At 40.1% G+C, this 144,179-nt stretch overlaps 2 protein-coding genes and 2 long non-coding RNA genes across 8 annotated transcripts; 2 read left to right on the forward strand and 2 right to left on the reverse strand.

Moving 5' to 3' along the window:
- Positions 1-21,913: 21,913 nt before the first annotated feature.
- LOC105497876 (uncharacterized) lies at positions 21,914-59,317 on the reverse strand. Its single transcript, XR_011616834.1, has 3 exons — positions 56,559-59,317; positions 26,262-26,335; positions 21,914-23,591 (listed from the first exon to the last, which is right to left on the reverse strand). It is a non-coding gene; the product is annotated as an uncharacterized lncRNA (long non-coding RNA).
- LOC105498246 (filaggrin 2) lies at positions 28,813-41,434 on the forward strand. The gene is made up of 4 exons (XM_071085223.1): positions 28,813-28,970; positions 30,108-34,719; positions 35,833-37,996; positions 40,472-41,434. The coding sequence occupies exons 1-4, from the start codon at positions 28,833-28,835 to the stop codon at positions 40,914-40,916; spliced, it is 7,359 nt and encodes a 2,452-aa protein (XP_070941324.1). The 5' UTR covers positions 28,813-28,832; the 3' UTR covers positions 40,917-41,434.
- Positions 59,318-61,498: 2,181 nt separating the features above from the next.
- LOC139359998 (uncharacterized) lies at positions 61,499-83,276 on the reverse strand. Of its 5 annotated transcripts, none has more exons than XR_011616843.1 (3): positions 80,348-83,276; positions 64,717-68,504; positions 61,499-62,716 (listed from the first exon to the last, which is right to left on the reverse strand). It is a non-coding gene; the product is annotated as an uncharacterized lncRNA (long non-coding RNA). The 5 variants fall into 5 exon arrangements; XR_011616845.1 differs by having other exon boundaries at positions 64,717-66,490; positions 68,390-83,276; XR_011616844.1 differs by having other exon boundaries at positions 64,717-65,825; positions 66,389-83,276.
- On the forward strand, positions 83,252-97,118 carry LOC105497878 (filaggrin). Its single transcript, XM_071085226.1, has 2 exons — positions 83,252-83,413; positions 83,989-97,118. The coding sequence occupies exons 1-2, from the start codon at positions 83,276-83,278 to the stop codon at positions 97,000-97,002; spliced, it is 13,152 nt and encodes a 4,383-aa protein (XP_070941327.1). The 5' UTR covers positions 83,252-83,275; the 3' UTR covers positions 97,003-97,118.
- Positions 97,119-144,179: the final 47,061 nt, after the last annotated feature.

A 144,179-nucleotide genomic window follows, 5' to 3' on the forward strand; every position in this document is an offset into this window, starting at 1 on the left:
TTTTCTCTAAAAGTAGAATGAGGTTGGTGTTGGACTTATAGCTCATGGAAAGTGATAATGGTTTAGAACAGTTTCTGAGGGTGGAAAAATATGTTGCAGAGAAGCTAGTGTTGAATGATTTCCTCTGTGTGTAGTCAGTAGTGGTGGTTAGATGGTAATACTAATCCAAAACGGGTACTCTGTGCAGCAAGTATCATATAAAGATGCAGGTTAAAAAGTAAAGGATATTGGTGAGAGCAGATGGAGGATTTCTCTTTTCATCACTTTGATCCTTGTGTTCACAGAGATATTATACCAGGTCTGTCATATCATCTGTGACAAACTTGGTGCCATCACCAACATAACACCTTTCTAAGTCTGGGAGCTATATTTCCCCCAGACACCTTCCTATATTGTTCTGGATTTGAATTTGCCAGTGGGGGGAAAAAAAACAACTTGTGTCATCTTTAGAAGGTGGGAGCAAAGAGCAAGCTATTCTTTTTAGGAGGTCAAGGAGGGCAGAAGTGGTAGCTTCTAGAAATCCTCCACAGTAACTTTTTCTATAGATTCTGAAGATCTACAGACCTATCTCTCAGCTCCTCCCACATTCACATAATCTCTAATTTCTACATGAAATCTCTTTTTCCCATAGTAATCATGGTAGCTGTCTTCTGACCAAAACCAGATGGGTATGCCAGGCCTAGTGTTGATGTGGCTATCCTCATCCTCTCTGAAAGCAAATAAAAAACAAACTCTAATTATTCTGACCTTCAGTCAACTCTGTTTTTCTTGGCAATGTTGTTTGGAAAAACATCTGGAAATACCTCAGACACTATTGCCTTGGGTTCTTGGATTTCATCACCCAAAAATGTTTCCTTCATTCTTAGGAGCAGGCTTCTTCTTGGGTTCCTTCATTCCCACAGTGCTCCCACATAACTGGATACTATCATCTCAGACAGAACCTCAGCATTCTTGGCAGCACTTGTCAATAGGAGTCCACCAATGAATACCGGATGTGGATATATCATGGGGCTGACCCTGGATACTCCTAACCCCTTCCTAAGTAGTGATTCACCATGATCATACTCAGTTATTTAGACAGCAAGAAGGTTCTTTACTAGACTGCTTGGAATTTCATGCCTCAGGTAGTGCAGGCTCCAAAGCCAGCTATATACACAATTTGGCACATTAGTAGGATGTGACAGAGTTTAAAGAGCCAACAACTTTGTCTAGCTTAAAAGATAAGTCCTACTTAGTTCTGGGCACACAGTAGTGGCCTAATTTACTTAGATCGTAAGAACCTGGGTTTCTGAATCCTCTCTCGCAGCCAACTGTTGTGATCAAGAGTATAGATTCCGCAGTCAGACTGCCTGAGATTAAATGCTGGCTTGATTTGGGAAAAACTGTTTAACCTCTCTGTAACTCATCTGTAAAATAGGGATAATAAAATGAGGATTAAAGAAATAATGCACTTAAAGTACTTCATGCATTTTGGGTGTAATAATAATAATATAAACAGACGTTGGAGTTATTGTGGGTTTGGTCCCAGACTACTGTAATAAAGCAAGTATTGCAATAAAGCAAGTCACATAAATTTTTTGGTCTCTCAGTGTATATAAAAAGTTACGTTTATACTATACTGTAATCTATGAGGTGTGTACTAGCATTATGTCTAAAAAATGTACAAACATTTTAAAATATTGGGTCAATGAAGATATTAATGGAGAAATATAAATACTTTTTGAAACAAATGAAAATGGAAATACAACTTACCAAAATGTATGGGATATGGCAAAAGCAGTGCTAAGAAGAAATTTCATAGCAAAATATCTACATCAAAAAAATAGAAATATTTCAAATAACCTAACAATGTACCTCAAGGGACTAAAAAAGCAAGAACAAACCAAATCCAAAATTAGTAGAAAGAAAAATAATAAAGATCAGAGCAGAACTAAATGAAATAAAGACGACAAAATACAAAAGATCAAAGAAATAAAAAGCTGGTTTTTCTGAAAAGAAAAAATCAACAGCCATTAGTTAAACTAAGAAAATAAAAGACCCAAATAAATAAAATTAGAGATGAAAAAGAAGATACAAAAATGCAAAGGATCATTAGAGACAATTATGAACAATTATACTTTAACAAATTGAGAAACCTGGAAGAAATGGATTAATTCCTGGACACATGCAACCTACCTAGATTGAATCAGAGTGAAAGAGAAAACTTGAACAGACCAACAACAAGTAATGAGATGAAATCAGTAATAAAAAGTCTCCCAACAGAGAAAAGCTAAGAACTGAACGGCTTTACTGGTAAAGTTTACCAAGCTTATAAAGAAGAAATAACACTAATTTGTCTCACACTGTTCCAAAAAATTGAAGAGAAGGGAATTCTTGCTAACTCATTCTATAAGGTCAGCATTACTCTGACACCAGAACCAGACAAGGACACAACAAAAAAGGAAACTATTGGCCATTATTCCTGATGAACATACATGCAAAAATTCTTAACAAAATACTAGCAAACCAAATCCAACAGCACATCAAAAAGGTGATACACCATGATTAAGTAGGATTTATCCCAGGGATGCAAGGATAATTTGATATATACAAATCAGCAAATCTAATACATTATGTCAACAGAATGGAGGACAAAAACCATACAATCATCTCAACAGATGCATAAAAAGTACCTGACGAAATTCAACGCCCCTTCATGATAAAAATTCTCAAAAAAATTACACATAGAAGGAACATACCTCAACAAGATAAAGGCCATTTATGGCAAACCCACAACTCCACAACTAACATAATACTGAATGAAGAAAGGCTAATAGTTCTTGATTTTTAAAAGCTAAAAGTTTTTCCTGTAAGAACTGGAACAAGACAAGGATGCCTACTTTTATGACTCTTATTCAACATAGTACTGAAAGTACTAGCTAGAACAATCAGGCAAGAGAAGAAAATAAATGGCATACAAATTGGGAAACAGGAAGTCAAATTGTCCCTCTTTTCAGATGATGTGATATTAAATATAGAAAAACCTAAAGACTCCACCAAAAAACTCAGGTATGATAATGAATTCAATAAAGTTGCAGGTTACAAAATCTACATACAAAAATTAGTCATGTTTCTATACACCAATAACAAACTAACTGAAAAATCAAGATAGCACTTCCTTTCACAATAGCTACAAAAATAAAAACAAAAATAAAATGCTGAGGATTAAATTTAATCAAGGAGATGAAAGACCTCTATAATAAAAACTGCAAAACATTGTTGAAAGAAATCAAAGAGAATACAAACAAATTGAAAGATATCTCATACTCATGGATCAGAAGAATTAATATTGTTAGAATGACAATACTACCCAAAGGAACCTACAGATTTGATGTGATCCCTATCAAAATGCCAACAGTATTCTTCACAGAAACAGAAAAAACAATCCTAAAATTCATATGGAACCACAGAAGACACTGAATAGCCAAAGTAACACTTAACAAAAAGAACAAAGCTCAAGGCATCACATTACCTGACTTCAAAATCTACAGAGCCATAGTAACCAAAACAACATGGCATTGATATAAAAACACAGACTAATAGAATAGAATAGAGATCCCAGAAATAAATCTACATATTTACAACCAACTGATTTTTTACAAAGATGCTAAGAACATTCAGTGGGGAAAGAACACCCTCTTCAATAAATGGTGCTGGGAAAACTGGATATCCATTTGCAGAAAAATGAAACAAAACCCCCATTTCTCACCATATGCAAAAATCAACTCAAACTGGATTAAAGACTTAGATGTAAGACCCAAATCCATAAAACTACTAGAAGAACACACAGGAAAAATGTGTCAGTACATTAGTCTAGGCAAAGATTTTGTGGCTAAGACTTCGAAAGCACAGGCAGCTTAAAAAAGGAAATAAACCAATGGGACTATATTAAACTAAAAAGCTCCTGCACAGCAAGGGAAAAGTCAAAAGAGTAAAAGACAACCTGTAAAAGGGGAGAAAACATTTGCAAATTATTCATCCAACCAAGAAACTACTATCCAGAATATACAAGGAACTCAAACAACTCAAGAGCAAAGTAAATAATAATGATAATAATAATAATAATCCCATTAAAAAGTAGGCAAAGGATTTCAATAGACATTTCTGAAAAAAAAAAGACATACAGATGACCAACAGGTATATGAAAAAATGTTCAACACAACTAATCATTAGGAAAATGCAAGTAAAAATCAGAGTGAGGTATCATCTCATCCCATTTAGAATTGCGATTATTACAATAAGAGCAAAATAACAAATGTTGGTGAGGATGCATAGAAAAGGGATCTTTTACACAATGTTGTAAATTAGTATAGCTATTATGAAAAAAATATGGAAATTTCTCAAAAAACTAAACCTAGAACTACCATATGATCCAGAATTCCCGCTACTATAAATCAATATGTCAAAGGGATACCTGCAAACCTGTGTTGATTGCAACACTATTCACAATAGCCAAGATATGGAATCAACCTAAATGTCCATCAATGAATAAATGAAAAAAGAAAATGTGGTATATATAGATAATGCAACACTATTTGGCAAAAAAAAAAAAAGGAATGAAATAATGTAATTTGCAGCAACATGAATGAAACTGGAGGTCATTACTTTAAATAAAATAGACCAGGCACAGAAAGACAAATATTACATGTTCTTGTTCATATATGTGAGTTTAAAAAGTTGACCTCATGGTGGTAGACAGTAGAATGATGGTTACCAGAGGTTGGGAAAAGGGCAGAGGGGATAAACAGAGATTGGTTAATGGGTACCAACATACAGGCACATAAAAGAAATAAATTCTAATATTTGATAGCACAGTATAGTTAATAATTATTGTGTATTTCAAAATAGCTAGAAAATATTTGAAATATTCCAAACACAAAGAAACGATAAATGTTTGAGGTGACAGAGATCCTAAATACCTTGATTAACCATTGTACATTATATGCCTGTATCAAAATATCACATGTACTGCATAAATATGTACAATTATTATGTATCAATTAGAATACTTTATTGCTTAAAAAATGCTAAAAATTGTCTGAGCCTTCAGTGAGTCATAATCGTTCTGCTGATGGAGAGTATCACCTCAATGTTGATAGCTGCTGTTGTATTAGGGTGACGGTCCCTGAAGGTTGGGGTAGCTATGGCAATTTCTTAAAAGAAAACAACAGAGAAGTTTGCCTCATCAATTACCTCTTCCTTTCACAAGATTTCTCTCTGTAGCATGTGATGCTGTTTAATAGCATTTTACCCACAGTAGAACTGCTTTGAAAATTGGAGTCCATCCTTTCAAATCCCACCATTGTTTAATCAACTAAGTTTATGGAATATTGTAAATCCTTTGTTGTCATTTCAACAATGTTCACAGCATCTTCACCAGGAGTAGATTCCATCTTAAGAAGCCACCTTTATTGTCCATTCAGAAGAAGCAACTTCTCATCCATTCAAGTTTCATCATGAGATTACAGCAATTCAGTCACATCTTGAGACTCCACTTCTAGTTCTCTTGCTATTTCCATCACATCTACAATGACTTCTTCCACTGGAGTCTTGAACCCCTCAAAGTCATCTATGAAGGTTGGAATCAACTTCTTTCAAACTCCTTTTAAAGTTGATATTTTGACCTCCTCTCATGAATTATGAATGCTCATAATGGCCTCTGGAATGGTGAATCCTTTCCAGGATGTTTTTAATTATTTTAATTAATTTAATTATTTTGCCCATATCCATCAGAGGAATCACTATTTATGGCAGCTGTAATGTTCCAAAACATATTTCTTAATAAAACTTGAAAATCGAAATTACTCCTTAATCCATGGGCTGCAGAATGGATGTTGTGTTAGTTAGGCATGGAAACAACATCCTTGTACATTTTCATCAGAGCTGTTGAATTACCAGGTTTTTGTCAATGAGCAGAAATATTTTGAAAGGGATCTCTTTTTTCTGAGTAGTAGGTCTCAACAGTGGGCTTAAAACAGTCAGTATACCATGCCGTAAACAGATGCACCTCATCCAAGCTTTACTGTTCCATTTATAGAGCACAAACAGAGGAGATTTGGCACAACTCTTAAGAGACCCAGAATTTTCAGAATGGTAAATGAGCATTGGCTTCAACTTAAAGTGACCAGCTGCATTAGTTACCTAACAAGAGAGTCAGCCTGTACTTTGAAGCAGCAGGACTCTGAAGAAGTGGGCCACACCCCCACCGCATGCCCTGCGAGGGGAGCAAGAGAACCTTTCCCACTTCAAATGGGTCCTCCCCCGGGATCCTGGAAGGTGAGTGAGAGCAAATGCTTACACTCAGAGAAGGCTGCAAGGGGCTGGCTCAGGAAAGTAAAGATACAAGTCCCAGAGGCACCCCCAGCAGAGAAGACAACTCTCTCCAGTCCTGCTCCCCGAGGTCCGCCCCAAACTCCCTATACCGCTTCAGCCTCTCACTTGCCTCTCCTAAAAGTCCTCACCCTAAACAAGCCCCAGTCTCACTCTTCCTCCTCCAACAAATGCCCAGTGAATTTGGGCGTACTAAGGTCTGGGTCTCCTCCCTACAGGACTTAAAGCAAATTAAGGGGGATCTGGGCAAGTTTTCAGGTGACCCTGATAGATATATAGAGACTTTCCAGATTTTCACCCAAATATTTGAATTCTCCTGCAGAGACATTATGTTACTTTTGAATCAGACCCTGATGGACACTGAGAAGCAGGCTGCTCTGCAAGCAGCAGAGAGATTTGGGGATGAGCTTTCTATCACATATAGCATCAGGGAAGGGGGTGAACATTATCCAACCAGAAGAGAAGTAGTACCAGTGAATGACGCTAAATGGGATCCTAATGACGAGATAGAAGACTGGAAAAGGAGACACTTTCAGGTGTGCATAATGGAAGGCTTACATAAGACTAGGACCAAGTCTCTCAATTATACTAAGTTGTCCATGATTTGGAATTTGATAAAATTCCCACTACCTTCCTGGAAAGGCTAAGAGAGGCCTTGGTAAAGCACACCCCTCTATCTCCTGATTCAGTTGAGGGACAACTAATCCTAAAATATAAATGTATTACCCAGGCAACTCCTGACATCAGGAGGAAGCTACAAAAACAGGACCTAGGACCAGATAGTACATTAGAGGACCTCCTGAAAGTGGCTACCATGGTCTTTTATAATATAAGAGAAAGGGAGGCCCGGGAAAGAGAGAGGAGATACAGGTATTCCCAGGGCGCACTTGTTAACTGCTAAAGATATGGCAAGAACATTAATCTCTTCTAAAGTTTATCCGCTCCCATACAAAGTTTAATTCCTTTCACCAGGGTGAAATAGCTCAGGGTACAATGTTGTTGCTGGTATATTACACTTCTTATCTCTGTAATCTTTGGCACTAAACTCTTTCCTTGTATAATACACATGTTTAACCTATGCATACTTAAACTTATAAAACTTGTTTTATTCTCTCATGCCTAGAAGGCATCAAATTCCAAATGGCCAGGGAACCAGAGCCTTGGACAATGGCTACCCTTCACTAGGAACCATTTGATAGACCTCTGGGAGGAATCTGACTGCTGTTTTCCCCAAAACAATGCCCCCTGTCAGCAGGAAGCAGCTAAGACTGGTCATCATTCGTATTCTAAGGGCAGTTAGATGTATCTCTTCAGAAAGGGAAATGATACGGGAGTTCTAGGAAGGGAAGAGTGTGATCCCTTTAAATAATATGGAATGGGGGAAGAAAAGTGCTGGGTAGAGGAGCGTGTGGTCCCTGGCTAGAGTTCCACCCTCACGGACCTAGGTGAGGACAGGCATTTCCTGCCCAAATGTTGCATTTCCCAAGACCACCCTGGCCAGCTATGCCCCCATCCTGAGCCTGTAAAAACCCAAGACCCTAGTGGGCAGATGACACACAGGTGAACAGATGTGAAGAGGAGCACATCGGGCAGAAGAAGATGCAAGCACCTAGTCACTGAGAGGACATTGAGAGGAGCACGCCAGCAGAAGAACACACCGGCAGGCCATTGACTGTCAGAACGAGACAGAGTTTGGCTGGGGCCGTCAGAGGAGTGCCAGGGCTAAAAGCAGGCAGCCCAACTCCAGGGGAAAATCATCCTTCTTCTGGCTCCCACATCAGCTGAGAGCTACTTCCACTTAATAAAACTTTGCACTCACACCCCAAGCCCATGTGTGATCAGATTCTTCTGGTACACCAAGGCAAGAAACCCCAGGATACAGAAATCCCTGTGTCTTGTGATAAGGAAGGGGGTCTGATTGAGCTGGTTAACACAAACTGCCTATAAATGGCAAACTAAAAGAGCACCCTGTAACACATGCCCACTGGGGCTTAGAAGCTGTAAATATTCACCTCTAGACACTGTCATGGGGTTGGAGCGCCACAGCCTGCCTGTCTGTATGCTCCCCTAGAAGTCTGAGCAGTGGAGCACTGAAGAAGTGAGCCACACCCCCATCACATGCCCTGCAAGGGGGACAAGGGAACTTTTCCCATTTCACTAGGATTTTCACAATGGTAAATGAGCATTGGCTTCAATCAACTTAAAGTCGCCAGCTGCATTAGTACCTAATAAGAGAATCAGCCTGTACTTTGAAGCTTTGAAGCCAGGCATTGACTTCTCCTCTTTAGCTATGGAGGTCCCTAAACCTCATGAACCAACCTCTGCTAGCTTCAAAGTTTTCTTCTGCAGTGTTCTCATCTCTATCAGCCTTCACAGAATTGAAGAGATTTAGGGCCTTGCTCTGGGTTAGGCTTTGCCTTAAGGGAATGTTGTGGCTGATTTGATCTTCTATTCAGACCACTAAAATTTCTCTATAGCAGCAATAAGGCTGTTTCACTTTCTTGTCGTTCATGTGTTCACTGGAGTTGCACTTTTTAATTTCCTTCAAGAACTTTTTATTTGCATTCACAGTTTGGCAAACTGTTTGGCACAAGAGCCCTAGTTTTGGCCTATCTTGGCTTTTGATGTGCCTTCTTCATTAAACTTATTCATCCCTAACTTTTCATTTAAAATGAGGGATGTGAGATTGTTCCTTTCACTTGAACACTTACAGGCCATTTTCAAGTTATTAATTGGCATAATTTCAATATTATGGTGTCTCAGAGATTAAGGAGACCTGATGAGAGGGAGAGATGGGGCACTGGCCATTTGGTAGAACAGTCAGAACACAACCAGCATTTATTAAGTTGACCATCTTGTGTGGGTGTGGTTTGTGGCATTCCAAAACAACTACAATAGTAACATCAAAGGCCACTCATTACAGATCATCAAAACAGATACAATAGGAGGGGGCAGAGCAAGATGGCTGAATAGGAACAGCTCCAGTCTCCAGCTCCCAGTGCCAGTGACACAGAAGACAGGTGATTTCTGCATTTTCAACTGAGGTACTGGGTTCATCTCATTAGGGAGCACCAGACAATTGGTGCTGGTCAGCTGCTGCAGCCCAGTCAGCGAGAGCTAAAGCAGGGCGAGGCATCGCCTCACCTGGGAAGCGCAAGGGGGAAGGGAATCCCTTTTCCTAGCCAGGGGAACTGAGAAACACAACACCTGGAAAATCGGGTAACTCCCACCCCAATACTGCGCTTTGCCAAGGGTCTTAGCAAATAGGCACACCAGGAGATTATATCCCACACCAGACCAGGAGGGTCCCACGCCCACGGAGCCTCCCTCATTGCTAGCACAGCAGTGTGTGATCTAACGGCAAGGCAGCAGTGAGGCTGGGGGAGGGGTGCCCGCCATTGCTGAGGCTTAAGTAGGTAAACAAAGCCGCTGGGAAGCTCGAACTGGGTGGAGATCACAGCAGCTCAAGGAGGCCTGCCTGTCTCTGTAGACTCCACCTCTGGGGACAGGGCACAGCTAAACAACAACAACAACAACAAAAAGGAGCAGAAACCTCTGCAGACGCAAATGACTCTGTCTGACAGCTTTGAAGACAGCAGTGGATCTCCCAACACGGAGGTTGAGATCTGAGAACGGACAGACTGTCTGCTCAATTGGGTCCCTGATCCCTGAGTAGCCTAACTGGGAGACATCCCCCACGAGGTGCAGACTGACACCTCACACCTCACATGGCTGGGTACACCTCTGAGACAAAGCTTCCAGAGCAAGAATCAGACAGCAACACTCGCTATACAGCAATAGTCTATCTTCTGCATCTTCCACTGCTGATACTCAGGCAAACAGGGTCTAGAGTGGACCTCAAGCAAACTCCAACAGACCTGCAGCTGAGGGTCCTGACTGTTAGAAGAAAAACTAACAAACAGAAAGGACACACACACCAAAATCCCATCAGTACGTCATCATCATCAAAGACCAAAGGCAGATAAAACCACAAAGATGGGGAAAAAGCAGTGCAGAAAAGCTGGAAATTCAAAAAATCAGAGTGCATCTCCCCCTCCAAAGGAATGCAGCTCATCACCAGCAACAGAACAAAGCTGGATGGAGAATGACTTTGACGAGTTGAGAGAAGAAGGCTTCAGTCAATCAAACTTCTCAGAGCTAAAGGAGTAACTATGTAACCAGCACAAAGAAACTAAAAACCTTGAAAAAAGAATGGATGAATGGATAACTAGAATAATCAATGCAGAGAAGACCTTAAAAGAACTGATGGAGATGGAAACCATAACACAAGAACTATGTGACAAATGCACAAGCTTCAATAACTGACTCGATCAACTGGAAGAAAGAGTATCAGCGACTGAAGATTAAATGATTGAAATGAAGTGAGAAGAGAAGTGTAGAGAAAAAAGAGTAAAAAGAAATGAACAAAGCCTCCAAGAAATACGGGATTATGTGAAAAGACCAAATCTACGTCTGATTGGTGGGCCTGAAAGTGATGGGGAAAATGGAACCAAGTTGGAAAACACTCTGCAGGATATCATCCAGGAGAACTTCCCCAACTTAGTAAGGCAGACCAACATTCAAATTCAGGAAATACAGAGAACGCCACAAAGATACTCCTCGAGAAGAGCAACCCCAAGACACATAATTATCAGATTCACCAAAGTTGAAATGAAGGAAAAAATGTTAAGGAGAGCCAGAGAGAAAGGTCGGGTTACACCCAAAGGGAGGCCCATCAGACTAACAGCAGATCTCTCGGCAGAAACTCTCCAAGCCAGAAGAGAGTGGGGGCCAATATTCAACATTCTTAAAGAAAAGAATTTTCAACCTAGAATTTCATATCCAGCCAAACTAAGTTTCATAAGAGGAGAAATAAAATCCTTTACAGAGAAGCAAATGCTTAGAGATTTTGTCACCACCAGGCCTGCCCTACAAGAGATCCTGAAGGAAACACTAAACATGGAAAGGAACAACTCGTACCAGCCATTGAAAAAACATGTCAAAATGTAAACTTCATCGATGCTAGGAAGAAACTGCATCAACTAGCAAGCAAAATAACCAGCTAATATCATCATGACAGGATCAAGTTCACACACAACAATATTAACCTTAAATGTAAATGGACTAAGTGGTCCAATTAAAAGACACAGACAGGCGAATTGGATAAAAAGTCAAGACCCATCAGTTTGCTGTATTCAGGAGACCCATCTCACATGCAGAGACACACATAGGCTCGAAATAAAGGGATGAAGGAACATCTACCAAGCAAATGGAAAACAAAAAAAAAAAAGCAGGGGTTGCATTCCTAGTCTCTGATAAAACAGACTTTAAACCATCAAAGATCAAAAGAGACAAAGAAGGCCATTACATAATGGTAAAGGGATCAATTCATCAGGAAGAGCTAACTATCCTAAATATATATGCACCCAATACAGGAGCACCCAGATTCATAAAGCAAGTCCTTAGAGACTTACAAAGAGACTTGGACTCCTGTACAATAATAATGGGAGACTTTAACACCCCACTGTCAACATTAGACAGATCAACGAGACAGAAAGTTAACAAGGATATCCAGGAATTGAACTCAACTCTGCACCAAGCGAATCTAATAGAGATCTACAGAACTCTCCACCCCAAATCAACAGGATATACATTCTTCTCAGCACATCGCGCTTCTTCCAAAATTGACCACATAATTGGAAGTAAAGCACTCTTCAGCAAATGTAAAAGAACAGAAATTATAACAAACTGTCTCTCAGACCACAGTGCAATCAAAGTAGAACTCAGGACTAAGAAACTCAATCAAAACTGCTCAGCTGCATGGAAACTGAACAACCTGCTCCTGAATGACTAGTAGGTACATAACGAGATGAAGACAGAAGTAAAGATGTTCTTTGAAACCAATGAGAACAAAGGTACAGCATACAAGAATCTCTGGGACACATTTAAAGCAGTGTGTAGAGGGAAATTTATAGCACTAAATGCCCACAAGAGAAAGCAGGAAAGATCTCAAATTGACACCCTAACATCACAATTAAAAGAACTAGAGAAGCAAGAGCAAACACATCCAAAAGCTAGCAGAAGGCAAGAAATAACTAAGATCAGAGCAGACCTGAAGGAGAGAGAGACACAAAAAACCCTCCAAAAAATCAGTGAATCCAGGAGCTGGTTTTTTGACAAGATCAACAAAATTGATAGTCCACTAGCAAGACTAATAAAGAAGAAAAGAGAGAAGAATCAAATAGATGCAATAAAAAATGATAAAGGGGATATCACCACTGACCCCACAGAAATACAAACTACCATCAGAGAACACTATAAACTCCTCTATGCAAATAAACTAGAAAACCTAGAAGAAATGGATAATTTCTTGGACACGTACACTCTCCCAAGACTAAACCAAGAAGAAGTTAAATCCCTGAATAGACCAATAGCAGGCTCTGAAATTGAGGCAATAATTAATAGCCTAACGACCAAAAAAAGTCCAGGACCAGACGGATTCACAGCCGACTTCTACCAGAGGTACAAGGAGGAGCTGGTACCATTCCTTCTGAAACTATTCCAATCAATAGAAAAAGAGGGAATCCTCCCTAACTCATTTTATGAGGCCAACATCATCCTGATACCAAAGCCTGGCAGAGACACAACAAGAAAAGAGAATTTTAGACCAATATCCCTGATGAACATCAATGCAAAAATCCTCAATAGAATACAGGGCAACCCAAATCCAGCAGCACATCAAAAAGCTTATCCACCATGATCAAGTGGGCTTCATCCCTAGGATGCAAGCATGGTTCAACATACGCAAACCAATAAATGTAATACAGCATATAAACAGAACCAAAGACAAAAACCACATGATTATCTCAATAGATGCAGAAAAGGCCTTTCAAAAAATTCAACAGCCCTTCATGCTAAAAACTCTCAATAAATTTGGTATTGATGGAATGTATCTCAAAATAATAAGAGCTATTTATGACAAACCCACAGCCAATATCATACTGAATGGGCAAAAACTGGAAGCATTCCCTTTGATAACCAGCACAAGACCAGGATGCCCTCTCTCACCACTCCTATTCAACATAGTGTTGGAAGTTCTGGCTGGGGCAATCAGGCAAGAGAAAGAAATAAAGGGTATTCAGTTAGGAAAAGAAGAAGTCAAATTGTCCCTGTTTGTAGATGGCATGATTGTATATTTAGAAAACCCCTCACTTTTAAACTTTGGAGAAATTTTAAACCTATAAAAAATTTGTAAAAAAAAAAAAAAAAAAGGAAAGAAAGAAAACCCCATTGTCTCAGCCCAAAATCTACTTAAGCTGAAAAGCAACCTCAGCAAAATCTCGGGTCACAAAATCAATGTGCAAAAATCACAAGCATTCTTATACACCAGTAACAGACAAACAGAGAGCCAAATCATGAATGAACTCCCATTCACAATAGCTTCAAAGAGAATAAAATACCTAGGAATCCAACTTACAAGGGATGTAAAGGACCTCTTCAAGGAGAACTACAAACCACTGCTCAGTGAAATAAAAGAGGACACAAACAAATGGAAGAACAAACCATGCTAATGGATAGGAAGAATCAATATTGTGAAAATGGCCATACTGCCCAAGGTAATTTATAGATTCAATGCCATTCCCATTAAGCTACCAATGACTTTCTTCACAGAATTGGAAACAATTGCTTTAAAGTTCATATGGAACCAAAAAAGAGCCCGCATCTCCAAGACAATCCTAAGTCAAAAGAATAAAGCTGGAGGCATCACCTTACCTGACTTCAAACTATACTACAAGGCTACAATAACCAAAACAGCATGGTACTGGTACCAAAGCAGAGATATAGACCATTGGAACAGAACAGAGCCCTCAGAAATAATACCACACATCTACAGCCATCTGATCTTTGACAAACCTGAGAGAAACAAGAAATGGGGAAAGGATTCCCTATTTAATAAATGGTGCTGGAAAAATTGGCTAGTCATAAGTAGAAAGCTGAAACTGGATCCTTTCCTTACTGCTTATACGAAAATTAATTCAAGATGGATTAGAGACTTAAATGTCAGACCTAAAACCATAAAAACCCTAGAAGAAAACCTAGGAAATACCATTCAGGACATAGGCGTGGGCAAGGACTTCATGTCTAAAACACCAAAAGCAATGGCAACAAAAGCCAAAATTGACAAATGGATCTAATTAAACTAAAGAGCTTCTGCACAGCAAAAGAAACTACCATCAGAGTGAACAGGCAACCTACAGAATGGGAGAAAATTTTTGCAATCTACTCATCTGACAAAGGGCTAATATGCACAACCTAGAAAGAACTCAAACAAATTTACAAGAAAAAAACAAACAACCCCATCAAAAAGTGGGCAAAGGATGTGAACAGACACTTCTCAAAATAAGACATTCATACAGCCAACAGACAGATGAAAAAATGCTCATCATCACTCGCCATCAGAGAAATGCAAATCAAAACCACAATGAGATACCATCTCACACCAGTTAGAATGGCAATCATTAAAAAAATCAGGAAACAACAGGTGCTGGAGAGGACGTGGAGAAATAGGAACACTTTTACACTGTTGGTGGGACTGTAAACTAGTTCAACCATTATGGAAAACAGTGTGGCGATTCCTCAAGGATCTAGAACTAGAAATACCATTTGACCCAGCCATCCCATTACTGGAGATATACCCAAAGGATTATAACTCATGCTGCTGTAAAGACACATGCACACGTGTGTTTATTGTGGCACTATTCACAATAGCAAAGACTTCGAATCAACCCAAATGTCCTTCAGTGACAGACTGGATTAAGAAAATGTGGCCCATATACACCATGGAATACTATGCAGCTATAAAAAAGGATGAGTTTGTGTCCTTTGTAGGGACATGGACACAGCTGGAAACCATCATTCTCAGCAAACTATCGCAAGAACAGAAAACCAAATACTGCATGTTCTCACTCATAGGTTGGAACTGAACAATGAGATCACTTGGACACAGGAAGGGGAACATCACACACCGGGTCCTATTGTGGTGGGGCAGGGGGGGTTAGCATTAGGAGATATACCTAATGTAAATGACGAGTTAATGGGTGCAGCACACCAATTTGGGACATGTATACATATGTAACAAACCTGCACATTGTGCACATGTACCCTAGGAAAAAAAAAAAAGGAAGAGGGAAAATACTGACCAAATTAAAAGAAAATCTCCCCCCCCCAAAAAAAACAACAAAACAGACCATTAAAGAAAAAGACCATTAGAATTTTTATTAGGATGCTGTTGCATTTCTAATAATTGGGGGGGAAATTGACAACTTAATTATATCAAGTTTTCTAGTCCATGAACAAGGATGACTCTTCATTTATTCAGTTTTTTCTTGGTTTCTTACATCAGTGCTTTGTAGTTTTCAGTACATATATACTGGATATATTTCTAAGAATTATACCTAAATACTTTATGGTTTGGATGCTATTATACACAGTACTTTTAATTTTAGCTTCCAATTGTTTATTGATCATATATGGAAATATTATTAATTCTTTTGTATGCTGACCTTATGTACTTAGATAAACTCGCTTATTAGTTCTAGTAGTTTTTGTGTGTGTTTATTACATTTCTTTGTTATTTTCTACATTGATAATTATGTCACCTGCAAATAAAGAGAGTTTTACCTCTTCCTTTCTAATCTATAGTCTCGTTGCACTGATTAGGATCTCCACTATGATGCCGAGTATGAGCAAGGAAATTTATGTTCCCAATCTTTTTTATTATTTTATTTTATTTTATTTTATTTTATTTTATTTTATTTTATTTTATTTTATGAGACAGGGTCTCACTATGTTTCCCAGGCTGGAGTGTAGTGGTGCAATCATGGTTCACTGTAGCCTTGGCCCCTCTGGGCCTCAAGTGATCCTCCCACATCAGCCTCCTGAGTAGCTACAGGCACATGCCACCACACCTGGCTAATCTGTTTATTTTTTGTAGAGGCAGGGTTTCGCTGTGTTACCCAGTCTGGTCTCAAACTCCTGACCTCAAGTGATCTCCTGCCTCAACCTCCCAAAGTGCTGACTACACACATAAGCCTTTACACCTGGTCCATGCTCTTACTCTTAGAGGTAAAGCATTTAGTCTTTCAACATTAGGTAAGATGCTAGCTATAGGAATTTTGTCGATGCCCATTATCAGGTTGAGAAAGTTCCCTTTAATTTCTGTTTAGCTAAGAGATTTCGTTATCACAAATGGATGTTGACATTTATCAAATGCCTTTTCTGCATTTATCAAGATGATAGTATAGTTTGTCTTTAGTTTGATACGATGATTGATTTTTAATGTTGAACCAACCTTCCATTCCCAGGATAGACCCCATTTGTCGTAACTTATGTTTTTCGTACACTGTTCAATGTGGTTTGCCAAAATTTTTTAAGAATTTTGGTACCTATTTTCACAAGGAATATTGGTCCATAGTTTTCTTATAATCTCTTTGTCTGATTTTAGTATCAGGGTAATGTTGCTCTCATAGAATGAGTTGGGAAGTATTCCCTCCTCTTCAGTTTTCTGGAAGAGTTTCTGTATAATTGGTATCATTTCTTCCTTAAATGTTTAGTAAAATTCACCAGTGAAGCCATCTGGGCCTAGAGTTTTCTTTGTGAGAAAGTTTTTAATTACACATTTAATTTATTTATTAGACGTAAGGCTATTCAGGTTAGCTGTTTCTTTTTCAGTAAGCTTTACTAGTTGGTGTCTTTCATGGAATTTGTTCATTTCATCTAAATTGTTGAAATTACTGGCCTAAAGTTATTCACAATATTCCCTCATTATCCTTTTAATCTGCAGATTGTGATTTTTCCTCTCTCGTTCCTGATATTGGAAATTTGTATCATCTCTCTCTCTGTGCCTAAATGTTTTTCAATTTTTTTTATTATACTTTAAGTTCTAGGGTACATGTGCACAACGTGCAGGTTTGTTACATATGTATACATGTGCCATGTTGGTGTGCTGCACCCAGTAACTGGTCATTTACATTAGGTATATCTCCTAATGCTATCCCTCCCCCATCCTCCCCACAATAGGACTCTGTGTGTGATATCCCCTTCCTGTGTCCAAGTGATCTCATTGTTCAGTTACCACCTATGAGTGAAAGAATATGCGGTATTTGGTTTTCTGTTCTTGCGATAGTTTGCTGAGAATGATGGTTTCCAGCTGTATCCATGTCCCTACAAAGGACATGAACTCATCCTTTTTTATGGCTGCATAGTATTGCATGGTGTATATGTGCCACATTTTCTTAAACCAATCTGTCACTGAAGGACATTTGGGTTGATTCCAAGTCTTTGCTATTGTGAATAGTGGCGTAGTAAACATACATGTGCATGTGCCTTTATAGCAGCATGACTTATAATCCTTTGGGTATATCCCCAGTAATGGGATGGCTGGGTCAAATAATGTTTTTCAATTTTATGGATCTTCTCCAAGAACCACATTCTGCCTCAACTGGTTTTCTATTATTTTTCTGTTTCCTATTTCACTGATTTATTCTGTTACCTTTATTATCTCTTTTCTTCCTACTTTTGACAAAGTTTGCTCATATTTATTCTTAGTTTTTATGACAGGAGCTTATGTCATTGATTTAAGACTTTTCTTCTTTTCTAATATAGACATTTTAGTACTATAAATTTTCCTCTAAGTATTGCTTTAGCTGCAACTCACAAATTTTGATATGTTTATCTTTTCATTTCTATTCAGTCAAAATACTTTCTAATTTCCTCTTTCATTTTTTCTTTTGCCCATAAATCATTTTTAGGTGTGCTTTGGTTTCCAAATATTTGAGCTTCCACATTTCCTTCTATTGTTTCTAATGTAATTTCATTGTGATCAGAGAACATGCTTTGTAGGATTTGAATAATTTTAATTTATTGATACTTGTTTTGTGGTTCAGAATTTTTCTATCTTGATAAATGTTCCATGTACACTTGAAAGGAAGTATATTCCACTGTTGAGTGGAGTGTTCTAGAAATATCATTTAAGTCAAATTAGTTGATAGTGTTCTTCATGCTTCTATATAATTACTGATTTTCTGTCTCTGTTTTATCAATTATTGAGAAATGGGTTTTAAAATCTCTGATGATAATTTACTATTTCTTCTCATAGTTCTATCAGTTTTTCTTAGAATTGTAAGGTCCTCTTGATAAGGTGTCCTTGCCTGGATTCCCTCTACTGTGCTGTGACCTGGAAACTTTCTCCAGGCTTTAAGTTGGGGAAATTGTTTTGCTTCCTTCATTTATCTTTCCTGTAATGCAGTGGGTGGAAACTTTTTTTTTATTTTAAGTGACAAAAGTGGGAGGGTAAATCCAATCCGTATTACTCCATCTTGGCCAGAGAATCATGAAGGCAATAACTAAGTATAGACTTAAAAGAGATAAGGGGGCAATATCTGGTACAGCGCACTCCAGAAAGAGGAAACTCTGAGATGGGTATGTAACTGGCACATTTGTGGAGCATCAAAGAGGCCAGTGTGGCTAGAGAGGATGAGGGGAATAACAAGAGATGAGATCAGAGATCCTTTAGTCCCTCTCTGGCCTGTGGCTTACTCTGAGCAAGATGGAAGCCACTATAGGGTGTTAAGCAGGGGAATGACATGCTCAGACTCAGACTTCTGTTTTAAAATGTTCACTGCCTACTGAGTTGACAGTAGACTGTAGAACAAGCTTGTCCAACCTGCAGCCCATAGGCCACACGCGGCCCAGGATGGCTTTGAATGCAGCCCAACACAAATTCGGAAACTTTCTTAAAACAATATAAGATTTTTTTTTTTTTTTTTTTTTTTTTTTTTTTAGCTCATCAGCTATCTTTAGGGTTAGTGTATTTGATGTGTGGCCAAAGACAATTGTTCTTCAAATGTGGCCCAGGGAAACCAAAAGATTAGACACCCTGCTGTGGGGTAGTAAGAGTAGAAGCAGTTGTGTCAGTCAGGAGGCTAGTACTACCAGCAACAAATGATGGCAGTTTGACCAGGATGGTAGCAGTGGAGATGATAAAGTATGCAGTGGAGATGATAAAGACTCTGATTGTAATCTGAAGATAAAATTGGTAGGATTTACTAACAGTTTGCCTCTGAGGATGAGAGGAAAAAAAGAACTTAAGAAAGATCTAGTGTCTTTTGCATTGTACCATACTATTTATCTTTTGTGTTTGGCAAAAAGGTCTGGGGGTTAGCTCTCATATTATTGCTGCTACAGAATGAGCAGTTGTATATTTAATGTTTTTTCTCCTATTCCTTTCCCAATGATCCAACATACATTAGCTCCTGTGAAAACTTATTGGGTGTAAGAATTAAAGCATATGAGACTCCTTTTTCAAGTTGAAAAGTGGGTTTGGTGGAGATGTGGATCAAACAGCCAACCTCTGTGTTTCTTAGGATAGGGGCCATGGAATCTACATTTAAATTAACATCTAAAGGGCCTTCCCTTTACTACCATTCTCAAAATAGAGATCCAGCCTGCCTTATGACCCACAATCCCATTTGACAAGCAGCTCAGCCTAGACTCCAGATTGCTGGGTTGTGGAACTAATAGGTGAGGGAACCAGTCCTACAGCAAGCAAGTTCTAAACTTGGCTGGTATGTACCTGCCTCAACTTGCCTCTGGCTTCACACAAAGACCTAATTTGGTTGGGCTTTGCTTCAGCTGAACTGCAGCTCCTGGTAGCCTTGAGAAGCTGGCTGGAGAAAGAAGCAGCCGAAATTAATACGTCAGCTTTACATTTAGGCAGAGGAAGGCTTTAAAGCTGCAGAATATACACTCATACAAGACCTTCAGTCAACAAACATCTCCCTGCTACTTAGACCAACCTGAACCATTTATTACTCCCAGTCAGAATTCTATAGGATAAGAAGGCAAGAGCCAGGAAGTAGAGAAGTCAGGAGATCTATAATCCATTAAAAACTACTGGTAATCTGGCTCCTTATAAAAGAGAAGGAACAGAAAATTTCTTCTATTTATAAAACTCCAAAAGATTCCATAGATTTAACATCTGAGACAAGTAGGTCTTCCTAGTGAGGATGAGGTGACTAAGAACCACAGACAACCAAGAGGAGGCTTACAGGGGCTAGAGTGCAACCAGAGCAAATAAGATTATTTATTGGAGAACTGGATAAATATACTATAAATCCCCTGCTTCCAGAGAAGCAGTCATAGACTAAATGGGCTAGAAAGAAGGAGAGAATCTATGTATCCCGCAGGCAAATTCAGGGCCTATGCTTTGACCTGCTGCCCTAAAAATAAGAGGGTGTGATCTGAGGATTCTTTCTTCATCATAGGCAGAGTTTGCATCATTATCATTAGCATCATAAACAATATCAAGATTATTGGCACTGTAATCATTTTTAATCAACGTGGCCCACCAGCCAACTGAGCCAGAACCAAGATCCACTTCCAAGCAGAACAATCACAGGCCACTTTTATACAGTGTTAGATGCACAGAGATGTTGATTAATCCCAACACAATGTGATTGGGATTCATATATGATTTTAATTCTCAAAACAAAACTTGTAAAAGTAATTTTTTATGATGATGATGTCATTCACTAACAGAAAATATAGTCTTTCTAACAAATGCAAAAAACAGTACTTTTTAAAAATTTGTGTAAAAACAAAAATTTCTACCATTTATTGAATGGCTGTTCTGTTCTAGGCACTTGACTTAACTCTTTTAAGCTTTGTAACAACCCTGCAAAGAAAATTTCCCCCATTCACAGAGATGTGAAGTTACATAATTAGTAAATGGCTGAAGCAGAATTCCAATCCAGATCTGTCAGATTCCAATGTCTGTACTCTTACTAGTCACTGGGCTAAACTGCTTTGCTATGAATGTTTTTGTTTTAGTTTTTAGGAAAAAGCCAAACAACATATTCCTTTAGGAGTCCTACCCTGTGTGTTCCCTGATTTCTTCTATGTCAACCAGATCTAGGAAACAGGTGTGAGAAAGTCCCTACTAGAAAAGTCTAAGCTAATAGCTTCTCCTCTTGCAGCAAAGGTCCCAAGCCCTACTCTCCATGAATACGCCTGCTTTTCAAACCATACCCATCTCAGAAATGAGTGGGATGTCATCAATGACCACTTAAAAAGTTAAGTATTAGTTTCCCTAGGCCAAGGCCCTAAAGCCTCAGGTGTCAGATTCTGTTCCAAGTGTCTTTGGCTTGTATAAAACTCAGGGTATTGAGTGGGGCAAGTGGATTACAGAACACAGTCATTCCCTGAGATCTTAGTCACCCTATAATAGTTATGTAAAATAATTACTCTATCTGCCTTTTGTAATTATCTTGCTAAGCTGGTGATCTAGTATCACTGTTTCAAGACAAGAGTCTCCAAGGAAGAAAACTTAACCCTGGAGAAAAAAATGAGACATTTGCAGATGTGTTTTTCCACAGATCCCACTTTACTGTCTTTCCTCTCAGAGTCCAATGTTCAGGAGTTACTTAAAATGAGCTGTTCCAGGAAATCTAGGCACTGAAGAATAATTAGTGCCAGAGTCAAGAAATAAGCACATGAGAGGAGTGACTTTATTCACAATAAGTAAGATAAACATAATTAATTTTCAAAGAAGAACAAGTGAAATTAACATAGATAATTGCAATAATCAATAATATTGTTGGTTTAATTCATAAATTAAAGTTAAAGCCTGATGCCATAACTCATAGGTCTTATATTTATTTTTCCCTTATCCTGTTCAAAGATGTGCGAGGCAGCCCAAGATATAATTTTTGCCAATTCTTTTCTCATCCAGAAGGCATGAAATATCAGCCCTACTGAATATTGTGGAGCAAATCTATTCCAGTTAAAACTTACAGTGATTTAAGGACAGACAGATGTATATTCACAATATTTTTGTGCACAATACACCCTGGTCAATATCAAATGGCAAATCCTCAATATCTTTTCAAATAGGTGAGTGTCAAGATCATTTAAGGGTACTGACAAATAATCCCAAACTCATAAATAATTCCAAACCAATATAATTTCATTAAGGACACTGCACTTAGCACTAGACATTCCATGTTATAGATCTTCAGCAATGTATAGTAAATACTATACATTGTTGTGGGAGTATGGAGAAGAGAGAGAGAGAGAGTGTGTGTGTGTGTGTGCGTGTGTGCGTGTGTGTGTGTGATGCATACATAACCCTTCAACAGTTTTCCTAATGCTCAAACCCCAGGCCAAGCTTCAATCTTGGTCTGGCTTCATTACACTGCTTCACACATTCTCAGACTGCCTCACCACTGAAAGCACGCTCCTACAAGAAGGGTCATGATATCATAGAATATCCTCAAAAAAAAATGCCTGCTGAAGTAAATTATTGAGAGCCACTGGACAAAAGGAAGTCTAGTTACTTTAAATTCACACTCAGCAAGGAACTCCCTCTTTTTTTTTTTTTTTACCTTATCAGTTTTTACCTTACTCACTTGACTTACAAACTCTAAATGCATATTAATGTTTCAAAAATTCAAACATATGACTTAAAAGTTGGTATTTTCATCTACCAATTAATATTTTAAAAAATATAATGTTCCAAATGCTCTGAATGCCCCAACATTTTAAGTGTATACTTGCAGCCTTTTTAGAGAAATTATTTTGATTACACAGATTCTAGATTGTTTGTTTTAAGGGAAAAAAAATCAGTTGCATTACTTAATAGCCATAACTTGCAATTTGTCAAAATACAAATTCCAGCTCATCTAGTGAAACTAGAGTTCCAAAGCTATCCACATTCCTTCCCATTCATTCAGGTTTAGCTAGCCAGTAAGTTTCCAAATCCATCATGGAGCAACCTTCTCTCTGTCATCACAGGTTGTTGATATTATAGCTCCAAGGAACATCTGAGCTTCTGATACCCAGCTTCTGAGATCCAGTAAAGTTCAACAAGCATTAGTAGGTCCCAGAAGACACATTTCAGCTGAAACTGGACAAGTCACTAAAGCCCTATGGTGCATTCTGAAAGCCTGGGTGTGTTACCAGGTATCCTCTTTGTGAGACCCCGCTGCTCCAGTACATTGATCTTAAGATACCAACAATGAGGTGGCAAAATAAAAATGAAATCCTGGAGTGTGGGCATTCTCAGCTAGTGTAGCTAGTGGATCCAGTTTCCTCAGGGACTCTTCATAACAGAAATTTTAAGTTCCTTGGAAGGCTGAGTTCCAAAAGCTGGCCTTCAATTTCACCTAAGAAGAGAGACCACAAGGAGGGAACGGAGTTAAGAATCATCTTTATGAACTATCAGGCCCAAAATTTATTGATAATTTTCTAAGTCAGATTAAACTTGACAGTATGAAGAAAAGAAAGGAAAATATATTGAAGTCTTATTATGTGCTAAGCATTATCCTAATGTTATCGAATTCTAAAGTGTCTGTAATTGTCCCTATTTCACAGGTGTGAAAACAGAGACAGACTTAGAAATGTTCCCAAGATATTACAGGCAGTGTGTGTTGCAGCTGTAATACAAATTGATCTATCTGTCTTACTGCAAAGTCAATGTTTTTTCTACCATATCATACTGCAAGCCAAGGACATCTCCCTAAACTGTTCTTACAGAAAACAGACATTTACTGCACATCAGTGTCCCTGAATCAATTCTCAGGTATCAGCTCTAAGTTGAGTTCACTGAAAACCCCCCAAACAGGAGTTCCAAATAGTTACAACATAGAGAAAATGTTTGGTTCTTATGATAGACAAAGACCCACTTGGGCCCTAGGGCAAGTTCTTAATTTGAACATGACAGGAAGCAAAACAGATTATTTTAACTTGGAGAACCTCCACCACCTTAAATACGATGAAAAAAAAGAAATTAGCACGCATGGTGGCACGTATCTATCGTCCTAGCTACTTGGGAGGCTGAGGCAGAAGGATCACTTGAGCCTGGGAAATCGAGGCTGTGTTGAGTCATGATCACACCACTGCACTCCAGCCTGGGTAACAAAGTGAAACGCTGTCTCAAAATAAATAAATAAATATTTTTAAAAAATAAAATTTTAAAAAAGATGAGATGTAGAAACAAAATTCATCTGGCACGCAGTGGAAAAGCCAAAAACTGGAAGTTTCACAGGTCCAGTTAAAGTTACTTTTAACATTCTAAGGTATAGCTTCCTCTTCAAGAATCCAGTGGCCAACAGTGCATAAGCTTCACCAAATGGGCCTAAAATCAAAGAGTCTGGTAGTGTCTAGAGCCTGAGCAATGTAGACATGGAATGAGCAGAAGGTGATGAGATGAGTAGAATAAGGCAGGAAGAAGGCCCAGATACAGAGAAATGGTGTAACTGACTGTGCCCTTCCTCTGGACTTCAGACCTCCGCTTTGTTGAACTAAATAATCTTTCAGAACCTAGGAGGGCAAAAGTTTCTGCAGGTATCAATTCAGTACTTAAAACCAGTACTTGGATTTATTTCCAAAGAGTGCATAGGCTTCTGTGAAATGGGAACAATAATCATTCTCCAAAATTGCTGCTGAAATGACCTGCCATCTGTCCAGTTGGAACCTGACACTAATAACACCTATGATTATTACAGAGGGAAAACTAAGGCATTGAGAAGTGAGGAAACTCACTTAAGGACATAGACATCGTAAGAACAATAACTCAATTGCACATACTCTGTATAAACACACACACACACACAATGAACTGTATACTTTAACCCATTTCCCAATTAGGGAAAAAAAAAGTACAGCTTACTGCCAGCACAGTATTCTGGGGGCAAACAGAAAACAGATTAAAAGGTTGACATTTATGATATGTGAATTATCTCCCAAAAAATGTGGTTTAGTTTGTTTTTCTTTTCGTTATACTTTATATTCTAGGGTACGTGTCCAAAACCATGACTTACCTTCTAGGCAACACTTTTGACAGAGACGTAGTATTTCTACATTTAAAAGACTACTAGTGGCTTCTAACTCATTTTTATCAAACATTATCAAGTACTTTCTTTGTGTAAAATGCTGTGATAGATTATATGAAATATTTAGCAAAATAAGTTTGCAGTAATTATATAGTGTACTAAGAATGTATTATATGCCAGGCGGGTACTAAGCAATTTCATGTTAAGTAATTGCCACCTGTTAGGTAAGTGTTATTGTTCCCATTCTATAATTTAGGAGACTGAAGCTGAAAAGATTAGATAATTGTACAAGAAACACAGTAAGAGGCAAAACTGAGATTAGAACTTAGGTCTTTCCGACTATAATTTTATCCATTATGCTAAGCAAGTGAGAAGAGGAAGAGAGACCTAAATGCAAAGAATACAAAAGAGTGAATAATGGAGTTCTGAACTATGGAGGAGTTTCAGAGTTCTCAACTATAATGCTGGAATGACAGTGCAAAAATGGCTTTAAAATTCTGTCTCAGTGTGGAATCTGGGGCCTGAAAGTCTTTCTGACGCAGCAGTCATCTTAACAAAAATGCACTTCCAAAAGATGCATATGATTGAAAATGACCATAATATCCAACAGCAAACATAACTTTCTGTGTGGTTGTTTTGGTCTAGGATTCCTCGGCTATGTGAGCAATTGACATATTTCAAGGGCATATTCATTAACATTTTGTGAACAGACACTCATTCTTAGTGTTTACCAAGCTGTAGGTGCTTCCTAGATGGTAGAATGAATAAGATATGATGACTGCCCCAAAGGAATGCCCAGATAGGAGTTTATTGACTCCATATATGTAGAATATATATGCTTAAGTGCTAGGCTTTAGCATCAAATAGCATGGGTATCTGTTCTAGTGCTGCTACTGACTAGCTGTGATTTGTAACAAATGTTTACATTACTCTAGGCTTTCATTTCCTTATCTATAAAGTGGGGTTATTTTGAGGAATAAATAGATAAGTATGTAAACCTACCATGTATAGAAGATAGTAAGCACGTAGCACTTCATGGTAGCTGCTATCCTCATCATCGTCATCACCATTATCACCTGGTAGCAAAGTACAGAAGAATTGGCTCTCCATACTTAAGACTTGCAACTCTCTGATTATTTTTGTTGCCCTCAAGTATATTTGATATACTTTCCGTATATAAGTGAACATTTTCCCAAGGGTCCAGGCCCTAAAGATGCCAGACTACTAGTGGGTAGCAGAGTGCTGGAAGAAAGCCCACTCTAAATTCACCCTGAACACATCTGAAAACATTATTTTTATATATAGCCAATTGCACGTTTCTAGCCTAGAAATGAGCCTTCACAAAGTCAGAGAATGTTTCCCCTCTTCCTAACAGCACTCTGTATGTTACTTTTTTATGTTATTTGTGTTTGAGTGGGCCTTACACTCCCAAAATGGTGCATGATTTTTGCATGATAGTTTTATGTGATAAATACACAGAAGTAAGCTAGTATGATGGTAAAGAGCAATGGCATTGCAATAAGGTAGATTCAGGTTCAAATTCTGGTTTCTCTGCCTACTAGTTATGACCTTGGAGAAGAACCTTATGCTTCCACAACCTGTCTCTGTAAAATGGGATAATAAATACATATCTTGTAGGAAGGTTGTGAAGATTAAATGAGGTGATAAGATCTAGTGTTTGGTAACATAATAGGGTAACTATAGTTAACTATTTATTGTATATTTTAAAATAACTAAAATAGTAGAATTAGAATGTTCCTAACGCAAAGAAATGACAAATGCTTGAGATGCTGGAGACCCCAATTACTCTACTCTGATTTGATCATTACACATGGTATGCCCATATCAAAACATCACATGTACCCAACAATTATACACAACTATGCACCCGTAATTAAAAGTATAGATATTGTAAAGATTGAGATGGTATGTTTAAAGTATTCAGCACACTATCTAGCACATAGTACATTCTCAATAAATGTCACTTTTCGTTATTACAAAAAGGACGTGAATTAGGTGAACCTAGTGACTCAGGTTAATTTTCAATTAAATAAGCATTTATTGTGCACCTTGCAAACATCTTACACTCTGCTACTTTCTGTGGGTACTAGATAAAAGAAATGTATAACATGAGTCCTCTAAAACAAAGTCTGTGCTTTTCACATGTATATGACCCTGAAAAAAAGGCATCTTGCAACCATGTCCTCATACTGGAAGGTGGGGCTGGTACTAGCCTTTCTGCAATCATCTGTAGATGAGAATGTGAAGGAGGAAGGTAAATATGTAGAGGTGGAGTTAGGTTTAATGAGTCACCTCACTCACTATAATCACTACAAGCTATATAAGGGTCATTATCCCAATCCATCGTCACCCTGCAAGCTGCATCAGGCTTTATCCTACTTGTTCCTTTGGTGAACCAGGTGAGAGATAATTCATCCAGCTACATTTATGAATATTTGGTGCTGTCCATAGTAGAAGTCTAGGGATAAAAACTAAGGCAGAGTTCATGTATATTTTGCCTTTCTTTTCTTTTTTGTTTCTTTCTTTCATTTTCTTTTCTTTTTGTTTGCTTATTTGTTTGGTTAGTTTAGTTTATTCTGGGGTCTTTTTGGAAAAAGTTCATTTTTATGGACAAGAATAATGCAAGTAGAAGTTCGCCTTCCTCTAGGCCATTCCACACTCTGTTCCAGTCTTTTTCCATGCTCTCTTTTCTGAGTTGTCCAGCTCGAACTGGGAGGCAGCTGGGACTGTTGCAGAGTCCCTTCCTTGTTCAGTGTTGGTTCCCAGAGCTCCAAGATCTACTTATCCACTAGTTAAACTGCTGCTTGCATTGCTGAGCTCTTCTTCTTGATTATTTAAAGAGAAGGGTGTTTGGTCAGGTGCTTGACATTAAGAGAGTTCCTAAGCTCTACTGAGGGCTATCTCATGCCTCTAAAACACCAAGCTACTTTGAGCCCCTTCACCCATTTTTAATTTGCTGAAGGCCTTAAGGGTCCAGTTTAGCTTCTGGTGCCCATAGGATAAACAGATGTGCATGGTGGAAGGTCTGTCACTTTTGACTCAAGAAAAGCAGTGAAACTAGAAAGAGAGATTGAGGCCATGGTGTCTGGCTGGTTCTGGAAACTTTGGAAGCCTTAGAACAACACACTCAAAGTGTAGAGATACTATGTAGAGACTATACTTAACCCATGACAAGAAATATAGAGACCTGAGGTCTATACTCAGTTGAAACAGTAACATGCCAAGAGTTGATCATAGAAAAGTAACTCAAAGTTAACAAAGTTAATTTTCATTGTGTTCAACAGTGTTGTATCATCCCTGGCCCATTCTTACTTTTTGAGATTTAAAAGAAACAAGAGACATGGCACATGTATACATATGTAACAAACCTGCACGTTGCGCACATGTACCTTAGAACTGAAAGTATAATTAAAAAAAAAAAAGAAACAAGAAGTTGAAAAAATCATGATGGTTATTATTAAAATGAAAATTGCTGATAAGTTAAAAGGGGAAAATACGAATAATAGGGTTATTTGTTTCTCTGTGTCCAGGTTCACTTAAACTTGCAAAAAGATGACCGACCTCTTGAGAAGTGTTGTCACTGTAATTGATGTTTTCTACAAATACACCAAGCAAGATGGGGAGTGTGGCACACTGAGCAAGGATGAACTAAAGGAACTTCTGGAGAAAGAGTTTCATCCAGTTCTGAAGGTGAGAAACATGTGCCAGAACTGAAGGCTCCTGGAGTCCTGTACATGCTCTGTTATATGATCCAGATCAGCTAAAATGTGCACAGCCCCAGTAGACTCTAAGCAACCTCTATGAGCAGTATTTTGGGGATGCCAGAAAGTCTGTTAAAGCAGCATATATTTTAAAGAAAGTGAATGTTTCATCCTCACTTTTCCACCTATGCACTCCTACCTTATAGACTCTCAGACTTTCTTATATACCCAGGATTTTCCTTAGAAAAAGCAGAAAATAAATTTGTGCTAGGACACGAATGAATAAATTATCTTATCAAATGGGAAAAAAAAGTATAGAAAGGGAAATCATCTACATGGCAAGCTGACAAAATAGCTATGATTAAGAATCAAAAATAAAATATCAGCATTTTATTCCATCTACTTAAAAAGGACTCAGTTAGCCAGGCATCGTGGCTCACGCCTGTAATCCCAGCACTTTGGGAGACTGAGGCGGGTGGATCACGAGGTCAGGAGATCAAGACCATCTTGGCTAATACGGTGAAACCCTAAAACCCTGTCTCTACTAAACCCTGTCTCTACTAAAAATACAAAAAATTAGCCAGGCGTGGTGGCAGGCCCCTGGAGTCCCAGCTACTCGGGAGGCTGAGGCAGGAGAATGGCATGAACCCAGGAGGCGGAGCTTGCAGTGAGCAGAGATCGTGCCACTGCACCCTAGCCTGGGTTACAGAGTGAGACTCTGTCTCAAAAAAAAAAAAAAGGACTCCGTTACTAGCTTCAAAATAATATATGATAAATTCTAACATGGAATATATTAACATGTAATCATGTAATAGTTACAATTTATGTAAAACTTAGAAATATCAGTTACTGAACTTAGTTTATTCCACTCCTTCCTGTAGGCCTTACCTAAGCACTTAATCCTTTAGCTTAAATCCTTGAAATGTCTTCTTCTGAGGATCCCAGTAGTCTTTATTTTCTATTAACCCTTAACATTTACTGGGTTCTATTAACCTAAAGTAATCCTCCATTGGACTAAAACTACATCATGTCAAACATCCACAATTTCACAGCACTATTTGAATGTGTTGGCTGAGTATGCAGGTGAGGCTGACCAGGTCTCCCTTGGTATGTCACTCATATACAGAACCCAGATGATCCAGACACAGTGGATGTCATCATGCACATGCTGGATCGAGATCATGACAGAAGATTGGACTTTACTGAGTTTCTTTTGATGATATTCAAGCTGACTATGGCCTGCAACAAGGTCCTCAGCAAAGAATACTGCAAAGCTTCAGGGTCAAAGAAGCATAGGCGTGGTCACCGACACCAAGAGGAAGAAAGTGAAACAGAAGAGGATGAAGAGGATACCCCAGAACATAAATCAGGTTACAGACATTCAAGTTGGAGTGAGGGAGAGGAGCATGGATATAGTTCTGGGCACTCAAGGGGAACTGTGAAACGTAGACATGGGTCCAACTCCAGGAGGCTAGGAAGACAAGGTAATTTATCCAGCTCTGGAAACCAAGAGGGATCTCAGAAAAGGTACCACAGGTCCAGCTCTGGTCACTCATGGAGTAGAGGCAAAGAGAGACATGGTTTCAGCTCTGGAGAACTGAGGGAAAGAATAAACAAGTCACATGTTAGCCCTTCTAGGGAATTTGGGGAAGAATATGAATCTGGATCTGGATCAAAGAGTTGGGAAAGGAAAGGTCATGGTGGTCTGTCATGTGGATTGGAGATTAGTGGGCATGAATCAAACTCTACTCAGTCAAGAAGTAGAGGACAAAAGCTTGGGTCTAGCCGTTCATGTTCAGGAGATAGTCGGAGGCGAAGTCATGCATGTGGTTATAGCAATTCAAGTGGGTGCGGAAGGCCACAAAATGCTTCAAATTCTTGTCAGTCACATAGATTTGGAGGGCAAGTAAATCAATCTAGCTATATTCAGTCAGGCTGTCAGTCAGGAATTAATGGAGGACAAGGCCATGACTGTGTCTCAGGAGGTCAGCCCTCTGGATGTGGTCAACCTGAGTCTAACTCCTGTAGTCAGTCCTATAGTCAGAGGGGATACGGAGCTCGAGAAAATGGTCAACCACAGAACTGTGGAGGACATCAGAGAACAGGCTCAAGTCAGTCCTCTTTTTGTGGACAATATGAGTCTGGAGGTAGCCAGTCTTGTAGTAATGGTCAACATGAACATGGTTCCTGTGGCCGCTTTTCAAACTCTTCTAGTTCAAATGAATTTTCCAAATGTGGTAAACATCGGTCTGGTTCAGGTCAGTTTACTAGCTGTGAACAACATGGAACAGGCTTGAGTCAGTCCTCTGGCTTCGAACAACAAGTAGCTGGCTCAAGTCAAACTTGTAGCCAGTATGGGTCTAGATCAAGTCAATCCTCAGGCTATGATGAGCATGGGTCTAGCTCAGGTAAGACATCTGGCTTTGGACAACACAGGTCTGGCTCAGGTCATTCCTCTGGCTTTGGCCAACATGGATCAGGCTCAGGTCAATCCTTTGGCTTTGGACAGCATGGGTCTGGCTCAGGACAATCCTCTGGTTTTGGACAACATGAGTCTAGATCATGTCAGTCTAGCTATGGACAACATGGTTCTGGCTCAAGTCAATCATCTGGCTATGGCCAACATGCGTCTAGACAGACATCTGGTTTTGGACAACATGGGTTGGGCTCAGGTCAATCCACTGGCTTTGGCCAATATGGATCAGGCTCAGGTCAGTCCTTTGGCTTTGGACAACATGGGTCTGGCTCAGGACAATCCTCTGGCTTTGGACAACATGAGTCTAGATCAGGTCAGTCTAGCTATGGCCAACACAGTTCTAGCTCAAGTCAGTCATCTGGCTATGGCCAACATGGGTCTAGACAGACATCTGGCTTTGGACAACATGGATCAGGCTCAGGTCAATCCACTGGCTTTGGCCAATATGGATCCGGCTTAGGTCAGTCCAGTGGCTTTGGACAACATGGGTCTGGCTCAGGACAATCCTCTGGTTTTGGAAAACATGAGTCTACATCAGGTCAGTCTAGCTATGGCCAACATGGTTTTGGTTCAAGTCAATCATCTGGCTGTGGTCAACATGGGTTGAGTTCAGGACAGACATCTGGATTTGGACAACATGAGTTAAGCTCAGGTCAATCTTCCAGCTTTGGCCAACATGGATCCGGCTCAGGTCAGTCCTCTGGCTTTGGACAGCATGGGTCTGGCTCAGGACAATCCTCTGGTTTTGGGCAACATGAGTCTAGATCACGTCAGTCTAGTTATGGACAACATGGCTCTGGCTCAAGTCGGTCATCTGGCTATGGCCAACATGGGTCTAAATGGACATCTGGCTTTGGACAACATAGTTCGGGCTCAGGTCAATCCACTAGCTTTGGCCAATATGGATCAGGCTCAGGTCAGTCCTCTGGCTTTGGACAACATGGGTCTGGTTCAGGACAGTCCTCTGGTTTTGGGCAACATGAGTCTAGATCAGGTCATTCTAGCTGTGGCCAACATGGTTTTGGCTCAAGTCAATCATCTGGCTGTGGTCATAATGGGTCGAGTTCAGGACAGACATCTGGATTTGGACAACACGAGTTAAGCTCAGGTCAGTCTTCCAGCTTCAGCCAACATGGATCAGGCTTAGGTCAGTCCTCTGGCTTTAGACAACATGGGTCAGGCTCAGGACAATCCTCTGGCTTTGGACAGCATGAGTCTAGATCACATCAGTCCAGCTATGGCCCACATGGTTCTGGCTCAGGTCAATCATCTGGCTATGGTCAACATGGGTCAAGTTCAGGACAGACATCTGGCTTTGGACAACAGGGGTCAAGCTCAAGTCAATACTCTGGCTTTGGCCAACATGGATCAGGCTTAGGTCAGTCCAGTGGCTTTGGACAACATGGGACTGGCTCAGGACAGTCCTCTGGTTTTGGACAGCATGAGTCTAGATCACATCAGTCTAGCTATGGCCAACATGGTTCCGGCTCAAGTCAGTCATCTGGCTATGGTCAACATGGGTCTAGTTCAGGACATACAACTGGCTTTGGCCAACACAGGTCAAGCTCAGGTCAGTACTCTGGCTTTGGCCAACATGGATCAGGCTTAGGTCAGTCCAGTGGCTTTGGACAACATGGGACTGGCTCAGGACAGTCCTCTGGTTTTGGACAACATGAGTCTAGATCACATCAATCTAGCTATGGCCGACATGGCTCTGGCTCAAGTCAGTCATCTAGCTATGGTCAACATGGGTCTAGTTCAGGACAGACATCTGGATTTGGACAACACAGGTCAGGCTCAGGTCAATCCTCTGGCTTTGGCCAATATGGATTGGGCTCAGGTCAGTCCTCTGGCTTTGGACAACATGGGTCAGGCACAGGACAATCCTCTGGCTTTGCACGGCATGAGTACAGATCAGGTCAGTCTAGCTATGGCCAACATGGTACTGGCTCAAGTCAATCATCTGGCTGTGGCCAACGTGAGTCTGGCTCAGGTCCAACCACAGGTTTTGGACAGCATGTGTCTGGCTCAGACAATTTCTCTAGTTCTGGACAACATATATCTGGCTCAGGTCAGTCCACTGGATTTGGCCAATATGGTTCAGGCTCAGGTCAATCGACTGGCTTGGGCCAGGGTGAATCTCAACAAGTAGCGTCAGGATCCACAGTTCACGGGAGACAGGAAACTACTCATGGTCAGACAATAAATACCGCTAGACATAGCCAGTCTGGTCAAGGACAATCCACACAGACGGGGTCCAGGGTAAGTAGAAGACGAAGATCTAGCCAAAGTGAGAACAGTGACAGTGAAGTGCACTCAAGGGTCTCACACAGACATTCAGAACACATTGACACACAAGTTGGATCTCATTACCCAGAGTCAGGATCTACAGTTCACAGAAGACAAGGAACTACTCATGGACAGAGAGGAGATACCACTAGACATAGCCACTCTGGTCATGGACAGTCTACACAGACAGGTTCCAGAACAACTGGAAGACAGAGATTTAGCCACAGTGATGCCACTGACAGTGAAGTGCACTCAGGGGTCTCACATAGACCACACTCACAAGAACACACTCACGGCCAAGATGGATCTCAACTTGGAGAATCACAATCCACAGTTCATGAGAGACAAGAAACTACTTATGGACAGACAGGAGATGCCACTGGACATGGCTATTCTGGTCATGGACAGTCCACACAGATAGGGTCCTGGACAAGTGGAAGAAGGGGATCTGGCCACAGTGAGTCCAGTGACACTGAAGTGCACTCAGGGGGCTCACATAGACCACATTCACAAGAACAAACTCATGGCCAAGCCAGATCTCAACATGGAGAGTCAGGATCCACAGTTCACGAAAGACATGGAACTACTCATGGACAGACAGGAGATACCACTAGATATGCCCACTATCATAATGGACAATCCACGCAGAGAGGGTCCAGGACAACTGGAAGGGGATCTGGCCACAGTGAGTACAGTGACAGTGAATTGTACTCAGGGGGCTCACACACATATTCAGGACACACTCACGGCCAAGCTGGATCTCAACATGGAGAGTCAGATTCCATAGTTCATGAGAGATACGGAACTACTCATGGACAGACAGGAGACACCATTAGACATGCTCACTATGGTCATGGACAGTCCACACAGAGAGGGTCCAGGACAACTGGAAGAAGGGGATCTGGCCACAGTGAGTACAGTGACAGTGAAGGGCACTCGGGGGGCTCCCACACACATTCAGGACACACTCATGGCCAAGCCGGATCCCAACATGGAGAGTCAGGATCTGCCGTTCATGGGAGACAGGGAACTATACATGGACAGACAGGAGATACCACTAGACATGACCAGTCTGGTCATGGACAATCCACACAGACAGGGTCCAGGACAACTGGAAGAAGGGGATCTGGCCACAGTGAGTACAGTGACAGTGAAGGGCACTCAGGGGGCTCACACACACATTCAGGACACACTCATGGCCAAGCCAGATCCCAACATGGAGAGTCAGGATCTGCCGTTCATGGGAGACAGGGAACTATACATGGACAGACAGGAGATACCACTAGACATGGCCAGTCTGGTCATGGCGAGTCCATACAGACAGGTTCCAGGACAATTGGAAGAAGGGGATCTGGCCACAGTGAGTACACTGACAGTGAAGGGCACTCAGGGGGCTCCCACACACATTCAGGACACACTCATGGCCAAGCCGGATCCCAACATGGAGAGTCAGGATCTGCCGTTCATGGGAGACAGGGAACTATACATGGACAGACAGGAGATACCACTAGACATGGCCAGTCTGGTCATGGCGAGTCCATACAGACAGGTTCCAGGACAATTGGAAGAAGGGGATCTGGCCACAGTGAGTACAGTGACAGTGAAGGGCACTCAGGGATCTCACACACACATGCAGAACACACTCACGGCCAAGCTGGATCTCAACATGGAGAGTCAGGATCCCCAGGTCATGGGAGACAGGGAACTACTCATGGACAGACAGGAGATACCACTAGACATGCCCACTATGGTCACGGACAATCCACACAGAGAGGGTCCAGGACAGCTGGAAGAAGGGGATCTGGCCACAGTGAGTACAGTGACAGTGAAGGGTACTCAGGGGTCTCACACACACATTCAGGACACATTCATGGCCAAGCCGGATCTCAACATGGAGAGTCAGAATCCACAGTTCACGAGAGACAACAAACTACTCATGGACAGACAGGAGATACCACTAGACATGCCCACTATGGTCATGGACAATCCACACAGAGAGGGTCCAGGACAGCTGGAAGAAGGGGATCTGGCCACAGTGAGTACAGTGACAGTGAAGGGCACTCAGGGGTCTCACACACACATTCAGGACACACTCATGGCCAAGCTGGATCTCAACATGGAGAGTCAGAATCCACAGTTCACGAGAGACAACAAACTACTCATGGACAGACAGGAGATACCACTAGACATGCCCACTATGGTCATGGACAATCCACACAGAGAGGGTCCAGGGCAGCGGGAAGAAGGGGATCTGGCCACAGTGAGTACAGTGACAGTGAAGGGCACTCAGGGGTCTCACACACACATACAAGACAAACTCATGGCCAAGCCGGATCTCAACATGGAGAGTCAGAATCCACAGTTCACGAGAGACAACAAACTACTCATGGACAGACAGGAGATACCACTAGACATGCCCACTATGGTCATGGACAAACCACACAGACAGGGTCCAGGACAACTGGAAGAAGGGGATCTGGCCACAGTGAGTACAGTGATAGTGAAGCGCACTCAGGGGTCTCACACACACATTCAGGACACACTCATGGCCAAGCCGGATCCCAACATGGAGAGTCAGGATCTGCCGTTCATGAGAGACAGGGAACTATACATGGACAGACAGGAGATACCACTAGACATGGCCAGTCTGGTCATGGAGAGTCCATACAGAGAGGCTCCAGGACAATTGGAAGAAGGGGATCTGGCCACAGTGAGTACAGTGACAGTGAAGGGCACTCAGGGGTCTCAAACACACATTCAGGACATACTCATGGACAAGCCGGATCTCAACATGGAGAGTCAAGATCCTCAGGTCATGGGAGACAGGGAACTACTCATGGACAGACAGGAGATACCACTAGACATGCCCACTATGGTCATGGACAATCCACACAGAGAGGGTCCAGGACAGCTGGAAGAAGGGGATCTGGCCACAGTGAGTACAGTGACAGTGAAGGGCACTCAGGGGTCTCACACACACAGTCAGGACACACTCATGGCCAAGCCGGATCTCAACATGGAGAGTCAGAATCCACAGTTCACGAGAGACAACAAACTACTCATGGACAGACAGGAGATATCACTGAACATGGCCACTCTAGTCATGGACAAACCACACAGACAGGGTCCCGGACGACTGGAAGAAGGGGATCTGGCCACAGTGAGTACAGTGACAGTGAAGGGCACTCAGGAGTCTCACACACACATTCAGGACACACTCATGGCCAAGCTGGATCCCAACATGGAGAGTCAGGATCTGCCGTTCATGGGAGACAGGGAACCATACATGGACAGACAGGAGATACCACTAGACATGGCCAGTCTGGTCAAGGACAATCCACACAGAGAGGGTCCAGGACAACTGGAAGAAGGGGATCTGGCCACAGTGAGTACAGTGACAGTGAAGGGCACTCAGGGGTCTCACACACACATTCAGGACACACTCATGGCCAATCCGGATCCCAACATGGAGAGTCAGGATCTGCCGTTCATGAGAGACAGGGAACTATACATGGACAGACAGGAGATACCACTAGACATGGCCAGTCTGGTCATGGCGAGTCCATACAGACAGGTTCCAGGACAATTGGAAGAAGGGGATCTGGCCACAGTGAGTACAGTGACAGTGAAGGGCATTCAGGGGTCTCACACACACATTCAGGACATACTCATGGCCAAGCTGGATCCCAACATGGAGAGTCAGGATCTGCTGTTCATGAGAGACAAGGAACCATACATGGACAGACAGGAGATACCACTAGACATGCCCACTATGGTCATGGACAATCCACACAGAGAGGGTCCAGGACAACTGGAAGAAGGGGATCTGGCCACAATGAGTACAGTGACAGTGAAGGGCACTCAGGGGGCTCCCACACACATTCAGGACACACTCATGGCCAAGCCGGATCCCAACATGGAGAGTCAGGATCTGCCATTCATGGAAGACAGGGAACTATACATGGACAGACAGGAGATACCACTAGACATGGCCAGTCTGGTCATGGACAATCCACACAGAGAGGGTCCAGGACAACTGGAAGAAGGGGATCTGGCCACAGTGAGTACAGTGACAGTGAAGGGCACTCAGGGATCTCACACACACATGCAGGACACACTCACGGCCAAGCTGGATCTCAACATGGAGAGTCAGGATCCTCAGGTCATGGGAGACAGGGAACTACTCATGGACAGACAGGAGATACCACTAGACATGCCCACTATGGTCAAGGACAATCCACACAGAGAGGGTCCAGGACAGCTGGAAGAAGGGGATCTGGCCACAGTGAGTACAGTGACAGTGAAGGGCACTCAGGGGTCTCACACACACATTCAGGACATACTCATGGCCAAGCCGGATCCCAACATGGAGAGTCAGGATCTGCCGTTCATGGGAGACAGGGAACCATACATGGACAGACAGGAGATACCACTAGACATGGCCAGTCTGGTCATGGACAATCCACTCAGACAGGGTCCAGGACGACTGGAAGAAGGGGAACTGGCCACAGTGAGTACAGTGACAGTGAAGGGCACTCAGGGGTCTCACACACACATTCAGGACACACTCATGGCGAAGCTGGATCTCAACATGGAGAGTCAGAATCCACAGTTCACGAGAGACAACAAACTACTCATGGACAGACAGGAGATATCACTGAACATGGCCACTCTAGTCATGGACAAACCACACAGACAGGGTCCAGGACAACTGGAAGAAGGGGATCTGGCCACAGTGAGTACAGTGATAGTGAAGGGCACTCAGGGGTCTCACACACACATTCAGGACACACTCATGGCCAAGCCGGATCCCAACATGGAGAGTCAGGATCTGCCGTTCATGAGAGACAGGGAACTATACATGGACAGACAGGAGATACCACTAGACATGGCCAGTCTGGTCATGGAGAGTCCATACAGACAGGTTCCAGGACTATTGGAAGAAGGGGATCTGGCCACAGTGAGTACAGTGACAGTGAAGGGCACTCAGGGGTCTCACACACACATTCAGGACATACTCATGGCCAAGCCGGATCCCAACATGGAGAGTCAGGATCTGCCGTTCATGGGAGACAGGGAACCATACATGGACAGACAGGAGATACCACTAGACATGGCCAGTCTGGTCATGGACAATCCACTCAGACAGGGTCCAGGACGACTGGAAGAAGGGGAACTGGCCACAGTGAGTACAGTGACAGTGAAGGGCATTCAGGGCGCTCACACACACATTTAGGACACACTCATGGCCAAGCCGGATTCCAACATGGAGAGTCAGGATCTGCCGTTCATGGGAGACAGGGAACTATACATGGACAGACAGGAGATACCACTAGACATGGCCAGTCTGGTCATGGCGAGTCCATACAGACAGGTTCCAGGACAATTGGAAGAAGGGGATCTGGCCACAGTGAGTACAGTGACAGTGAAGGGCACTCAGGGATCTCACACACACATACAAGACACACTCACGGCCAAGCTGGATCTCAACATGGAGAGTCAGGATCCCCAGGTCATGGGAGACAGGGAACAATACATGGACAGGCAGGAGATACCACTAGACATGCCCACTATGGTCATGGACAATCCACACAGAGAGGGTCCAGGACAGCTGGAAGAAGGGGATCTGGCCACAGTGAGTACAGTGACAGTGAAGGGCACTCAGGGGTCTCACACACACATTCAGGACACACTCATGGCCAAGCCGGATCCCAACATGGAGAGTCAGGATCTGCCGTTCATGAGAGACAGGGAACTATACATGGACAGACAGGAGATACCACTAGACATGGCCAGTCTGGTCATGGAGAGTCCATACAGACAGGTTCCAGGACTATTGGAAGAAGGGGATCTGGCCACAGTGAGTACAGTGACAGTGAAGGGCACTCAGGGGTCTCACACACACATTCAGGACATACTCATGGCCAAGCCGGATCCCAACATGGAGAGTCAGGATCTGCCGTTCATGGGAGACAGGGAACCATACATGGACAGACAGGAGATACCACTAGACATGGCCAGTCTGGTTATGGACAATCCACACAGACAGGGTCCAGGACGACTGGAAGAAGGGGATCTGGCCACAGTGAGTACAGTGACAGTGAAGGGCATTCAGGGGGCTCACACACACATTTAGGACACACTCATGGCCAAGCCGGATTCCAACATGGAGAGTCAGGATCCTCAGGTCATGGGAGACAGGGAACTATACATGGACAGACAGGAGATACCACTAGACATGGCCAGTCTGGTCATGGCGAGTCCATACAGACAGGTTCCAGGACAATTGGAAGAAGGGGATTTGGCCACAGTGAGTACAGTGACAGTGAAGGGCACTCAGGGATCTCACACACACATACAGGACACACTCACGGCCAAGCTGGATCTCAACATGGAGAGTCAGGATCCCCAGGTCATGGGAGACAGGGAACTATACATGGACAGGCAGGAGATACCACTAGACATGCCCACTATGGTCATGGACAATCCACACAGAGAGGGTCCAGGACAGCTGGAAGAAGGGGATCTGGCCACAGTGAGTACAGTGACAGTGAAGGGCACTCAGGCGGCTCCCACACACATTCAGGACACACTCATGGCCAAGCCGGATCCCAACATGGAGAGTCAGGATCTGCCGTTCATGGGAGACAAGGAACCATACATGGACAGACAGGAGATACCACTAGACATGGCCAGTCTGGTCATGGAGAGTCCATACAGACAAGTTCCAGGACAATTGGAAGAAGGGAATCTGGCCACAGTGAGTACAGTGACAGTGAAGGGCACTCAGTGGGCTCACACACACATTCAGGACACACTCATGGCCAGGCCGGATCCCAACATGGAGAGTCAGGATCTGTCATTCATGGGAGACTGGAAACTACTCATGGACAGACAGGAGATAGCACTAGACATGGCCATTCTGGTTATGGACAATCCACAGAGACAGGTTCCAGATCTACTAGAACAAGTCATTTTCAGTCACATAGCAGTGAAAGGCAAAGGCATGGATCAAGTCACGTTTGGAAACATGGCAGTTATGGACCTGCGGAATATGACTATGGACACACTGGGTATGGGCCTTCTGGTGGCCGCAGAAAAAGCATCTGTAATTCTCACCTTTCGTGGTCAATAGATAGCGCCACAAACGAGCAACTGTCTAGACATTGACAATCATTTTCTAGTTCTGACCTGATGGTATCCAAAGCAACTAAAGGAACAGGAAGACACGGTTTAAATCATGAACAGTCAATGATAAGTTATGAACATTCAATTGATTTTCAGTATCAGTCTGGACCCATTATAAGAAGTCAGGAATCTAGTCATGGACATTCTGTAGTAACTCATAAACAGTCAAACAACACCTATGTTCAACCTGGATATAACACAGCCAGAAGGGAGGGATGCACCTATAGCCAGTTAAATGACCATCTTGGATCTGACCATGGACAATCCATATCAGTTCATGTCCATTCAAAATCTAGTTCAATCAGAAAACAGCAATCCCATACTGATAATAAAAGGCATTCGGAAGATTGGGAGAAAGACACTCATGAGCAATTAGGATCTAGGCATGGGAAGTTAGAGTTCAATACAATAGTTTTACACGGATCTAGCCAGCAACATTTGGGAGACACAACTTTTCATGGGCAGGTAAGATCCAGCACAGGTTTTGCCAGATAGGTATCAAGTCATGGGCCATCAAGAGATGTCCAGGGTCAATCTGGATTCAGTACCAATGAAAGACAAGTATATAGCAATGGCCAATCAAATGACAGTTATAAGCAGTCAAATGACAGCAAAAGTCAAAGATACATTTTCAGTCACTTTCTTGACAGCCTACAGGAATTGAAGAGTATAGGTATAGATATTCATCAAGCAGTACAACCACATGCAGTGGGGGAGACAAAGGCAAGAATCAGAATCAAGTCTGTCAGGAGGTATCAGAATATACAGTGAGGATGTGAGCAATAAACAGACAAGAGGCTCTGAGGCCAGTGGTTACCACAGAAAGGAAAGAACAGGCTCTGGTTCCTTCTGTGTAGATAGCAACACCCCACTTTATGAGTATGTCCAAGAACAAAGGAGTTATTACTTTGAATAAGAAGCCAACACAAACTAGCCCAAGATAAGAACTAACCCAGAGAAGAAATGAGACACATACATGAAATTAAGGTATTTAACATGATCTCTTGTTTTGGTAGTTGGGGTATATGTCTGTTCTTTCATTTTAACTATAGTTCTGTACTATATTACTTTTGTTTGGTGCCAGGTGTTTTTGTAAGGCTCCACATTCATTGAACTCCTTGGTTAAAAAACAGTGAATGGGGCCAGGCGCAGTGGCTCACGCCTGTAATCCCAGCACTTTGGGAGGCCGAGAAGGGTGGATCATGGGGTCAGGAGTTCGAGACCAGCCTGGCCAACATGGTGAAACCCTGTCTCTACTAAAAATAGAAAAATCAACCGGGTACAGTGGCGGATGCCTGTAATCCTAGCTACTCAGGAGACTGAGGCAGGAGAATTGCTTGAATCCAGGAGGCAGAGGTTGCCGAAATCGCACCACTGCACTCCAGCCTGGGTAACTGAGCAAGACTCCACCTCAGAAAAAAAAAAAAAAAAAGAAAGAAAGAAAGAAAGAAAAAAGTGAATGGAAGAAAAAATAAACATCATTTGGGGCTACTTTCAGAACTATATAATAAAGTGAGATTTGTGTGGTTGGGAATAAAATTAGGGTTTAAAAAAATTTCAGAGTTTCAAAATTTGGATTTTCCAGATTTTGTTTTAATTAATTATTGACAAACCTATCCAAGGAGCTAAATGACATGGTTTAGGAGCCAAAATGTCTCTAGAAACATTATAACACATCCCATCCTGAACAAAGAATATGTAGTAGTTTCCCACATGAATATTCAGAATATTTGCATCTTTTTGTGTCACTACTAGAACTCTGTACAACTATGTTTAAATTTATTGTCATGGCCTTCTGGATATAGGATCCAGAAAACTGTACTTCATAAAAATGGCAATAAACGTTTCATCAAGTTATAGTTTCTCTCCTCTTCCATCTCCACAAACACAAACAGTTTCCTGCCGTGGGATCAGATGCAGTTTTCTTCTACCTCCACACAACTAGATGGCAGTGAAGCACTCGGGTACTAATAATAAGGACCCCAAAGAAGACAAAACTCAACTGTATCTGATATTTTCCTCAATCTAATTGCTGCCCAATGCTTCTGTAAAGCATTTACAGAAAGGCTTTATACTGATGAGTTGACCTCAGGTGTTCTAGTTTATCATGATCATCACAGCAATTGTTATCAAACATAATCCCAAGTAGCTACTTTCTAAGACAACCCAAGCTCTGGAAATAAGAGTTATACACCATGGGTTTTCTCTGTCAAAGATATTAATGGAAGAATCACTCTCAATAGAAGCTGATTGTCCTGAAGTTTCCAGTAGAAGAAAAACAATTAAAAATACATTATTCCTGCCTAAAAGGAGAAAATACATGAATTTATTATGAACAGTGAGGGAAGTAATGATTAGTAGAAGAATTATGTACAAAATATACTATCCTCAGTAGAAAGTTTACTACTATAAAACCCAAATAAAATGTCCAGAATGTCAGAACTAGTAAGAACTTTAAAGATTACTTCCTTAATTTGCAAGTAAAAATAAAAAAGCCAAGCACACCATACTTAATTAAAAGAGTGATAATTCTCTCCATTAAATTGGTGCTATCCAAATTTATCCTCTTTTCACTCAAAAATCAAGCTACTTTTCCTCCACCTTCACTTTTGGAATTCAAACTAAACTGAAATTCATCAGTGAGTGTTCAAAATCACAAGCCCCTATTGGAAGCAGAAGTTTTTTGAAACAACAACAACAACAAAAAAAAAAAAACAGGCTCATTCTTCTGATTAGACTCATAATATATCTATCTAATCTGGGTTTTAAATTTTAATATTAAGAAGGACTTGTACTTTCTGAACTTTAAATCATGCTATGTAATCAACAAAATACTAGTCTGTTAGTTTACTAGTGAAAAAGCTACAGTTATACTATTAATGATAGCAAAATTACTGTGTATATAGAAGTTAACCCTAAATAGTAACCAATTCATACCAATCTATCAATCACCATTTATTCACTGAATAAATACTAATAAAGAACAATTAGAAATTTAAATTTGATATTTAATCTCTTTCTGTTATAAAGTAAGTCTATACCTATAATAAAAAGAGAAATCCATAGATTTTCATTCTACCTCTGCACAGCTAGATGACAGTAAAGTAAATCTATGGATTTACTTTATTTACAATAGAAGAGATTAACTTGCTAATTAGAAGTGCTGCTATGACCAAGGTATAGGTTTCTGATTCTCAAGCCAAAGCTCGCTCTGTGTCAGGGCATCTGCACTCATTCCATACATCTGTAATTCCACATTCCACCGCTAGAAGGCAGTGAAGCACTCAGAGACTAATAATGAGTCCAAAGAAGGTAAAACTCAACATCTAATCTTTCCTTCGATCGAATCACTGTCCAAAGCGTTTACAAGAAAGAAAGCCTTTATTCTCTAAGAATATATTTACAAATGTCTAAAGTTTCACTGGTATCTTGAATAAACATTAATGTGCCTTTATTGTATGTGTGTGTAAATATGTATGTGTGTATATATAAATATATAGGTTATGTACATAAATGACCCCCATAATCCCTTGACCACACTCATTTGAAATTTAAATATAATATATTCCACACTGCTAAAACTCTCAATAATATTTTTAATCAAACAGGGGGCAATTGTTCCTTATGAATTACACCAGAAGTATTAAATAACTCAAAGAGAGTTACACATCTCCTTTCTAAGATAAAAGAAAAGATAAAAATGAAACATCAGGTATGGTCTACAAAGAAAAAGTTAAAAACTGTGGTGCCCCCCTGTGAAACCTCTGTGAACAGTTGAATTTCTTAGATGCTAGAAAGAAAGAAGTGTCATAGGTAGACACACTTAGAGATTTCCCCTCTACTACCATCTGTGTGCTAGCAATCTATAGGTAAAGCATTTCTGTGCCAAGAAATACCCAGTGATGTCAAACTATGGCTGAGACTGTCATGGAGAGTACATGGCACTGAAGAGGAACTCTGGGTGGCCAAAATGGGCGGAACGAAAGATAAAATCCCTCTTCTTGCAAACTTTCTAGATAAAGATGACCTTTGAATGAGGGAAATTGAAGGTCAGTTTGTACCAGACACACTGCATGCACTGGCTGTTCTGTTACAGTGTAATACACAGTCCCTGTGTTCCAAGAGTCCTTGATAACCAGAGAAGACTTTCTAATACTACATGCTGAGTGCAACCTTTGTGGAGCACTCTAACACAATCAAAGGTGAGTATGTAAACTGTAGGGAAATGAGCAAGAGAGTAGAAAATTTTTAAAAAGTAAAGATTGAGGCAATTCTGGATTTGGTTGGAAATTAATCAAGCCAGGAAACAGAGGGAAGCTTCCTCTCTAATAATGATTTGACACAATTAAAAGGCCACTAACTCAGATTTTGAAACTGGTTTTAAGCAACATATTACTGAATCTTTGCAAAACATGGTAAGTGGAAGTGAGTGAAGCTCTCCTTAGAAGTGCATAGAATTGGGCGGAGCAAGATGGCCGAATAGGAACAGCTCCAGTCTCCAACTCCCAGCGCGAGCGACACAGAAGACCGGTGATTTCTGCATTTTCAACTGAGGTACTGGGTTCATCTCACTGGGGAGTGCCGGACGATCGGTGCTGGTCAGCTGCTGCAGCCCGACCAGCGAGAGCTGAAGCAGGGCGAGGCATTGCCTCACCTGGGAAGCACAAGGGGGAAGGGAATCCCTTTTCCTAGCCAGGGGAACTGAGACACACAACACCTGGAAAATCGGGTAACTCCCACCCCAATACTGCGCTTTAAGCAAACAGGCACACCAGGAGATCATATCCCACACCTGGCAGGGAGGGTCCCACACCCACGGAGCCTCCCTCATTGCTAGCACAGCAGTCTGTGATCTACCGGCAAGGCAGCAGCGAGGCTGGGGGAGGGGCGCCCGCCATTGCTGAGGCTTAAGTAGGTAAACAAAGCTGCTGGGAAGCTCGAAGTGGGTGGAGCTCACAGCAGCTCAAGGAAACCTGCCTGTCTCTGTAGACTCCACCTCTGGGGACAGGGCAATAACAAACACAGCCGAAACTTCTGCAGACGCAAACGACTCTGTCTGACAGCTTTGAAGAGAGCAGTGGATCTCCCAACACGGAGGTTGAGATCTGAGAAGGGACAGACTCCCTGCTCAAGTGGGTCCCTGACCCCTGAGTAGCCTAACTGGGAGACATCCCCCACTAGGGGCAGTCTGACACCCCACACCTCACAGGGTGGACTACACCCCTGAGAGGAAGCTTCCAAAGCAAGAATCAGACAGGTACACTCGCTGTTCAGAAATATTCTATCTTCTGCAGCCTCTGCTGCTGATACCCAGGCAAACAGGGTCTGGAGTGGACCTCAAGCAATCTCCAACAGACCTACAGCTGAGGGTCCTGACTGTTAGAAGGAAAACTATCAAACAGGAAGGACACCTACACCAAAACCCCATCAGTACATCACCATCATCAAAGACCAGAGGCAGATAAAACCACAGAGATGGGGAAAAAGCAGGGCAGAAAAGCTGGAAATTCAAAAAATAAGAGCGCATCTCCCCCGGCAAAGGAGCGCAGCTCATCGCCAGCAACGGATCAAAGCTGGATGGAGAATGACTTTGACGAGATGAGAGAAGAAGGCTTCAGTCCATCAAATTTCTCAGAGCTAAAGGAGGAATTACGTACCCAGCGCAAAGAAACTAAAAATCTTGAAAAAAAAGTGGAAGAATTGATGGCTAGAGTAATTAATGCAGAGAAGGTCATAAACGAAATGAAAGAGATGAAAACCATGACACGAGAAATACGTGACAAATGCACAAGCTTCAGTAACCGACTCGATCAACTGGAAGAAAGAGTATCTGCGATTGAGGATCAAATGAATGAAATGAAGCAAGAAGAGAAACCAAAAGAAAAAAGAAGAAAAAGAAATGAACAAAGCCTGCAAGAAGTATGGGATTATGTAAAAAGACCAAATCTACGTCTGATTGGGGTGCCTGAAAGTGAGGGGGAAAATGGAACCAAGTTGGAAAACACTCTTCAGGATATCATCCAGGAGAACTTCCCCAACCTAGTAGGGCAGGCCAACATTCAAATCCAGGAAATACAGAGAACGCCACAAAGATACTACTCGAGGAGAGCAACTCCAAGACACATAATTGCCAGATTCACCAAAGTTGAAATGAAGGAAAAAACCTTAAGGGCAGCCAGAGAGAAAGGTCGGGTTACCCACAAAGGGAAGCCCCTCAGACTAACAGCAGATCTCTCGGCAGAAACTCTCCAAGCCAGAAGAGAGTGGGGGCCAATATTCAACATTCTTAAAGAAAAGAATTTTAAACCCAGAATTTCATATCCAGCCAAACTAAGTTTCATAAGTGAAGGAGAAATAAAATCCTTTACAGATAAGCAAATGCTTAAGAGATTTTGTCACCACTAGGCCTGCCTTACAAGAGACCCTGAAGGAAGCACTAAACATGGAAAGGAACAACCGGTACCAGCCATTGCAAAAACATGCCAAAATGTAAAGACCATCAAGGCTACGAAGAAACTGCATCAACTAACGAGCAAAATAACCAGTTAATATCATAATGGCAGGATCAAGTTCACACATAACAATCTTAACCTTAAATGTAAATGGACTAAATGCTCCAATTAAAAGACACAGACTGGCAAACTGGATAAAGAGTCAAGACCCATCAGTCTGCTGTATTCAGGAGACCCATCTCACACGCAGAGACATACATAGGCTCAAAATAAAGGGATGGAGGAAGATTTACCAAGCAAATGGAGAACAAAAAAAAGCGGGGGTTGCAATACTAGTCTCTGATAAAACAGACTTTAAACCATCAAAGATCAAAAGAGACAAAGAAGGCCATTACATAATGGTAAAGGGATCAATTCAACAGGAGGAGCTAACTATCCTAAATATATATGCACCCAATACAGGAGCACCCAGATTCATAAAGCAAGTCCTTAGAGACTTACAAAGAGACTTAAACTCCCATACAATAATAATGGGAGACTTCAACAGTCCACTGTCAACATTAGACAGATCAACGAGACAGAAAGTTAACAAGGATATCCAGGAATTGAACTCATCTCTGCAGCAAGCAGACCTAATAGACATCTATAGAACTCTCCACCCCAAATCAACAGAATATACATTCTTCTCAGCACCACATCGTACTTACTCCAAAATCGACCACGTAATTGGAAGTAAAGCACTCCTCAGCAAATGTACAAGAACAGAAATTATAACAAACTGTCTCTCAGACCACAGTGCAATCAAACTAGAACTCAGGACTAAGAAACTCAATCAAAACCGCTCAACTACATGGAAACTGAACAACCTGCTCCTGAATGACTACTGGGTACATAACGAAATGAAGGCAGAAATAAAGATGTTCTTTGAAACCAATGAGAACAAAGATACAACATACCAGAATCTCTGGGACACATTTAAAGCAGTGTGTAGAGGGAAATTTATAGCACTAAATGTCCACAAGAGAAAGCAGGAAAGATCTAAAATTGACACTCTAACATCACAATTAAAAGAACTACAGAAGCAAGAGCAAACACATTCGAAAGCTAGCAGAAGGCTAGAAATAACTAAGATCAGAGCAGAACTGAAGGAGATAGAGACACAAAAAACTCTCCAAAAAATCAATGAATCCAGGAGTTGGTTTTTTGAAAAGATCAACAAAATTGACAGACCACTAGCAAGACTAATAAAGAAGAAAAGAGAGAAGAATCAAATCGACGCAATTAAAAATGATAAAGGGGATATCACCACCGACCCCACAGAAATACAAACTACCATCAGAGAATACTATAAACACCTCTACGCAAATAAACTGGAAAATCTAGAAGAAATGGATAATTTCCTGGACACTTACACTCTTCCAAGACTAAACCAGGAAGAAGTTGAATCCCTGAATAGACCAATAGCAGGCTCTGAAATTGAGGCAATAATTAGTAGCCTACCAACCAAAAAAAGTGCAGGACCAGATGGATTCACAGCTGAATTCTACCAGAGGTACAAGGAGGAGCTGGTACCATTCCTTCTGAAACTATTCCAATCAATAGAAAAAGAGGGAATCCTCCCTAACTCATTTTATGAGGCCAACATCATCCTGATACCAAAGCCTGGCAGAGACACAACCAAAAAAGAGAATTTTAGACCAATATCCCTGATGAACATCGATGCAAAAATCCTCAATAAAATACTGGCAAACCGGATTCAGCAACACATCAAAAAGCTTATCCACCATGATCAAGTGGGCTTCATCCCTGGGATGCAAGGCTGGTTCAACATTCGCAAATCAATAAACATAATCCAGCATATAAACAGAACCAAAGACAAGAACCACATGATTATCTCAATAGATGCAGAAAAGGCTTTTGACAAAATTCAACAGCCCTTCATGCTAAAAACGCTCAATAAATTCGGTATTGATGGAACGTACCTCAAAATAATAAGAGCTATTTATGACAAACCCACAGCCAATATCATACTGAATGGGCAAAAACTGGAAAAATTCCCTTTGAAAACTGGCACGAGACAGGGATGCCCTCTCTCACCACTCCTATTCAACATAGTGTTGGAAGTTCTGGCTAGGGCAATTAGGCAAGAGAAAGAAATCAAGGGTATTCAGTTAGGAAAAGAAGAAGTCAAACTGTCCCTGTTTGCAGATGACATGATTGTATATTTAGAAAACCCCATTGTCTCAGCCCAAAATCTCCTTAAGCTGATAAGCAACTTCAGCAAAGTCTCAGGATACAAAATTAATGTGCAAAAATCACAAGCATTCTTATACACCAGTAACAGACAAACAGAGAGCCAAATCAGGAATGAACTTCCATTCACAATTGCTTCAAAGAGAATAAAATACCTAGGAATCCAACTTACAAGGGATGTAAAGGACCTCTTCAAGGAGAACTACAAACCACTGCTTAGTGAAATCAAAGAGGACACAAACAAATGGAAGAACATACCATGCTCATGGATAGGAAGAATCAATATCATGAAAATGGCCATACTGCCCAAGGTTATTTATAGATTCAATGCCATCCCCATCAAGCTACCAATGAGTTTCTTCACAGAATTGGAAAAAACTGCTTTAAAGTTCATATGGAACCAAAAAAGAGCCCGCATCTCCAAGACAATCCTAAGTCAAAAGAACAAAGCTGGAGGCATCACGCTACCTGACTTCAAACTATACTACAAGGCTACAGTAACCAAAACAGCATGGTACTGGTACCAAAACAGAGATATAGACCAATGGAACAGAACAGAGTCCTCAGAAATAATACCACACATCTACAGCCATCTGATCTTTGACAAACCTGAGAGAAACAAGAAATGGGGAAAGGATTCCCTATTTAATAAATGGTGCTGGGAAAATTGGCTAGCCATAAGTAGAAAGCTGAAACTGGATCCTTTCCTTACTCCTTATACGAAAATTAATTCAAGATGGATTAGAGACTTAAATGTTAGACCTAATACCATAAAAATCCTAGAGGAAAACCTAGGTAGTACCATTCAGGACATAGGCAAGACTTCATGTCTAAAACACCAAAAGCAACGGCAGCAAAAGCCAAAATTGACAAATGGGATCTCATTAAACTAAAGAGCTTCTGCACAGCAAAAGAAACTACCATCAGAGTGAACAGGCAACGTACAGAATGGGAGAAAATTTTTGCAATCTACTCATCTGACAAAGGGCTAATATCCAGAACCTACAAAGAACTCAAACAAATTTACAAGAAAAAAACAAACAACCCCATCAAAAAGTGGGCAAAGATATGAACAGACATTTCTCAAAAGAAGACATTCATACAGCCAACAGACACATGAAAAAATGCTCATCATCACTGGCCATCAGAGAAATGCAAATCAAAACCACAATGAGATACCATCTCACACCAGTTAGAATGGCGATCATTAAAAAGTCAGGAAACAACAGGTGCTGGAGAGGATGTGGAGAAATAGGAACACTTTTACACTGTTGGTGGGATTGTAAACTAGTTCAACCATTATGGAAAACAGTATGGCGATTCCTCAAGGATCTAGAACTAGATGTACCATATGACCCAGCCATCCCATTACTGGGTATATACCCAAAGGATTATAAATTATGCTGCTATAAAGACACATGCACACGTATGTTTATTACAGCACTATTCACAATAGCAAAGACTTGGAATCAACCCAAATGTCCATCAGTGACAGACTGGATTAAGAAAATGTGGCACATATACACCATGGAATACTATGCAGCCATCAAAATGGATGAGTTTGTGTCCTTTGTAGGGACATGGATGCAGCTGGAAACCATCATTCTTAGCAAACTATCACAAGAACAGAAAACCAAACACCGCATGTTCTCACTCATAGGTGGGAACTGAACAATGAGATCACTTGGACTCGGGAAGGGGAACATCACACACCGGGGCCTATCATGGGGAGGGGGGAGGGGGGAGGGATTGCATTGGGAGTTATACCTGATGTAAATGACGAGTTGATGGGTGCAGCACACCAACATGGCAGAAGTATACATATGTAACAAACCTGCATGTTATGCACATGTACCCTACAACATAAAGTATAATAATAATAAATAAATTAAAAAAAAAAAGAAAAAAAGAAAAAAAAAAAAAAAAAGAAGTGCATAGAATTACCAGTAGAAGCTCACAAGTGTATTTTTTGCATTATAAAGTCATCCAACCCAAAGAAGTATGAAATTTGCAAGGAAAAATGTGTTCATTTTCTAAGGATTATTTAGATATGTTAAGTTGTCTCATTTTTTTTTCATTTCCCCACAGTGTACATTAATAAAAATCTTACATCCTCTTACTCTCTACAAATAAAGTGCAGTAATTAGGAAAAGGATGAAATGGAAGAACACCCTCTGGTTCCAAATCACTTAGATGTGTTTCTGGCTTTACCACTTTCTCTAGAATTAAAGTTTTAAGAATTGGCAGGTTATCCGTTCTTAATTAGAACATAGAAATGAAGGGTGGGAGAGGCATTTTCGCATACTGAGGGTATTAGAGAAGAGGAAATATAGAAATATAGAAAGACCCTGAAATTCATGATCTGTTTTGGCTACAAGAACAAGATCTAAGGAGCTCACGAACTTATGTACAATTACAGACAGATTATCCCTAGCTTAAAGTCATTACTTCAAGATTCCTCTGAGGCTGATTAAACAACAACAACAACAAACAAACAGAAAAACCTGTTTCCATCTACTGGTTGTTGTTTTCTAAAACTTGATACAAAATATTCAATATTTGTGTTATTTATTCCACTCTGGATTAAAGGAAGAAAATTAAAATTTACTGAATGCCCACTCATTCTGCTTCAGACACTTGCTCTAAAACAACCTTGCGAGTAAAAAATTAATTATACCTTACTGACAAATTGAAAGTCATGGAGGTTAAAAAAAAAAAAATCCTAACACTCAGAGAATACATATCAAATGTTGTTTTCCCTCACTTTCTTTCCTTTAAAAATCACTTTATGATTCCTCTTTTAGAACCAATAGACTAGGTAGGTAGATCAATGATAGGTGATAGAGATAGATAGATGGCAGATAGACTAATAGATAGATAATAGATTTTAAATATATTTTAAAAATTTTTAAATGTTAAAATGTTTCCATACCTCACTCAGTAGTATCATTCTTTATCTTTTGTCAAGAGAGTTTTAATAGGACAGTAGTTCAACCCTCTGCTGCTTCCTTAAATTCTCAAGATAACATTTTGACAGCTCTGATGTTGTTTGTTGCCATGCTAGGCTAGTTAAATGCCTTAAAAACCAATCAACCAGTAAACAAATAAAATCATGTCTCATCCAAACTAATTTTTTTCAAATAGCATTAAAAAAATGTATTAAAGCCTGCAATTGTTTCCATTTGGTGCAATTTCAGAGGCTGGACAAGGGTGATGTTGTCTCCCAAAGTGTACCACATAGGCTCTAGATTTGAATATTTGCAGATTAGGGGAATACTCAATAGGCTTCATTTTCCAGCAACATTACTAGTTCCTGCTGCTAGTTCCTAGTGCTCTTTTCTTTACAATAATTGCCCCATTCTTCCTAATATCTTTCCTGACTAGTTTTGTCAGGCCTGAAAGAATAGATGGTTGAGCTCCACCTATGTGTGACCAAACATTCATATTTCTACAGCTCTCCTGCAACATATAATCCAAGAATGTGGGCTAGGCTGATTAGCAATCTCTCTATGATTATTTTAATGACAGAATCCAGATGATCCAGATAATATGGGTGTTGTCAATGCAACATCAGGGTCACTCGTTCACTCATCTATTCATTGGAGGGAAGTTAATAACAACTTAAATGACAGATAATGTGCTTGATACTGAAATTAGAAATATAAGAAGACACTGTCCCTGTTCCTTTCTTTATATGTTCATCAAGGAGACCAACACATGAGAAAACAACCGATATGAATACTGTGGCAAGTGCTATAATAGACATGATCAAATAAGACATAATCAAGAAACTATTATTGATCATGTCAATTATAGCACTTGCCACAGTATGATCAGTATGCAAAACTGCCTCTCTCCCCCTTCATTTCTATGTTCTACTTAAGAACTGACAATCTGCCAATAATTAAAGCTTTAATTCTAGAAAAAGTTGGTAAAGCCAGAAACACATGTAAGTAATTTGGAACCACAGGATGATCCTCCATTTTCAGTAAAGTGATCAACTAACCCTGATTAAAAGTGAAGGAAGGATTCAGATAAATCTTAAGGAAAGAGGAGAATTTGCAGTGGGTCTCCAGAGATGGTCAGCAGTTATTCAGGTTTATCTGAGGAGCCTAACTACTCCAGGCATTTGTTAAGTGTACATAAAGTCTTAAAGTAAGAAAGACCATAGTGAGTTCAGGGAACCTAAAAATAATCCAGCATAGCTAAGACATAGGTTGTATGTGGAAGCATAGCAAGAAATGATGTTGGAGTAATAGGCATGGGAAGATTGTAAAATGAAAATAAAGATAAGTTTCTTTGGAATCTTTTATAGCATGTTAAATATGAATAAAAATTAAGATACTATGGAAAATTGTTAACTTTTTATTTAACATTGCATAAATGGTATGATTCCATTGTGTTAAATAAATTTTGTCTAACTCTCCATCCAGCTGCATACAAAGAAATCTGAAATAATGTTTTCCAGAAGTTAACATTGATTATTTCTATATGATGGAATTCGTGATGATTTGTTGCTATCTTCTATTACAATTTTCTATATTGCTAGACTATTTTATAATTAAGGAGCATTCATTCTTTCAAATTTAAAAAGTCACTAAAATAAAATATAAACCAACTCATATGTTTACACTCACACAGAGTATAGACAGAGAGACTTTGGAGCAAAAGAACATGATCCAGATAGACGAAGAATAACTCCTGCTCCAGGGAACTGGGAAAGCAAGGTCACTCAGGCAAACAAAGAGAGGTCATATCAAGAAGGAATGTGTCATCAAAGTCATACAATAGAGCGAGACTTAAGCTTAAGTTATTCTGCTGGAAGGAGGCAAAGTGTTAACATGATCAGAGAGTACAGAAAAAGAAAATCTAACTTGGGTGGTGATCCAAGCATTTTTATGAAAAACTCCCAAATGGAATTATTTTGTGTGGCATATCTCCAAGCTTTGGTCAGCATTTCTGGTGTACAGGATCAGTTTTCTATTATGAATTTGGCTCTTGTCAGCCTTCTAGCTAAAAAATGTGATTGCAAAAAGTCCATTTCACTTACAGAAAAAAGTTAAAAGTTATTCACAAAAAACAAGAAATTGAGCATGATGACTATGTCCAGGATGAAGGTAAACCATAGTTTTCTCCAAATTTTTTATCCATTTAATGAACAATTATTTCTACAGAGAAGTAATTCTCAGTAGAATCAGCAGAAGTGATTCTTGAGGATTTCTGCCTCAAGTCCCCTTTTTGCTCTTAAAAAGTACTGAGAAACATGAAGAGCTTTTGTTTATGGGGATTATATCTATCAATATTTTCCATATTAGAAACTAAAACTGAGAAATTTTTAAAATATTTATTCATTTAACAAGTCCATTACATATTAACAGACCATATTTTTATTAAAATGTAATTATTTTTAGAAAACAAATAATTAATGAGAAGAGTGGCATTGTTTTACCCTTTTGAAAATCTCATTGATGCCTAGCTTAATAAAAGACAACTAGATTATAGTACCAAGTTCTGCTTTCAAGCTATTGTGACATCACACATCTAGAAAACTCTACTGGATACTTGTGAGAGATTGAAAATTAAAAAGACAAATAACATCTTAGTATTATAATGAAAGTAGTTTTGACTTCACATGTACCCCAAGACTACATATTGAGAACCACGGCTATAGAAAATTCTAGTAAGAACTTTAAAAAGTGTAACTCTATTATTTTTTGCAAGGTCTTTAATAAGCATTCTAGGCCTTCGACCCTCTAGGTGAGAAAAAAGATAAAAAGTGAGGAATATGAGGCCAAATTTTAGAAGAAACTAACATTAATTGAATGCCTATCATTTTCCAGGTTTTGGACAAAGCTAAAACTCTCAATTAATTGAGTTTCTACTGGTTTTCTCAGAACTCAAAGAATTTTCCAGCCTTAATCATTGACTATTTCAAAGTTTATCACCTTCCTCCGATGAGCTAAAAAAATCACAGGCCTAGACTACTGGCTTAGGGATTTAAAATTGTTGTTGTAACACCAAAAATTCCACTACAGTTCTTTTTTTAAAAAATTATCTGTTGTTTGTTTACTATGTGCCAGACAGTGGTAAAGGGCTTTACATGAATTATTCCATTTAATAATCATATTAACTTTGGTAATCAAATATATATTTTACAGTTAATGAAACGTGATAACTGTTTTTGGTTTTGTGTTTAGGAGTTTGATAAATGGAAAGAGAAACAGATAGGACAGGGTGAAAAAAGAGCCTCAAGCCTCAAGGATTACTTTTAACAGAATTTCACAGCTGAAAGGTCACTGAAGATCATCTAGGTCAATGGCTCTTAACCTTTTGTTGTTTTCTTGTTTCAGAACTATTTGAGCATCTCTCTCCCAAATGCCCTTCCCCTCAAAAAAAAAAAAAAATGCGGAGACTCACTTACAAATGTTTCCTTATAATTTTGGGGACTTCACAGACTCTTTAAAGTACACTCATAGATATTGCCAGGTTAGGAACCCCATGATATTCCCATTATATTTCATTTGAAAAAAAGTGAATTCCAATGTTACACAACCAATAGATGTCAACTGTTTAATCAGAAAAACACTGCATACCATATCCCAGTCTAGGGCTTTTCCTATCATCTCATGTTGTCTTTTGGAAATAGAACCAAAGGGAAATGGGTTAGTGTAGGTATAGCTGAAGTTAAAGGAGGACTTAATATGATAGCCCATCTTTTTAAGTGTTATCAATGTTTTTTCTTATTTTTTAATATAGACGCATTACATAAACATGCACCAGGTATGGTGGCTCGGAGGCCATGGCAGCAAGATTGCTTGAGGGCAGGAGTTTGAGACCAGTCTGGGCAATGAAGTGAGAACCTATCTATACACACACACACACAAAAATCAAAAAATTATCTGGGTTTGGTGTACTGCACCTGTTGTCCCAGCTACTTGGGAGGCTGAGGTGGGAGAATCACTGGAGCCCAGAAGTTGAAGGCTGCAGAGAGCTATGACTGTGCCACTGCACGCCAGCTTGGGCAACAGAGAAGCAGTCTCTAAATACAAACAAACAGACATGGAAGCCTGCTAGTAAAATAAGCCAATATATTACTGTAAATAAATAAAATTGACATCAAAACTGTTCTCCTATTAATTATATGCATAAAAATTACTGAACACATCATTATTAGCTCATACCATGCATTCTTTCAACAAAAACATACAGCAAATTAAAAACATTTTAAAAATTGATTTTAATTATGAAATGATACAGAAATACATTCTTCCTTTGAAAAATTAGAATATTTGTAGATATATGCTACAGCCTCCTCTAACCTTCATCCCAAATCCAATAACTTATTTTCCCTACCCAGGAATAATCACTGAGGAATAGGGTTTGATTCTTTCCAGACAACTTAAAGATATTTTATAGACACGTATGTACACACAGAAAACACCTAACTTTTAGTGTACATTTTTAAGTGGTATGTCTAAGTGGGAATGCAGATATCTCTTCAATACCAATTTTAATTCCTTTGGCTATGCACCCAGATGTGAAGTTGATGGATCATATTGTAATTCCATTTTTTTTAAGACCCCCATAGTATTTTCCAAACTGGCTCAGACAACTGCTCATCTTAACATGCTGTATTTCACAATTTATTCAGATTTTCTTTTATATCCTTTTATACGTTTTCTTTTTCCTGTAAAGGTATTTCACTTTTTCATTAGGTTTATTTGGGGGTTTATTTTTGTTGTTAATAAAAATAGAATTTTTCTATCATATTTTTGAATTGGTGATTTCTATTGTATAGGAAGTTATGAACTTATTCATTCTGATTGTATATTTGACTATCTTGCTGCACTCTTATTATCTTCGAATGTTTGTCAATTAATTTTGGGGAGTCAATTTTGTCTGAAACTGATGAGCAAATTATCTTTCTTTCAACATTGATTCCACATTTCTTAATTATTTATTGCAGTAAGACACATATAAAATTTATCATTTTAATCATTTTTGGTGTACAATTAAGTAGCATTAGTATATACATATTGTTGTGTAACAATCATCACCTTCCATCTCCAGAAATTTTACATCTTTCCAAGCTGAAACTCTGTACCCATTCAACAATAATCCTCCATTATCCCTTTCCATCAGCAGCCATCATTCTCTTTTCTGTCTCAATGAATTTGACTACTCTAGGTTCCTTATCTAAGTGCAATAATACAAAATTTGTCCTTTTGTGTCTGGCTTCTTTTGCTTGGCATAATTTCTTCAAGACTCACCTGTGCTATAGCATGTATTGGAATGTCATTCCTTTTTAAGGTTGGATAATATTTCATTGTATGTAAATACCACATTTTGTTTATCCATTAACAAAATGAACATTTAGGTTATTTCCACCTTTTGGTTATTGTCGATAATGCTGCTATGAACGTGGGTCAAAAAATATCTGCCCAAGTCCCTGCTTTCAATCGTTTTGGATAACTACCCAGAAGTGGAATTGCTATCTCATTTCTTATTTATTAGGACTGTCTAAATATTAGTACTCATAGTAGGCATCCTTGTCTTCTTTCGGACTTCAATGGCATTGTTCTAATGTTTCAGTATTTGAAGTACAGTATAATGTTTGCTATAGATTTCTGTTAGATAGCCAATATCAGATTAAGAAAGTTCCCTTCTATTCCTAGTTTACTGAAAACTTCTACTACAAATGAGTTTAAAATTTTATCAAATGTCTTGTTCAATCTACTGAAAGGATTATATATTTTTTCATTTATTTTTAAATTATGTTGTTTGATTTTCAAAGGCTAAACTGATCTTGCAATCTTTTGGTAAACTGTATTTGGGAAATAAATTTGGGACATTCCTGGAATTGATATGCTAATATTTTATTAAGATATTTGCATTCTGTGTTTATAAGTGAAATTAATCTATAGTTTTATGTTCTTGGGCTTTCACTATCTAATTTTTGTACCAGGTTATACTAGCCTGATAAAGTTGGTTGGAAAATTTTCATTCTTTTCTGTGCACTGGAATAGTTCGTGCAAAATGTGGATTTCTTAAAGGTTTGGTATATCTAGCTAAAACTAGTGGGCCTCCTGACTTTGGAGTTTGAAACAGTCTTTCATGGTTGAAAATAGAAAGTCAGATACAGATTCCTTGGCAACTGACATTTTCTTACTAACATCCATTTTGTGTTGATTTCAATCTTACTGATACTTAGTTGTTCATAACACTCAATTTTTTCAGCTTTTTGGAGGGATAATTGATGATAATATTCTATTTTTAAATCATTAGTTTATCTGTAGTTATTTTTATTACTTTTTACTGCTCTTTAACCCTTTACAAAAGGTTGCAAAATACGTTATGCCTTTAATTACCAAAATGCTTTACCTTTAATTCTATTTTAATCTGCCGTTAACTGTATCAGTGTTTACCTACCATATCTTTTACATCCCTCTCTTTAAATCTTTACTTTGTCATTTGTTTTAGGTATGTTTTTAATAAACAATATACAGTCAAATATGGGTTGTTTGTTTGTTTATTCAATTGGAGTTTATCTGTTAATGGAAAAAATTAGCCAATCATTTTATCTTTAAGAAAACATTTAAACAACCTATAGAAAAGGCAAAGTATGAAATAAGATGGTAGAAATACTATGTTAGTTAAATGAACATAATTAAAATAACATAATTTCAAAAATGTAAATAGCCAAAACTAACTAATGAAATGACAGAGACATTTATAGTTGATAAAAACTACAAAAAAGATTCAACATGTTGTCTACAAAATAAATGTTTAATAATTATATATATATTATATATAATTACATTTATAATCATTATATATAATGATTATTCAGATTGATAACAGGATGCAAAAACTATTAAAAATCATATATCTTTAAAATTTGTCACATTAATATACTAAAAAATTAAAATAACATGTTCATCTCAATTAATGCAGGAAATACATTTGACAAATCTCAATACATATCAAAGATAAAAACTCATACAAGAAATAAATGGATATTTATTAATTTGGTAAGTGTTACATATCAAAAAATACAGTATATCTCATAATAAATGAAGAAATCTTAGAGGCATTCCCTTCAGAAGCAAAATCAGGAGCAATACAATTATTAGTGTTTAACATAGTAGGGTGCCCTGCCCAAAGCTATAAGGAAAGAAAGAGAAATAAATACACTGGTTGAAAGAAAAAAGAAAACAAATGACATTATTTGCAAATAAGATAATATGAGTCTCTAGCTAGAAAAAAGCACCTAATCAACAAAGTATTACAACTAATAAGATAATTCAGCAAGTTTATCAGAAATGATCAAGTTACAAAAATTAAAAGAGCTCTTCTCTCCAACAATAACCAATAACAAAATGTATTTAAAAACAAGATATCATTCAGGACAGCAACAAAAAATGTAAAATAACTAGAAAATAATGACAACATATAATACTTCCATGGAGAAAATTTTTAAATCTAATAAATGACATAGAAGATCATCTGAATAAATGGAGTGACATTCCATATCTTGGGTGGGATGACTTAATATTATAAACATGTTAATTCAAATTAATCTATAAATTCAATACAATCACAAATACTTCAAAATATTGGTGTTGAATTTCTTGAGAAGTTCAATAACCTCAAGTTTTTATGGAAGAATAAACATCCACGAACAGGTGAGTCAACATTTCAAGAAAAAGGCAAAGAGTGGGTACTTGCCCTTCCGAGTATTAAGGCATACTACATAGTCAAGTAATAATAACAATGTGATATTATTGCAATGACAAGCAGATCAATGAAACATGATAAGGAGCTTAGAAATTAAGTATGTTTATATGGGAACTTAACATATAGTAAAGTGGGTACCATATATCAACGGGAAAAGGACAGATTAATAGAAGAAGTTGCAAACCTGGCTCATGCCGTAGATAAAAACAAAATTGGATCTTCACCTAAAATCACATAGAAAGGTAGACTTCAAATGAAATAAATATCTGAATATGAAGCTTAAAACAACAAAGAGAAGAAAATATGCCAAAATATCCTAGTAATCTCAGCACAGGAAAGAACATTGTAGATAGAACTTTACATGCACACATAATACAAAAACAGTGATGACTTTTATTACATTATAATTAAAGATTTCTGTTCAGTGAAAGACATTATGAACAAAGTTAACAGACAGTTGACACATTGAAATTATTTGCAGTGTCTAAAAATAACAACGTACTAATATCTAGAACATACAATGAACTTCTTAAAGTAAAAAAAAATTAACAGAAAAATGGGCAAAGTATTTGAACAGGCAATGTATAGAATAGGGTAATCAAAATGACTTACAAATATACATAAAGATGTTCAAACTCATGAATAAGGGAAATCAAAGTAACAGTGAAATGGGCTGGAAAAAGTTAGGAAACTAGATATTGCTAGGTGTTGGCTGGGATGTGGGCTTAGGAAATCTCATGTACTACTGGTAAGAAAGTAAAGCTGTTCTGGAGAGTTATCTGACAGTATCTAGTCAATATCAAGTATACACATAGCCTATCACCCAGAAATTCTACTTCTGTGTTTATGATCCCCAAAAATATCTCCCAGAGATCCATAATGGACATATGTAAAAGGATGTTCATCACAACATTATTTTTAGTGCTGAGGAATTAATTAGAAGCAATTTGAGCGTTCATCACCAGGGAAGTGCAGAGGTATACTGAGTAGATGCAAAACAACAGCACAATTAGAAGCAATGGACTAGACATACATACTGCAACATGGATACTAAATGAAAAAAAGATGAGATCTAACAAAAAATAGCACTTACATAAAAGTAAAACTCTATGAACATAAAAGTAACAATACATACTTTATAAGCACCTGTACAAATTAAGAGATACACAGTAAACTCATCAGAATAATTATCTGGTGAGGGAGGAGGAGAGGACTGGGAATAAAGAATGGGGATGAAAGTTAACCAACTCTTCCACAGAAGAATCTGCATAGCTCAATAATTATAATGTGCCATGAAATAAGGAATATGATTAACTCAAATCTCTGTACTAAGGATTTTTAAAAAATTGATATCCTGAGTGCTGATGGTCTCAAGTCAGCAAAAAGTCTGGGGCCAAAGTCTACGAATGGTTAATTTTGCAAGCTCACATAACTGTCTGCAACAATAGAACATCCTTGGTGAAAGAATAGGAGAGAATAAAAGGGCTGAGACCTAAGAACAAACAGATTCTGGATTTCTGACTTCAGAAGACAAAAGAAAAGGAAGACAAGGAAAATTGAATCATTTTCTAGAGGGGTGTTAACTTAAAAATTACACAATTTATAAATTTCAAAAGGAGAGCTATATTTCTTATAAAGGGTTACAGTCGCAAAGGTGACAGGCAAATTCTGACAAGCCTCTGACATGGACTCTGGCTGATGCCAGAAAGGCAGGTATTTTGAAGGAGGAGGGATTGGGATAGGAGTTTTATGCTGAACGGGTTGACTAACATATTCAATGGGTTGCAGAAGGAGCCATGAATATTCATGGTCCTGCTAATGCACACATACTGAATAAATGTACATGTTACATCTGACCAATGTTCACCTTGGGGTGGAGACTTAACATTTAAATATATTATAATTAGGCTTTATAAGGTCTTTTCAGGACATAAAGGCACTCACATATGCAGCCTTTGAAAACTGGCCAGAATCCGTCCATGGTCTGTCGTCTTCTTATCAGGAGAAAGTTATTGAAATAGCTTCTTGTCTAATCAAAGCTGTAGCTATAGTTTGTGGAACAGGTGGATGGAGTCAGTGTCTGGCAGTGAATACGCTACAAATTGTTTTCATATTGCTTACCTGGAGGCCAGTGCTTGTTTAGCTGCTGAAGAAAAATAGAAACCTGATGGCATTCAGAACATAGTTTATTCTTTAAGTGCAGAAGTGTGTGACTTAACTTTTGCCTGGCATGGTCTTAGCTCCTGTTTACAATTTGGTATCTTACTGCCACAAAGACTCTGTTCTATCAGCCTTACGTTCTCTGTTTTCACATCAATGCTGGACAGTTGTGTCTAAACCCTGCAAAAGGGAGGAGATATAAGAAGATATGGCTGACTTCCTGTCCCATCAAGGCTGGGAACTCAGTTTTTAAGATTTATCTAGGGTCCACTTGGCCAAGATTGGGGTGGGGAGGGTTTGTTCAGTCAGTTGAGGACTTTAGGATTTATTTTTAGTTTACAGGAGGAGCCATGCTCAGACTGCCAAGCAGTTTCCAATGCTGAGCTGGCCTAGGGCCACAGACACACACTCCTGTTTCCATAGAAATTCCTCAGGCAGGCCTCATGTACTTTTTTTCTTTTTTTTTTTTTTGAGACGGAGTCTCGCTCTGTCACCCCCGCTGGAGAACAGTGGCCCAATCTCGGCTCACTGCAAGCTCCACCTCCCAGGTTCACGCCATTCTCCTGCCTCAGCCTCCTGAGTAGCTGGGACTACAGGTGCCTGCCACCACGCCTGGCTAATTTTTTGTATTTTTAGTAGAGACAGGGTTTCACTGTGTTAGGCAGGATGGTCTCGATCTCCTGACCTCGTGATCTGCCCGCCTCGGCCTCCCAAAGTGCTGGGATTACAGGCGTGAGCCACCGCACCCAACCAGGCCTCGTGTGCTTAACCAGGACCCTGCTCTTGCCCCCAAAAGAATTTATCCTTTTAAAAGTGTAATGTTCCTCTTATCTGGCTGTTCTACTACACAGTGGGGTAACTATAGTTAACAATATCGTATACTATATTTCAAAATAGCTATTTATAGAAGAGAGAATTTTGAATATTCTCACCATAAAGAAATGACAAATGTTTGAAGTGATTGATATGCTAATTACCCTGATTTGATCATTACATAATGTAAATGTGTATAGAAACATCACTTAGGCCGGGCGCGGTGGCTCAAGCCTGTAATCCCAGCACTTTGGGAGGCCGAGACGGGCGGATCACGAGGTCAGGAGATCGAGACCATCCTGGCTAACACAATGAAACCCCGTCTCCACTAAAAATACAAAAAAAATTAGCCGGGCGTGGTGGCGGCGCCTGTAGTCCCAGCTACTCGGGAGGCTGAGGCAGGAGAATGGCGGGAACCCGGGAGGCGGAGCTTGCAGTGAGCCGAGATCGCGCCACTGCACTCCAGCCTGGGCGACAGAGCGAGACTCCGCCTCAAAAAAAAAAAAAAAAAAAAAAAAGAAACATCACTTAAATATAAACATGCACAATTATTAGATGTTAATTAAAAACAAAATAAAACTTAGAAAGTATAATGTGATAATACTGGTTAAGGGATCTGATCTTTGATCTGAAGGAAAAGAGGAGACATGAAAGGACCAAGGGGAGGGCTTGTTATTCCTCTTCCTCCCCTTTCTCTATTACCACCCTTTCATTAATATACCCCTGGTTATCTTGCTATGTTTTTTATATTTATTATGAATGCAGAACACAGCAAAAAGTAAATAGCAATTATATCAGTTCTAATTCTGCTTGAAGTAATAGAACAACTCAAACCTTATTAAACGAAAGGGAGAATGTATTGGTTCATGTAACTGAAAAGTCTTGAAATGGGGATAGCAGGCTGTCCTCACTCCGAGGCTCAAAGGATATCATCAAGATTGGGTGAGTCTCTCAATCTCTCAGCTCTGCTTTTCTCTCTGTTTACTCCAATTTTGACACATAGTCGTGAGCTGGCTGTAGCAGCTCGGCCTACATTCTCCCCTGTTCAAATCTCAAGGTGCAGGGGCCACGGGGTTGGGGGAAGAAGTGGAGGAGGAATGCTATCTCTTTACTGGTAGTTCCCACAATAGTCCTGAGATTCACCCTGCCTTAGACATCCCAGGTCACATGCTCACCCATCCCTGTCCACTAATATCCAAGCAACATTCTTTACCCTCCTAAGTCAGAGATAAACTCCTCCCTTCACCCTGACCACAAGGAGTAAGAATGGGCAATGGTTGGATTCCTAAATGAAAATCAGGGACTGTTGCCACAAAAAAAAAAAAAAAAAGTGGAATGTATACAATGGAAGAAAACAATAAATGTACCTAGAGCAATTTTTGCTACTTTTTAGTAGTACTTGTATTCAACATTCAACATTCTCCTAAGGTTACTCTCCTAAAACAGATGAAAATCTTCCTCCGATCTTCTAGAGTGAGTAAAGGAATCCAGATGATCACACTGAACCCTAAAGGACATTTTAAAACCTCCATAATCTCAGGGAGAGGTACTCAATTTTAAAAAAATCTTGGAAAAGAAAAAGGAAAAGTTGTATGTTTCTTGCTCTTCTCTCTTGATGGAAACAAACACATATGCAAAAATTCAATCACAATAAGTGTGTCACATATTTAGTTCACCAATTCTGTAAGACTTCATAGTTATATAAAACTAATAATTAGCATATACTGAATACCTTGCTATCATGCTAGGCAAAGTGATAGACCATTGACATTTAATCCACTGAAGAACTATGAAAATGAGGTATTATTATCTCCACTCTGTAAATGAGGAAACAGACCCAGAAAGGTTAAGAAATTTGCTCAAAGTCACAGAGCTGGCAACTGGAGGAGCCAGTAGTCAAAGGCAAGTCTGTGAGGTATGTGAGATTGTGCTCTCAACACTGTATCATGGATTTTGTGATCTTGGCTCTAATTAGGGAACCAATATGGTGGACATGGTGTTATTTGAATTTAACCATTTTTTGTATCTCATATGAAAAGTTCCTAGAATTAAAAATTTCATGAAGAAAACAAAAAAATAGCTGAGGATTTCTAGATGCATACCGTGAAAAGAAATGCAAATATTAATAGTAATAGTGTTCTATGAATTAGTTTAAGCATATACATGAAATGGTGCTGGAGTACACGTTGCAAGAGTAAGTAACTGATGGCCTGATTAGAAAAATGATAGAATGAGGTAAAGAAAGAGGTAGATTCTGGGAAACATGGATTAAAATGATGAAACAAAAAATGAGAACAAAAACTACCTTACCCTCTCAAGTATTGCCATAGAAGAGCAGAAGTCATCCCGAGCAAAGCTAAAGGCAAAAAACCTAGCCTCCAGACTAATACACTGGCTTGATAATCCACACTGTGAGATGTCACTAAAAGTTGTCTGATCCAGCTGTGAGGACTTGGCTCCAAGTTGTCTGGATATCCTAAAATAACATAAATCACTCGAAACAAATGCTCTAAGAAATGGAGGAAGCCATACTTTAAGGAATGCTGATAAAATGAGTGGAAATGTTGGTGGTGTGAGTCCACCTCTACCTCAACAAGGTCACCACTGATGTGAGAATCCATTAGGTTAACAAAAAAGAGCATCATTAGTCTCAAAAATTAACATTTGAGGGACTTTGGAGCCTTAGGTCTCAGTGATTCTTCTGGAAATATGGTAGTTTAGGGTCTTGAATAATTTTTTTAACTTCTGTTATGAGCAGAAATTGTAAATAACATGTAAATACAACTCCAGAGTGGTTCTGATGTTCACCTTCTGAACTCATCTAGTTTTCAAACTACTTGATTATGCAACCCTTCTGCTCCTACAGCTAAACCACATATACTATTCTGAGCCCTCCCCTAACTACACCTGGGTAAGAGGAGTGTGGTGCAGTCTGGTGTTGTGCTTTACCAATAGTCATGGAGATTATCAATCAAACATCTGCCTAATCTACAGGGTGTAGGTGGTGAATTATGAAGAATGAGTAACCAGGAGACTTACAATGAGAGAATAAAGTCCAAGTTGATAAAAAGTTAGTGCTGGTAGACAGAGGGGTCTTCAGGTACTTGGTGAGGGTCCCCATCATCCACAATAAGTACTGATCTTCAGCAGGAGGAATTTAAGAATAGAAGTTACCTAAAGCTCACAAATTAGCATCAGTTCAACTATGCTGCTAGTATGATTTTGATCTTTCTCAGTTATGATAAAAGTCTCTGCCTGGTCATGATAGAAACCTTCTTTGTTCTTTAGTCTTCCTTACTTCCAAGTTTAAAGTCCTGGCCTAAAATATGAGCCCTAAGGTCCTGCTACCTAGTGACATGATATTGTTGATACCACTCCCCATTACGCACTGCCCACTGAAATCTCCTATTCCTGCCTTCTCTATCATTGAGTTCAGTCCACCTGTCAGGCCCACTTCATTGGGTTGCCCTCCCTAACCTGCCCAACATCAGCTGCTTGCCAGGATGCTAACCTATTACCTCTTGTTCTTCACCTTCTCTCATCTTCCGCCTCCAATGCATCACCAAGATTTGCTTCTAAAACGTATCTTCTCTTCAATCCCACTGCCAACGCCTTAGTTTGAGACTTTACTATCTCTTTCTTCTTTTATATAAATTGCCTGTATCCAGCTTAATCCACCATCCATACTTCTAGTAGTTACATTTACTGAATGAAAATCTGCTCCTGTCAATTTTCCACTTAAAAACCCTTCCGTTGCCATCCAATATAAATAATATCTACATCACTTAGAAGCTTCCAAGCCTTCCAAGGCCTTTCCATATGACCTTTCAGGCCTGCCTCTCCCTGTTCTTTCCCATACAATCCAATAAATGCATCGTTTAAAGTTCAGCTCAAATAATACCTCCCCTTGACCTCTCTAAAAGAAAATAACTCGCTTCCTCAAGAAAAGCTATTTACTAATACCTAAGGTATTTCTAAAGGTACTTACAAATACCTTTATTATAACACATATCATATTGTTTATATGTATGCTTTCTTCATTAGATTATAAACTCTTGGATGACAAGGAGCATGCCTTCTTCACTTACAGTTCTGTGACAAGCATGGTGACTGGCAAGTAGTCACTGGCAAGAAATGTTTCTTGAATAAATGATCTCTAAATACTGTGACCTATCTCTTAGTCTGAATTTCCCTCAGTTACCTGCAGAAATTTTCCTTCTGTAATATTCTTGTCTATCTCTCTGTCTGTCTATCTATTCTATATATCTCTAATATCCCTATATACAAAGGAAACAGGTGAGAAAGAAGAGTAGAAGCTTATTCCCAGTTCCAGTCCCTCCTGATCTACATTCTCCTGTAATTACTGGCCTATGTTAGACCATGTCTGAACAGAAAATACTGGTGAAGCTCTTGGCACGAATAGCTATCATGTCTCTGTTCTGGCTTGCTCCTGGATTTTTTTTTCCAGTTTCATGATGCTGCATCACTCTGCCACCAGTCCTCACTGTTCATTTCTATGGAACATGAAATGGTGAATGGTCCATCCTTTACTGCTGATACTAGTCGTTGTTGAAATAGCCACCCTAAAGATCTCACAATCTCTCTGTTTATAACCATTTAAGAGTCAAGTCATGAAGGCTTTCTCCCTTAACTACATGGGATGATCAGTTGTTTTATCTATTATTTTTTGTTATTACTTTTGTCCTTAATTGTTAGAGAATACTTTCATACCACACAGTTACTACATAAACGCCCCTCCCTTCACACCTTAGAATGCCTCTGGCCATCTCTGTAGTTGTACTTGAGAGGTTTAATAAAGCATTATAAGTTTGGGGAAAATTAGCTTTGATATAAGCATTTCCTGGAGAATATTTCTTCACTATACAAAAAACTCATATTTGATCGTTGTTTTCTCTATATCTGTCTATCTCTTCTCACATACATTCTGAGTCTGTGTGTGTGTGTGACCAGTGACTTCTGCATCTGTAGTAGCTGGAATAACATGTGTGTCACATATACCTCCCCACCACACACACATACCTTTGTCACAGGCTTCTTTCAATTCTATTCTCAATTTCCAACATTGCCAGTCATCCTGATTTCCTCTTCTCCAAATCTCAAAGAAACTGTTAATGAGTACCTGAGAATGAAAATGCTGGGCATATAAAAAAACAGAAAGACAATCCACATTGGCATAAAGTGGCTTGCTTTTATCTGGAAAAGCCTTATTATCGCTCACACTCATTCCTTCTACACCCTTTACCTCCTTCTCTCTGTATTTCTGTCTCTCTCTCATTCTGTCTCCATCACACACACACACACACACACACACACACAACATACACACACACAGAGAGACAGAGAGAAAGAGAGGGAGAGACGGAAAGAGAGAGAGAGAGAGAGAGAGAGAGACTGGCTATAAAGAAACCAGCATCTGAGGGCATCAATGGTAATTTGAACATTTTGTTTGCTTGGGATCAAGATTCCTTTTCATCACCATTGTCCTGGCAAAAATAAGCTGCAAGTGGAAGTGTTTTAGCCAGATACTGCTCCACCACTGTATGGCTAATGAAGCAGGAATATCAGCTTCAAGTATGCCACGGAATTCAAGAGAATATTCAACCTGGAAAAATTCTAACCCCAAACAGCACCTCCCAAAAGATGACTACAGCTCCTGTAGGAGATCATTTAACCACAAATTCCAACTCCCCTTCACTCCTACAGCCTCAGTCACACATCTCAAAGGGCTGATCCTTGAATCGTGACAATCTGACCCACATCAGCAGCCCAGAGGCCAGATGGCAACACAATGCCTTTCCAGCCTACTGGGTAGGAAAAGGGAGGGACAACCAATTGAATGATTATAATTGAAATCCTGTAATTTATTATTTGTTAATAACTCCTGCCATGGGGGAGTTCTCTTCACTCCTTAGCAAATGCTGGCAGCCACAATATGTAACCACAGACACCTAAAACACCTCTGAAAGCATTTATGTGGCAACAATGATACGGATAATAAGATCTCTCTGGAGATACAGAAGACATGCCACATCACAGAGTTCACTATTCAACAACCAAGAATTTTAAAGACTTAGGGGGGAAAATTCCTGTGAGATTCTGAGGGTAAAAAGCTAGCATGCAAGTGGAATCAGCCAGACTGGCAGGAAGTGGGGCATGAAAACCCAAGAACTATCCTCCTGTTTGCAGCATAATGTGAAGTTCAAAATTCTGTTACCCCTGCAGTTATTAAACTGCCCAGATCAAATAACTATCTGAACTGAGCTGAACTGAGTCAAGCAAAGAAATTTACTTCAATCATAGAATAGTAGCTCTCAGGTTGAAAGGGGCATCTATCAGACATCTATCCAATGTTCCTCTACCTAACTCCATCCCAATTATCCCTTTCTCATATTCATCTCCCTGTAATTGATGCAAACTGATGCAACCTGATGCAACATAAAGAGATTTTGGAGTGAAAAGCCCTGAGTTGGAGGCCTGGGCCTTGACTTTTTAATTTACCAGCTGTGCAACATTGGACCTTCTAGTCTTCAGCTACAATGTGAGCAGATTAAACTAGTTGATGCCAAGATTCCATCCACTTCAAAATTCTCTAGGCAATAATAGGGAACTCACTATCTCCAAAAATAATTATTTGCATGTTTGAACAATTCTATTAAAAAGTCCTTACTTTATATAAAGCCAAAACATGGTTTCTTATAGTTTCTAAATATTTATCTGAGTTCTACCTGCCTTGAGATTATATAGTCAAGTGTAACCCCTCTTCTGTATAACAGCCACTCATATAGTCAGACAGATATTGCATTCCCAGCCAGCCAGCCATCCATCCATCCATCCATCCATCCATCCATCCATCCCACTGAGTTGTTTGCCACTCATCTAGACAATCATTCTATCTACTTTACTCAGAACACATAGCAATTTGTCCATATCCTTATTGAAAAATGGTCATCAGGCCGGCGCGGTGGCTCAAGCCTGTAATCCCAGCACTTTGGGAGGCCGAGACGGGCGGATCACGAGGTCAGGAGATCGAGACCATCCTGGCGAACACAGTGAAACCCCGTCTCTACTAAAAAATACAAAAAACTAGCCGGGCGAGATGGCGGGCGCCTGTAGTCCCGGCTACTCGGGAGGCTGAGGCAGGAGAATGGCGTAAACCCCGGAGGCGGAGCTTGCAGTGAGCTGAGATCCGGCCACTGCACTCCAGCCCGGGCAACAGAGCGAGACTCCGTCTCAAAAAAAAAAAAAAAAACGAAAAATGGTCATCAGAACTGAACAAAGAGCTACAGAAATAGTCTGACAAATGCTGAGCGAAGTACATCACCAACTATTTTGTTCCAGCTAATGTGTTTCTTTTAATGCAGTCTAATATCGCATTACCTTTTTGGCTATGGCATCACTCTGCCACTGCCACAATACTGCTTCTTTTATTCATGTCTTCTACCCTATCCTTGTAAAGTGTAATTTGGAACTGGAGTCAGAATTTTACTTTTTCAATAATATTCATTTATCAGATTTCAGCCATTGATGCAACATGGTAAAATATTCTTGAATCCTCAGTCTATCCTAAAAATATTTGCCACCCATCCAAATTTTCACCCAAGTTATTGATAAAATACAATGAGCATAACATGGTCAGGAAAAAAGTCCTAGAGAAGACCACTAAACACTACCCTCCATATTGACATAATTCTGCAAGATTTGGGGTCTTCTGGCCATTAAAAGGTCATATCCAAGATTGCCTCATTCTTGACGCTCTCTCGATTCTACCTTCTTCACTCACTCATAGTCCGTGGTCTAGTCTTTCTGCTGTCATGCAATGATTTCCACAGTTAAGTTTATCCAAGACATGAGTACTTTGAAAGAAATCACTGTTTAAAACATTAAAAATATAAATAAGGCTAACAAAAAAGGATAAAATTCACACCCAGAACAATATGCCATGGTGGAAATAATGTGGGAGTTGGAGTCTGAATAACCTCAGATTAAATCCTAGTTCTGTAACTTATTTGCTTAGTGACCTTGGGTGCCTTATCAGTATCAATTCCCTCATCTCTAAAATAGAGGAATAATAATGACCTCAAAGTGTTGTCCTGATGATTAAAATTAATACATGCAAAATCTTAGCACATTCCTAGCACATAATGAGTATACAATATAGATTACTATCATTATTACATCACGGTAGAGACAAAAGTGCAATAACTACTGGTAAAAAAAAAATTAAACCCAAGAAGAAAAAAGGAGAAAATGAATATCTGTGTTCTATAGGTGTTAACTGATACTCCACAAAAGAAAGAATCAATGGTCTAATAAGGTTAAGAATGAGGACATTAAACACAGTTTTAAAAACTCGGGCGTATTTTTATCTCTTTGACTCTGAACAAGATTGGCACACCCTTGCATCTCTTATTTGATCATGTTCCAGGCATTGCTATAGGGCCCAAGGACACAAAGGATAACTCAGACCCAGTCAATGCTAGGGTGAGAAGAAACACAGGATTCAAGGCACCAGGGGGCAGGGGGCACACATATTAATAAGTAATTAATTTAAAATATCACCAGTGCTATTGAGAGGTAAATACAGAGTATGTGAGGGAACAGTGATAAATCTGGAGATGTCAGGTAAGACTTTATGCAGGAGTTGGTAATTTTGAAGAATCTTAAAAGATAAAGAGAAGTTAAGGTTGAGGGTCTCTCAAGTTAAGGTAGTGGAGGATAGCACGCAAAGATTTGAAACAGTAGTGGACAAATACAGGCTCATCCAAGAAATATTGCTCACTCTAGAGTGACTTTTCCATGAGACACAGGTAATAAGGGGACAACTGAAAGGAGAAAGATTCATGCCTATTGTAAAGGGGCATGTGTGTCAAGTAAAGAAATTTGGAATTCTGCAGGCAGGAAGAAACCAGCACAGCAAATGACATAAGATGGTAAGATGAATTAGCCAGCTTAATAGTAGAAAGAGAGGCTAGTTACGACACTTTTTTTTTTTCTTTACCAATACCCAGTTGAAAGATGGTCAGGTCCAGAACTAAAATTATAGCACTGGAGGTAAAGAATAGGCCTACATAACAAAATATAAGTCTGAATAGAATTGATATGATGTGACATGAGCATGAGGGATTAAGGAAAAGGAAAAATGAAAATGACTGTGTCTAGCTTGAGACAAGCAGTGTGTGGGGGCATCATTACCAATATATGGACTTCTGGAGGATAGTATATTTTGGTAGGAGGCAAAATGTAAGTTTAGTTTTCAACACTGGATTGAGATAACCATGGGACATCCATATGGAGATGCAATCTGCTCAACATAACAGTGTGTATATCATAAGACAGACCAGGGATAGGAGTTCCCTGTATATTTGTGGCAGTAAATGAGAAAATTCATGGTTTAAGTAGGAAGAGTATGTGGAACATGTCTCTGATGCCTCGATGTAATAACCTTGAAAACAAAGTAAAATTACACTAATGAGTCTTGCCTAATAAACTCATACTCCTAGTGATCACCACTTCTAACTCAATTGTTCACATTCTTGCTCTGCTTTGAAAAATTAAAATTAAATTTGCCTATCCTCTACTGACCATAATTTCTAGAAGATAGCATTCATCTCATGGCAAGTTCTTTCAGTACCCAAAGATGGAATTCATAGATTAAAAAGGAACATATATATAGATGCTTGTGATGTTTTCCTATCATAAATTGAATTTCAAGTTCTTACAAATGTATTAATATGTCCTACTCTTCTAGAGACAAGGATCAGGAAGTGTATTTATCAATAGATATTTATCAAGCACCTGCCAAGCCAAAGTGGGGTTACAAAAAAGTAGGTGTGTGCCCTGCATACAAAAAACCTGTTTTGGCCAAAGGGACCCTTCCATAAAATTTCCAATACATAAACCTAAATTTGGAACTTGCTAAAACAAGTACAGATGAGTACGTGAGGAAGCTGGGAAGTAAACACATGTTGCTGGAGAAATAGAGGTGGAGATATGGGTGGATCTAGGTTTGGTTAGGAATGAATCAGACCATCCCACAGAGGGTGACTCCTCCCTGCATGCAGCCTGCTATAAAAGGGCCATTATCTCAGCCTTCAATACCCAGCAGGTTCCTTCAGGCTACATTCTATTTGCTCTTTTGGTGAACAAGGTAAGAAGGAATACATTTAATTTTGCCTACTTACTATTAACCAAGGTGGAAATCTGAATGTATGTGTACTGTAAGGCAAAAGGTTCTGAAAGTTTAGGGTTTTTCTCTTTCTTTTTAGTGGCACTGTCACTAAAAGCTTTATTTCTATGTAGAAGGAAAACGAGGGCATAAATTTGCTTTCCGTGGAGCTATTCAATACTCTGTATTGTTAGTCTATTTATTCATTTATTTAACAAATATGTATTAACTACCTTCTATTTGGTCTTGGCTCTGACTATGCAGCAGTGAGCTACATAAACTTCCTAGCAGCTTACCTTTAGTAGGGGGAAACATTCAGTAAACAATAAATGAATAAGATAATTTCAAATAGTGATAAGAACAATGAAGAAAATAAAAGAGTGATGTAGTAGAGCAGGGGTGTCCCATCTTTTGGCTTCCCTGGGTCACATTGGAAGAAGAATTGTCTTGGGCCACACATAAAACACACTAACACTAATAATAGCTGATGAGCTTAAAAAAAAAACTCATAATGTTTTAAGAAGGTTTACAAATTTGTGTTGGGCCACATTCAAAGCTGTCCTGGGCCACAGATTGGACAAGCTTGTAGTAAAGTGATGGGTGGGAGGAGGAGAGTGCTTTAAATTAGATGGCCAGGGGAAGACTCTCCAGGAAATTATCTTTGAGTTGAAATCTTAAACACAAAAGAAACTAGCCAAGGCAAAGGGCAAGATTCTAAGCAAGAGTAAACTTCTTCCAAGGAGCACAAAGAAGGTAGTGTACCTTAGAGCATACATAATTAAAAAGAGGACCAGTGGTATATGGTGATGTCAGAGAGCTAGACAGGGGTAGGCCATGTAAAGAGGGGCACAGTAGAATTAAAACAGCACATATTAGATTTTAACGTGTGCTTAAAGGGGTATTAAGCAGGAGGAGTAAGATAATCTATGTTTTTAAAAGACCATTCTGGGCTGCTATGTGGAAAACAGGATTATAGGAAGGCAAGAGCAGGAACAGGGAGAGACTGCTGTCTTTTATGTGAAAGATGATGGAAATAATAGAAATAATGAGAAATAACTGTTTGCTCATACCAAAATCTAGAAGTTATCCACAATTCCTGTTTTCTCATCACACTGATTCATCACCACATCCAGTCAACTCTGCCTACAAACATGCCAAATCTATCCATTTATCCCCCTCTCTGCCATTATCATCCTAGTCCAGGCTACCTTTATCTCCCAACACTGCCTATTATGTTATCTGAAAATACAACAATTTATTTATCCATTTTTCTATGGATAGATATTTGGGTCTCTTCCATTTTAAGGGGTATTATAAATAATAGGGCTATGCACTTTTGTGTATATTACTTTTGGTTACACATATATACATATTTCAGTTGGGAATATTCCTAAGAGTAAATCACTAGGACTTAGATACTGTCAAACAATTTTCCAAAGTGCTTCTGTCAGCTTATGCTGCCTTTAGCAGTATATTAAAAAAACCTCAATTCTTCACGTTCTCACCAATATTTGGTATGTCAAGGATTTTTTTTCTGTCTTTTTTAGTCACTTTGGTGGGTGTATTGTGGTCTCACACATTATTTCAATTTGCATTTCCCTGGTGCATAACAAGGTTGAGAACTTTTGATATGCTTATTGGCCATTTGGATATCCTTTTCTGTAAAGTTCCTAAGGTAGAGATTCATTTTTCTATTGGCTTAACTATATTTTTTTCTATTGATTTATAGGAGCTATTTTTATATTCAAGACAGATTCCTTTATTGGTTAAATGTATTTTGTGTATCCTCCCACTGTGTGGCTTGTCCTTCTCTCTTTTAATGGTATCTTTAAAAGAATAAACATTCCTACTTTTAATGCAGTACAATTTATCAGTCTTTTTCTTAGTAATTAGTACTTTTTGAATTTTATTTGAGTATTTCCCCACCCCAAGGTCCTGAAAATATTCTCCAATGTTATCTTCCTTTATCTCTTACATGTAAAATCTACCTGCAAACTATTTTTTTTTCCCATTTGAAAATTCAATTAACACAGCACCATTTATTCAAAAGACTATTCTTTCTCTACTGACCTACACTACCATCTTTGCCATTAACCAAATGTCCAGAGTGATATAAGACTGACTTTGTACTATTATCTTTTATCATTACATTTGTTTAGCCTTGCACCATGCCATATTGTCTTCCTTTATAACACACCTTGCTATCTGGTATGTCTTCCAACTTAGTCTTCTTCAAGACGGTCTTACCTAATCTTGGCCCTCTACATTTTCATATAAATTTTAGAAATCACCTTATTAATCTTTATTTTTAAAAAAACTTCAGATATTCAGAATGGGATTTCATTGCATCTATAAATGAATTTGAGGAGATATGATATCTTAATGCTATTGAGACTTTCAATTCATAAACAAGCTATATATTCTTCCATTTATTTAAATCTTTAGTTTATCTCAACATTTATAATTTTCTGAGTTTAGCTCTTTCATGTTTTCATTAGATTTATTCCTAAAAATTTCCTGATTTTTTATGCTTTTCTGAATAGCATCTTTTCTTATTTCATTTTCTCAGCACTTATAATCTCAGCATTTATAATATTCTGAGTACAGTCATTTCATATCTTTAGATTTATTCCTAAAATTTTCCTGATTTTTTATGCTTTTGTAAATAGCATCCTTTCTTATTTCATTTTCTAAGTGTTTATTGCAGTTATATAGAAATACAATTGATTTTTATATACTTATAACCAGAAGCATGTTTAGTTTATTACTCTAATAGTTTAGCTATACATTCTTTTGGATTTTCCACATACAAAAGTTACATCATTCTGTGAGTAATAACAGCTTTATTACTTTTCCAATTACTCAGCTTTTAATTCCTTTTCCTAATGTATTGCTCTAGCTAGGACTTTTAGTACAACGTCAAATAGGATGGTACTATACATAGTATATATCAATAGGATGATACAGGCATACTAGTCTCTTTCCCAAACTTGGAGATGAAAGCTTTCATTTCACCATTAAATATAATTTTTGCTATTACATTTTTCAAAGACAATCAATCTTTTATTTATTAATCAGAATTAATGTTGGATTTTATCAATTTTTCATCTATTGAGAGGTTCATATAATTTTCCCCATTATTCTATTTCAGTACTTAATTGGTTGGTTTTCAAATGTTAATCCAAACATGAATTTTGGAATAAAATGTAGTTAGGAATAGCGTATATTCTTTTTATATACCACTGAATTCAGTCTACTATTATTTTCTTTCAGAGTTTTGCATCTATATGAAAGGAATTGTCCTGAAAATTTTGATTCTTATATTGTTGTCAGGTTATGGTACTGAGGCCAGTTTGGATTAATAAAACGGGTGTTCCCTTTTTTTCATTTCTCTGAAATAATCTACATGATGTTACAGTTATTTCTTTCTTTCACATTGAATAGAATTCAGTAAAGCCATCTGACCTGCGGTTTCTCCCCTACTGGAAATGAATGCATTTAAGATTCAATTTCTTTAATAAACATAGGACTATTTAGGTTTTCTATTTATTGTTGGTTCAGTTTTGTTAACAAGTGTTTTTCTGGAAACACTTCTTCTATGTCATCTAAATTTTCAAATTAACTGGTATGTTTATATAATATGCTTTTGTCATCTATCTAATGTCCAAAACCTCGAGAGCAATGTCCCCTTTTACGTTCCTGACACTGGTACTTATGCCTGTATTCTTCTTTTCTTGATTAATCTTGCTGGGGTTATCAGTTTTACTATATTTTTCAAAGGCTGAATCTTGGCACTGTTGATTCTCTAAATTTTCTTTCTATTTTATTAATTTTTAGTTATCTTTATTATTTCCTTCATTATACTTTCTTAGGGCTTAATTTGTTCTTTTTAAAACTTCTTGAGATACATGCTTAGGTAATTAATTTTTCAGTCTTTTTTATATATATATATATACACAACTGTATGCTGCTTATAAGATTCACACATAAAAAATGATAACAGTGATTGAAAATGAAAGGATGGAAAGATGAGATATCATTCATATATATGTATGTGTATATATATATGTGAGTGTATATGTGTATATATCTGTGTGTGTGTGTATATATATAGGCTATAAATATCCATTAGGCATAGAATTAATATATTCCACAAGTTATGCTATTTCATATTTTTCTCATTTTCATTTAGTTCAAAATATTTTCTAATTTTGCATTGTAATTTATTCAATGACTCATTGATTACTTAGAAGTTATTGCTTAATTTTCAAACACTTTAAGATTTTTCTAGTTATCTTCCTATTATTTAATTCTTGCTTATTTATTTAGTTATTTAATTACTATTATTTAATTCATCCCACTGTCTTACAGAACAAACTATGTGATTTCACCCCTTTAAAATTTATTGAAACTTGCTTTACGGTGCAGTATACGGTCAATTTCAAAAGAATAGGTATTCTGCAGTTGTTAGGTATAGTGTTTAATGTATGTTGATGTTTTATTAATATTTTATAGAAATATTCTATATTCTTACATATTTTTTACTTGTTCTATCAGTTGCTGAGAGAGGTGTATTTAAAAAGCCCACTATGATTGTAGATCGCCTATTTCTCCTTATACTTCTGTCAATTTTTATTTATATATTTTGAGGCTTCCTGGAGAATTGATCTTTTATTATTATAAAATTTCCTTCTAGCAATATTTTTTGCCTAAATTCTACTTGACAGATATGATTATAATAACAACAGCTTTCTTTTAGAGTTTGAATGGTATCTCTTTCTTCCATCCTTTCATTTACAATCACTTTAATCACATTTTATGTGTGTCTCTTATAAGCAGCATACAGTTGTTGTTTTTTTTAATCCACTCTGACAGTCTTGTCTCTTAATTAGCATATTTACTCTATTTATATTCAGTGTTATTATGAAACTATTTGATTTACATCTCTACCATATTACTACGTGGTTTCTACTGTCTCACCTGTTTTATATTTCTTTTTCTATTCTTGACTTTTTTGGATTAAGTAAATATTTACCAGTTAATTATCTTTACACAAAAGTTTATTAATTATATACTCTTTTATTATCTGCATGCTTGCCCTAAAAATTATAGCATGCATCCTTGATTTGTTAGAGTATATTATTAAGAAAAACATACTTTAATCCCTACCCAAATAATACAAGTATCCTACGATACTTAACTCCATTTTCTCACTGCCTTATCTGGGATTGTCATGTATTTAATTCTATTCATCTTAAATCCTGAAAGCTTACTATTATTATTTTATGCAATCAATATCTAGCTATATTTTTCCACACATACGCTCTTTCCATTGTTCTTATTCTTTCTTGCTCCTCTGTGCTTCCAACTAGAATTATCCTTTAATATTTCCTTTACAGCAGGTGTCTGGTGATTAGCTCTGTTTTTCTTTGCTTGAAAATATCTTTATATGTTTCTTTTTTGGTGGACATTTTCACTGTTAACATATAACTTATTTTTCTTCAGAAAGATGAATATAACATTTCATTGTCTTTTAGCTCCCATTGTTTCTTTTGAAAAGATAGATATCAATCTTATTGTTGCTCCTTTGAAGGTAATACAATTCCTCATTGCCTCAAATGTTCAGCAGTTTTATTATTATATGTCTTGCTTTGGTTTTCTTTTATATCTCCTGCTTGGAGTTTATAATATCCTTTTGAACCTGTACCTTGATATTTTTCATCAGTTTTAGAAAATTTTGTCTCTTAATTCCCAAAATACTGTATTTCCCTCTAAATCCAAATGTAAGCCCCAATAAATTATCACAATCTTGATAGCTGTGTGATACCTTCAAACACATACACCACACACACACACACACACACACACACACACATTTTCTAGTTGTATTCAGAGTTAGTCTGAAACAAACTAATAAACAATTGCACAAAGCAATCTTTAAAAATCAAACCATATTAGATCACTGTCTTACCAAAAGATATCATCTAGTCTCATCACACCTAAAATAAAATGCACAAATGTCACCTTATTTAGAAAAGCATCATTATCTGACCCCTGTCTGTATCTCTGACTTTATGTTGTATTATTCCTGATTTGTCCGCAATTTTCTGAGTTGGTCTTTTTCTATATCTCTAACATGCCAAGTTGATTTTCATCTTGGAATCTTTGCACTGTTCCCTTTGCTAAAATTCTTCAATTAATTAACAAGGCTACTTCCTTCTTATTTTTCCATTTTAAGCTCAAATGTCCCCTCTACCACAAAACCTCCTTTCCTTAAAGTACCCCCAAATATTCTGTATAATATCACTCTTATTTTAACTATGTACATATCACTTATCAATATCTAATTATTGAATTCATTTATTGTTTATTGTCTTCACAAAAGTAGGCGGGCATCTCAGCTATCTTGTAAACTACTATATCTCCAAAGCATGAAACAGTGCCTAACTCTTTAGTAGCTGTTCAGTATTTGTTAAATAAATGAAGGAATGAATGAATGAATGTAAGCTCAGAGAAAAGTATGCCTAGAGGTATCAATTTTGAAGTCATCAGACAGGCGGTATCTGAAATCATGGGATCCAATGAGATTGCCTCAGAAAGGTGTGTAGATTTTTTTTTTTAAAAGAAGGTCTAAGACGCAGCCACAGATATTTCCAACCTTTTGAGATTGAGCAGAAGAGAGGTTAGTAAAGAATACTGAGAGACAGCAGCATTCAATGGGTAAGGGGAATATCAGAAGAATATGGTGTCATGAGATCCAAGAAACAAAAAGACTCCATTAAGAAAGAAATGGTTAATTCTATTTCACCTACCAAGATATTAAGTAAGATGATGATGATGAGGTGATGATGGAGAAAGTCCACTGTATTCAACAACTTGGAGATCACAGATGATTTGACACGAAGCAGTTTCAGTAGAGCTTTGGTGATAGAAAAATGAGAGAAGCAGGTTAAAAAGAAAGTGGGTGGTAAACATTTTAAGAGAGAAAGCAGAGAAAACTTCTCCAAGACTCCTGTGAAATGAAGCAGTTAATTAGGCTAGTAAGATGTTAGGAGAAATGTTGGGGGAGGGGGTAACAATGGTTCAAGGGAAGGGTTTTAAGATGGAAGATACTCCAGTATATTTCTGTGGTGATAAAAATAAACTACTAGAGAAGGCAACAGAGTGAAGGTAGGGAAAAGTGACTAATTTTACGGATATTTTGAAAGCAGAATCAATAAAACATGTTGACGGAATAGATATTGGATGTAAGAAAAGGAGAATCAAATAATTTTCAGGTTTGTGACTTGGGCCATCAGGAAGACAGGAATCACTGATGAGGATAAAAGGTGTGGGACATTTGTTAGGGTAAAGCAGTTGAAAATCAAGACTTCTGTTTTGAACATGAAAAATTTAAGATCTCTACAAGACTCAAGTAAGAATATCAGATAGGCATTTAGACATACACATCTCAAGTTTAGGGGATAGTCAGTGACTGGGGGCATAAACTTGTGAGTTGTCAACTTATTTAAAAAGTTATATAGAAGTAGATGAGATGACCCAAGGGAGTATAATAGAGAAAAGAAGCTAAGGAGTGAATCATTGGGCATAGCAACCTTAGGAGCTGAACGAGGAGGCTAAGAAAAAAGTGGCCACTGATGTTGGAGGAGAAACTTGAGAGTGCGGGGTCTCTAAAGAAGGATGCAGCCAGTTGCATCAAATGCTGCTGATATGTCAAGTAATATGTAAAATAAACATGGATACGTGGATTTGGAAATATGAAGGATATTTTTACTTGGTGAGAGTTTTCATACTTTTTTTTAGAAAGAAAAATACTTTGAGTAAAGGAAAACAAGAATGAGGAAGTAAAGACAGAATGTATAGGCATATGTTTTGAGGAATTTTGCTATAAAAGGGAACAGATAAATCAGATGGTACCTAAAGGCAGATGTGAGATTGGGGGTGGGGTGGAGATGGGAAGGTAAGTATTAGATAGATATTTCAGCACGAATATATACTGAAGGGAATGATCCAGTAGACAAAGAAGAATTAATGTTGCATATGAGAAAGTAGGCAACTGCAAAAGCAAAGTGTCTGGGTAGGCAAGAGAGAATGGGGCTTAGTGCCAAAGTAAAGGACAGGAGGAGCGCAGACAGTTTATTCACCCTGAATTCAGTGAAGGCAAGGTATATGGATAGAAATGCAGCAGGTTTGGAGATCAGATATTAGGAGAATGAGGAAACTCTTTTCCAATGGCTTCCAAGTTCTCAGGAATCAAAATCAAGGACATCAGAGATAAAGGAAAGGCACAAGTTGTTGAAGCTTTGGCCAGTGGGTATAAGAAAGAGTGGGACAAGTGGATGTATCCAAGGATTAATCGGGGAGATTAACCATAATGTCTAACCAAGGTAAAAAGGGAAGTGAGTACATACAGCAGTAAATAGAGAGGTTAAAGAATTATTGACATCAGGGTGGAAGAGGAGGTCAAAGAGTGAGATCCTTGAGACAGAGATTTTGCATATGTTGCAAGTAAAGATAAGTTCAGGAAATAGAATATCATCATAAATAAGACTGGCTGAAAATAATCATAAATTTTAAAAGGGTTTATAAGAAGCATATAACTGTCATTTTTTAAATTCAGTCTTTACAATCTATATTTTAACTGGCAAGATCTGGTCTATTTTACATGTGTTATAATTAATAATAATAAAATTACTTATAATTCTGCTGATTTATTTTACACTTTCTGTTTACCTTTCTTTTTCTGTGCTTCTTATTTTCTTCTTTCCTGGCTTCTGTTGAATTATTAAAGTTTCTTAATTCCCCTTTTTCATCTCTAATAGTTTAGAAATTATGAATTCTGTTCTTTTAGTAACTACCCATAAACTTACCAAAATACACATATGACTTAACCACAGCAAAATTCATTAATATCTAATTCCTCTTACCAAACAACCCAAGGTCCAAAAATGTTTTAGTTCTGACTGCTACAGTAATCTCCTTCACATTGTTTTCTACAGTATTTTAGTTTCACCTGGTTTTGTAAGACCTAATAAAGTTATAATTCTTTATAATACATGCTTAGATTTATTGACATGCTTACTAATTTCTTCACCAATGAGATAAAGTGAACATTCCTTAAATGGCAAAATGAAACCCAGTCAGAAAAACCTTTCTCTTTAAATATTGAAGAGCTATTAAATCCATCCTATACAATTAAATATTACAAACTTCATGAAATGTTAAAAAAAAATGAAAATTTGAATGAATGTTCATTGAGTATCTTGTCATATGGCTAACTGGCTTTCAGAGAATTGTATCTTAGCAAATTAATCATTTATTAAGATAGCTTTTGGGGAAGTAATTTTCAGTAAATTTATATGAGTAAATTTTACTGCTTAAAACCAGTCAGCATTTCTAAATTCTTGTTATTAGCAATGGCAAGATCAGCAAGAGGGATGATCTTACCTAGAGCACACTAAGGTCTGTGAGACTGCTAAGTCCAGCTGTAAGTGGGCACAAGGCAAAAAAAATGGGCAATTTTATTTAAGTAAGTAAAACTCTATTCATTTTCTTTACGTAGATGGTAGAGAAAAGTTTCTCATGGCCATCTTCCATTCTTAAAGATGGATTACTTAGAGGAAAATGTAGGTTTAAAATGTGGAAAATGATTGTAATAATTAATATAACCTAGAAAAAAAGACGTACAAAAAAAGTACATTTTCATTTCTTCTTTCTAGGTTCACATTTATTGCCAAAAGATGTCTACTCTCCTGGAAAACATCTTTGCCATAATTAAACTTTTCAAGCAATATTCAAAAAAAGATAAAAACACTGACACATTGAGCAAAAAAGAGCTGAAGGAACTTCTGGAAAAGGAGTTTCGGCCAATCCTGAAGGTAAGAGTCTCTGACAAGACCGAATGATACAGCATTTGTGTTTCTCATCAATAATCTAACCAAGGGTTATTTTGAGCTCTTTGTAAACTATTTCATTTAAAATAGGAACAGAGTTAATCTTGTCTCAAAAGATATAGATTTTATTTTCTTCCCCTATACCTGGATGTACATTATAAACACACATACACACTCAGAGAAAAAAATATATAAATATTTAAAAATTAATGTAAATTAGTTCTTAGTATTTGGTATTTATAACATTCTGCCAAACATCAACATTATAAGGGGGTATTTATTAAATAAAATTAAGCAATGAATTCTATATACTTCTGACTTTTAAAATAAGAAAAAGGGTCACCTACCCCATCATATGTTGACACCTTACTAGTCTTTACATCTTTGTTCACATATAACACCTGAGCGAGGATGAGATGAAAAAGTCTTAAAGAAACAAAAAGATTTTGTCCCACTATTTGATACTCAAAGATCATAGTGCCTAAATTAACTTTGAATTAATTGGCTGATAATGTGATTCTCTCTGATGCAGTCTCCCTCTGTGACTTCCCTCTGTACAGAATCCAGATGACCCAGATACGGTTGAGGTATTCATGGATCACCTGGATATAGACCACAATAAGAAAATTGACTTCACTGAGTTTCTTCTGATGGTATTCAAGTTGGCGCAAGTATACTATGAGTCTACCAGAAAACAGAATTTACCAATAGCAGGACACAAGCACAGAAAGCACAGTCATCATGATAAACATGAAGATAATAAAGAGGAAGAAAACAAAGAAAAGAGAAAGAGACCGTTAAGTCTGGAAAGAAGAAACAATAGAAAAGGGAATACGGGAAGGTCCAAGAGCCCAAGAGAAAGAGGGGGAAAGAGGCATGAATCTAGTTTTGAAAAAAAGGAAAGAAAAGGATATTCACCTACACATAAAGAAGAAGAATATGGACAAAACCATCATAAGTCAAGTAAAAAAGAGAAAAACAAGACTGAAATAACTAGATTAGAACACGAGGGGAAGAGGATAAGTGAAAGACCAGAAAAGAAAGAAGAAAAAGAGGACGGACAATTTGATTATGAAAATGCAGGAAGAATGGATGAAAAATGGACAGAATCAGGCCATATTGCCATATATCACGCAATCCAGGATGAAGTTGATGACACCACTGAAAATATATTGGAAGAAAACAGAAGATATGAGACATCAAGGTCACCTCATGACAAATCCTCACATCGAGAGAACAGGTCACCAAATGCAAATACAAGCCAGATACCATTGGTAGAGCCCAGAAGAGGAACGCGCCAGAGATCCAGTGTTAGCCAGGACAGTGACAGTGAGGGACACTCAGAAGACTCTGAGAGGCAGTCTGAGTCTGCTTCCAGAAACTATCATGGATCTGTTCGGGAGCATTCAAGACATGGGTCCAGATACCCCGGGTCCCATCACGAAGACAGAGCCGGTCACGGGCACTCTGCAGACAGCTCCAGACAATCAGGCACTCGTCACGCGGAGACTTCCTCTCGTGGACAGGCTGTGTCATCCCATGAACAGGCACGATCCAGTCCAGGAGAAAGACATGGATCCCGCCACCAGCAGTCAGCAGACAGCTCCAGACACTCAGGAACAGGGCGTGGACAAGCTTCATCTGCAGTCAGCGACCGTGGACACCAGGGACCAAGCGGTAGTCAGTTCAGTGACAGTGAGGGACATTCAGAACACTCAGACACACAGTCAGTGTCAGGCCACGGACAGGCTGGACCCCATCCGCACAGCCACCAAGAGTCTGCACGTGACCGGTCAGGGGAAAGGTCTGGACGTTCAGGGTCTTTCCTCTACCAGGTGAGCACTCACGAACAGTCTGAGTCCACCCATGGACGGACTGGACCCAGCAGTGCAGGAACACAAGGATCCCGCAATGAGCAGGCACGAGACAGCTCCAGGCACTCAGCGTCCCATGAGGTTCAGGACACCATTCATGGACACCACGGGTCAAGCAGAGGAGGAAGACAGGGATCCCACCATGAGCAATCGGTAGACAGCTCTGGACACTCAGGGTCCCATCACAGCCACACCACCTCCCAGGGAAGGTCTGATGCCTCCCGTGGGGAGTCAGGAGCCAGAAGTGCAAGCAGACAAACACGTCAGGAGGAACAATCAGGAGATGGATCCAGGCACTCAGGGTCACGTCACCATGAGGCTTCCAATCGGGCCGACAGCTCCAGACACGCACAGTCCGGCCAGGGGCAATCAGCGGGGTTCAGGACAAGCACGCGCCGGGGATCCAGTGTTAGCCAGGACAGTGACAGTGAGGGACACTCAGAAGACTCTGAGAGGCAGTCTGAGTCTGCTTCCAGAAACTATCATGGATCTGTTCGGGAGCATTCAAGACATGGGTCCAGATACCCCGGGTCCCATCACGAAGACAGAGCCGGTCACGGGCACTCTGCAGACAGCTCCAGACAATCAGGCACTCGTCACGCGGAGACTTCCTCTCGTGGACAGGCTGTGTCATCCCATGAACAGGCACGATCCAGTCCAGGAGAAAGACATGGATCCCACCACCAGCAGTCAGCAGACAGCTCCAGACACTCAGGAACAGGGCGTGGACAAGCTTCATCTGCAGTCAGCGACCGTGGACACCAGGGACCAAGCGGTAGTCAGTTCAGTGACAGTGAGGGACATTCAGAACACTCAGACACACAGTCAGTGTCAGGCCACGGACAGGCTGGACCCCATCCGCACAGCCACCAAGAGTCTGCACGTGGCCGGTCAGGGGAAAGGTCTGGACGTTCAGGGTCTTTCCTCTACCAGGTGAGCACTCACGAACAGTCTGAGTCCACCCATGGACGGACTGGACCCAGCAGTGCAGGAACACAAGGATCCCGCAATGAGCAGGCACGAGACAGCTCCAGGCACTCAGCGTCCCATGAGGTTCAGGACACCATTCATGGACACCACGGGTCAAGCAGAGGAGGAAGACAGGGATCCCACCATGAGCAATCAGTAGACAGCTCTGGACACTCAGGGTCCCATCACAGCCACACCACCTCCCAGGGAAGGTCTGATGCCTCCCGTGGGGAGTCAGGAGCCAGAAGTGCAAGCAGACAAACACGTCACGAGGAACAATCAGGAGATGGATCCAGGCACTCAGGGTCACGTCACCATGAGGCTTCCAATCGGGCCGACAGCTCCAGACACGCACAGTCCGGCCAGGGACAATCAGCGGGGTTCAGGACAAGCACGCGCCGGGGATCCAGTGTTAGCCAGGACAGTGACAGTGAGGGACACTCAGAAGACTCTGAGAGGCAGTCTGAGTCTGCTTCCAGAAACTATCATGGATCTGTTCGGGAGCATTCAAGACATGGGTCCAGATACCCCGGGTCCCATCACGAAGACAGAGCCGGTCACGGGCACTCTGCAGACAGCTCCAGACAATCAGGCACTCGTCACGCGGAGACTTCCTCTCGTGGACAGGCTGTGTCATCCCATGAACAGGCACGATCCAGTCCAGGAGAAAGACATGGATCCCGCCACCAGCAGTCAGCAGACAGCTCCAGACACTCAGGAACAGGGCGTGGACAAGCTTCATCTGCAGTCAGCGACCGTGGACACCAGGGACCAAGAGGTAGTCAGTTCAGTGACAGTGAGGGACATTCAGAACACTCAGACACACAGTCAGTGTCAGGCCACGGACAGGCTGGACCCCATCCGCACAGCCACCAAGAGTCTGCACGTGGCCGGTCAGGGGAAAGGTCTGGACGTTCAGGGTCTTTCCTCTACCAGGTGAGCACTCACGAACAGTCTGAGTCCACCCATGGACGGACTGGACCCAGCAGTGCAGGAACACAAGGATCCCGCAATGAGCAGGCACGAGACAGCTCCAGGCACTCAGCGTCCCATGAGGTTCAGGACACCATTCATGGACACCACGGGTCAAGCAGAGGAGGAAGACAGGGATCCCACCATGAGCAATCGGTAGACAGCTCTGGACACTCAGGGTCCCATCACAGCCACACCACCTCCCAGGGAAGGTCTGATGCCTCCCGTGGGGAGTCAGGAGCCAGAAGTGCAAGCAGAAAAACACGTCACGAGGAACAATCAGGAGATAGATCCAGGCACTCAGGATCACGTCACCATGAGGCTTCCAATCGGGCCGACAGCTCCAGACACGCACAGTCCGGCCAGGGACAATCAGCGGGGTTCAGGACAAGCACGCGCCGGGGATCCAGTGTTAGCCAGGACAGTGACAGTGAGGGACACTCAGAAGACTCTGAGAGGCAGTCTGAGTCTGCTTCCAGAAACTATCATGGATCTGTTCGGGAGCATTCAAGACATGGGTCCAGATACCCCGGGTCCCATCACGAAGACAGAGCCGGTCACGGGCACTCTGCAGACAGCTCCAGACAATCAGGAACTCATCACGTGGAGAGTTCCTCTCATGGACAGGCTGCATCATCCCATGAGCAGACGAGATCAAGTCCAGGAGAAAGACATGGATCCCGCCACCAGCAGTCAGCAGACAGCTCCAGACACTCAGGAACTGGACGTGGAGAAGCTTCTTTTGCAGTCAGTGACCGTGGACACCAGGGACCAAGTGGTAGTCACTTCAGTGACAGTGAGGGACATTCAGAAGACTCAGACACACAGTCAGTGTCAGGCCAGGGACAGGCTGGGCGCCATCCGCACAGCCACCAAGAGTCTGCACGTGGCCGGTCAGTGGAAAGGTCTGGACGTTCAGGGTCTTTCCTCTACCAGGTGAGCACTCATGAACAGTCTGAGTCCACCCATGGACGGACTGGGCCCAGCACTGGTGGAAGACAAGGGTCCCGCAATGAGCAGGCACGAGACAGCTCCAGGCACTCAGTGTCCCATGAGGGTCAGGACACAATTCATGGACACTCAGGGTCAAGCATAGGCGGAAGGCAGGGATCCCACCATGAGCAATCGGTAGACAGCTCTGGACACTCAGGGTCCCATCACAGCCACACCACCACCCAGGGAACTTCTGATGCCTCCCGTGGGCAGTCAGGATCAAGAAGTGCAAGCAGACAAACACGTCATGAGGAACAATCAGGAGATGGATCCAGGCACTCAGGGTCACGTCACCATGAGGCTTCCAATCGGGCCGACAGCTCCAGACACGCACAGTCCGGCCAGGGACAATCAGCGGGGTTCAGGACAAGCACGCGCCGGGGATCCAGTGTTAGCCAGGACAGTGACAGTGAGGGACACTCAGAAGACTCTGAGAGGCAGTCTGAGTCTGCTTCCAGAAACTATCATGGATCTGTTCGGGAGCATTCAAGACATGGGTCCAGATACCCCGGGTCCCATCACGAAGACAGAGCCGGTCACGGGCACTCTGCAGACAGCTCCAGACAATCAGGCACTCGTCACGCGGAGACTTCCTCTCGTGGACAGGCTGTGTCATCCCATGAGCAGACGAGATCAAGTCCAGGAGAAAGACATGGATCCCGCCACCAGCAGTCAGCAGACAGCTCCAGACACTCAGGAACAGGGCGTGGACAAGCTTCATCTGCAGTCAGCGACCGTGGACACCAGGGACCAAGCGGTAGTCAGTTCAGTGACAGTGAGGGACATTCAGAACACTCAGACACACAGTCAGTGTCAGGCCACGGACAGGCTGGACCCCATCCGCACAGCCACCAAGAGTCTGCACGTGGCCGGTCAGGGGAAAGGTCTGGACGTTCAGGGTCTTTCCTCTACCAGGTGAGCACTCACGAACAGTCTGAGTCCACCCATGGACGGACTGGACCCAGCAGTGCAGGAACACAAGGATCCCGCAATGAGCAGGCACGAGACAGCTCCAGGCACTCAGCGTCCCATGAGGTTCAGGACACCATTCATGGACACCACGGGTCAAGCAGAGGAGGAAGACAGGGATCCCACCATGAGCAATCGGTAGACAGCTCTGGACACTCAGCGTCCCATCACAGCCACACCACCTCCCAGGGAAGGTCTGATGCCTCCCGTGGGGAATCAGGAGCCAGAAGTGCAAGCAGACAAACACGTCACGAGGAACAATCAGGAGATGGATCCAGGCACTCAGGGTCACGTCACCATGAGGCTTCCAATCGGGCCGACAGCTCCAGACACGCACAGTCCGGCCAGGGACAATCAGCGGGGTTCAGGACAAGCACGCGCCGGGGATCCAGTGTTAGCCAGGACAGTGACAGTGAGGGACACTCAGAAGACTCTGAGAGGCAGTCTGAGTCTGCTTCCAGAAACTATCATGGATCTGTTCGGGAGCATTCAAGACATGGGTCCAGATACCCCGGGTCCCATCACGAAGACAGAGCCGGTCACGGGCACTCTGCAGACAGCTCCAGACAATCAGGAACTCATCACGTGGAGAGTTCCTCTCATGGACAGGCTGCATCATCCCATGAGCAGACGAGATCAAGTCCAGGAGAAAGACATGGATCCCGCCACCAGCAGTCAGCAGACAGCTCCAGACACTCAGGAACAGGGCGTGGACAAGCTTCATCTGCAGTCAGCGACCGTGGACACCAGGGACCAAGCGGTAGTCAGTTCAGTGACAGTGAGGGACATTCAGAACACTCAGACACACAGTCAGTGTCAGACCACGGACAGGCTGGACCCCATCCGCACAGCCACCAAGAGTCTGCACGTGGCCGGTCAGGGGAAAGGTCTGGACGTTCAGGGTCTTTCCTCTACCAGGTGAGCACTCACGAACAGTCTGAGTCCACCCATGGACGGACTGGACCCAGCAGTGCAGGAACACAAGGATCCCGCAATGAGCAGGCACGAGACAGCTCCAGGCACTCAGCGTCCCATGAGGTTCAGGACACCATTCATGGACACCACGGGTCAAGCAGAGGAGGAAGACAGGGATCCCACCATGAGCAATCAGTAGACAGCTCTGGACACTCAGGGTCCCATCACAGCCACACCACCTCCCAGGGAAGGTCTGATGCCTCCCGTGGGGAGTCAGGAGCCAGAAGTGCAAGCAGACAAACACGTCACGAGGAACAATCAGGAGATGGATCCAGGCACTCAGGGTCACGTCACCATGAGGCTTCCAATCGGGCCGACAGCTCCAGACACGCACAGTCCGGCCAGGGACAATCAGCGGGGTTCAGGACAAGCACGCGCCGGGGATCCAGTGTTAGCCAGGACAGTGACAGTGAGGGACACTCAGAAGACTCTGAGAGGCAGTCTGAGTCTGCTTCCAGAAACTATCATGGATCTGTTCGGGAGCATTCAAGACATGGGTCCAGATACCCCGGGTCCCATCACGAAGACAGAGCCGGTCACGGGCACTCTGCAGACAGCTCCAGACAATCAGGCACTCGTCACGCGGAGACTTCCTCTCGTGGACAGGCTGTGTCATCCCATGAACAGGCACGATCCAGTCCAGGAGAAAGACATGGATCCCACCACCAGCAGTCAGCAGACAGCTCCAGACACTCAGGAACAGGGCGTGGACAAGCTTCATCTGCAGTCAGCGACCGTGGACACCAGGGACCAAGCGGTAGTCAGTTCAGTGACAGTGAGGGACATTCAGAACACTCAGACACACAGTCAGTGTCAGGCCACGGACAAGCTGGACCCCATCCGCACAGCCACCAAGAGTCTGCACGTGGCCAGTCAGGGGAAAGGTCTGGACGTTCAGGGTCTTTCCTCTACCAGGTGAGCACTCACGAACAGTCTGAGTCCACCTATGGACGGACTGGACCCAGCAGTGCAGGAACACAAGGATCCCGCAATGAGCAGGCACGAGACAGCTCCAGGCACTCAGCGTCCCATGAGGTTCAGGACACCATTCATGGACACCACGGGTCAAGCAGAGGAGGAAGACAGGGATCCCACCATGAGCAATCGGTAGACAGCTCTGGACACTCAGCGTCCCATCACAGCCACACCACCTCCCAGGGAAGGTCTGATGCCTCCCGTGGGGAATCAGGAGCCAGAAGTGCAAGCAGACAAACACGTCACGAGGAACAATCAGGAGATGGATCCAGGCACTCAGGGTCACGTCACCATGAGGCTTCCAATCGGGCCGACAGCTCCAGACACGCACAGTCCGGCCAGGGACAATCAGCGGGGTTCAGGACAAGCACGCGCCGGGGATCCAGTGTTAGCCAGGACAGTGACAGTGAGGGACACTCAGAAGACTCTGAGAGGCAGTCTGAGTCTGCTTCCAGAAACTATCATGGATCTGTTCGGGAGCATTCAAGACATGGGTCCAGATACCCCGGGTCCCATCACGAAGACAGAGCCGGTCACGGGCACTCTGCAGACAGCTCCAGACAATCAGGAACTCATCACGTGGAGAGTTCCTCTCATGGACAGGCTGCATCATCCCATGAGCAGACGAGATCAAGTCCAGGAGAAAGACATGGATCCCGCCACCAGCAGTCAGCAGACAGCTCCAGACACTCAGGAACAGGGCGTGGACAAGCTTCATCTGCAGTCAGCGACCGTGGACACCAGGGACCAAGCGGTAGTCAGTTCAGTGACAGTGAGGGACATTCAGAACACTCAGACACACAGTCAGTGTCAGGCCACGGACAGGCTGGACCCCATCCGCACAGCCACCAAGAGTCTGCACGTGGCCGGTCAGGGGAAAGGTCTGGACGTTCAGGGTCTTTCCTCTACCAGGTGAGCACTCACGAACAGTCTGAGTCCACCCATGGACGGACTGGACCCAGCAGTGCAGGAACACAAGGATCCCGCAATGAGCAGGCACGAGACAGCTCCAGGCACTCAGCGTCCCATGAGGTTCAGGACACCATTCATGGACACCACGGGTCAAGCAGAGGAGGAAGACAGGGATCCCACCATGAGCAATCGGTAGACAGCTCTGGACACTCAGGGTCCCATCACAGCCACACCACCTCCCAGGGAAGGTCTGATGCCTCCCGTGGGGAGTCAGGAGCCAGAAGTGCAAGCAGACAAACACGTCACGAGGAACAATCAGGAGATGGATCCAGGCACTCAGGGTCACGTCACCATGAGGCTTCCAATCGGGCCGACAGCTCCAGACACGCACAGTCCGGCCAGGGACAATCAGCGGGGTTCAGGACAAGCACGCGCCGGGGATCCAGTGTTAGCCAGGACAGTGACAGTGAGGGACACTCAGAAGACTCTGAGAGGCAGTCTGAGTCTGCTTCCAGAAACTATCATGGATCTGTTCGGGAGCCTTCAAGACATGGGTCCAGACACTCTGGGTCCCATCACGAAGACAAAGTCGGTCACAGGTACTCTGGAGACAGCTCCAGACAATCAGGAACTCATCACGTGGAGAGTTCCTCTCATGGACAGGCTGCATCATCCCATGAGCAGACGAGATCAAGTCCAGGAGAAAGACATGGATCCCGCCACCAGCAGTCAGCAGACAGCTCCAGACACTCAGGAACTGGACGTGGAGAAGCTTCTTTTGCAGTCAGTGACCGTGGACACCAGGGACCAAGCGGTAGTCACTTCAGTGACAGTGAGGGACATTCAGAAGACTCAGACACACAGTCAGTGTCAGGCCAGGGACAGGCTGGGCGCCATCCGCACAGCCACCAAGAGTCTGCACGTGGCCGGTCAGGGGAAAGGTCTGGACGTTCAGGGTCTTTCCTCTACCAGGTGAGCACTCACGAACAGTCTGAGTCCACCCATGGACGGACTGGACCCAGCAGTGCAGGAACACAAGGATCCCGCAATGAGCAGGCACGAGACAGCTCCAGGCACTCAGCGTCCCATGAGGTTCAGGACACCATTCATGGACACCACGGGTCAAGCAGAGGAGGAAGACAGGGATCCCACCATGAGCAATCAGTAGACAGCTCTGGACACTCAGGGTCCCATCACAGCCACACCACCTCCCAGGGAAGGTCTGATGCCTCCCGTGGGGAGTCAGGAGCCAGAAGTGCAAGCAGACAAACACGTCACGAGGAACAATCAGGAGATGGATCCAGGCACTCAGGGTCACGTCACCATGAGGCTTCCAATCGGGCCGACAGCTCCAGACACGCACAGTCTGGCCAGGGACAATCAGCGGGGTTCAGGACAAGCACGCGCCGGGGATCCAGTGTTAGCCAGGACAGTGACAGTGAGGGACACTCAGAAGACTCTGAGAGGCAGTCTGAGTCTGCTTCCAGAAACTATCATGGATCTGTTCGGGAGCATTCAAGACATGGGTCCAGATACCCCGGGTCCCATCACGAAGACAGAGCCGGTCACGGGCACTCTGCAGACAGCTCCAGACAATCAGGCACTCGTCACGCGGAGACTTCCTCTCGTGGACAGGCTGTGTCATCCCATGAACAGGCACGATCCAGTCCAGGAGAAAGACATGGATCCCACCACCAGCAGTCAGCAGACAGCTCCAGACACTCAGGAACAGGGCGTGGACAAGCTTCATCTGCAGTCAGCGACCGTGGACACCAGGGACCAAGCGGTAGTCAGTTCAGTGACAGTGAGGGACATTCAGAACACTCAGACACACAGTCAGTGTCAGGCCACGGACAGGCTGGACCCCATCCGCACAGCCACCAAGAGTCTGCACGTGGCCGGTCAGGGGAAAGGTCTGGACGTTCAGGGTCTTTCCTCTACCAGGTGAGCACTCACGAACAGTCTGAGTCCACCCATGGACGGACTGGACCCAGCAGTGCAGGAACACAAGGATCCCGCAATGAGCAGGCACGAGACAGCTCCAGGCACTCAGCGTCCCATGAGGTTCAGGACACCATTCATGGACACCACGGGTCAAGCAGAGGAGGAAGACAGGGATCCCACCATGAGCAATCGGTAGACAGCTCTGGACACTCAGCGTCCCATCACAGCCACACCACCTCCCAGGGAAGGTCTGATGCCTCCCGTGGGGAATCAGGAGCCAGAAGTGCAAGCAGACAAACACGTCACGAGGAACAATCAGGAGATGGATCCAGGCACTCAGGGTCACGTCACCATGAGGCTTCCAATCGGGCCGACAGCTCCAGACACGCACAGTCCGGCCAGGGACAATCAGCGGGGTTCAGGACAAGCACGCGCCGGGGATCCAGTGTTAGCCAGGACAGTGACAGTGAGGGACACTCAGAAGACTCTGAGAGGCAGTCTGAGTCTGCTTCCAGAAACTATCATGGATCTGTTCGGGAGCATTCAAGACATGGGTCCAGATACCCCGGGTCCCATCACGAAGACAGAGCCGGTCACGGGCACTCTGCAGACAGCTCCAGACAATCAGGAACTCATCACGTGGAGAGTTCCTCTCATGGACAGGCTGCATCATCCCATGAGCAGACGAGATCAAGTCCAGGAGAAAGACATGGATCCCGCCACCAGCAGTCAGCAGACAGCTCCAGACACTCAGGAACAGGGCGTGGACAAGCTTCATCTGCAGTCAGCGACCGTGGACACCAGGGACCAAGCGGTAGTCAGTTCAGTGACAGTGAGGGACATTCAGAACACTCAGACACACAGTCAGTGTCAGGCCACGGACAGGCTGGACCCCATCCGCACAGCCACCAAGAGTCTGCACGTGGCCGGTCAGGGGAAAGGTCTGGACGTTCAGGGTCTTTCCTCTACCAGGTGAGCACTCACGAACAGTCTGAGTCCACCCATGGACGGACTGGACCCAGCAGTGCAGGAACACAAGGATCCCGCAATGAGCAGGCACGAGACAGCTCCAGGCACTCAGCGTCCCATGAGGTTCAGGACACCATTCATGGACACCACGGGTCAAGCAGAGGAGGAAGACAGGGATCCCACCATGAGCAATCGGTAGACAGCTCTGGACACTCAGGGTCCCATCACAGCCACACCACCTCCCAGGGAAGGTCTGATGCCTCCCGTGGGGAGTCAGGAGCCAGAAGTGCAAGCAGACAAACACGTCACGAGGAACAATCAGGAGATGGATCCAGGCACTCAGGGTCACGTCACCATGAGGCTTCCAATCGGGCCGACAGCTCCAGACACGCACAGTCCGGCCAGGGACAATCAGCGGGGTTCAGGACAAGCACGCGCCGGGGATCCAGTGTTAGCCAGGACAGTGACAGTGAGGGACACTCAGAAGACTCTGAGAGGCAGTCTGAGTCTGCTTCCAGAAACTATCATGGATCTGTTCGGGAGCCTTCAAGACATGGGTCCAGACACTCTGGGTCCCATCACGAAGACAAAGTCGGTCACAGGTACTCTGGAGACAGCTCCAGACAATCAGGAACTCATCACGTGGAGAGTTCCTCTCATGGACAGGCTGCATCATCCCATGAGCAGACGAGATCAAGTCCAGGAGAAAGACATGGATCCCGCCACCAGCAGTCAGCAGACAGCTCCAGACACTCAGGAACTGGACGTGGAGAAGCTTCTTTTGCAGTCAGTGACCGTGGACACCAGGGACCAAGCGGTAGTCACTTCAGTGACAGTGAGGGACATTCAGAAGACTCAGACACACAGTCAGTGTCAGGCCAGGGACAGGCTGGGCGCCATCCGCACAGCCACCAAGAGTCTGCACGTGGCCGGTCAGTGGAAAGGTCTGGACGTTCAGGGTCTTTCCTCTACCAGGTGAGCACTCATGAACAGTCTGAGTCCACCCATGGACGGACTGGGCCCAGCACTGGTGGAAGACAAGGGTCCCGCAATGAGCAGGCACGAGACAGCTCCAGGCACTCAGTGTCCCATGAGGGTCAGGACACAATTCATGGACACTCAGGGTCAAGCATAGGCGGAAGGCAGGGATCCCACCATCAGCAATCGGTAGACAGCTCTGGACACTCAGGGTCCCATCACAGCCACACCACCTCCCAGGGAACTTCTGATGCCTCCCGTGGGCAGTCAGGATCAAGAAGTGCAAGCAGACAAACACGTCATGAGGAACAATCAGGAGATGGATACAGGCACTCAGGTTCACGTCTCCACGTGGCTTCCACTCAGGCCGACAGCTCTAGACACCCACAGTCCGGCCAGGGACAATCAGCGGGGTCCAGGAGAAGCACACTTCGGGGATCCAGTGTTAACCAGGACAGTGCCAGTGAGGGACACTCAGAAGACTCTGAGAGGCAGTCTGAGTCCGCTTCCAGAAATCCTCATGGATCTGTTCGGGAGCAGTCAAGAGATGTATCCAGACACCCCCGATCCTATCATCACGATACAGGCAATCATGTTCAATCTTCCTCTGTATATTCAGACACTACTACCAGTAAAGAACATGGTCACTTTGGTAGTCTTTCACAAGATTCTGCATATCATTCCAGAATACAGTCACGTGGCAGTCCTCACAGTTCTAGTTCTTATAATTATCACTCTGAGGGCACTGAAAGGGAAAGAGGTCAATCAGGTTTAGTTTGGAGACATGGCAGCTATGGTAGTGCAGATTATGATTATGGTGAATCCAGGTTTAGACACTCTCAGCATGGAAGTGTTAGTTACAATTCCAATCCTGTTGTTTTCAAGGAAAGATCTGATATCCGAAAAGCAAGTGCATTTGGTGAAGATCATCCAAGGTATTATGCAACATATATTAATAGGCAACCAGGTTTATATAGCCATTCTAGTGATATATCAAAACAACTGGGATTTAGTCAGTCACAGAGATACTATTACTATGAGTAAGAAATTAATGGCAAAGGAATTAATCCACGAATAGAAGAATGAAACAAGATCACTTTCAATCAAGAAACTTCATAATACTTTCAGGGAAGTTATCTTTTCCTGTCAATCTGTTTAAAATATGCTACAGTATTTCATTAGTTTGGTGGTAGTTTATTTTTATTGTTTAGTGATCTTTAAGCTCTATATTTCAGAAATATTAAATAGAAGAAATCAATATCATGGAGAGCTATCTTTACAAAACTAGGAGTATTTGGCCGGGTGTGGAGGCTCACACCTGTAATCCCAGCACTTTGGGAGGCCGAGGCAGGCAGATCACGAGGTCAGATCAAGACCATCCTGGCCAGGACAGTGAAACCCCGTCTCTACTAAAAATACAAAAAATTAGCCAGGCATGGTGGCAGGTGCCTGTAGTCCCAGCTACTCGGGAGGCTGAGGCAGGAGAATGGCGTGAACTCGGGTGGCGGAGCTTGCAGTGAGTGGAGATCACACCACTGCACTCCAGCCTGGGCTTCAGAGCAAGACTCCATCTCAAAAAAAAAAAAAAAAGAAGAAGAAGAAAAAGAAAGAAAACTAGGAGTATTTCAGGAGATTGGGGTTCAAGTAATGTTTTATGTTTTTGAAAGTTTAAGTTTTAGATACTCTCTGAATTTCTGAATTAATCTTTTCCAGAAATATCGAAGGAGCCAAAAATATAAAACAATTCTGTATACCAAAGTGGCTGTATCAACATCAGGGCTAGCACATCTTTCTCTATTATCCTTCTATTGGAATTCTATTACTCTGTATTCAAATAAATAATCTTGGACATAATTAGTATTTTAGTAAACTGCATTTAAATTAAAAATAAACTATTGATCATTTAACACTTTTTGTCTCTTGTATGCTTATTTGTCATAAACCCAAATTACATACTTCCCCATGGCCAGAATTAGATGTCTTCTATATCGCTGGAAAGCTATATGAACATAGAGCAGATACAGTACATTCAAAATAACAAGTAATAAATAATGAAAGACAAAATTTAACCAAGGCCTATATTTTTCTCCAACATAATCACTGTCCCACAATCACATTCAGGAAAACAAACAAAAAAAAAAACACACTTTGTTCAATCATGAGAATCACTATTATTAATATGGAATTATCAACTTAGGTGGTGATCAAGCCATGTCAAAGGAAGATCAGGAAACAGAAATTATTGACCACAGATCCTTCTTCCAAAGACATTAGAAGATGCTTTGCAATGGAGACTAGTTGGAGCAGAGAAGTTGTGCTGATATATCCTGACAAAGGAAAAAGAATTAAAAAGAAGTGCCCTCCTGGCCTGGAAGGAAAATATTTGTATCTTTATAATTTTAGCAAGTAGATGAAAAGGCTGAAAAAAGAATAGTAAAAATATGAATGAAGTTCTACCATTAGAAGGAATATGCTTCTGTAAGAATCATACCCAAATTTTCATTCCCATAATATCACACTAGAAGTGATATGTAGGGCAGTGGTCACATTTTGCAGATGAATCTATTACGCAAATAATCCACACCAAAGTAGCACTTAGATCTCAAGTCTCCAAATCTACGTTTAGTGGTTTTATAAAAGCACTTCCAAAAAGCTGCCTTTATTGAACTTACACTTCAGTAAACCAAGATAAAGTAAAATTGTCAGAGTTACAATAATACCCAATAGGTGCAGGGACTGAATGAAAAGCAACAAACAAACTCATTTTTCTAGTTAGCCTCAAACAATATGTGTATATTTGTTCTCCACAAGCCACTTGAAGATGGTATTTCCTTCCCACCAGTGTCATGCTTTCCTGCTTGAAGTGCTTCCCCAAATGCCCCTACAAAGCTGCAAACTCCATAAGATTCCATACCTTCAGGCCTCATTGAACTTCCACAGACATACACAGAGAGAATGCCTTTGTCCATTTCTCTGATACACTTTGCCACCTTGCCCCCAGTCTCACAACCAGCTTATGCGGCTACCTCCTGTAGCTCCTGTCTAAAGGAGCCAGGCATAACTAACAGGCTAAGAAAAAAATATATAATAAGAAAACAATGCAGACCTAGTCTAACTATGGGAGAGGTACTGATAGAAGGACACACAGACCTTAAAATAGTTTTAGCCAGACGTTTAGACACCTAAATTCTCAAGTTTTCTGAAGAACCCATAAACAACTGAAACTTTTCTTTCATATCCCTGCCCACTCAAGGATAAAATTACCAGACACTCCTTTTTGTTCTTTGAGAGAAAATCAGTTTACCCAAAAAGATGCCAACAAGATTCACTTGGAACATCAAGTTTTCTCTGTCCTCTCTCCTTCCTTTATAAAATTTGTTTTTTTACCTTTTTCCTTAACTTGGTCGACCAATTCTCTCACATATAAATCAACAATTTTTCTGCAAGATAACTACATGTTTCTAAGTTTTTCTTTGGGAAAATTTTTTTTTAAATTTTGTGGGTACATAGTAGGTATACATATATTTATGGGATACATGAGATATTTTGATATAGGCATACAATGTATGATAATCATATCAAAATAATCAGGTATCCATCACCTCAAGCATTCATCATTTGTGTTACATGCAATCCAATTATACTATTTTACTTATTTTCAAATGCACAATAAATTACTGTTGACTGCAGTTGCCCTATTGTGCTACCAAATACTAAATCTTATTCACTGTATTTAACTATATTTTTGTGCCCATTAACCATCTCCACTTACCCTTTACCTTCCATTACCCTTCCCAGCCTCTGGTAACCATCATTCTACTTTCTATCTCCATGAGTTCAATTGTTTTAATTTTTAGATCTCACAAATGAATGAGAACACGTGAAGATTATCTTTCTCTGCCTGACTTACTTTACTTAATATGATGTCCTCCAGTTCCATCCATGTTGCTGCAAATGACAGGATCTCATTCTTTTCTATAACTCCATTGTGTGTAGGTACATTTTCTTTATCCATTCATCTCTTAATGGACACTTAGGTTGCTTCCAAATTTGGCTACTGTGAATACTGCTGCAATAAACATTGGAGTGCAGATATCTCTTCAATATACTGACTTACTTTATTTTGGGTATGTACCTAGAAGTGGATTGCTGGATCATGTAGTAGCTCTATTTTTAGTTTTTTGAAAAACTTTCATGCTGTTCTCCACAGTAGCTGTAATTTACAATCCCACCAAGAGTGTACTACTGTTCCCTTTTCTCTATATCCTTGCCTTTTGTTTGTTATTTCCTGCTTTTGGATAAAAGCTATTTTAACTCAGTGAGATGATATCTCCTTATATTTTTGATTTGCATTTCTAAGATGAACAATGATAGTAAGCACCTTTTCATATACTTGTTTGCCATTTGTATGTCTTCTTTTGACAAACGCCTATTCAGATCTCTTGCCCTTACACACCCACCAACAGCATACTACTGTTCCCTTTTCTCTACATCCTTGCCTTTTGTTATTTCCTGCTTTAGGATAAAAGCTATTTTAACTCAGATGATTTCTTGTTGTATTTTTGATTTGCATTTCATTTGCATCTGATGATCAATGATGGTAAGCACCTTTTCATATACCTGTTTGTCATTTGTATGTCTTCTTTTGAGAAATGCCTGTTCAGATCTTTTGCCCATATTTTAATTGGATTATTAGATTTTTTTTTCTATTGAGTTGTCTAACCTACTTACATAGTTTAGTTATTAATCCCTTATCAGATGGAGAGTTTGCAAATATTTTCTCCCATTCTGTGGTTTGTCTCTTCACTTTGTTGATTGTTTCCTTTGTGGTGCAGAAGCTTTTTAACTAGATGTGGATCCCATTTGTCCACTTTTGCTTTGGTTGCTTGTGCTTAGGGTATTACTTGAGAAATCTTTGCCCAGAAATCTTTCAAAATGTCCTAGATGGTTTCCCCAATTTTTTTTTTTTTAGTAGTTTCATAATTGTAGGTCTTAGATTTAAGTATTTAATACATTTTTTATTTTTGCATATGGTGAGAGATGAGGGTCTAATTTTATTCTTCTCCATATGGGTATCCAATTTTCTCAGCACCATTTATTGAAGACACTCTCCTTTCCCCAGTGTATGTTCTTGGCACCTTTGTTAAAAGTGAGTTCACTACGTTGCCGGGCGCGGTGGCTCACGCCTGTAATCCCAGCGCTTTGGGAGGCCAAGGCGGGCGGATCACAAGGTCAGGAGATCGAGACCACGGTGAAACCCCGTCTCTACTAAAAATACAAAAAATTAGCCAGGCGCGGTTGTGGGCGCCTGTAGTCCCAGCTACTCGGGAGGCTGAGGCAGGAGAATGGCGTGAACCCGGGAGGCGGAGCTTGCAGTGAGCCGAGATCGCGCCACTGCACTCCAGCCTGGGCGACAGAGCAAGACTCCGTCTCAAAAAAAAAAAAAAAAAAAAGTGAGTTCACTGTGCATATATAACTTTATTTCTGAATTCTCTCTTCTGTTCTATTGATCTATGTTGTTGCTTTTATGCCAGTAGCATACTGAGTCAGGTAATGCGACTCTTCCAGTTTTGTTCTTTCTGTTCAGGATAACTTTGTCTATTCTGGGTCTCGTGTGGTTCCACATAAATTTTAGAATTATTTTTCCTATTTCCGTGAAGAACGTCATTGGTATTTTGATAGAGATTACACTGAATTTCTAGATTGCTTTGGGTGGTATGGACATTTTAACAATATTTATTCTTCCAATCTATAAATGTAAAGTATATTTCCATTTGTGTCCTCTTCCATTCTGGCACTAATGTTTTATAGTTTCATTGTAGGGATCTTTCACTTCTTTGATTAAGTTTATTTCTAGGTATTTTATTTTATTTGCAACTGTGTGTGTGTGTGTGTGTGTGTGTGTGTGTGTGTGTGTGTGTGTGTGACAAAGTCTCTGTCGCTAAGGCTGGAGTGCTGTGGTGCAATCTCGGCTCACTGCAACCTCCGCCTCCCGAGTTCAAGTAGTTCTCTTACCTCAGCCTCCAAAGTAGCTGGGAATACAGGCACATGCCACTACACCCAGCTAATTTTTGTATTTTTAGTAGAGATGGGGTTTTGTCATTTTGGCCAGGCTAGTCTTGAACTCCTGACCTCAGGTGATCTGCCCAACTCAGCCTCCCAAAGTGCTGGGATTACAGGCATGAGCCACCATGCCTGGCCTTATTTGCAACTATTATAAATAAAATTACTTTTTTATTATACTTTAAGTTCCGAGGTACATGTGCAGAACGTGGGGGTTTGTTATATAGGTATAAATGTGCCATGGTGGTTTGCTGCACCCATTAACCTGTCATCTATGTTTCAAGCCTCGCATGCATTAGGTATTTCTCCTAATGCTCTCTCTCCTTGCCCCCCCCACCGCCTCCACTCCCTGACAGGTCCCAGTGTGTGATGTTCCCCTCCCTGTGTTCATGTGTTCTCATTGTTCAACTCCCACTTATGAGTGAGAAAATGTGGTGTTTGGTTTTCTGTGTTAGTTTGCTGAAAATGATGGTTTCCAACTCCATCCATGTCCCTACAAAGGACATAAACTCATTCTTTTTTATGGCTGCATAGTATTCCATGGTATATATGTGCCACATTTTCTTTATCCAGTCTATCATTGATGGGCATTTGGGTGGGTCCCAAGTCTTTGCTATTGTAAATAGTGCTGCAATAAACATACATGTGCATGTGTCTTTATAGTAGAATAATTTATAATCTTTTGGGTGTATACCCAGTAACGGGATTGCTGGATCAAATGACATTTGGGCCTGTCGGGGGATGGTGGGGTAGGGAGGGATAGCATTAGGAGAAATACCTAATGCATGCAGGGCTTAAAACATAGATGACAGGTTGATGGGTGCAGCAAAACACCATGGCACATGTATACCTATGTAACAAACCCCCACATTCTGCACATGTACCCCAAAACTTAAAGTATAATAAAAAATATCTCCAGTTCTAGATCCTTGAGGAATCGCCACACTGTCTTTCACAATGGTTGAATTAATTTACACTCCCACCAAGAGTGTAAAAGTGTTCCTATTTCTCCACATCCTCTCCAGCATCTGTTGTTTCCTGACTTTTCAATGATCGCCATTCTAACTGGCATGAGATGGTATCTCATTGTGGTTTTGATTTGCATTTCTCTAATGACCAGTGATAATGAGCTTTTTTTCATGTTTGTTGGCTGCATAAATGTCTTCTTTTGAGAAGTGTCTGTTCATATCCTTTGCCCACTTTTTGATGAGGTTGTTCATTTTTTTCCTGTAAATTTCTTTAAGTTTCTTGTAGATTCTGGATATTAGACCTTTGTCAGATAGGTAGGTTGCAAAATTTTTCTCTGATTCTGTAAGTTGCCTGTTCACTCTGACGATAGTTTCTTTTGCCGTGAAGAAGTGCCTTAGTTTAATTAGATCTTATTTGTCAATTTCGGCTTTTGTTGCAATTGCTTTTGGTGTTTTTGTCATGAAGTCTTTGCCCATGCCTATGTCCTGAATAATATTGCCTAGGTTTTCTTCTAGGGTTTTTACGGTTTTAGGTCTAACATTTAAGTCTTTAATCCTTCTTGAGCTAATTTTTGTATACAGTGTAAGGAAGGGGTCCAGTTTCAGTTTTCTGCATATGGCTAGCCAGTTTTCCCAACACCACTTATTAAACAGGGAGTCCTTTTGCCATTACTTGTTTTTGTCAGGTTTGTTGAAGATCAGATGGTTGCAGGTGTGTGGTGTTATTTCTGAGGCCTCTGTTCTGTTCTATTGGTCTGTAGATCTGTTTTGGTACCAGTACCATGCTGTTTTGGTTACTGTAGCATTGTAGTATAGTTTGAAGTCAGGTAGTGTGATGCTTCCAGCTTTCTTCTTTTTGCTTAGGATTGTCTTGGCTATATGGTCTCTTTTTGGTTCCATATGAAATTTCAAGTCGTTTTTTCTAATTCTGTGAAGAAAGTCAATGGTAGCTTGATAGGGATGGCATTAAATCTATAAATTACTTTGGGCAATATGGCCATTTTCACAAAATTGATTCTTCCTATCCAAGAGCATGGAATGTTTTTCCATTTGTTTGTGTCCTCTCTTATTTCCTTGAGCAGTGGTTTGTAGTTCTCCTTGAAGAGGTCCTTAACATCCTTTGTAAGTTGGATTCCAACGTATTTTATTCCCTTTGTAGCAATTGTGAATTGCAGTTCACTCGTGACTTGACTTTCTGTTTGTCTGCAATGGGTGTGTAGGAATCCTTGTGATTTTCTGCACATTGATTTTGTAACCTGAGACTTTGCTGAAGTTGCTTATCAGCTTATGGAGTCTTTTGGGCTGAGACGATGGGGTTTTCTAAATATACAATCATGTCATCAGAAAACAGAGACAATTTGACTTCCTCTCTTTCTGTTTGCATACCCTTTATTTCTTACTCTTGCCCGATTTCTCTGGCCAGAACTTCCAATACTATGTTGAATAGGAGTGGTGAGAGAGGGCATCCTTGTCTTGTGTGGGTTTTCAAAGGGAATGCTTCCAGCTTTTGTCCATTCAGTATGATATTGGTTACAGGCTTGTCATAAATAGCTCTTTTTTTTGAGACATGTTCCATCAATACCTAGTTTATTGAGTGTTTTATAACATGAGGGGGTGTTGAATTTTATCCAAGGCCTTTTCTACATCTATTGAGATAATCGTGTGGTTTTCTTCATTGGTTTTGTTTATGTGACAGATTACGTTTATTGATCTGTGTCTGTTGAACCAGCCTTGTATCCCAGGGATGAAGTGGACATGATTGTGGTAGATAAGCTTTTTGATGTGCTGCTGGATTCAATTTACCAGTATTTTATTGAGGATTTTTGCAACAATATTCATCAGGGATATTGCTGAAATTTTCTTTTCTTTTTTTTTTGTCTTGCTTCTTTATCCAACTTGCCATCCTGTGCTTTTTAATTGGAACATTTAGCCATTTACACTGAAGGTTAATACTGATACGTGCGGATTTGATCCTATTATCATATTAGCTGGTTATTACACAGACTTGATTGTGCGGTTGCTTCATAGTGTCAGTGGTCTATGTACTTAAGCATATTTTTGTGGTGGCCAGTAATGGTCTTTCCTTTCCATATTTAGCACTTCCTTAAGGACCTCTTTTAAGACAGATCTGGTGGTTACAAATTTCTATGGTATTTGCTTGCCTGAAAGGGATCTTATTTCTCCTACACTTCTAAGACTTACTTTGGCTGGATATTAAAATCTTGATTGGAATTTGCTTTCTTTAATAATGCTGAAAATAGGTCATCAATATATTCTGATGTAGAGTTTCTGCTGAAACATACACCTTAGGCTGATGGGGTTCCCTTTGTGGGTTGCCTGCCCATTCTCTTAGCTGCCTTTAACACTTTTTCTTTCATTTGTATCTAGGAGAATCTAATGACTGTTTATTTTGAGGATGATCATCTTGTGTAGTATCTCACAGAGGTTCTCTGCATTTCCCAAATTTGAATGTCAGTTTCTCTAGAGAGGTTGGAGAAATTCTTGTCAATGACATCCTCAATATGTTTTCCAAGTTGCTTGCTTTCTCTCCCTCTCTTTCAGGCTTGCCAATGAATCATACACTTGGTCTCTTTACATCATTCCATATTTCTCAGATGTTTGGTTCATTTGTCTTTATTCTTTTTTCTTTACTTTTGTCTGACTCAATTATTTTGGAGAACCAGTATTTCACCTCTGAAATTCTTTCCTCAGCTTGGTTGATTCTGCTGATAATACTTGTGACTGCATTATAATTTTTTTTCCATAAGTTATTGGGGTATAGGTGGTATTTGGTTACACGAGTAAGTCTTTAGTGGTGATTTGTGAGATTTTGGTGCACCCAAAGCAGTAAACACTGCACCATATTTGTAGTCTTTTATCCCTTGCCCCCCTCCCACTCTTCCCTGCAAGTCCCCAAAATCCGTTGTATCATTCTTATGTCTTTGCATCCTCATAGCTTAGCTCCCAAATATCAGTGAGAACATACAATGTTTGGTTTTCCATTCCTGCATTGTTTCACTTACAGTAATAGTCTCAGTCTCAACCAGGTCACTGCAAATGCTGTTAATTCATTCATTTTTGTGGCTGAGTAGTATTCCATCATATATATACCTACCACAGTTTCTTTATCCACTCATTTGGGCATTTGGATTGGCTCCACGATTTTACAATTGCGAATTGTGCTGCTACAAATACGCATGTGCAAGTGTCTTTTTCAAATGACTTCTTTTCCTCTGGGTAGATACCCAGTGGTGGGATTGCTGGATCAAATAGTAGTTCTACTTTTAGTTCTTTAAGGTATCTCCACACTCTTTTTCATAGTGGCTGCTCTAGTTTACATTCCCACCAGCAGTGTAGAAGTGTTCCCTGTTCACCACGTCTATTATTCACGCCAACATCTACTGTTTGTTTGTTTTTTTAAATTTTTTGATTACAGCCATTCTTGCAGGAGTAAGGTGGTATCACATTGTGGTTTTGATTTGCATTTCCCTGATCATTAGTGATGTTGAGTTTTTTTAAATATGTTTATTGGCAATTCGTATATCTTCTTTTGATAATTTTCCATTCATGTCCTTAGTCCACTTTTTGATGAGATTTTTTTTCTTACTGATTTATTTGAGTTCATTGCAGATTCTGGATATTAGTCCTTTGTCAGATGTATAGATTGTGAAGATTTTCTCCCACACTGTGGATTGTCTTTTTACTCTGCTGACGTTCCTTTTATCATGCAAAAGTTCTTTAGTTTAATTAGGTACCAACTATTTATCTTTGTTTTTATTGCATTTATTTTTGGGTTCTTGGTCATGAAATCCTTGTCTAAGACAATGTCTAGTAGGGTTTTTCCAATGTTATCTTCTAGAATGTTTATAGTTTCAGGTCCTAGGTTTAAGTCTTTAATCCATCCTGAGTTGAGTTTTGTATAAAGTGAGAGATGAGGATCCAGTTTCATTCTCCTACATATGGCTAGCCAATTATGCCAGCACCATTCATTGAAAAGGATGTCCTTTTCCCACTTTATGTTTTTATTTGTTTTGTCGAAGATCAGTTGGCTGTAAGTATTTGGGTTTATTTCTGGGTTCTCTATTCTGTTCCATTGGTCTATATGCCTATTTTTATACCAGTACCATGCTATTTCAGTGACCATGGCCTTACAGTATAGTTTGAAATCAGATAGTGTGATGCCTCCAGATTGGTTCTTTTTGCTTAGTCTTGCTTTAGCTATGTGGGCTCTTTTTTGGTTCCATATGAATTTTAGATTTGTTTTTCCTAATTATATGAAGAATGATGGTGATATTTGATGGGGATTGCATTGAATTTGTAGACTGCTTTTGGCAGTACGGTCATTTTCACAATATTGATTCTACCCATCCATGAGCATGGGATGTGTTTCCATTTGTTTGTGTCATCTATGATTTCCTTTAGCGGTGTTTTGTAGTTTTCCTTGTAGAGCTCTTTTGACTCCTTGGTTGGGTATATTCCTAAGTATTATATTTTTCTGAAGCTATTGTAAAATGAGTTGAGTTCATGATTTTGTTCTCCACCTGGCCACGGTTGGTGTATAGAAGAGCTACTGATTTGCATACATTATTCTTGTATCTGGAAACTTTGCTGAATTATTTTATCAGTTCTAGGAGTATTCTGGAGGAGTCTTTAGGGTTTTCAAGGTAAATGATCATATCATCAGCAAACAGTGACAGTTTGTCTTCTTCTTTGTTGATTTGGATGCCCTTTATTTCTTTCTTTTGTCTGATTGCTCTGGCTAGGACTTCCAGTACTATGTTGAAGAGGAGTGGTGAGAGTGGGCATACTTGTCTTGTTCCAGTTCTCAGCAGGAATGCTTTCAACTTTTCCCCATTCAGTATTATGTTGGCTGTGGGTCTGTCATAGATGGTTTTTACTACATTAAGGTATATCCCTTGTATGTCTATTGTGCTGGGAGCTTTAATCATAAAACGATGTTGGATTTTGTTGAATGTTTTTTCTCCATCTATTGAGATGATCATGTGATTTTTTTTTAATCTGTTTATGTGGTGTATCACATTTATTGACTTGTGTAGGCTAAACCACCCCTGAATCCCTGGTATGAAACCCACTTATCATGGTGGATTACCTTTTCTATATGTTGTTGGATTCAGTTAACCAGTATTTTGTTAAGGATTTTAGCATCTATGTTCATCAAGGATATCAGTCTATAGTTTTTTTTTTTTTTTTTTTTTTTTGGTTGTGTCCTTTCCTGTTATTGGCATTAGGGTGATGCTGGCTTCTTAGAATGATTTAGGGAGGGTTCCTTCTTTCTTGTCTATTTCTTTAAGCTATCTATTTCTCTATCTTGTGGAATAGTGTCAAAAGGATTGGTAGCAATTATTCTTTGAATGTCAGGTAGAATTCTGCTGTGAATCCATCCGGTCCTGGACTTTTTTTTGTTGGTAATTTTTAAATTACCATTTCAATCTCACTGCTTGTTATTGGTCTGCTCAGGGTATCTAATTATTCCAGATTCAAGTTAGGAGGGTTGTGTTTTTCCAGGAATTTACCCATCTCTTCTAGGTTTTCTAGTTTATGTGCATAAAGATGTTCATAATAGCCTTGAATGATCTTTTGTATTTCAGTGGTGTCAGTTGTAATATCTCCTGTTTTGTTTGTTAGTGATGTTATTTGGATTTTCTCTCTTCTTTTCTTGGTTAATCTTGCTAATGGTCTATCAATTTTATTTATCTTTCAAAGAGACAGCTTTTTGTTTCATTTACCTTTTGCATTTTTTTTGTTGTTGTTGTTCGTTTGTGTCAATTTCATTTAGTTCTACTTTGATCTTTGTTATTTCCTTTCTTCTTCTGGGTTTGGGTTTGGTTTGTTCTTGTTTCTCTAGTTCTTTGAGGTGTAAACTTAGGTTGTCTGTGCTCTTTCAGACTTTTTGATGTAGGCATTTAGGGCTGTGAACTTTCCTCTTAGGACCACCTTTGCTGTATCCCAGAGGTTTTGATAGGTTGTGTCATTATTGTCATTCAGTTTGAAAAATTTTTTAATTTCCATTTCAATTTTGTTTTTGACCCATTGCTCATTCAGAAGCAGGTTATTTAATTTCCATGTATTTGCATAGTTTTGAAGGTTCCTTTTGGAGATGACTTTCAGTTTTATTCCACTGTGGTCTGAGAGCATACTTGATATAATTTCAATTTTTTTAAATTTATTGAGGCTCATGTTATGGCCTGTCATATGGTCTATCTTGGAGAAAGTTCCATGCACTGTTGAATAGAAGGTGTATTCTGTGGTTGTTGGATGAAATGTTCTGTATGTATCTGTTAATTCCATTTTTTCCAAGGTATAGTTGAAATCCAATGTTTCTTTGTTGACTTTCTGTTTTAACGACCTCTGTAGTGCTGTCAGTGGAATATTGAAATCCCTCACTATTATTGTGTTACTGTCTCTCAGTTCTTAGGCCCATTAGTAATAGTTTTACAAATTTGGGAGCTCCAGTGTTAGGTGTATATATGTTTAGTACTGTGATATTTTCCTGTTGGACAAGGCCTTTTGCCATATACTGTCCCTCTTTGTGTCTTTTAACTGCTGTTGCTTTAAAGTTTGTTTTGTCTGATATAAGAATAGAGACCCTTGCTCTCTTTTGGTCTCCATTTGCATGAAATGCCTTTTTCTACCCCTTTACTTTAGGTTCATGTGAGTCCTTATGTGTTAGCTGTGTCTCCTGAAGGCTGCAGATAGTTGGTTGGTGAGTTCTTATCCATTCTGCAGTTCTGTATCTTTTAAGTGGAGCATTTAGGCCATTTACATTCTACGTTATTATTGAAATGTGAGGTACCATTGCATTCATAAAGCTCTTTGTTGCCTGTGTACTTTGGGGTTTTTTTGTTTGCTTTTTTGCTTTTCCTTTTTATCTTGTATATTTGTTTTACAGGTCCTGTGTGATTTATGGTTTAAAGAGGTTCTATTTTGATGGGTTTCCAGGATTCATTTCAAGATTTAGAGCTCCTTTCAGCAGTTCTTGTGGTGGTGGCTTGGCAATGGCGAATTCTCTGAAAACGACTGTATCTTCCCTTCATATATGATGTTTAGTTTCACTGGATACACAATTCTTGACTGATAATTGTTTTGTTTGAGGAGGTTGAAGATAGGGCCCCAATCCCTTCTAGCTTGTAGGGTTTCTTCTGAGAAATCTGCTATTAATCTGATAGGTTTTCCTTTATAGGTTACCTGGTGATTTTGTCTTACAGATCCTGATTCTTCCATTTGTCTTAACTTTGGATAATCTGACGACAATCTGTCTAGGTGAAGATCTTTTTGCAATGAATTTCCCAGGTGTTCTTTGTGCTTCTTGTATTTGGATGTCTACCTCTGTAGCTAGGCCAGGGAATTTTTCCTCGATTAGTCCCCCAAATATGTTTTCCAAGCTTTTAGAATTCTCTTCTTCCTCAGGAACACCAATTATTCTTAGGTTTGGTCATTTAACATAATCCCAGACTTCTTGGAGGTTTTGTTCATACTTTCTTATTCTTTTTTCTTTGTCTTTGTTGGACTGGGTTAATTTGAAGATCTTGTCTTCAAGCTCTGAATTTCTTTCTTCTATTTGTTAAATTCTATTGCTGAGACTTCCCAAAGTATTTCACATTTTTAAAAGTTTGTCCAATGTTTCCTGGATATTGGATTGTTTTTTATTTAAGCTATCTAATTAAATGAGCATTTCTCCTTTCACTTCTTGTATCATTTTTTGGATTTCCTTGCATTGTACTTCACCTTTCTCTGGTCCCTCCCTGATTAGCTTAATAACTAATCTCCTGAATTCTTTTTCAGGTAAATCAGGAATTTCTTCTTAGTTTAGATCTATTACTGGTGAACTACTGTGATTTTGGGCGAGCGGGGTGTTGAAGAGACTTGTTTTGTTATATTACCAGAATTGGTTTTCTGGTTCCTTCTCATCTGGGTAGGCTCTGTCTGAGGAAAGGTCTAAGGCTAAAGGCTGTTGTTCAGACTATTTTGTCCCATGGGGTGTTCCCTCAATATACTACTCTCCCCCTTTTCCTATGGATATGGCTTCCTGTGAGCCAAACTGCAGTGATATTGTCTCTCTTCTGGGTCTAGCCACCCAGTGAGTCTACCCAGCTCCTGGCTGCTATTGGTGGTTGTCTGCACAGAGTCCTGTGATGTGAAGTGTCTACGGGTCTCTCAGCATGGTTACCAGCAACTGTTCCTTTGGAGGTGGCGGAGAGTGCAATGGACTCTGTGGCGGTCCTTAGCATTGGTGTTTTAATGCTCTATTTTTGTGCTGGTTGGCCTCCTTCCAGGAGGTGGTGCTTTCCAGAAAGCATCAGCTGTAGTAGCGTGAAAAGGAATGGGCGGTGGGCAGGGCCCTAGAACTCCCAAGATTATATACCTTTTGTCTTCTGCTACCAGGGTGGATAGGGAAGAACCATCAGGTTGGGGGCAGGGCTAGGCGTGCCTGAGCTCAGAATCTCCTTGGGTGGGCCTTGCTGTGGCTGCTGTCAAGGGTTGGGGTGAGATTCCCAGGTCACTAGAGTTGTGTACCTAGGAGGATTATGGCTGCCTCTGCTGAGTCATGCAGGTTGTCAGCGAAGTTGGGGAAGGCCGGCAGTCACAAGCCTCATCCAGCTCCCACACAATCTAAAAGGCTGGTCTCACTCCCACTGTGCCCTCCCCAACAGCCCCGAGTCTGTTTCCAGGTGGAGGGCAAGAGGGGCTTGAAAACTTGCCCAAGGCTATCTGCTTCACAGGTGCAAAAGAAAGCGGCTTTAATTCTTCCCCAACTGGTGAAGTCTGCATGACAGATTTGTGCCCTTACCTGAATTCTGGCCAGAATTCTTGACACGTTCAAATTGTTACAAAGTTTGGCTAGCGAATTCCGTCTCCCTGTGGAGTTTTACCCCCTGCTCCTCTGGCCACCCTCCCGATGGATCCTGGTGTTGCCAAGCAGAAATGGGTTGCTTGGGGACCCAGTGAGCTCCCAGGGCCTTCCTAATGCTTCCTCTACCCCTGTATTTTGCTCAGCTCTCTTAACTTGACTCAGCTTCAGGTAAAGTCAGAAACTTCTCCCACAAACAGATTTTCAGTTTCTCTAGTTGGGGTGTGGGTTTGGGAGAGGAGGGTCTCCTTTTCCCACTTCCACAGTTGGGGCACTCACAATATTTGGGGTATCTTCCAGGTTCCTCAGGAATAGTCCACTTCCTTCAGAGGGTCTGTGGGTCCTCTCAGGATTGGTGGTTTGTTATTTCAGTCGATCTGGAGCTAAAATTCACAGTGCAAGCCTCCAGGTGCTGCTCTGTCTGGAGCTACAATCTAGTCCTGTCTCCCATCCACCATGATCCTCCACACTCCTGTATTATGATATTCTTAAAGTGAGTTTTCCAGCTCCACCAGATCAGTTTGATTCTTTTTTAAAATGGCCAGTTTGTCTTTTATATGCTGTATTATTTTATTGCATTCCTTAGATTCCTTAGATTGTGTTTCCATTTTTTCCCGAATATTGATGATCTTCATTCCTATGAATATTCTGAATTGTATTTCTGTCACTTCAGTCATTTCAGCCTGGGCTAAGAACAATTGCTGGGGAACTAGTGCAGTCATCTGGAGGTAGAAAGACACTCTGACTTTTTGAGTTGCCAGAGTTATTGCACTGTTTCTTTCTCATCTGTGTGTGCTGATGTTCCTTCAATCTTTGAAGCTGTCCTTCAGATTTTTTGGGGGGAGGTATCGTCTTTGATACCCCTGTGGGTTTAATTGTGGTATAACATGAGTTCAATTGACTGGGTTCATTTCTGGAAAATTTTAGAAAGCTGAGGCTCAGCTCAGCACTCCTAGTCTATGTGCTGTCACTCTGGTGTGGTGGTGCCAGGCCCCCAACTTTGTAAAATTCAGTAGTGAAGCCATCTCGGCCTGGGCTTTTCATTGCTGGAAGGCTTTTTATTACAGCTTCAATCTTATTACTTGTTATTTATTCATTCAGGTTTTTTATTTATTCATGGGTCAATTTTGACAGGTTGTATACATCTAGGAATTTATCCATTTCTCATACCTTTTCTGATTTATTGGCACATAGTTGTTCATAGTAGTCTTTCATGTTCCTTGAATTTCCACAGTATCAGTTGCAATATCTTCTTTTCCATCTCTGATTTTATTTATTTAGGTCATCTTTCTTTTTTCTTATTTATTCTAGCTATGTCAACTTTGTCGATCTTTTCAAAAAAATCCACTTTTCATTGTGTCGATCTTTCATACTTTTTTTTTTTTTTTTGCATCAACTGCATTCATTTTTGCTCTAATCTTTATTATCTCTTTTCTTGCTACTACCATAGCTAGCACCTATGAGCCTGGACACTGGCCCACTTAGCCCACTGCAGTTAATGCTAACACCAGCATGGATTACTTGGGTTCTAGAGGGCTATCCCACCAATGCTACTGCTATTACCCATGCTATGCTTGCTGCTTAGGGGCTAGAGAACCTGCCTATCCCCCAGGCCACTGTTGCCATTTCCAGAACCCAAGAAAGCCACTTGGAGGCCCAGGAATCAGCCTAATCTAATCCACTAACTGATGCCAGCATAGGTCATTCTGAGGCCCAAAGATAGGCAGATTCATCCCAATAATGACCTCCAAACACTGGCTTCACTAGTATCCCAGTCTCCAGCAAAACTACATCACAGCCTCCAGTAACAACCACACTCTAAGCTACTGAGGATATCACAGATACCACTGATTCTGTTTACAGCCAAATAAATTAGAAAGAGACTACACTACTACATGCACCCAGAATGAAAACCAAAGTGCCCTACATAGCCAACACCACAGATATATCTTCAGGAAAACATCTTCCCCTACAAAAGCAAATTTAAAAATTAAAAGAAGTGACTATTATACCAAACGTACAGGTATAAATGTAAGGACACAGGAAACATGACACCTCAAAAAGATCACAATAATTCTCCAGCAGCAGATCTCAATTTAAAAAGAAATTCATAAAATCTCAGAAGAATAATTCAAAATATCAATACTAAAGAAGCTCAATGAGATACAAGAGAATACAGAAAAATAATACAAGGAAATAAGAAAAAATAACTCAGGATATGAATGGGAAATTTCCCAAAGAGATAGGTAACATGAAAAGAACCAAATACAAATTCTGGAACAGAAGAATTCATTGACTGAAGTATAAAATGCATTCAAGTGCTTTAACAATAAACTATATAAAGCAGAATAATCTCAGAATCTGAAGATGATCTTTTGAAATAAGTAGGTCAGATAAAAATGAAGAAAAAAGAATAAGAAAGAATGAGCAGGGCCGGGCATGGTGGCTCATGCCTGTAATCCCAGCACTTTGGGAGGCTGAGGTGGGCGGATCACAAGGTCAGGAACTCGAGACCAGCCTGATCAATATGGTGAAACCCCATCTCTACTAAAAATACAAAAACTAGCCAGGCACAGTGGTGGGTGCCTGTAGTCCCAGCTACTTGGGAGGCTGAGACAGGAGAATCACTTGAACACAGGAGGTAGAGGTTTCAATGAGCTGAGATCATGCCACTCCACTCCAGCCTGGGTGACACAGTGAGACTCCATCTCAAAAAAAAAAAAAAAACACCAAATCTGTAAATTTCAGGTTTCCTAAAAGGCAAAATGAAAACAAAAGGGTTGGAAAATCTACTTAATGCAATAATAGCTGAAAACTTCCCAAGTCTAACAAGAGATTTAGACAGCCAGATACAGGATTCTCAATGATCCCGAAATAGATACATTTTTTTTTATACTTTAAGTTCTAGGGTACAAGTGCACAACATGCAGGTTTGTTACATATGTATACATGTGCCATGTTGGTATGCTGCACCCATTAACTCATCATTTACATTAGGTATATCTCCTAATGCTAACCCTCCCCCCACCACCAAAATAGGACCCGGTGTGTGATGTTCCCCTTCCTGTGTCAAAGTGATCTCATTGTTCAATTCCCACCTACGAGTGAGAACATGCGGTATTTGGTTTTCTATTCTCGTGATAGTTTGCTGAGAATGATGGTTTCCAGCTGTGTCCATGTCCCTACAAAGGACACGAACTCATACTTCTTTATGGCTGCATAGTATTCTGTGGTGTATATGTGCCACATTTTCTTAATCAAATCTGTCACTGATAGATATTTGGGTTGATTCCAAGTCTTTGCTATTGTGAATAGTGCCATAAACATGCGTGTGCATGTGTCTTTATAGCAGCATGACTTATAATCCTTTGGGTATATCTCCAGTAATGGGAAGACTGGGTCAAATGGTATTTCTAGTTCTGGATCTTTGAGGAATCGCCACACTGTTTTCTGCAATCGTTGAACTAGTTTACAGTCCCACCAACAGTGTAAAAGTGTTCCTATTTCTCCATGTCCTCTCCAGCACCTGTTGTTTCCTGATTTTTTTAATGATTGCCATTCTAACTGGTGTGAGATGGTATCTCATTGTGGTTTTGATTTGCATTTCTCTGATGGCGAGTGATGATGAGCATTTTTTCATCTGCTGTTGGCTGTATGAATGTCTTCTTTTGAGAAGTGTCTGTTCACATCCTTTGCCCACTTTTTGATGGGGTTGTTTGGTTTTTTTTCTTGTAAATTTGATTGAGTTCTTTATAGGTTCTGGATATTAGCCCTTTGTCAGATGAGTAGACTGCAAAAATTTTCTCCCATTCTGTAGGTTGCCTGTTCACTCTGATGGTAGTTTCTTTTGCTGTGCAGAAGCTCTTTAGTTTAATTAGATCCCATTTGTCAATTTTAGCTTTTGTTGCTATTGCTTTTGGTGTTTTAGATATGAAGTCCTTGCCCATGCCTATGTCCTTAATGGTATTCCCTAGGTTTTCTTCTAGGGTTTTCATGGTTTTAGGTCTAACATTCTAATCCATCTTGAATTAATTTTCATATAAGGAGTAAGGAAAGGATCCAGTTTCAGCTACCTACTTATGGCTAGCCAATTTTCACAGCACCATTTATTAAATAAGGAATCCTTTCCCCATTTCTTGTTTTTGTCAGATTTGTCAAAGATCAGATGGCTGTAGATGTGTGGTATTATTTCTGAGGGCTCTGTTCTGTTCCATTGGTTTATATCTCTGTTTTGGTACCAGTACCATGCTGTTTTGGTTACTGTAGCCTTATAGTATAGTTTGAAATCAGGTAGTGTGATGCCTCCAGCTTTGTTCTTTTGGCATAGGATTGACTTGGCAATGTGGGATCGTTTTTTGTTCCATATGAACTTTAAAGCAGTTTTTTCCAATTCTATGAAGAAAGTCATTGGTAGCTTAATGGGGATGGCATTGAATCTATAAATTACCTTGGGCAGTATGGCCATTTTCACAATATTGATTCTTCCTATCCATGAGCATGATATGCTCTTCCATTTGTTTGTGTCCTCTTTTATTTCACTGAGCAGTGGTTTGTCGTTCTCCTTGAAGAGGTCCTTTATGTACCTTGTAAGTTGGATTCCTAGGTATTTTATTCTCTTTGAAGCAATTGTGAATGGAAGTTCACTCATGATTTGGCTTTCTATCTGTTATTGGTATGTAGGAATGCTTGTGATTTTTGCACATTGATTTTCTATCCTGAGACTTTGCTGAAGTTGCTTATCAGCTTAAGATTTTGGGCTGATTTTTTTCCAGTTTTTGCCCATTCAGTATGATATTGGCTGTGGGTTTGTCATAAATAGCTCTTATTATTTTGAGGTACGTTCCATCAATACCGAATTTATTGAGCGTTTTTAGCATGAAGGGCTGTTGAATTTTGTCAAAAGCCTTTTCTGCATCTATTGAGATAATCATGTGGTTCTTGTCTTTGGTTCTGTTTATATGCTGGATTATGTTTATTGATTTGCGAATGTTGAACCAGCCTTGCATCCCAGGGATGAAGCCCACTTGATCATGGTGGATAAGCTTTTTGATGTGTTGCTGAATCCGGTTTGCCAGTACTTTATTGAGGATTTTTGCATCGATGTTCATCAGGGATAGTGGTCTAAAATTCTCTTTTTTAGTTGTGTCTCTGCCAGGCTTTGGTATAAGGATGATGTTGGCCTCATAAAATGAGTTAGGGAGGATTCCCTCTTTTTCTATTGATTGGAATAGTTTCAGAAGGAATGGTACCAACTCCTCCTTGTACCTCTGGTAGAATTCAGCTGTGAATCCATCTGGTCCTGGACTTTTTTTGGTTGGTAGGCTATTAATTATTGCCTCAATTTCAGAGCCTGCTATTGGTCTATTCAGGGATTCAACTTCTTCCTGGTTTAGTCTTGGAAGAGTGTAAGTGTCCAGGAAATTATCCATTTCTTCTAGATTTTCCAGTTATTTGCGTAGAGGTGTTTATAGTATTCTCTGATGGTAGATTGTATTTCTGTGGGGTCGGTGGTGATATCCCCTTTATCATTTTTAATTGCGTCGATTTGATTCTTCTCTCTTTTCTTCTTTATTAGTCTTGCTAGCGGTCTGTCAATTTTGTTGATCTTTTCAAAAAACCAACTCCTGGATTCATTGATTTTTTGGAGAGTTTTTTGTGTCTCTATCTCCTTCAGTTCTGCTCTGATCTTAGTTATTTCTTGCCTTCTGCTAGCTTTTGAATGTGTTTGCTCTTGCTTCTCTAGTTCTTTTAATTGTGATGTTAGGGTGTCAATTTGAGATCTTTTCTGCTTTCTCTTGTGGGCATTTAGTGCTATAAATTTCCCTCTACACACTGCTTTAAATGTGTCCCAGAGATTCTGGTATGTTGTATCTTTGTTCTCACTGGTTTCAAAGAACATCTTTATTTCTGTCTTCATCTCATGTACCCAGTAGTCATTCAGGAGCAGGTTGTTCAGTTTCCATGTGTTGAGTGGTTTTGATTGAGTTTCTTAGTCCTGAGTTCTAGTTTGATTGCACTGTGGTCTGAGAGACAGTTTGTTATAATTTCTGTTCTTGTACATTTGCTGAGGAGTGCTTTACTTCCAACTATGTGGTCAGTTTTGGAAGAAGTGCAATGTGGTGCTGAGAAGAATGTATATTCTGTTGATTTGGGATGGAGAATTCTGTAAATCTCTATTAGGTCTGCTTGGTGCAGAGTTGAGTTCAATTCCTGGATATCCTTGTTAACTTTCTGTCTCGTTGATCTGTCTAATGTTGACAGTGGGGTGTTAAAGTCTCCCATTATTATTGTATGGGAGTCTAAGTCTCTTTGTAAGTCTCTAGGGACTTGCTTTATGAATCTGGGTGCTCCTGTATTGGGTCAATATATATTTAAGATAGTTAGCTCTTCTTGATGAATTGATCCCTTTACCATTATGTAATGGCCTTCTTTGTCTCTTTTGATCTTTGATGGTTTAAAGTCTGTTTTATCAGAGACTAGGATTGCAACCCCTGCTTTATTTCTGTTTTCCATTTGCTTGGTAGATCTTCCTCCATCCCTTTATTTTGAGCCTATGTGTGCCTCTGCATGTGAGATGGGTCTCCTGAATACAGCAAACTGATGGGTCTTGACCCTTTATCCAATTCGTCAGTCTGTGTCTTTTAATTGGACCATTTAGTCCATTTACATTTAAGGTTAATATTGTTATGTGTGAACTTAATCCTGTCATTATTATATTAGCTGGTTATTTTGCTTGCTAGTTGATGCAATTTCTTCCTAGCATCGATGGACTTTACATTTTGATATGTTTTTGCAGTGGCTGGTATCGGTTGTTCCTTTCCATATTTAGTGCTTCCTTCAGGATCTCTTGTAGGGCAGGCCTGGTGGTGACAAAATCTCTAAGCATTTGCTTGTCTGTAAAGGTTTTTATTTCTCCTTCTCTTATGAAACTTAGTTTGGCTGGATATGAAATTCTGGGTTGAAAATTCTTTTCTTTAAGAATGTTGAATATTGGCCCCCACTCTCTTCTGGCTTGGAGAGTTTCTGCTGACAGATCTGCTGTTAGTCTGGTGGGCTTCCCTTTGGGTGTAACCCGACCTTTCTCTCTGGCTGTCCTTAACATTTTTTCCTTCATTTCAACTTTGGTGAATCTGACAATTATGTGTCTTGGGGTTGCTCTTCTCGAGGAGTATCTTTGTGGCATTCTCTGTATTTCCTGAATTTGAATGTTGGCCTGCCTTACTAGGTTGGGGAAGTTCTCCTGGATGATATCCTGCAGAGTGTTTTCCAACTTGGTTCCATTTTCCCCGTCACTTTCAGGCACACCAATCAGATGCAGATTTGGTCTTTTCACATAATTCCGTATTTCTTGGAGGCTTTGTTCACTTCTTTTTACTCTTTTTTCTCTACACTTCTCTTCTCACTTCATTTCATTCATTTAATCTTCAATCGCTGATACTCTTTCTTCCAGTTGATCGAGTCAGTTATTGAAGCTTGTGCATTTGTCACATAGTTCTTGTGTTATGGTTTCCATCTCCATGAGTTCTTTTAAGGTCTTCTCTGCATTGATTATTCTAGTTATCCATTCTTCCATTCTTTTTTCAAGGTTTTTAGTTTCTTTGTGCTGGTTACGTAGTTCCTCCTTTAGCTCTGAGAAGTTTGAGCAACTGCAGTATTCTTCTCTCAACTCGTCAAAGTCATTCTCCGTCCAGCTTTGTTCAATTGCTGGTGATGAGCTGTGTTCCTCCGGAGGGGGAGACGCGTTCTGATTTTTTGAATTTCCAGCTTTTCTGCACTGCTTTTTCCCCATCTTTGTGGTTTTATCTGCCTTTGGTCTTTGATGATGGTGACGTACTGATGGGGTTTTGGTGTCGGTGTCCTTTCTGTTTGTTTTCCTTCTAACAGTAAGGACCCTCAGCTGTAGGTCTGTTGGAGTTTGCTTGAGGTCCACTCCAGACCCTGTTTGCCTGGGTATCAGCAGCAGAGGCTGCAGAAGATAGAATATTGCTGAACAGCGAGTGTTGCTGTCTGATTCTTGCTCTGGAAGCTTCGTCTCAGGGGTGTATCCCACCGTGTGAGGTGTGAGGTGTTGGTCTGCACCTAGTGGGGGATGTCTCCCAGTTAGGCTACTCAGGAGTCAGGGACCCACTTGAGCAGGCAGTCTGTCCCTTCTCAGATCTCAATCTCCATGCTAGGAGATCAACTGCTGCCTTCAAAGCTGTCAGACAGGGGCATTTACCTCTGCTGAGGTTTCTGCTGCTTTTTGTTTAGCTATGCCCTGTCCCCCGAAGAGGAGTCTACAGAAGCAGGCCAGCCTCCTTGAGCTGTGGTGGGCTCCACCCATTTCGGGCTTCCCAGTGGCTTTGTTTACCTACTTAAGCCTCAGCAATGGCGGGCGCCCCTCCCTCAGCCTCACTGCTGCCTTGCAGTTAGATCTCAGACTGCTGTGCTAGCATTGAGGGAGGCTCTGTGGGCGTGTGATCCTCTGGGTGAGGTGTGGGATATAATCTCCTGGTGTGCCATTTGCTAAGATCCTTGGTAAAGCGCAGTATTGGGGTGGGAGTTACCCAATTTTCCAGGTGTTGTGTGTCTCAATTTCCTTTGGCTAGGAAAAGGAATTCCCTTCCCCTTTGCACTTCCCAGGTGAGGTGGTGCCTCACCTGTTTCAGCTCTCGCTGGTCAGGCTGCACCCACGGACCAGCGCCAACTGTCCAACATGCCCCAGTGAGATGAACCCAGTACCTCAGTTGAAAATGCAGAAATCACCCATCTTCTGTGTCGCTCATGCTGGGAGCTGGAGGCTACAGCTGTTCCTATTCACCATCTTAGGTGTGCCCTCATAGATACAATTTTTTAAAAGAATTGTAGTGAACCACAGCACATTATAAACTGTCAAAAGTCAAAGATATAGAGAAAATTCTAAAAACAGCATAAGATAAATGTTTAATCACTTATATAAAAAAGAAATCAGACTAACAGCAGAGTTCTCAGCAGAAACCGCATAGGCCAGGAGACAATTCAATGCTATATTCAAAGTGCTGAAAGAAAAAAAAACTCCCAACCAAGGATGCTAAACAAAGAAAAGTTATCTTTCATAAGTAAAGAAGAAATAAAATGTCGTCTTTTGAGAAATGTCTGTTCATATCCTTTGCCCACTTTTTGATGGGGTTGTTTGTTTTTTTCTTGTAAATTTGTTTGAGTTCTTTGTAGGTTCTGGATATTAGCCCTTTGTCAGATGAGTAGATTGCAAAAATTTTCTCCCATTCTGTAGGTTGCCTGTTCACTCTGATGGTAGTTTCTTTTGCTGTGCAGAAGCTCTTTAGTTTAATGAGATCCCATTTGTCAATTTTGGCTTTTGCTGCTGTTGCTTTTGGTGTTTTAGACATGAAGTCTTTGCCCATGCCTATGTCCTGAATGGTACTACCTAGGTTTTCCTCTAGGATTTTTATGGTATTAGGTCTAACATTTAAGTCTCTAATCCATCTTGAATTAATTTTCATATAAGGAGTAAGGAAAGGATCCAGTTTCAGCTTTCTACTTATGGCTAGCCAATTTTCCCAGCACCATTTATTAAATAGGGAATCCTTTCCCCATTTCTTGTTTCTCTCAGGTTTGTCAAAGATCAGATGGCTGTAGATGTGTGGTATTATTTCTGAGGACTCTGTTCTGTTCCATTGGTCTATATCTCTGTTTTGGTACCAGTACCATGCTGTTTTGGTTACTGTAGCCTTGTAGTATAGGTTGAAGTCAGGTAGCGTGATGCCTCCAGCTTTGTTCTTTTGACTTAGGATTGTCTTGGAGATGCGGGTTCTTTTTTGGTTCCATATGAACTTTAAAGCAGTTTTTTCCAATTCTGTGAGAAACTCATTGGTAGCTTGATGGGGATGGCATTGAATCTATAAATTACCTTGGGCAGTATGGCCATTTTCATGATACTGATTCTTCCTATCCATGAGTATTGCATGTTCTTCCATTTGTTTATGTCCTCTTTTATTTCACTGAGCAGTGGTTTGTAGTTCTCCTTGAAGAGGTCCTTTACATCCCTTGTAAGTTGGATTCCTAGGTATTTTATTCTCTTTGAAGCAATTGTGAATGGAAGTTCATTCCTGATTTGGCTCTCTGTTTGTCTGTTACTGGTGTATAAGAATGCTTGTGATTTTTGCACATTAATTTTGTATCCTGAGACTTTGCTGAAGTTGCTTATCAGCTTAAGGAGAATCATCACTGGCCATCAGAGAAATGCAAATCAAAACCACAATGAGATACCATCTCACACCAGTTAGAATGGCGATCATTAAAAAGTCAGGAAACAACAGGTGCTGGAGAGGATGTGGACAAATAGGAACACTTTTACACTGTTGGTGGGATTGTAAACTAGTTCAACCATTATGGAAAACAGTATGGTGATTCCTCAAGGATCTAGAACTAGATGTACCATATGACCCAGCCATCCCATTACTGGGTATATACCCAAAGGATTATAAATTATGCTGCTATAAAGACACATGCACACGTATGTTTATTGCAGCACTATTCACAATAGCAAAGACTTGGAATCAACCCAGATGTCCATCAGTGACAGACTGGATTAAGAAAATGTGGCACATATACACCATGGAATACTATGCAGCCATCAAAAAGGATGAGTTTGTGTCCTTTGTAGGGACATGGATGCAGCTGGAAACCATCATTCTTAGCAAACTATCACAAGAACAGAAAACCAAACACCGTATGTTCTCACTCATAGGTGGGAACTGAACAATGAGATCACTTGGACTCAGGAAGGGGAACATCACACACCGGGGCCTATCATGGGGAGGGGGGAGGGGGGAGGGATTGCATTGGGAGTTATACCTGATGTAAATGACGAGTTGATGGGTGCAGCACACCAACATGGCACAAGTATACATATGTAACAAACCTGCACGTTATGCACATGTACCCTACAACTTAAAGTATAATAATAATAAATAAATTTAAAAAATAAAAAATAAAAAAAATTAAAAAAAAAAGAAAATGACAGGCAATAAAAATACAGATGACCTGAAAAAAAAAAAAAAAAGAAGAAGAAATAAAAGCTTTCCCATACAAGCAAAAGCTGAGAAAATTTATCACCCCTACACCAGTCCTTCAAGATATGCTTAAGAGAGTCCTATACCAGAAAGAGAAAGAACAGTTACTAGCATCATGAAAACACATGAGAACGCAAAAACTACTGGTATATAAAACACACAAAGAAGATTTAAAAACTTGAATATTACCACTATAGAATACCACCAAACCACAATGCTAAACAGTAAGAGAGAAATGAGGTAACAAAGGATGTAGAAAAAATCAGAAAACAATAAAATTAAAGAAATAGGCCTTCACATATGAGTAATAATTTTGAATGTAAAGGAATTAAACTTTCAACTTAAAAGATACAGACTGGCTAAATGGATTTTTTAAAAACTCAGACCTAATTATACGTGGCCTACAAGAAACTTGTCTAACCTCTAAAGACACATATAGACTGAAAATAAAGGGATGAAAAAAAGATATTTCATGCAAAAAGAAACAAAAGTGAGCAGAAATAGTTATGCTTCTATCAGATAAAACAGACTTGAAGTAAAAAACAGTAAGAAGAGACAAAGAAGGTAATGATGTCATGATAAAGGGATTAATACAACAAGAATATATAACAATTTTAAACAGATATGCACTCAAAACTGAAGCACCCATTAGATAAAGCAAATGTTATTGGGGTTAAAAGGAGAAATAGATTCCAATAAAATAATAGCTGGGGACTTCAGCACACCACTCTCAGTATTAGATAGATCTTCCCAACAGAAAATCAGCAAAGGAACCTTGAATTTAAACTTCACATTAGACAAAATAAACCTAACAGACATTTGTAGAATATTTCATCCAAACACTACAGAACAGATTCTTCTCATTACCACAGAAACATTTTTTGAGGTAGATCATATGTTAGGACAAAACAAAAGTCTCAATAAATTTTTAAAAATTAAAATCATACCAAGTATCTTCTGAAACTACAATAGAATAAAACTGGAAATCAATAACAAGAGGAACTTGGGAGACTGTACAAATACATGGAAACTAAACAACATGCTCCTGAATGACCACTGGGTCAAGAAAGAAATTAAAGATAAAATTTTAAAAATTTCTTCAAATGAAAACTGAAACAAAACATAACAAGACCTTTGATATACAACAAAAGCAGTGATAAGAAAGAAGTTCATAGCAATAAACACCTACATCAAAAAAGTAGAAAGATTTCAAATAAACAATCCTGAAATATAGTTCGAATAACTAAAAACCTAAGAACAAACCAAATCCAAAATTAGTAGAAGGAAAGAAATAATAAAGATCAGAGTCCACCACTAAATGAAGTATAGACTAAAATAATGACAGAAAGGGTCAATGAGATGAAAAGTTGTTTTTTGAAAACATAAGCAAAATCAATAAAGTGTTTGCTAGACTAACCAAGAAAAAAAGACCCAAATAAAGAAAATCACTTGCTAGACTAACCAAGACAAAAATGAGAAAAAAGAACCCAAATAAACAAAATGAAAAATGAAAAAGGAGACAGCACAACTAATACTGCACAAATACAAAAGTTCATCAGAGACTATAAAAAATGATATACTAACAAACTAGAAAACCTAGAGAAAAATAGGTAAATTCACGGACACATACAACCTACCAAGAAGTAAAAGTTCAGGACTGCCTGGCTTCATTGCCAAATACAACCAAACTTTAAAAGAAGAAGAAAACAAGTCTTAAAGAGTCAAAATCATATCAAGCACCTTTTCTGATCGCATTGGAATATAACTAAAAATCAATAACAGAAGGAACAATGGAAGTTGTACAAATTGATGGAAATGAATGAATTCCTCAAAAATGAATGGGTCAATGAAAAAATTTAAAAGAAATTTAAAAGGTTCCTTGACACAAACAAAAAAAATGGATACACAACATACCAAAACCATAGAATGTAGGTTCTATAACAGTTCTAAGAGGTAAGTTCACAGCAATAGATGCCCTACATGAAAAAAGCAGAAGGACTTCAAATAAATAATCTAAAGATGAACTTAAGGAAACTAGAAAGGCAAGAACAAACTAAACTCAAAATCAGTAGAGGGAAAAAATAACAAAGATCAGAGTAGAACTGACTAAATACATACACACACACACACACACACACACACAGTCTGGATTTTTTATTTTATACATATAAAAGATCAATGAAATTAAAGGTTGGTTTTTGAAAAAAATGAAACTGACAAATACTTATCTAGACTAAGAAAAAAAGAAAAATAAAATTGGGATTTAAAAAGAGACATTACAACTGCAATGTACTTCAGAAATACAAAGGATTAGAGGCTATTAGAACAACTATAAGCTAACAAATTGAAAAATCTACTTCAGAAATACAAATGATTAGAGGCTATTAGAACAACTATAAGCTAACAAATTGAAAAATCTAGAGGAAATAGAAAAATTCCTGGACACATGCAACCCACCAAGGTTGAATCAGGGAGAAATAGAAAACCTGAGCAAACCAATAATGATTAAGATGTAATCAGTAATAAAAAGTTTCCCAACAAAGAAAACTCCAGGACTAGATGGCTTCACTGCCAAATTCAACAAAACTTTCAAAAGAGAACTAACATCAACTCTCCTCAAACTATCCCAAAATATTAAAGAGAAGGGAATTCTCCCTTATCCCACAAGGCCAGCATTACCCTAATATCCAAACTAGACAAGGAAACAACAACAAAAAATGAAAACTACAGGCCAATATCCGTGATAACATAGATGCAAAGTCCTGAACAAAATACTAGCAAACTAAATCAAACAGCACACCAAAAAACACACACACATATCATGATTAAGTAGCATATATCCTAGCAATGTAAGGATCATTGAACATATGCAAATCAGTAAACATGATACATCACATCAACAGAATGAAGGACAAAAACTATATCATCATCATTTCTTCTGCATAGATGCAGAAGAAAGCATTTGATAAACTTTAACACTCTCACACACACACACACACAAAAACTCAATAAACTAGGCAGAGAGGGAACATTCCTCAACAAAATAAAGGCCAAATATGACAAACCCACAGCTAACATCATACTGAGTGGGGAAAAGGCGAAAGCTTTTCTCTTAAGAACTGGAACTAGACAAGAATGCTCACTTTCACCATTCCTATTCATCACAGTACTAGAAGTCCTAGCTAGAGCAATCAAGAGAAAGAAATAATAGCTAAATCAGAAAAGAAGACAAATTATCCTTCTTCGCTGATGATATAATCTTATATTTAGAAAAACCTAAAGACACCACCAAAAAAACTCTTAGATCTGATCAATAAAGTCAATAAAATTGTAGGATAAAAAATTAATATACAAAAATCAATAGTGCTTCTATATACCAATAATGAACTAGCTAAGAAAGAAATCAATAAGTCAATCACATTTACAATAGTGACCAAAAAAAAAAACCAGTGAATTAATTTAACCAAGGGATTAATGATCTCTAAAAAGAAAACTAGAAAACAATGATGAAAGAAATTGAAGAGGACATAAACAAATGGAAAGATATTTCATGCTCGTGAATGGAAGAATTAATATGGGTAAAATGACACACTTCCCAAAACAATCTACAGATTCAATGTAACACCTATCAAAATACCAATGCCAGTCTTTCACAGAAATAGAAAAAAAAAAACTAATATTTGTATGGAACAACAACAAAAAGAAAAAAAAACCACACAAATAGCCAAAACAATCCTAAGCAAAAAGATCAAAGCTGGAAACATCACACAGCCTGACTTCAAAATATATTACAAAGCTATAGTAATCAAAACAATTTGGCATTGGTATAAAAAGAGACACATAGACCAATGGAACAGAATAGAGAATCCAACATGAATCTACATATTTACAGTCAATTGAATTTCAATTAAGACACCAAGAACATACATTGAGAAAACGACAACCCCTTCAATAAGTGGTACTTGGAAAATTAGATATCCATATGCAGAAGAATGAAACTGGACTTCTATGGTGTACCATATATAGAAATTAACTCAAGATGGATTAAAGACTTAAATGTGACTCTTTTCCAAGATGGCCCAATAGGAACAGCTCCGGTCTGCAGCTCCCAGCCTGATGATGCAGAAGATGAGTGATTTCTGCATTTCCAACTGAGGTACCTGGCTTGTCTCATTGTGACTGGTTGGACAGTGGGTGCAGCCCACAGAGGGTGAGCTGAAGCAGGGTGGGACATCACCTAACCCAGGAAGCACAAGGGGTCAGGGGATTTCCCTTTCCTAGCCAAGGGAAGCTGTGACAGACTGCACCTGGAAAAACAGGACACTCTCGTGCAAATACTGCACTTTTCCCATGGTCTTAGCAACTGGCAGACCAGGAGATTCTCTCCCATGCCTGGCTCGGCAGGTCCCATGCCCACAGATCCTTGCTCACTACTAGCACAGCAGTCTGAGATCGACCTGTGAGGCTGCAGCCTGGTGCAGGGAGGGGCTTCCGCCACTGCTGAGGCTTGTGTAGGTATCATCCAGGAGAACTTCCCAACCTAACAAGGCAGGCCAACATTCAAATTCAGGAAATACAGAGAACACCACTAAGATACTCCTCGAGAAGAGCAACCCCAAGACACATAATTGTCAGATTCACCAAGGTCGAAATGAAGGAAAAACTGTTAAGCGCAGCCAGAAAGAAAGGTTGGGTTACCCACAAAGGGAAGCCTATCAGACTAACAGTGGATCTCTCTTCAGAAACCCTCCAAGCCAGAAGAGAGTGTGGGCCAATATTCAACATTTTTAAATAAAAGAATTTTCAATCCAGAATTTCATATCCACCAAACTAAGCTTTATAAGTGAAGGAGAAATAAAATCCTTTACAAGGAGAAGCAAATGCTGAGACATTTTGTCACCACCAGGCCTGCCTTACAAGAGCTCCTGAAGGAAGCACTAAACATGGAAAGGAACAACTAGTACCAGCCACTGCAAAAGCATGCCAAACTGTAAAGACCATTGATGCAATGAAGAAACTGCATCAATTAACAGGCAAAATAACTAACATCATAATAACAGGATCAATTTCATACATAACAATATTAACCTTAAATGTAATGGCCTACATGCCTCAATTAAAAGACACAGATTGGCAAATTGGATACAGAGTCAAGACCCAGCAGTGTGCTGTATTCAGGAAACCCATGTCACGTGCAGAGACACATATAGGTTCAAAATAAAGGGATGGAAGAAGCTCTACCAAGCAAATGGAAAGCAAAAAAAAAAAAAAGCAGGGGTTGCAACCCTAGTCTTGGATAAAACAAATTTTAGACCAACAAAGATCAAAGAGACAAAGAAACTCATTACATAATGAATGATAAAGGGATCAATTCAACAAGAAGAGGTAACTATCCTAAATATATATGAATCTAATACAGGAGCACAAAGATTCATAAAGCAAGTCCTTTAGACTCCCACACAATAACAATGCGAGATTTTAACACCCCACTGTCAATATTAGACAGATTGATGAGACAGAAAATTAACAACAATATCTGGGACTCGAACTCAGCTCTGCACCAAGTGGACCCAATAGACATCGAAAGAACTCTCCACCCAAAATCAACAGAATATTCAAACTTGTCAGCACCACATCGCACTTATTCTAAAATTGACCACATAATTGGAAGTAAAGCACTCCTCAGCAAATGTAAAAGAACAGAAATTATAACAAACTGTCTATCAGACCACAGTGCAATCAAATTAGAACTCAGGATTTAAAAACTCACTCAAAACCACACAACTACATGGAAACTGAATAACTTGCTCCTGAATGACTACTGAGTAAATAACGAAATGAAGGCAGAAATAAAGATGTTCTTTGAAACCAATGAAAACAAAGACACAATGTACCAGAATCTCTGGGACATATATAAAGCAGTATGTAGCAGGAAATTTATAGCACTAAATGCCCACAAGAGAAAGCAGGAAAGACCTAAAATCGACACCCTAACATCACAATTAAAAGAACTAGAGAAGCAACAGCAAACAAATTCAAAAGCTAGCAGAAGGCAAGAAATAACTAAGATCAGAGCAGAACTGAAGGAGATAGAGACACCAAAAATCCTTCAAAAAAATCAATGAATCCAGGAGGTGTTTTTTTGAAGAGACCAACAAAATTAATAGACTGTTAGCCAGAATAATGAAGAAGAAAAGAGAGAAGAATCCAAAAAACACAATAAAAAATGATGAAGATGGTATCACCAGTGATCCCACAGAAATACAAACTACCATCAGAGAATACTATAAACACCTCTATGCAAATAAAATAGGAAATTTAGAAGAAATGGATAAATTCCTGGACACATACACCCTCCCAAGACTAAATCAGGAGAAGTTGAATCTCTGAATAGACCAATAACAGGCTCAGAAATTGAGGCAATAATTAATAGCCTACCAACCACAGAAAGTCCAGGACCAGATGGATTCACAGCCAAATTCTACCAGAGTTACAAACAGGAAGCTGGCACCATTCCTTCTGAAACTATTCCAATCAATAGAAAAAGCGGGAATCCTCTCTAACTCATTTTATGAGGCCAGCATCATCCTGATACCAAAGTCTGGCAGAGACACAACAAAAAATAGAATTTTAGACCAATATCCCTGATGAATATTGATGCAAAAATCCTCAATAAAATACTGGCAAACTAAATCCAGGAGCACATCAAAAAGCTTATCCACCATGATCAAATTGGCTTCATCCCTGAGATGCAAGGCTGGTTCAACATATGCAAATCAATAAAGGTAATCCATCACATAAACAGAATCAGCGACAAAAACCACATGATTATCTCAACAGATGCACAAAAGGCCTGTAACAAAATTCAGCAGCCCTTCATGCTGAAAACTCTCAATGAATTCGTTATTGATGGAATGTATCTCAAAATAATAAGAGCTATTTATGACATACCCACAGCCAATATCATACTGAATGGGCAAAAACTGGAAGCATTCCCTTTGAAAACCTGCACAAGACAAGAATGCCCTCTCTCACCACTCCTATTCAAATAGTGTTGGAAGCTCTGGCCGGGGAAATCAGGCAAGACAAAGAAATAAAGGGTATTAAATTAGGAAAAGAGGAAGTCAAATTGTCCCTGTTTGCAGATGACGTGATTGTATATTTAGAAAACCCCATCGTCTCAGCCCAAAATCTCCTTAAGCTGATAAGCAACTTCAGCAAAGTCTCAGGATAGAAAATCAATGTGCAAAAATCACAAGCATTCCTACACACCAATAACAGACAGACAGCCAAATCATGAGTGAACTTCCATTCACAATTGCTACAAAGAGAATAAAATACCTAGGAATCCAACTTACAAGGTATGTGAAGGACCTCTTCAAGGAGAATGATAAACCACTAATCAATGACATAAAAGAGGACACAAACAAATGGAAGAACTTTCCATGCTCATGGATAGGACGAATCAACATCGTGAAAATGGCCACCATACTGCCAAAGGTAATTTACAGACTCAATGCCATCCCTATTAAGCTACCAATGACTTTCTTCACAGAATTGAAAAAAAAAACTACTTTAAAGTTCATATGGAACCAAAAAAGAGCCCACATTGCCAAGACAATACTAAGCAAAAAGAACAAAGCTGGAGGCATCATGCTACCTGACTTTAAACTATTCTACAGGTCTAGAGTAATGAAAATAGCATGGTACTGCTATCAAAACAGAGATATAGATCAATGGAACAGAACAGAGACCTCAGAAATAAGACCACACATCTACAACCATCTGATCTTTGACAAACCTGACAAAAACAAGAAATGGGGAAAGGGTTTCCTATTTAATAAATGGTGCTGGGAAAACAGGCTAGCCATATGTAGAAAGCTGAAACTGGATCCCTTTCTTACACCTTATACAAAAATTAATTCAAGATGGATTAAAGACTTAAATGTTAGACCTAAAACCATAAAAACCCTAGAAGAAAACCTAGACAATAACATTCAGGACATAGGCATGGGCAAGGGCTTCATGACTAAAACACAAAAAGCAATAGCAACAAAAGCCAAAATTGACAAATGGGATCTAATTAAACTAAAGAGCTTTTGCACAGCAAAAGGAACTACCATCAGAGTGATCAGGCAACCTACAGAATGGGAGAAAATTTTTGCAATCTACTCATCTGACAAAGGGCTAATATCCAGAATCCACAAAGAACGTAAACAAATTTACAAGAAAAAAACAAACAACCCCATCAAAAACTGGGCAAAGGATACGAACAGACACTTCTCAAAGAAAGACATTTAGGGCTAGGTGTGATGGCTCATGCCTATAATCCCAGCACTTTGGGAGGCCAAGGCGGGTGGATCACAGGGTCAGGAGATTGAGAGCATCCTGGCTAACTAACATGGTAAAACCCCATCTCTACTAAAAACACAAAAAATTAGCCAGGTGTGGTGGTAAGCACCTGTAGTCCCAGCTACTCGGGAGGCTGAGGCAGGAGAATGGCGTGAACCTGGGAGGCGGAGCCTGCAGTGAGCCAAGATCGCACTCCAGCCTAGGCGACAGAGTGAGACTCCATCTCAAAAAAAAAAAAAAAAAAAAAAAAGGCCGGGCGCGGTGGCTCAAGCCTGTAATCCCAGCACTTTGGGAGGCCGAGACGGGCGGATCACGAGGTCAGGAGATCAAGACCATCCTGGCTAACACGGTGAAACCCCGTCTCTACTAAAAAATACAAAAAACTAGCCGGGCGAGGTGGCAGGCGCCTGTAGTCCCAGCTACTCGGGAGGCTGAGGCAGGAGAATGGCGTAAACCTGGGAGGCGGAGCTTGCAGTGAGCTGAGATCCAGCCACTGCACTCCAGCTTGGGCGACAGAGCGAGACTCCGTCTCAAAAAAAAAAAAAAAAAAAAAAAAAAAAAATTCATCCAGCCAACAGACACATGAAAAAATGCTCATTATCACTAGTCATCAGAGAAATGGAAATCAATACCACAATGAGATATACCATCTCACATCTGAATGGTGATCATTAAAAAGTCAGGAAACAACAGGTACTGGAGAGGATGTGGAGAAATAGGAACGCATTTACACTGTTGGTGGGAGTGTAAATTAGTTAAACCACTGTGGAAGACAGTGTAGCAATTCCTCAAGGATCTAGAACTAGAAATACCATTTGACCCAGCCATCCCATTACTGGGTATATACCCAAAGGATTATAAATCATGCTACTATAAAGACACATGCACACATATGTTTATTGTGGCACTATTCACAACAGCAAAAACTTGGAACTAACCCAAATGTCCATCAATGAGAGACCAGATTAAGAAAATGTGGCCCATATACACCATGGAATACTATGCAGCCATAAAAAAGGATGAGTTCATGTCCTTTGCAGGGACATGGATGAAGCTGGAAACCATCATTCTCAGCAAACTATCACAAGGACAGAAAACCAAACACCACATGTTCTCACTCATAGGTGGGAATTGAACAATGAGAACACTTGGACACAGGGCAGGGAACACTTGTCAAAAAACTAAAAGTAGAACTACCATATGATCCAGGATTCCCACTACTGGGTATCTATCCAAGGGAAATGAAATCAGTATATCAAAGAGATTCTTGCATTCACATGTTTACTGTAGCACTATTCATAATAGCAAAGATATGAAACCAACCTAAGTGTCCATCAATGGACAAATGGATAGAGAAAATGTGAAATACATACACACACACACACATATATATATACTGTGATAGTTAATATTACATGTCAGCTTGACTGAATTGAAGGATGCCTAGATGGCAGGTGAAGCATTTATTCTGGGTATATGTGTTATGGTGTTTCCATAGGAGAATGACAGTAGACTGGGAGAGAAGACTTGCCTTTAGTGTGGGCAGACACCATCCAATTGACTGCCGGTGGGGCTAGAACAAAGCAGGCAGAAGAGGAGGATATTCAGCTTGCTTGACTTTGTCTTTCTCTCTCTCTTGCAGAGCAAGTCACCTTTTTGCCTCCTGCCCTTGGACATCAGACTCCAGGTTCTTCAGCCTTTAGACACTGGAACTTGCGCTAGCAGCTGCCTGGGGGTTCTCAGGCCTTTAGCCTCAGACTGGGAGCTGCATTGTCAGCTTCCCTGGGTTTGAGGCTTTTGGGAGTTCAACTGTGCCATGCTGGCAGCTTTTCTCAACCCCAGCTTGCCAATGGCCTATCATGGGACTTTGCCTTTGTAGTTGTTTAAGCTAATTCTTACTAATAAACACCTTTATATATATATATACATACACACACACACACACACGTATTTGTAGTTATATATGTATATATGTACACATATATTACATACATGCATATATATATTCAGATTCTCTATTCTGTTCCATTGGTCTATGTGTCTGTTTTTATACCAATGCCGTACTGTTTTGATTACTATAGCTTTGTAATAAACCAATAGTATACATACATATATACATATGTACATATGTATATATGTGTATATTATATATGTACAGATGTATACATATATACGCAGGATATACACACATATACACACATATATACATACGTATATGTATATGTATGCATATATGTATGTATACTAATATACATATATACATACATATACATATGTATATATGTTTGTATACTATTGGTTCTGTTCCTCTGGAGAAACTTGACTTATAAATATACAAGGAAATTCTATTCAGCCATAAAAATGAATGAAATAATGTCATTTGCAGCAAGATAGGTAGAACTAAACATCATTATGTTACATTAAATAAGCCAGACACAGAAAGACAAATATGAGTTCTCCTTCATATGTAGGAAGTAAAAACATTGACCTCACGAAGACAGAGAGTAGAATGATAGATACTAGAGTCTGAGAAAAAAGCATGGATGAGAGGGGGAATTAAGTGATGTTGGTAAATGGATATAAATATACAGATATACGTATAAGTTCTAATGTTTGATAGCAGAGTAGGGTGACTATAGTTAGCAATAACGAATTATATTTTTTAAAGTAGCTAGGAGACAGAACTCAAAATGTCCCCAAAACATAGAAATGATAAATACTCAAGGTGATAGCTACCCCAAATACCCTGACTTGAAAATTACACATTTTATGCATGTAACAAAACATCACACATACCCCATAAATATGTAAATATTATGTGTCAATTTAAAAAACATAAAGTTCCTAGAAATAAATTTTACCAAAAAATGTGTAAGATCACAACACCAAAAAGTATAAAAATTGCTAAAAGAAATTAAGAAGTCCTAAATAAATGGAGAGAGATACCATGCTTATGGATTAGAACAGGGGTTAGCAAACTATGGCCCAAAGGCCCATCCAGCTTGTTATCTGCTTTTGTAAATAAAATTGTATTAAAACAAAAAACTTTACAGTCATCACCTATGGTATTGCAAAAGTGACTCAGCTATTGGCAATAAGATTGTGGTTTACAATTTAACAAATAATCTAAATAGTTTCATACAAAAATGAGCATCACAGTCCCTAGCTCTTAGTTGGGCCACATTGCCATCAGTTTTTATTGCTCTTTCCCTTCAAATACTTGATCCACTATCACGTGAGGAAAGACTGGACAAGACATAGCAATACATGACTGGGCTCTAGCTATGTGCCAAACACACTTCCACATATCTTCAAATAGAAGGCTGAAAATAATGCTTAGATTAATATGAATCTAAATAATGTGGATATCTGGCTCTTGATGCAATATTACTTCATTCTTTCATTAGGAGGAAAGTATTAAGCATTTAATTGTCAGGCTCTAAACTAGATGAATGTACAAAGATGGGAAAGACAGATCTGTCCTTCAGAAGTTCACTGACCAGGGAGGAAAGTGTGACAAGTAATTTTAAAAAGATATTGTTAAGATGCAGTGGTAGTATAAATTATAGCGGTACCAGCTAACCATGTTTAGTGGTAAGGAAGAGATGGCTCAGATAAAACTTCTGAGTTTAACAGACATGGGCATGGAAACTCTAGAAATGGCTGGAAATGTGCCATCTTGATTTGGGAAGGAAAGTATTCCAGGGGGATTAAACTACTTGTGCAAAATCCCAAAGAAAAACAAAGGTGGGCTCAAGAAACTGACAGTAGCAGTTCGGTATAGCCAAGATATGAGGTGAGTGTGAGGGGTATGGCACGAAATGACTCCAGAAACATGAGAACCAGATCAAAAGAAGCCTTATAAGCCATGCTAAGATGTTAGGTCTCTATAATCTGATAGTAGGAAATAAAGGGTTTTAATCAGAAAGCACACGATAAATATTTTGGCAGCAAGACAGGAAGGATATGAGACCAGTGGCAAGAAGACTAGGTAGACCATTGCACTACCCAGGCAAACAGCAGAGCAGTATTTATTGTTTTATTAGTCCATTCTCATGCTGCTAATAAAGACATACCCATGACTGGATAATTTATAAAGGAAAGCAGTTTAATTGACTCACAGTTCAGCATGGCTGGGGAGATCCCAGGAAACTTAAAATCACAGTGGAAGGGGGAGCAAACACATTCTTTTCCTTGCTGCTGCCATGTGAAGAAGGATGCATTTGCTTCCCCTTCTGCCATGATTCTAAGTTTCCTCATCCCCAGTCCTGCCACCCTGCCTTCTCTCCCCAAGCCTGCACTGATGGACTCATGGGGAGCTCCCTATGATCAGTTGACAGAGAAAGAGAAGACTAGGGCCTAGTTTACAGATGACTCTGCACAATATGCAGGCACTACCTGAAAGTGGACAGCTGTAGCACTGCAGCCCCTTTCTGGGGCATCCTGAAGGACAGCAGTGAGGAAAATCTTCCCAGTGGGCAGAACTTCGAACAGTGCACCTGGTTGTACACTTTGCCTGGAAAGAGAAATGGCCAGATGTATGAATATATACTGATTCATGAACCATAGCCAATGGTTTGGCTGGATGGTCAGGGACTTGGAAGAAGCATGATTGGAAAATTGGTGACAAATTTGGGGAAGAGGTATGTGGATGGACCTCTCTGAGTGGCCAAAACTGCAAAGATATTTGTATCTAATGTGAGTGCTCACCAAAGGATGACCTCAGCAGAGGAGAATTTTAATAATCAAGTGGATAAGATGACTCATTCTATGGACACCACTCAGCCTCTTTACTCAGCCACCCCTGTCATCACCCAATGGGCCCATGAACGAAGTGTCCATGGTGGCAAGGATGGAGGTTACACATGAGCTCAGCAACATGAACTTCCACTCATCAAGGCTGACCTGGCTATGGCCACTGCTGAGTGCCCAATTTGCCAGCAGCAATTTGCCAACACTGTGCCCTCAATATGGCACCATTCCTCGGGGTTATCAGCCAGCTATTTGGTGGCAGGTTGATTATATTGGACCTCTCTCATCATGGAAAGGGAAGCAGTTTATCCTCACTAGAACAGACACTCCGGATATGGGTTTGCCTGTCCTGCATGCAATGCTTCTGCCAAGACTACCATCCATGGACTCACAGAATGCCTTACCATCCTCATAGTATCACATATAGCATTGCCTCTGACCAAGGCACTCACTTTACGGCTAAAGAAGTGTGGCAGTGGGCTCATGCTCATGGAATTCACTGGTCTTACCATGTTCGCCATCATCCTGAAGCAGCTGGATTGACAGAATGGAGGAATGGGCTTTTAAAGTCACAGTAGCTGACTCCTTTGCTATAGTAAACTCTGACTAAATAGGATTTGCTTATTTTCATTTGGTTGGTCTTTATTTTTAAACCCTCTTGGTTCCCTGAGCTGCCATGTAAAAATTCTGACTACCCTGCTGGAGAGATCATGTGGAGAATTCCTGAATGTATAGATAAGGGGAGATATTCAGCCAAGCCCAGCCTTCTAGTCATTGTGCCAGAGCTCTGAGTATGTGAGTCAAGTCCAGCCTAGCCCATGCCTGAACACTACTGACTCCAGCCAAGTTTTACCCAGAAGTTTTACCCACAGAATCTTGAAATACAGTAGAATGACTGGAATTTCTAACCACTAAGTTTGGGATTGTTTGTTATACAGCAACCAAAAAACTTCCCTTGGAGAGAAGGAAGAAATACCATGGATTGGGAAGTCTATAGATAGCACCGCTGGGTCTCCTGATCATCCTAGAACAGCCAAGAATGTTCAGGAGTATAAAGCAGAAGTTTCAACCCCTCTTCTCACTTCACCTCTTCTGGTGAAAATATAGCTCAGTTTTTTACTGATGGAAAGAAAAAAGAAGATATTGTGCAGATGACCTGGTTGGGAGACTTTGAGGGAAAAAGTTAAGAATGAAGTATAAGAAGGATATTCTTCAAGATAAAAATAGCAGAACCAAGACACATTACAAAATGTCCCAATCTACATATCTAACAAAGTAGACAAAACAGAGTACAAACAAATCAAAATTTCACCAGTGGCAACCAAACCAGGAATTGGGTCAAACTCATATCATAAATTTCAAATATTTACAGCTAAGAACTGTAGTAGGTGTTAAATATTTGAATACATAAATTCCAGTGTGGCAAAGCTCAGATCTGCTTCTAAACGTGCTTCCACAACTCCAAGGTACTACAAAGAAAAAAAACAGTAAGCTATAAGATACTGAGACTCAATTCCCAATTTGGAATAAAGTCAACTGGGGATGAGTCAATAAAATCCTTGAGAATAAAGTCCCTAGATTTACCTCAGGATCCCATAGAATATAAGGGCTAAAGAGCTTGCCATCTCCTAGGGCACTGCACTGAATTCAATACTTATTTTATTTATGTAAACTGCAGCTATTTACAAAAAGAATTTTAGCTCATTCCAAAATTTAACTTTATTCTTTGGCATTAGGCATTTTATAAGTACCGAGCTTCTTGGAGGAATATAGAAGAAAATGAGAGAAAAAATAAAATTAAACTAATACTGACCAAGCCCACCATTTCCCAAGTTGGATGGAACTCATACACTTATTTCATTTGAGATTCAGCTAAAAGTTTTATTTTAATTTCTGAGCTAAAATTTCTTGCTTTTTCAGGTATCTTAAATTAATTTTATAAAAGCTGGCCACAATTCTCCAAAGAATTAAAAACTACAGGCCTAGATTTATAATTCTGGAACCTAAAACTGCTGCTGTACACCTTGTAGCATATTCCACTATAGAGTTTTATGTAATGTTGATTATTTACTATATGCCAAGTATTCTACTGAGGACTTTACATGGATTAACTAATTTAATCTTCTAATAATGTTGAGGTAGGTATTATTATGTATATTTTAGAGATGAGAAAATTAAAGCATAATAAAGTAATCATTCCCAATGGTACCAGATTTTATTCCCAGGCAGTAAAATGCCAAAGCTTCTATTCCTGTCCACTACACAGTATTGCATCCTTACGTGATACATGGATGATGAAGAGATTTCTAGTTAGGAATATAGACTACCTCCATTCTCTGGCCTCCAGGACTCAGAAACTCTTGAACTTATTGACATGATCTCTGTTGTCATGAGTTCAAATGACTGGATTTGCAAGAATATTAACAACATTGATAAATAGCAATGGCTAATATTAACAACACTGATAAATAACCAATGGTTAATATTATAACTTACTGCTTCTATGCCTTAGCCTCACACTTTCCATGTATTCATTTGGAAACGTACTCTACAAGCTACTTGCTGATGACCAAATAAATATTCATTGTTATAACAAAATTCATTACTGAATTGTGATTAAAAGCTGTCAGCACACTAGAAAGAAAAGGGAACAGACATGCATACACATGTTAATCAAAAGACACATAAAACAATGTACATAACAGCACCATTTTTACTAGTCAAAAACTGGAAATTACCCAAATAGCCATCACTAGGAGAAAGAACGTATCATTTGTACCACACTCATATAATGCAATACAATAGAACAATGAGAATGAATGAACAGTGGCTACATGCATAGATGTGGGTGTTAGGTTAAAGAAGCCAAACATAAAAGCACTGTATGATTCCTTTTATATAAAGCCCAAAATTAGGTAAAACTAATTTATGGTGTTAGAAGTCAAGATAATTATTACTCTTTGAGAGAGTGGGGAGTGCCTGGAAGGAAAAATAGGTGGGGGCTTCTAGGGGTGCTAGTAACATTATGTTTTTTAATCTAGGAGTTGGTTACATGGATGGCTCAGTTTGAGACAATTAACCGATTTGTAGACTTCTGATTTGTATACTTTTCTGTATATATACATATATGCATACATATATCAAGTATTATATATATTACTGCAATGAAAAACTCACAGAAAAATACAGATGAGGATGTAGACAGCCAGTCAAAAGTAGAATACCTTATGCTTCTTCCCTACTCTCCCTGTCCTACTGTCCATCCCCTCCAAAGGCTGACTTGTAATTTTCCCCATGCTTTGCTCTCCTATACATCCTCTAACCATTTGAGGACCCTTTGATAATTACTTTCTAATTCTGTCTTCAGTTCCACATGTCAAAATTAGGCTTCAGTGCCCGAATGCTGAAGACCTCAAGATGCCAGAAAGTTTAGGGCACAAAGTAAGGATTAACCCAGTGAGATCATGAAACAATTTTAGGAGTGAAAGAGAACAGTCCAGCATGGTGAGAAAGCCTAAGAGAAGAAAAGGCACCTCGAAATTCAGCTTGGGAACCTTGACATCTGAAAGTCTTGATAGAAAAGGAAGAGAGTGTAGCCAGAAAGAAAGGAACCAGAAAGTATTGCCAGAGAGTATAGCCAGAAAAAAAAAGGAAGATTAGTGTTCAAGCTACAGAGCAGGCTCCAAGCCCTAGGCTCAGAACCCTGGCCAAGGCCCTAACTATGCCTCCCAAACAAAATCACATTAAATATTGATATTTACAATGTGACATTAGATAGAAGATTATACTTCATTTGAGGGAGACAGAGCACAGAACATAGTACACCTGAAGTCAGCTGGGTACAAAAAGAGAAAGGGATAAATGTAATTTTTTTTTTTTTAACCATTTAGTAGCACTATTTGCCCCCATCCCTATCCCATTCCCCTAACTACTTTCTTCTTAACATGTTCCTGGCCCTTTTGCTACATTTTTCCAATAAGGTTCCCATTCATCAGGTATAAAAATACATAGGAAATCAAAAAGCAAAAGACAATATTTGAAGGAACTCTACTCGTGAGTCACAATTTCCGTGAAGTTCTGTTTTATCTATAAGACATGAAAACCTACCATGATTTTCTGAAGTTTAGAAAGGAGATTAGGCAGGACCTAGATCACACTGTACCCTATAGAACCCACATCATTCTTCATGAGGTCTCCAGGGAAATAATCCCTAAGAGGAAAAATCCCTGAAAAAGAAAAAGACATTTACATTCCCAGATCCTCTCTTACTGAAAATACATACAAGTACAAAAGTTCACACAATTAATATGGCCAATATTAGAATAACAACTAAACTGAAAATTACATAATAATAGCTATGAGTTTTAATGTAACTAAAATGTTACGCAATGTGCTATGTAATTGACATAATTAGCTTACTTAATACTTCAACAGCCCTTTACAATAGGCATTATTATCCTTACTTTGATGAGGAAACAGACTCAGAAAGGCTAAGTAATTTACCCAAGGTCATACAACAACAGTAAATGGAAGAGCCAGGAGGCAAACTCAAGTGAGCCAGACTCCAAATGGCCTTTGAAGCTGACATGGCTGCAGGCTGGTTTGTGACCTGGTCTACTCAAGAAGCATACCAATATAATGATCATTGTGTTATTTAAGTCAACCCAATCATATATACTTACTTTAAAAGGTTTTTTTAAAAAAATAAAAATTGCAAAAGAAAAATGCAAATATTAGTTGAAATATACCCACACTACAAATGAGTTATGCATAATTCAGTGATAGTTATTTTAACTGACAGAAGTACACTTTGCATGAGTACTAATGGGTTCCAACAAAGAAACGTAAAAAGTGGGAAAAAGAGTTTGATTCCAGGGCATGTAGATCAAAAATTCTGAAGAAAGGGAGAGAGCAAAGACTATACCCTAACCTGTCAAAAAGTACCCCATAGGAGAAAAAAATTCACCCTGAAGCAGTCAAAACTCAAAAGGTATGTGTTCCACATAATTCCACTGATATGCTTACCATTACTGGGAATGCCATTTAACATGTCTGATCCAGCCTTGGAGGATTTTGCCCCAAGTTGTTTGGGGAATCCTAAAATAGAGATGAATTCCTGGAAAACTATAGGAAATTGTAAAAGCAGGTCACACCAATAAAAGAATTAAAATGCTGATGGAGACACTGAACCAGTCTTCACCACCACAAGATCAGCATCGATTGAGAAATCTATGGCTTCAACATAAAAGTGCATCATTGCTGACACAAGTCCACACTTGAAGGACTTCTGGAACTGTAGTTTACTGATTATTCTAGTTGTATAGAGGTTCGCAGCTCAGGATACTTTTTTATACAACTATTAAAATTATTTCTTCTAGATTTTCCCACCATTTCGTTCCAGCCTATAAAATCCTCTTCATGCATCCTGAATCTTATACATAACATATTTGCCATCAATTCACATTGTCATTCAAGTCACCAATTAAAATGGTGATCTATATACATTCAAAGATATTGCCCTTCAAAATAATAGCTAACCACCCTGCAAGCTGTGTTAGCAACCCATGAATCAGTAAGATTTGGAAGCCTATCCATTGTAAGGACAGAAACCAGGGTACCAGTCCCCTGAGGGCATTACCTGTATCACATTCAGCTAAGTGGCTGGAGTGATAAAGTCATAGAAGCCTCTGGAAAAGAGAAGAAATAAAGGGAGATAAAGACGCTAATGCTGACAATGAAGCAAAAACATGACTTTTTATCTACCATTTTTTAATGCTTCAGAGAGTATTTGATACAGAACATTTCCCTTACTGAATTCCTTGACTTATAATATATGTTATTCAAAAGAAGAGTTCCCTGATTAAAAATATTTGGGAAACCCTGGTTACAGACAGGGTCTTGGGTTCTGCAGAGCTTCTGAGTCAGAGCCTTTAATAGGCTAATGTACATTGTGGCTCCAAGAGGAGGACCATCTATGCCTTCCCTAAAGGTCCCAAACCACTAGAGATTATTGCTTGCAAAATATCTATTAACCATATCTATTGGCATAGAGATGGGGGCCAGGTGATAAGGATGGGTAGCTGACAGGCAAATGAACAAAAACGATTATAACACAATGTGAGAGGAGCTATGGGAGAGCCCTACTTCAATGCAAATAACTTCACTAGAAGGAATTGCTTAAACTGCAGAGAATGTCACAGAAAGCATCATAAAGGAGATGACATTTCCAGGCAGATCTTACAGGATTTTTAAGAGACCTTGTCTGGTGGAGAAGAAAAATGGCAGAGGAAATAGGATGTGCAATGACATTAATTAGATAAGAAATGATCAAGGATTGTTGTTAACATTCAAAGAACAATCCCATAAAAGACAAGGGGTAGTAGAGAAGGGTTAAAAAGTGAAGTTTCATGCCTGATTTTCAGGAGGCTTGCATGCCTATCTAAAAAATTTGGAATTTATTATAGACAAAGGAGAGCTACTAGGAGCTTTAAGGCAAGAAAAATGATATAATATTTGTTTATAGGAAATGAATCTTGCAGCAATGTAGAAGAAGGACTGGTATGAAGATATCTTGATGGTAGCAAAAGACTAATTTAAAAGATTCTGGAAATAATCCAGACACAAGGTAGCCAGGGCCAGAATAAAATAAGCCATGTCAAGGACAGAGAGGAAGCTTAGATCCAGGAGATAATCATGGTAAAACTGACAGAATGTGGTGGTCATGTGAGTGTGAGGGTGAAGAAAGGGGAGAAATGAAGAATGACTACACAGTCCTTAGTCTGAGACACAAAAGAATGCCACTGATACGTGACAGGAGACAATAGAAGAAAAGACACCTCTGGGGAAAATATTATAATGGGTCCAGTATGAGATGATGGGGATATCTAAGTATCTAAGTATCCATGTGGCGAGATTATATATGCAGTGAGATACAGAGGACTAGAAAAAAAAAGTCTAGGGTTGAGAATCTCCTGCACACAGTTAGTGAGAATCTCTATGAGAATCTCCTGCATAGAGTTAGTGGTGCTATAATAGGAGTAAACATACTGTCTCAAGGTTCACCAAGGCAGAGTGTACAGCATATGTCTGATATTCCAGGTTAATAACCATTATAAAAAGAGAAAAGTAAACCTCGCTTTTCAATTTGGGATAATACAACTAAATCTGCCAACCTCCAATGTTCTCTCATTTCCATTTATAACAATATATCCAAGATCACAGTTAGTAGTGCATTATCTCCCAGGCATATTTTTATAATACTCACCTATGGAATTCACAGTAACAAACTAGGTGAGATTAAATCCTAGCTGGGAACTCTCCGAAACTCTTCACCTATTTTGGATTTCAGATCTCTCTTACACACGCGTATTATACTACCTCAGCTCAAACATCATTGCTCTTCAGCATATATGCCTCAAGCATTTGTTAGGTCAATATGGGAAATATAAGAAAGTATAAAAGATGACAGATATACACAAGGAGGCTATGATTTCCAAAGATATCCTTCTGTAAAATTTATGCTAGCCAGGACTAATGTCAACCTAAATCTGGAAGCTCCCAATATAAGCAGAAACTAGTACTTGAAAAAGTTAGGAAATAAACAGTAGAGAAAGAAAGGTGGAGATATGGGTGGATCAGAATATGATTAATCAGACCATTCACAAAAGGTGACTTCTCCTGAGCAGGGACCTTTAGCTGGTATACAAGGTCACTCTCCTGACCTTTAGTATCCTGCCACTCCTTCAATTGACATCCTACATGTATGTCGGTGAACTGGGTAAGAGGGAATCCATCCAACTATTCCTACTTACTGTTAACCAAGGTGGAAATCTAGGGACATACTCTGCATAACATTACTGGATGCTTGGATTTCTTAAAAAGTTATTTTAGGTCCCCCATAACCATAACATTCTCTAATAGAGAAGGAAATTGAAGACAGAAATGTGCCTTCTCTGAGATTACTCAGTACTCTTTGCATTGCTGCATTGTACAGCCTTAAGACATGGTAGGCTAAAAGAAAGACAGCATTATTGATTGTCTCCACTATTTTCAGAGGGCTTTATCTAAATATTATGCAGCTCTTACTGTGGACCGGATGAGTCATACTTCCTGTTGAATCTTTAGATGCAGAGGATGCTTATATCCTGCATCTTTTTAGACATATGA

Source organism: Macaca nemestrina, chromosome 1 (assembly GCF_043159975.1).
Source record: "Macaca nemestrina isolate mMacNem1 chromosome 1, mMacNem.hap1, whole genome shotgun sequence".
Taxonomy (NCBI): Eukaryota; Metazoa; Chordata; class Mammalia; order Primates; family Cercopithecidae; genus Macaca; species Macaca nemestrina.

What these genes read in the sequence shown, in the direction of transcription:
- LOC105498246 (XM_071085223.1), top strand. Translation starts at nt 28,833, where the DNA reads ATGACCGACCTCTTGAGAAGTGTTGTCACTGTAATTGATGTTTTCTAC. An exon ending in ACATTCAGGACACACTCATG is followed by an intron (nt 34,720 to 35,832) that starts GCCAAGCCGGAT and finishes ACACACATTCAG; the next exon opens with GACACACTCATGGCCAAGCT. An exon ending in GGACAATCCACACAGAGAGG is followed by an intron (nt 37,997 to 40,471) that starts GTCCAGGACAGC and finishes CATACAGACAAG; the next exon opens with TTCCAGGACAATTGGAAGAA.
- LOC105497878 (XM_071085226.1), top strand. Translation starts at nt 83,276, where the DNA reads ATGTCTACTCTCCTGGAAAACATCTTTGCCATAATTAAACTTTTCAAG. An exon ending in AGTTTCGGCCAATCCTGAAG is followed by an intron (nt 83,414 to 83,988) that starts GTAAGAGTCTCT and finishes CCCTCTGTACAG; the next exon opens with AATCCAGATGACCCAGATAC.